This window comes from Sceloporus occidentalis, unplaced genomic scaffold (genome assembly GCF_023333645.1).
Source record: "Sceloporus occidentalis isolate IW3139 unplaced genomic scaffold, rSceOcc1.0.p SCAF_1, whole genome shotgun sequence".
NCBI classification, from domain to species: Eukaryota; Metazoa; Chordata; class Lepidosauria; order Squamata; family Phrynosomatidae; genus Sceloporus; species Sceloporus occidentalis.
The window spans coordinates 20,866,066-21,010,244 of NW_028316981.1; the positions used below are offsets into that span (position 1 = coordinate 20,866,066).

General features: G+C 44.1%; 2 protein-coding genes and 2 long non-coding RNA genes across 8 annotated transcripts; 3 read left to right on the plus strand and 1 right to left on the minus strand.

The window, feature by feature from the left end:
• Positions 1 to 1,251: 1,251 nt before the first annotated feature.
• LOC149321090 (C-type lectin domain family 2 member B-like) lies at positions 1,252 to 77,304 on the minus strand. Of its 5 annotated transcripts, none has more exons than XM_089515393.1 (9): positions 76,844 to 77,304; positions 47,430 to 47,556; positions 39,616 to 39,979; positions 33,775 to 33,811; positions 8,435 to 8,666; positions 6,916 to 7,005; positions 4,080 to 4,276; positions 2,594 to 2,697; positions 1,252 to 1,706 (listed from the first exon to the last, which is right to left on the minus strand). In XM_089515393.1, the coding sequence occupies exons 3-9, from the start codon at positions 39,657 to 39,659 to the stop codon at positions 1,592 to 1,594; spliced, it is 819 nt and encodes a 272-aa protein (XP_089371519.1). In that variant the 5' UTR covers positions 39,660 to 39,979; positions 47,430 to 47,556; positions 76,844 to 77,304; the 3' UTR covers positions 1,252 to 1,591. The 5 variants fall into 5 exon arrangements, with proteins under 5 accessions (XP_089371519.1, XP_089371499.1, XP_089371510.1 ...); XM_089515373.1 differs by lacking the exon at positions 76,844 to 77,304 and adding an exon at positions 64,265 to 64,447 and having other exon boundaries at positions 47,430 to 47,564; XM_089515384.1 differs by lacking the exons at positions 47,430 to 47,556; positions 76,844 to 77,304 and adding an exon at positions 64,265 to 64,447.
• Positions 37,130 to 50,659, plus strand: LOC149321091 (uncharacterized). Its single transcript, XM_089515426.1, has 4 exons — positions 37,130 to 37,271; positions 45,554 to 45,841; positions 48,563 to 48,646; positions 50,292 to 50,659. Exons 1-4 carry the CDS (start codon positions 37,148 to 37,150, stop codon positions 50,567 to 50,569), a joined length of 774 nt encoding a protein of 257 aa, XP_089371552.1. The 5' UTR covers positions 37,130 to 37,147; the 3' UTR covers positions 50,570 to 50,659.
• Positions 77,305 to 110,490: 33,186 nt separating the features above from the next.
• Positions 110,491 to 136,610, plus strand: LOC149321092 (uncharacterized). Its single transcript, XR_016280496.1, has 3 exons — positions 110,491 to 110,578; positions 131,972 to 132,349; positions 136,494 to 136,610. It is a non-coding gene; the product is annotated as an uncharacterized LOC149321092 (long non-coding RNA).
• Positions 136,611 to 136,979: 369 nt separating this feature from the next.
• On the plus strand, positions 136,980 to 140,396 carry LOC149321093 (uncharacterized). Its single transcript, XR_016280495.1, has 3 exons — positions 136,980 to 137,445; positions 139,200 to 139,305; positions 139,473 to 140,396. It is a non-coding gene; the product is annotated as an uncharacterized LOC149321093 (long non-coding RNA).
• The last annotated feature ends 3,783 nt before the right edge of the window (positions 140,397 to 144,179 follow it).

The following is a 144,179-nucleotide window of genomic DNA, read 5'->3' on the forward strand; positions in this document are numbered from 1 at the left end:
AAGGGAAACGGGAAGGAAAATACTCTTTGCCTCAGAAGCTGTTTCAGAGGAAGGAAGGCTGAGGTTTCCCTTTGCAAATTTATTGAGCATTCTTTGTGATGGTTTGTGTCCATGGAAGACCAGGTGAGTTATTCAGAGAAGGCCTGTCAGAAGAGATCTGTCTTGACAGCTCTTTTAAAGTTGTGAAGGTTGTTAATGTTCCGGATCTCTTCCAACAGGCCATTCCACATTTTATTCCATTCCAAAGTTCCGCAATCCCATAAAACCACACACAAACACATACACATACATTAGAGAGAAAGAGGAGATGGCTCTCCATAAACCTGCCTGATTCCAGAGAGGGCTGAAACTCCCAGATGCCTTCCTTTCCCATGACATATCCAAAAAAAGCGGCCTGCTGGGGCCTGGTTTTCCACCAGAGGGAAGCCTCCGCCTCCAAACAGTGAGGCTTCCCACTGGCAGAAAAAGAACGCACAAAAGCAGGTTCTTTCTACGCCATGGTGGCGGTGTAATGAATGCACCACATGGCACCACTGGCACACTCGTTATGCAAGTGCCGTGCGGCGCTTGCGTAATAATGGCAGCACCTGTCTGTACAGGGCATCACCATTTTGACACCCTCATCACGTGCGAGGGGCAAGGGGAGTCTAGAAGTGCCACCCTGAGGCACCCCTTGTATGTGACAAGGGCGTCCTTTTCGTCCCGTCTGGACTGGGCCTTGTTACACTATTATTTATTTATTTGCAGTATTTATTCCCCACTCTTCAGCCCTAAAGGCTCTCAGAGCAGCTTACAAATAGTTATTCAGACCGTCCCCCACCCTCAGGCTTACAATCTGAGGAGCCCTGGTGACACAGTGGTTAAATGCCTGTACTGCAGCCACTCACTCACAAACCATAAGGTTGCAAGTTCAATACCAGCCAAGGCTCAAGATCGACTCAGGCTTGCATCCTTCCGAGGTCGCTAAAATGCATACCCAGCTTGTTGGAGGCAATTAGTTTACAGTTGTAAACTGCTTAGAGACTGCTTAGTTTAGTATGAAGCGGTATATAAATGAAGTTGCTATTGGTATTGCTACAATCTAAAAAGACATGACACAAAAGGAAAAGGGAATGGTGGTGAGGAAGGGGATCAAGTCCAGTGGTTCTTCTCTCCCTCTGAGGCCTGGACCATGGCATATGGATTGGAAGAAGGACTTTCTTCTGCTCTGGCTAGCCTTAATAATAATAATAATAATAATAATAATAATAATAATAATAATAATCTTTATTTCCACAATGTGATCAAGGCGGCTTACAGGTAAGAAGACAATAAAATACAAGTTAAAATATTACATATAAAAATTAAAACATCATCAAAGGCCTTGATGGAGTTGGGCCTGTATTTTCACTCCCTCCCAAGCCAGATGATGTCATATGGCATGGAGGGAGAGCTTTTCGAGACATGATATTCCTGATCATTCTGTGACTTTTGAAATGTGACTTGTTACTTCAAAGCTCTGGTCTGGGTCTTGTCAATAAATTGATAACCCATGTTATTTACACCATTGAAGCTGTTGAAGCATTTGTGTTGGGAAGTTTTCAAGCTTTGTTCAGGTTGTGTAAGCAGACTTGCTACATATCCAGTATCGTTGTGTGGAGCACACTGTTGAAGTGGCCTTTTCATCATCCAAGAAGGCACAAAATCCATTAGCCCCAATGTCAAACCTGCAGTGAGAAGACAACAGAGGTGAAATCCCTATGGTATGACCTGCACCACGCTACCAATGGTCTTATAACAGGGGCAAGTAGTCATGCAGAAATGATTTATTTTTTTAAATGAGAATGCTGAAGTCTGTCCACTAAAGTTATTTGCTTCCCCCCATGTACCATGATCTGGGGTATATGTAAGTCTACCTTGAGTTACCAGATCAGGAATTCTGGTACACTATTCTAGAACTGGCTATAGCAAATGAAGTCGTATTGTTTTAAAGAAATTATTCTGCAAATGATGGGGAAAACCCTTTTTAAGGCTGCCTCAAACCAGAAATATCTCCTTAGGACCAGAACACAGCTTTGGTGTGGCTTCAGGCCTCCTACGATGTATGTGTCATTTAAACAGCACACCTCCAAAGTGGCCTGAAGCCACTTCATTTGGTTTATCTGTTTGGGCCCTCAGACTATGGAACACCAAGTAGCTTTTAACTCTCAGGCTCACGAACTGGTCACCATAATACAATAGTACTAGCAGTACTGAGGAAGAATTTTTGACACAGGAAAATACAGTGCACCCGCGTCCTGTCTAATCTACCCTCCCCTTACTGCATCAGTATCTTGGTGTCAGCTTTGAGAACAGTACTGTGGTTCTGTTTGGCATTTTCCAGCATATTGTATCAAACACACCGGAATCACCGTAGTTGTTTATGTATTCCTTTTTCTTCTTATTTATCTATGTAATTTTGTGTTCTTTTAGTGTGTTTTTGGCTTTTCAGTTTTTGGTTTTGTATTTCCATAATTTAACTCTCATGTTTTGCAGTTGTGTGTTTTTATAACATTTGAGTATTATTTGGGGTTTGTGACTGCTGCCTCCCTTTTTGTGATTTGGAAAACCTTACCAGCCATTGAAGATGGATCCATTTGCCCATTTCCAGGGTTGTCCTTCCTCTCTTCTCAAACCAATCCAATAATCAGTTGGTTCCTTATGCTTCATTATAAATTTCTGTTAAAAAATTAAAAATGTATCTCACTCAGCGACCATCATTTTGTAGAAATGTGGGTTAGCAAGGGAAAAAAACATGCCAAGGAACATGGAACATGCTCCCATCTACCACCATTATATGGGACATCACTACCTGCAGTTTCTGAACAGTTCTCCAAGAAGTTTCATATCGGTTTTAGAATGGTCTGCTCTGAATGTACAAAGGGAGACATTATAGTTGCTAAGTCTGAAATTGAATGGGAAGATCACAAACTATTTTACAAAAATGAGTGGATAAAATGCAGCCTTGTTAGGGTTGCCAGAATGAAAACTAGAAAGACATGGATGCTATGCACAGTTGTGTAGAAGAGAGAAATTCAGCAGGTAATAAGCCACACCTGTTAACATTAAGTTTTCTATGCAACCATTAAAAGTACATAAGCCCTTTTCAGTTTTCACTCCAGCAGCCCTAAGCATTTTTCCCCATACCAAACTGGAGATTTAAGCACAACAGCAAATCTCCAAAGACATCATAGATATGGGTGATAGCAGAGATGAATACTGTCTCTAGGATGACCAAAGTGAAAACTGGAGAGAACTTCCACCCCTTTAATGCAGAAGAGGAGATTGCAGCAGATGCTGCCTAGGGATGGAAAGAATATTCAAAAATATTCAGGAAATGGTATAAAAACATGTTTTCAATTGTTGAGAAACTCTGATAACAAGAATCCTGGACTGATGAGAATCTTCCCTTCCCAGTTTGGGACTTATTCTGTGCAAACTCCACACATAGCTGTTTTGTGCAGAAGACAACATTTGCAGAAATATTAATTTTGTGCAGAAAATATTATTTCATACATAGAAAATGCTTTAATTGGAGGTTCATTCTGCACAAAATTTACATGTGGTGGATTTGCATAGAAAACAATGTTTTCTGTGAGGGAAATAGTGTTGTCTGTGCAGAAAATAGTATTTCTATTTAGAAATATTGTTTTATGTGCAAAAATGCTATTTTCTGTATAAATTAACCAATGTGAATTTTGCAGAGAATGTCCTTCAAAAGCTATGTGGTTTTTGAAGACCCTCATAGTGGGTTAAAGGGATTAAAATTATTTATTGCTTTTTGAAGAAGAAATGTACATAGTGAAGAAGTGCATCCCTATGTTGCTTTTTACGCTTGCTGAAATTTCTTCTTTTTACACAACCTTTGAAAGTGTAAGAGCCCTCTCTAGATTTCACTCTGGCAGCCTTAGCTGTCTGGCTTCATCAGGTAACAAGTCACTGAGGCCATTGGGGTCAATGTTGTGCAGGTTCACCTTGGATCACTTAGACAACATGGGTCTTCTTTAAACAGCTACTCACAGGATGAAATTCTTACTATGCAATCTGGAAGTCTCTCTCACCATTTCCTCTTGATTTTCAATTGCAACCAGGGAAGCACCATTTGCAGAGCAATTCCTTTGGCTCAAGTGCCAAGTTCCTTCAGCTTCAGAAAAATAGTAGCATTTGCCTTCATAACCAAGCCACTTTGAAGGACAAGATGAGACAGCTGTTGTTAGGCATGGGCTAGATGATGATTTTGTCAGCATCACACCTAAAACTATGAAAGTAAGATTAATTTAGTTCAGGGGTAAGGCTTTTCAGGCCCACAGGTGTTCTCTATCTGGTTCATAAACTACTGCAATTAATTATTAGAGGAAATTTGGGCGGGGTACAGACCGCCGATTTGCGGCGGTCTGCCGCCGCCGCCAGTAGGTCCGCGGGGGAGCCGGAGCCTTCAGACGGCCCGACTCCCGCGCGGACCGAAAAAGAAGCTCCAAAATGGAGCTTCTTTTACCGTCGCGTTTGCGATGTAGCGAGGCGCCAGGGGCGCGCTCGCTACGTCACAAGCGGCGCGACGCGTACGGACACTCAGCGTCCGATACGCAAAGATGGCGGCGCCCATGTGAAAGGGCACCGCCCCTTCCTAACCCTAGTACGTATTCTATACGTACTAAATGGCGGTGTGTATCCCGCCTTGAAGATCAACTGGTAAGAACTACTGCTGACTCCATCTACTTTGCTTTGTTCCCATTCTGTGCCCTTTACACACACACACACACACACACACACACACGGATGGGGGGGGGGGAAGAGCGAGCTTGCTTGCTTGCAGAATGCAACACACATAAACAGCTTTTCCAAATGGGAATTCAGCCAAAGAATTCAATTCAGTAAAGTCTTACTTGATTGATTACATTGTCTTTAAAGCAACATGTTTGCAACTGAGGGAATCTCATGGATTTGGTGCTATGAATCGGCATGGATAGTGTCAGGGGCTAGAAGTATCTTTGGCCAACTTAGGCTGGTATAACAGTTGTGATCATATCTGGGGAGGATGAATCTACCCCTTCCTGCCATACATCCAGAAACTTCCAAACTAAATTTAACAAAATGTGCGGGATGTGCATCTGTCTTTGAAAACAGATTCGATACTTAAACTGGGACAAAATATTGGAGGGTGTCATATAATCACTCAAAATATCTGGATCTTGGAAGCTGGAGAGACATTCAGCTTTTTCTCCCTCTTGCCATAGTCCCAAAGGACAAAAAGCCCTTTCAAACTGATAGCAGCAATGTCTATTCTGTTGACACCAGTTGGAACTTCTTTTCTGAGCCTAATACCAGTTGCAGTGATGAGGTTTTCACTGGAATGCTCAAGAAGAAACCTCCCTCCCACCCGTTCTGTGATTATGAATCTGTTTGTGGCTCTTCTGTACCAGCAGTTTACATTTTAAAAATAGGACACAATAACCACTTCCATGAGATTAACGTGCATGCGATTAATTTGCATCTCCTTTGGCCCTTCTGGACAATAGGCAAAAGGTTGAAGTCTGCTGATTCAAATACTAATAGCATCTGGATATGCTGAATCTCCTTCAGTGTACTGGTTCTGATTATTGAGACAAAAAGTCACAAAGGGGGGAGGGGGCGGAATTCAAGAATTAAGGTAGAACTACATGTTGTGGGATGAATATGTGTTGCCCAAACCTTTGTCTGCCTGACAATACTAAATGAAAGACATTGGTTGGCATTCTGGTTAGGACTTGAATCTTTCTTAGTGGACTTAGGCCCAGTACAGACTGGCGCCTTGCACCGGCCTATGGCCAATTTTAAGGCTTGGGAGAGCGGAACATCCACACACTTCTGAGCCCTACTGCGCTGTTCGGGTACCATCTTGGCACCGTTCAGATGGCATGCACAACAATTGACATTCCTCGTGCACCGCATCCAAATGGCATGGCACATAAGGTATGTCACCATACCTCTCCAGGGTGCTAATGGTGCCTCTATAGCGGTGCACAAATGGAGCCGTGTTTCACGGCTCATTTTTGCAACAGATCATTGCTGCGCCGTGAGGTTGCTGCGGCAACGATCTGGGAGAGAAAGAGGTGGACTCTGACCTCCTCTTTCCCCTCATCTATACAGCCCTTTAGAGTGGGGAAAATAGAACTGAGTGATTTTGCGATGTCCATATTCACCTAGAGGCTACTGTAGCATTAAAGCATACAAATATCTGTTGCACTGGAGTGACTGATGTGCCTGAGCCACATTGTACAATGGGCACTGATGCATATTGTGGCACTCCCAATATGCATCTGGACACTGACTAGGAAGTGCCAGAGTGCATGAGAATTGCCCAATGCACATCACAAGTGTTCAGTGTGGATCACAAGTGCCCAGTGTGCATTAGAACACTATTGCCAGTGCCCATATGTACATTTTCACAATTCACTAATAGGGTCTGACTGCATTTCTGAAATGCAGAAATGTTATGGATTCATAATGTTACAAAATGTTGTCCACAATGTAGAATCTCAACCAAAGTTGACAGAGGAGAATTGGCAAATAGGAAGGAGGACAACACACTTCTGTCTTTCGTCTCCCTCTGCAACTATCCCTCCTTTAGATGTTTTTCACCCAGTTGAGTTCAGAGGCTGGAAATCACGCCATCTTGGTGGAAGCAGCTTGAAGGAAGGAATGAAGTATGGAGAATGAGTGCAGATAATGGCTAAGCTGCCCACCTAGCTGGACTGCTAATGCCGCCTCTGTGAAATTCATGGGATCACCATAAAGTGATTTGAAGGCAGGTGCATATGCGTGCATGCCCACACACACACAGAGATGGTAGAGAAAACTAAACAATGACAGCAATACAGTAGTTCAACAGAATGGATAAGAAAGAAGCTGAAAACTTACTAATGAAGGCAACCAAAACACTGCTGGCGAGGACTGAAAATATAGTCACAAAAACACATTTATTGCTCCATCTTGAATTCTGTCCTCTAGCTAAGAGAATGGGAGAGAAATGCATATTGAGTGCAGATTCTCACAAAGTGCATAATTGCTGAATCACTGCAAGTTATATCATGATCAACAGGCTCCACATGTTGTCATAACATGACCTTCAATAGTTGGAAAAAGAGCGCCACCTACTGGTCCAAAAATGGTGTTATGTTTCATACGTGTATGAAAAAGCACACAATTTTGTGACTTTGGGTTATGCCACAGTAGGTAAAGTACACTTTGGGTTTATACGACACTTTATTTATTTATTCATACATACATACATACATACATACATACAAGGAGCTCAGAGTGGAGTACAATGAAATCAAATGAAACAATTTTAAATGGTATGAATGATTAAAACAGAAGCATGTCAAACAATTTGACAACAACAAATTAAAACAGTGTTAAGATACTTCAAAACCATGTGCATGTGTAGATTTGGATGAAATTAGGCCATAAAGGCTTTATTTTAAAAAATGATGTGTTTACGTTGTTCTGGGATCGATATCAGTCCTAGTGCCAACTGGGCTTCTAGGGGAACAAAACTAGTTGGTAAATGGGCAGATGTATGTATCTGGTCTGCCTCTAGTACAAGATATGTTTTTGCTAATATGTATTGCATCTGTAACAGAAAGCAGAATCACTCTTCTATGAGATTTTGGCCAGAGGAAATGCTGGAAATAAGGCCAAGACCCTACACCAAGCAGATGGAATATGACAGCCCATGTGCTCAGTTCCATGTTCTCTCTGTACCCCAGCAACTATCAAGCCCCCAGCAACTATCAAATCCTCAGAGGAGCTGGTGGTGGTGGTGGTGCTGACCAGTGGGGAGAGAAGGGAGGGAGGAATAACTTCAGACAATGAAGCCATAGCTGGTCTTGGCATGGAGGGGGAAAGAAACCGAGGGGGGCAGAGACAGAATCTTCATCTCCCCAGGAACCTAGAGAAGCTGTATCATTGTCCTTCAAATAGCCTCCCCATTCTCTCTTGCCCCTTCTAGGATTTGACGGCTGGTGGGGAACGTTTTGGACAGGGCAGAAAGAGCTAGAGAACAGATCCCCACAACCCAACCACAAAGAACTTATATGTACATATAAACTATATAATATCACTAACCAAATGCTAGGGAACAAAGATTGACATCCACACTGGATCAAGCAGATCCTTTCCCCCTCATACTCTACCAGCTTGTACCAAGTGATCCAGATGTGACAGGACATTACTTCTGGTTTCACTTTTCAGCCCAAAATGCATGGTGGCTTTCAGAGTGTCCTGGGGATGTAAGGAAAGGTTGGGTGCTGATGCAGACCACAGACCACATTTTCCCACCCTTCACACCCTAACACTCATTTTGCTTCCAATCTCTGGAAAAAACCATACATTCTCAATCCCCCAATTTTGTAAAGATTAAGAAGTGGTATCTTACCCAATTGTTCTGTCATCCCTGAGGATTCAACTGTCAGACTCTCACGTTCTGAAATGTTTGGTCCATTTTCACAGTTTCCATTGCTATATATCATCCTGTTTGGAGTGTTTGGTCCATTTTGACAGTTTCCATTCCTATGTGCCATGTTGTTTGACTCAGCTTCCATGTTTGACTCGGCTTCCATATTCTCACAGTCAACCATTCTTTTCTCCTCAACTGATTGCTGTTTTATCTTTTAAAAAAGATTTTATAGTCAGTGGTATTTGCAAAAGAACAATCTCTGTTCATCCTTATATATTTTTCACAAAAATAGCACTGCACATCAGTACACCCAGACTCCCACCCTGGTTTTAGTGTTTCTTTGCTGTTACACTTGATAGCAATAGCATGTTGAGAAGACACAATTATACCACTATGGTTCCATTTTAACTTCCATGGCAACATCCTGTAGAATCCTGAAGTTTATCTTTTGTGAGATACTAGCATTCTCTGGCTAAGAAATCTGAATAATAGTCTCTAACTACAAATCCCAGGATTACACAGTGTTACCCAAAACACAAGAGTCCCAAGAGGGCAACCACAATTAATATTAAAATGGGGAATTTAATTAGATCAAATGACAGCAGTGAGAGGGCCATGGTAACTTAAAGTGGGGATCAAGTCTGTGTAAACTGGTTCCGAGAAACAGAACACCGGAGTGCAAGTTCCAAATAATTTTATTTATGAATCAAAGGGAAACACCATTCACACAGACACTCACTCATGAACACTTTCAAGAACTAACAATATAAAAGGTGGTAGCAGATAGTGACCTAAGGAGTCACAGTTAATGTCCCAATTTCAGGTGTGGAGCTCTGATTGGGGACACTATGAAGTGGATATGGCTCAGCAATGTGGCTTAGGATTGTGCTGTGGTCAGCAATGCTGAGGAGTCAAGTGATATATGGACAGAGTCCCTGTCTGACCTCAAGCAAGACCAAATTGGCAATGCCGAAACAGGCATATTTATAATGTAAAACCTGCCTGGGGCAAGATTTGGGATGTGGATGGATTTTCCAGAAGAGAAGGATGAGCAGGGAAGGTGGAAATGGTCAGGCAGTCCATGCAGATGTCCCTGGAAAAAGGAATATTGCTCCCGGATTAGAAATAAAAATATTTGGAACTTGCACCCTGAAGTTCTGTTTCTTGGAACTGGTATACACAGGCTTGATCCCTGCTTTAGTTGCCCAAGCCCTATAGGCTGCATTCATTTGAGCTAATTAAATTCTCCCATTTGAATGTTATGGGTGCCCTCACAGGACCTTGATATTTTAGGTAACAAGAGAAACTGGGACATTTTAAAAGCAGTTGAAAAAAATGAGAAGATCAAGGATTAGCTTGTACTGTCCCTACAAAACAGAACAGATGCAGGTTATTCATCATAATGTTTATCAACTGACCTAGGCACAAACCACTTCAGATGAGTCAGAAACTGGACTTTGATGTTAGAGCAAGGCAGTCAGAGAACAGGCGCCTTGTTTTACAACAGAACCAAAAGCTCTCAGAGATTTTACAGAGCCCAATTCTACTCCAAATAAGGTACCTGTTTCAAAAGGACCTTGTTTTAGAGTCCAAGTACAGTATATTTGGCTGCTGGTGGGCCACAAAAAGGCCAGAGGGCCATATTCAGCTAACATGATACATTTACTTATATAGCAGGCCCTTGGTATCTGCTGGGGTTTGGTTCTAGATCATGTTACCAAAATCTGTGGATGCTCAAGTCCCATTAAATACAGTGGCATAGAAATGGTGCCCCTTTTATAAAATGTCAAATTCAAGCTTTGCTTTTTGGTATATATCACTCTCACACACACTCTCTCTATCACTCACTCACTCACTCTCATACACACACACACAATGTTTTCATACCATGAATAGATGAATCATTGGATAGAGTATCCATGGATATGGAGGGCTGACTGAGTATTTAAAAAAAACTATTTTAAAACTGTTAATATAGAGTATTATAGTTGCACCTTTCTTAGTCCTTAACTGGCCTTTGAGTTCTACAGTGGGCCCTTGGTGTATCTACTGGGGTTTAGTTCCAGGATCCTCTGTGGATACCAAAATCCATGGGTGCTCAATTCCCATTAAATATCGTGGTGTAGTAAAAGGGTATCTCTTATATAAAATGGCAACATTAAGGTTTGCTTTAGGGAATTTATATATTTTTTTAATATTTTCAAGTCATGGATGTTTGAATATGTGGATAATGTATGGATACCAAAGGCTTACTGTAAAATTAGTGGCATGCCACCCTGACCCCCAGATTGTCAGCCCAGATATAGGAAAAAGTAATTCCACTCCAATATAAAAATCAAGGCCTTTAGAGCAATTCCAGCTGAAATCTCATACTAACCAGCAGCCTAGGATTCCTCCCACATTCTGTCCCAGAATATCAAGGGAAGAGGAGGAGGAGGCACTATACTCCTCCCACCTGGAAAGTCAGTGTAGTGTAGTGGTTTCTTGCCATTCCTCAGCTATGATTTCTAGGCACCCATGTGGCATAATGTTGTGGGTTTGAATACTGGCTCGGCTATGAAACCAATTGGGTGACACCTTGAGCAAGTCACACTCTCTCAGCCTTAGAGGGTGGCAATGGGAAACCCCCTCTGAAATAACTTGCCAAGACATCCTTAGGGTTGCTTTAAGTGGGAAACAATTTCCTAGAACTATAGAATCCTAGAGTTGGAAGAGACCCCAAGAAGGACCATCCAGTCCAACCCCACCCTGCCATAGAGATACTCTCAATCAAAGCACCCCCAACAGATGGCCACCCAGCCTCTAATTAAAGACTTCCAAAGAAAAAGTCTCCACCACTCTCCAAGACAGCATATACCACCTGTATCTTCATACAATTGGATGAGACCCCAAGGAGGGCCAACCAGTCCAACCCTATTCTGCCATGCAGGAATTCCCCATCAAAGCACTCCCAACAGATGTTACAGACCAAACAGGAGGAATTTGTAACATCTTGCCTGATGAAAAAGCTAATGAAGCTTCAAAAGCTTGCAACAGGTATATTGTGCCTTTCGGGTGACCAACAAAGGTATCACTGATGGGATTTTGTGTGCATTGACACCGTTGTTATTTACACAATGGGTTTCCATCCATGAAAGCAGCTGACAAAAATACCAACCAATTAGCCTTCCCTCCCTCCTTCCTTACTTTCGTGTTCTTTGTGCCTTCCGCTCAATCCACTTCTTCCTTGATTGCAATTATATACGACTAAGGTGCAAAATCCACGGCAGAAAAAATCCATTCTGAGATCGCTTGAATTGCCCTGGCTCAATGAAATTCTGGGGTCTGTGAGACATGGCCTGATTCCCACTACCTTTTAAACTGGACCGCAAATCAGTTCCCACTTGAATCGATTCACTGAAGCAATTTGGTGAGGGGGGACATGCACTAGACCCATTTAACCCGCATCTTTTTGACACTGATGTTTTCTGCGTCTTTTTGTATAAATTGATTCTGCACAAGTGTGAACCAGATGCAAAGTGGAATCGATTTAAATTTGCCCTTTGGCCAGCTGGAACGGGTCCATTTTGAACCAATTCATTTGTGAATGTGAACCACAAGTAGGTTATTTTACAGGGAAAAAATGGAATCGGGGCAAATGTAGTGGGAACCATGCTCTGCTGTCAAATCAATCAATCGATTCAGATTGCAAACTGCTTTTTTGTAAGTGGGAATAAGGCCTTTCAGCCTTCTCTTTTGTCCTGGTGCGTTTTGGACCACAAACTCTTTCTTGTCCTAATATGGATTTTGGTTTCCAATGTTTTCCCACCTCTCCTTCCTTGTAACTGCAAGAAAGGCTTTCGCTCCACCAGTTTAGGTCTCTTGCCCTCTCTCCTCCTGGCCCAATGCATCGCCTCCAGGAATGAGGAACATCTGCTCCAGGGCCAGCAGGCAAAAGGAGAGGATGCTCTTCAGTCAAGGTCAAGGAGGACCCAGTTCCTTTGTATCCTGCCAAAAAGGGGAACCAAGGCTAAAAGAGCCCTCATTTTGGGAGCTCTTCAATGACACCCCTTTTGCTAGAAATCCAAGTCAGAGGGATCCCTCCCTTCTCCGCTCCTCTTCTTCTCTGCCTGTGAGTCCTTTACAATTTATGGCCAGGTTATCACATGGCAAGATGTGTTCCAGGGGAGGGATTGCCAGCTCCTTCTTCCCAGGCTGAGAGTGTGTGACTTGCCCAAAGTCACCCAGAAGGTTTCCATGGCTGAAGGAGGTGATTTAAACCCAGCTCCCCCAGGATCCTAGCCCAACACTCAAACCACAACATCACACTCTCTTTTGTGGCTGTGTGCCTTCAAGTGTGATTTCATTGTAGTTTTAATGTTTGTAATTTTATATTGTTTTAGCTGATGCTTTGTTTTATGACAATATGTTTTCATAATTGATATTGTGAGCTGCCTTGGTTCCCTTCAGGGAGAAAGACGGATAAAAATTAAACAAACAAATAAATAAGTCCTTTCTGACTTATGGCAACCCTCTCCTGGGGTTTGCTTGACCAAGTTGGCACAGGGGAGGTTTCCTCTTTTTCTTATGCTAACAGTTCTGCCCATACCCCCTTTTACCAATCCCAATGTAGACTAGTGTTTTCCTACTGCTAACAGCAAGAAATCAACAACAGCCAGGCTCAGGATCACAGTGGGGTGCAGTGCTGTAGCTATGGGAGGGCAAAAGGAGGACATCTCCCTCAAACAAGAATTCTCCACTCCCAATGTGATTTCCTTTCAGACCCCTACATTTCAGAGACAGTTACCAAGGGAATGGCAACAGAGCAAATATAAGACTTCTAGCCTAGGTCTGAACAATGTTCAGTGTCTCACTTCAGAAATTTGAGGACCAAAGAAATATTTCATGGGGTGGCAGAATTCTTATTTTGGGAACAATGCCCTTATTTTACCTTGCACCTGGTAGTAATAATAATAATAATAATAATAATAATAATAATAATAATATTTTTATTTATATCCCGCCCCTTTGAGGTCAATCGGGGCAGCTAACAATAATAAAATACAATACAATATATACAAAAACTTCCCTCTCCCCCCTTAAAAAGTTATTAAATCACTTATAATTAAATCCAACAAATTAAACCACATAACACATACACACCATTACAAAACAGACAAAAACAAAACAGCAAACTGTGGCAGCAATCCACTCAAATTTCCAGAGAGGACCTTAGGGACTCTCATGAGAAGAGGGTTCTTGAGGGTGGGATTATCTATCCAGGAAAGGCCTGCCAGAAGAGATCCGTCATGACAGCCTTTTTAAAGCTGTCTAAAGATGCCAGTTGACGGATCTCGTCTGGCAGGTCGTTCCACAATCTGGGGGCGACAACAGAAAACGCCCTCTGGGAGGTAGCCAAAAGCCTAGCTCTTTGAGGCTGCAGCAAATTCCTCCCAGAGGACCGGAGAGTGCGGGGAGGATTATATGGGAGGAGGCGGTCCCTGAGATAGTTTGGACCCAAGCCATTTAGGGCTTTAAAGGTGATAACCAACACTTTGTACTGGGCCCGGAAACTAATAGGCAGCCAGTGGAGGGACTCTAATACCGGAGTAATATGGTCCCTCCTCGATGTTCCTGACACTACTCTGGCCGCCATATTCTGCACTAATTGCAGTTTCCAAATCAAGCACAAGGGTAGCCCCATGTAGAGCACATTACAGAAATCTAGACGTGGGGTTACCAGGGCATGTACAATAGTCTCGAGATCCCTTACTTCCAGAAAAGGGCGCGGTTGGCGTATCAGCCGAAGCTGATAACAGGCGTTCTTGACTGTCGCATTTACCTGATTTGTCATCAGGAGTGACGAGTCAAGGAGCGCCCCCAGACTGCGAACACAGTCACTGGAGGAGAGTGTGACCCCATCCAGGACTGGGGGTTGCAACCCAATTCTTGGTTTCGGGGCTGCTACCATGAGCACCTCCGTCTTGTCCGCATTCAGTTTCAATCTGTTTTTCCTCATCCAGCCCATTACTGCCCGAAGACATTCATTGAGAGAAGAGACGCCATCAGAATTCGAGGCCGACGAACGAGACATGGAGAAATAGATCTGGGTGTATCAGCGTACTGATAACACCCAGCTCCATAACTCTGAATAATCTCACCCAGCGGCTTCATATAGATGTTAAATAACATCGGGGACAGTATAGCACCCTGTGGAACCCCACAGGTGAGCTCTCTTTTACTGGAGCAGCTGTCCCCGAGCAGCACCCTCTGGGACCTGCCCGAGAGGAAGGACTGGAACCACTGCAATGCAGTGCCTCCGATACCTAACCCCCTCAGGCGGTCCAAGAGGATGTCATGATCTATTGTGTCGAAAGCCGCTGAGAGGTCTAGGAGCACCAACAAGGTCACACTACCCCTGTCGATGCTCAGGCGCAGATCGTCGGTCAAGGCAACCATGGCAGTCTCAACCCCAAAGCCTGTCCTGAAGCCAGTTTGAAATGGGTCTAGATAATCGGTTTCATCCAAGACAGCTTGGAGTTGAAGAGCAACCGCCCTCTCAATCACCTTGCTCAAAAATGGTAGTAAAGAGACTGGCCTGTAATTATTCATATCCAGGGGATCAAGAGAAGGTTTTTTCAGAAGTGGACTAACGGCCTCTTCCTTCAAACAAGATGGAATATGTCCTTCCCTGAAGGATGCATTGATGATATCCATAAGGCTATGCCCTGTGAGGGAGCTTTATTTTTCTCCATTTGCAAATTCATTGGAAGGGTAGAGACACTTTAACATCCTTCACAAGTAAGTGAAAAATGAGATTTAAACCTGCATGCTGTGAGGTAAATGTACATGTGGGACTGGATGCAAGTGAATAAACACAGGGATACTCCACGTCTGTCAAAAGACAGATCAGGGAAAAGGAATCAATCTTGGCAGGCTGGGAGTTACAATCCCCTTGAAGATACAGACCCATAGCTTAGGTATACACCTAGATTCAGCCTTAAACCTGGATGTTCAACTTTCAGCAGTGTTTCTTTAGACAATTAAGTGCACCAACTGCACTCATTCCAAGAAATGTCTGATCTGGGCATGTGGCACATGCCTTAGTTACTTCCTAGTTGGATTACTTTTATACCCTCTACGTGGAGCTGCTCTTGAAGAATGTTTGGAAACTTCAGCTGGCCCCAAGAACTGCAGCTGGATGTGGGGAACATACAACCCCTTCCTACAACAGCTCAACTGGTGGCCAGTCCATTTCCAAGCTCAATTCAAAGTAAGGTTTATAATTTAGGAAATCCTCTGCTACTTGAATCTGGGCTCTCTTCCCAGATGATCCTGCCCAAGGTCTCACATCTTCAGGAGAGGAGCTTTTCTTGATCTTACCAGCCTTGGTAGGAATGTGGGACAGGGTCTTCTTGATGGGTGCACACAGGAGGTTAAGTGGGGCCCCTCTTTGGTTTCTTTCCACTGGCAGACATTTTTATTTAAGATTGTCCATTGACTTTTAACTGGCTGTTGCAAAAATGGTTTTTACAATGGTGAGAGCTGTACTTTTGAGCTTAAATACCATAGAGGGAACAGGTCCCATCTGATCTTGGATGCTAAGCAGGGTCAGCCCTGATTAGTACTTGGATGAGAGCCCACAAATAAATATGATGTGCTGTAAGCTATATTTCAGAGGAAGGAATTGACTGAATCACCTCTGAGTATTCATTGCCTAAGAAAACCCTATGGAATTCATGGGGTCAGCATAACTCAATAGTAAATTTAAAGGCACATATATACACAGAGAGACAGGAGATTTTTAGTGACGGGAGCATAGTAGGATGCTTCTATCACTATCGCACAATAGTGCAAAGCTTATCAGACGATGTCAAACGACATCACGATAATCAAGTTATTATCCCATGAATAAAGAGAAATTCTCCCATCACTTTTTATTCATGGAACATTCATGTGAATAAAAAATGATGTTAGAAGTCCTCTTGCAATTATCGCAACGTCATCTGATAATCTTTGCGCAATTGCACAATAGAGATGGGAGCATGCTCCTATCACTTTTGCCCATGTGAAAATCTCCAGAGATTGTACTTTATTTTCATTGTGTTTTAAGTGCTTTTAAACTCTATCAAATTAGAGCCACAGGATTTAAAGCACATTTTCACAGATGTGGAAGTAGGATATTATGTAACAGAATGCCGCTAGTCATAAATTTACCCCCAAAAAAGTGTATCAACATACACAGTTCCTTGAAGATTTATGGCCAGGATAACAATTTGTGTATTTCTGGATCCTATCACATTGTATCCCACTTCCTGTATTGTATCAATATTCCTTATAAGCTGTCTCTTTAATATCACTCTGTCAGTGCATCACAGGAAGTGCACTAAGATCCACAAAAGCTCAGGCTAAAATATGAGTCAGTCTTAAAGGTGCTGCTAGATTCCATCCCCCTTTCTCCTTTTTATGCTACAATAGGCTAAAACCAAATATTTATTTGTGAAAGGCTTTCATGGCTGGCATCCATACTTTTTTTGTGGGATTTTCAGGCTATGTGGCCATGTTCTAGAAGTGTTTCTTCCTGACATTTCGCCAGCATCTGAGGCTGGCATCTTCTCCTTTTTTAAGCAACTATTTCTTTAGTTTTTAAAAACTCCTACCAAGGGGGAATTAAGCTATGCTTCAGTTTAAGAGACCAACTCAGCCACAGCGTTTTCTTTGGAGCTGCTTCTGACTCCTCTCACCTGGAATTGTGCCATCCATTAAAACAAAAAAAAAAACAAAACAAAAACAAAAAAGGAGAAAGGGAGTTGCAAGGGGCCAGAGGTGCACATGAGCAGCAGCAGGAGGACATCTGGAGCAAGGAGAGCCAGACAGACAATCCTGGGAGCTGGCAACTCTCTGATGGTGCCAAGATCCCAGAGTGATCGTTTTTTGTGGGTTTTTCAGGCTATGTGGCCATTTTCTAGAACATGGCCACATAGCCCGAAAAACCCACAAAAAATATGGATGCCAGCCATGAAAGCTTTCAACTTCACATCCCAGAATGACTTCTTTAAAATATGTACCCAGGGTTGCCATAAGTCAGGACCTCCAAACCAGGACAAATGTAGGACAACATTTTCAAATTTAGGACACAGTTTCAATAAATGGAGGACACGCAAAAAAAAAATGATGGTTTTTAAAAAATGTTAATATAAATGCATGTTTCTTAGGCATGATCAAAATGGAGGACATTTTGAAATTTGACAGAAGAGGACATGTCCTGGAAAAGGAGGAGAATGTCTGGTCACCTTGTCTCTGGTCCAAAATACACTGCAGAAATAAAACATAGCTGGACTGAAATGCCCAGAGTTCCTCATGAAAACTGCATCCACACTGAGGAAATAATCCAGTTTGAGAGTGACTTAACTGTCCTGGGTTAGTGCTGGGGAATGCTGGGAATTGTAGTACACTGTGGCCCCAGAGCTATCTTTGACAGGGAGTCCCATAACCCTCCAAACGTAGTTGAACTGCAGTGCCCAGAATTCCTCCCCAGCTGCATCCACACTGAGGAAATGGTCCAGTTTGAGACTGCTCAGTGCTGGGGAATCCTGGGAATTGTAGTCTATTGTGGCCTCAGAGCCATCTCTGACAGAGAAGTCTCAATGTCTCCCAAACACTAGCATTCCCAGGATTCCCTACCATTGAGTTAAAGCAGTCTCAAAGTGGGTTATTAGTCCTGCAGTGTGTGAGAGAGATAGAAAGGCTAGGGACTGGATTCATTCATTAACTCATAAAAGAAGGATATCTGTGTCCCAAACACACTGCTTTGACTGCCTGGGCTCAGTGCTATGGAATCCTGGGCATTGTAGTTTATTGTGGCACCAGAGCTCTCTGACAGAGAAGGCTAAATGCCTCACAGACACCAGAATTCCAGAGCATTGAGCCCTGGCAGTCAAAGTTAGAAAAAATACACAGGGGCAAAATAAATATTGAAAATGGCCACGCACCTCCTCCTCCTCATCATCATCATCATCATCCTCGCCTCGGTGCCAAAGGAAATGCCCCCCCCCATGCCTTGGGGACCAAACAGAGGAGGAGCTCCTCTCCTTAGTCTGGCAACCTCCTGTTGCCAACAAGCCTCGAAGATAATTCCCCAAACGTTTGGCCAAAACTCACCAAATCCCCCCATATCTCAACAAATATTCAGTCAAAATCCCTGAAAAGTCCCTGTAATGTTAATATGGCAATAAAACGTAGCCCTAATTGAATAAAAATAATTGGAACTTATTTCAACTCTCAAAATTACCATTAAAACCAACCACCAAAATCACACCAAAGGCTCTAAAAAGGACCCATTTTGGTGTGAAAGTCACCAGATTGGCTACACTTGGCCGGGAGTCAAGGAGGAAACCGTGCAGGGATGCCCCCTAGTGGTGTCCCGCCGGCAGGAGGGTTATGGCAACCCACAAACAGAGTGTTTACTGGAAGATTTCTGGTTTTTTTTACCAAAGGCATACAAGCACAGATGGCTCTCCGCCCTTCCTGGTAGCCAAAAGTTCATTCGAAGAGGGAAGCAGGAGAAGACCCTCCCAAGAAAAGGGTGCCCACCAGCTGCCCACTCCCTCACTTGGAAGGGGCAATTCTGAGGGGTGTCTGTGAGGTTGCCTAAAGACAACTTTTGAGCATGTATGTTCACACACCTCCACACACATTCGCATAACAGTGGCGTCCCACACCTGGGTGTCACCCAGTGTGTGTGGGGGGGGAGGTAAGGCTTTGGGGGCTGTGCGTTGGGGGGCGGAGCCAAAAAAGCCCCTCCCTCCCTGCCCCGCACAGCTTTACTTTTGAGCAGTGGTCCCAAAACTATGTCCTTTAAAATATTTTATTTATTTATCTATTTATTTACTTGGAGTATTTATACCCCGCTCTTCAGCCATAAAGGCTATCAGAGTGGCTTACTTTCTTCTTCTTCTTCTTCTTCTTCTTCTTCTTTTAACTGGACAATTCCCTGCCCTCAGGCTTACAATCTAGTAAGAAGAGGTCAAGTTCATTGGTTCTTCTCTCTCTCTGGGGCCATGGCAGAAGGGCTGGAGGGAGGGCTCCTCAAAAAAAATATCTTAAAGGGCAAAGTATTCCCAAACTTGGGCCCTCCAGCTGTTTTGGGCTTCAGCTCCCAGAATCCCTGGCAGTCGGTCCAACTGGGTGAGGCTTCTGGGAGTTGAAGTCCTAGAACCTACATGACCGGAGTTTGGGAAGCAGTGCTTTAGAGCAGGGGTCGGCAACCTGCGGCCCGCGAGCACTGTAGGACCGGCCCCTGGCCGACCCTGCCGCCGATTGCCGCCGTCGGAGCGCTCCTTTTCCCCGCGCCTCTGGGCTCCCAGGGGGTGGGGGCAAGCGCTGGGGCCGCCGAGCGCTCCATTTCCCCGCCCCCTGGGATGGCCTCTGGCCTCCCAGGGGGCGGGGGCAAGTGCTGGGGCTGCTGAAGCGCTCCTTCCCCCCCGCCCCCTGGGATGGCCTCTGGGCTCCCAGGGGGCGGGGGCAAGCGCTGGGGCTGCTGAAGCGCTCCTTCCCCCCGCCCCCGGGATGGCCTCTGGGCTCCCAGGGGGCGGGGGCAAGCACTGGGGCCGCTGGAGCGCTCCTTCCCCCCGCCCCCTGGGATGGCCTCTGGGCTCCCAGGGGGCGGGGGCAAGCGCTGGGGAAGAAGGAGGAATGGAGGAGGAGGAGGGAGGAAGGGAAGAGGAAGGATGAAGAAGAGGAGGAAGAAGGAGGAAGGAAGGAAGGAGCAGGAGGAGGAGGGAGGGAGGGAGGATGAAGAAGAGGAGGAAGAAGGAGGAAGGAAGGAAGGAGCAAGAGGAGGAGGGAGGGAGGGAGGATGAAGAAGAGGAGGAAGAAGGAGGAAGGAAGGAAAGAGCAAGAGCAAGAGCAAGAGCAGGAGGGTGGGAGGGAGGATGAAGAAGAGGAGGAAGAAGGAGGAAGGAAGGAAGGAGCAGGAGTAGGAGGGAGGGAGGGAGGATGAAGAAGAGGAGGAAGAAGAAGGAGGAAGGAAGGAAGGAAGGAAGGAAGGAAGGAAGGAAGGAAGGAGCAGGAGTAGGAGGGAGGGAGGAGGAAGAAGGAGGAAGGAAGGAAGGAAGGAAGGAAGGAAGGAAGGAAGGAAGGAGCAGGAGTAGGAGGGAGGGAGGGAGGATGAAGAAGAGGAGGAAGAAGGAGGAAGGAATGAAGGAGCAAGAGGAGGAGGGAGGGAGGATGAAGAAGAGGAGGAAGAAGGAGGAAGGAAGGAGGGAAGGAGCAAGAGGAGGAGGGAGGGAGGATGAAGAAGAGGAGGCAGAAGGAGGAAGGAAGGAAGGAAGGAAGGAAGGAAGGAAGGAAGGAAGGAACAAGAGGAGGAGGGAGGGAGGGAGGATGAAGAAGAGGAGGAAGAAGGAGGAAGGAAGGAAGGAGCAGGAGTAGGAGGGAGGGAGGGAGGATGAAGAAGAGGAGGAAGAAGGAGGAAGGAAGGAAGGAAGGAAGGAAGGAAGGAAGGAAGGAGCAGGAGTAGGAGGGAGGGAGGAGGAAGAAGGAGGAAGGAAGGAAGGAAGGAAGGAAGGAGCAGGAGTAGGAGGGAGGGAGGGAGGATGAAGAAGAGGAGGAAGAAGGAGGAAGGAAAGGAGCAAGAGGAGGAGGGAGGGAGGATGAAGAAGAGGAGGAAGAAGGAGGAAGGAAGGAGGGAAGGAGCAAGAGGAGGAGGGAGGGAGGATGAAGAAGAGGAGGAAGAAGGAGGAAGGAAGGAAGGAAGGAAGGAAGGAAGGAAGGAAGGAACAAGAGGAGGAGGGAGGGAGGGAGGGAGGATGAAGAAGAGGAGGAAGAAGGAGGAAGGAAGGAAGGAAGGAAGGAAGGAAGGAAGGAAGGAAGGAAGGAGCAGGAGGAGGAGGGAGGGAGGGAGGATGAAGAAGAGGAGGAAGAAGGAGGAAGGAAGGAGAGAAGGAGCAAGAGGAGGAGGGAGGGAGGGAGGATGAAGAAGAGGAGGAAGAAGGAGGAAGGAAGGAGCAAGAGGAGGAGGGAGGGAGGATGAAGAAGAGGAGGAAGAAGGAGGAAGGAAGGAGCAGGAGGAGGAGGGAGGGAGGGAGGGAGGATGAAGAAGAGGAGGAAGAAGGAGGAAGGAAAGAGCAGGAGGAGGAGGGAGGGAGGGAGGGAGGAGGAAGATGAAGACATGCACTCTTTCTGAAGGTGAGACAGTGTGACTTTCCAAAGTGCATTTCTGTGTATTTTCAGTGCTTTCAATGCTAAAAGGTCTGCTTTAACAGTGAGAGTGGTTTCGGCCTTCCCCTTCGGCTGAAAGGGCCCCTTGGAGCCCTTTTGGCTGAAAGAAGGGGCGAAGGAGGAGAGGGCAGGCACACGCCTCCTCCTCCCCGCGGGGCTTTGGCAGCCCTGAGGTGTCTTTCGGAGGACACCTCAGGCCTGGCAAAGCCCCGAGGACAGGAGCTGGGGCCGCGCGCCTGTTGCTCCTGCCCCTCACGGGCCCTTACTGCTTCTCTGAGAGGCAGCTGGGGGCCACGGAAGGGCAGGAGGGACAGGCGCGCGCCTGTCACCCGCTCTCCCAATCCCCCCCTTCTAGCTGTCTCTCAGACAGCGGGAGGTTGGGAAAGGGAGCAGAGGAAAGCCATGCCCCCAGAGGGTGGAAGCTCCACCCCCGGCACACAGTCCCGCCCCAGGGGGCGGCCCCCGGCATGTGGCCCCGCCCCCGGAGGGTGGAAGCTCCCCCCCCCTTTCAGCCCCCCAGTTGTCTCAGGGACAGCAACCTGGTCCCCGGCTGAAAAAGGTTGCCTACCCCTGCTTTAGAGTAGAGCCAGTAGCTGGCTAGGGAAGAGCAGATTGACACCTGGCCTCAGAAGCCCCGCCCCTCCTCCGCTCGTCTTGACTACTCTTGAGGGAAAGCCATCATCATGCCTAAACCTCTCTCCTCGTTTAAGCCCCTCCCCTTCCGCTTTTGGCCCCGCCCCATCAGGCCACACCAGATACCAAGTAAAGTGCTCCACTGCCCCGCCGGGTGGGTCCACACCAAACGTCAGTACGTCACTTCTGACGCACGGCAGCTGCTCCCGCCCACATCCCCTGCCATGTTCAGCGCCGGCATCGCAGACCGCTCCCTCTTCTTCGTTCAGGCGGCATGCGATTGCGTACGCACCGCGGGAGGGAAAGAGGGGCGAGCCTCAGTCACAGGTGATGAAAAAGAGGCACCGCGGCAGTAGGGTTGCCATAAGTGAGGACCTCCAAACCGGGACAAATGTAGGACAAATGTAGGGCAACATTTTCAAATGTAGGACACATTTTTCTAAAAATGGAGGATGCGCAAAAAATTGAGTTTGTTTTTTTAAAAAATGTTAATATAAATGCATGTTTTTAGGCATGATCAAAATGGAGGACATTTTGGCATTATTCCTAGACAGATGGCAGAAATGGACTTGCCCTCAGGTTCAACTGTACTTCTCAGAAGTGTGTACTTGGTCAAGGGACTGTGGTTTTTCTTCACTGTGCATGAGTTTGTAAAAATCACAGCAAGTTACATAAGCAAGTTACATTGGCCGTGCCTCAGAGGCTTGTTGATATCAATATCATCATCATCATCATCATCATCACCACCACCACCACCACCACCACTATAATTGTCCAGGAAAGGCATTTGTTAGCATTCAAAGCACCATAAATACATAAAAAATGCACTTGCATATATTTAATAATAAAAAATAATGAAAAAATAAATAAAAAACAAGGCAGAGGTTATATATTTGATAATATAAATTAAAGTAATAAAATAAAAAACAAGCAATAATAAAATTAATAATATAAAAAACAAGCAATAATAAAAATTAATAAAATAAAACAAAAACAAGCAATAATAAAAATTAATAAAATAAAACAAAAACAAGCAATAATAAAAATTAATAAAATAAAACAAAAGCAATAATAAAATTAATGAAATAAAACAAAAACAAGCAATAATAAAAATTAATAAAATAAAACAAAAGCAATAATAAAATTAATGAAATAAAACAAAAGCAATAATAAAATTAATGAAATAAAACAAAAACAAGCAATAATAAAATTAATAAAATAAAACAAAAACAAGCAATAATAAAAATTAATAAAATAAAACAAAAACAAGCAATAATAAAAATTAATAAAATAAAACAAAAGCAATAATAAAATTAATAAAATAAAACAAAAACAAGCAATAATAAAAATTAATAAAATAAAACAAAAGCAATAATAAAATTAATGAAATAAAACAAAAACAAGCAATAATAAAATTAATAAAATAAAACAAAAACAAGCAATAATAAAAATTAATAAAATAAAACAAAAACAAGCAATAATAAAAATTAATAAAATAAAACAAAAGCAATAATAAAATTAATGAAATAAAACAAAAACAAGCAATAATAAAATTAATAAAATAAAACAAAAACAAGCAATAATAAAAATTAATAAAATAAAACAAAAACAAGCAATAATAAAAATTAATAAAATAAAACAAAAGCAATAATAAAATTAATGAAATAAAACAAAAACAAGCAATAATAAAAATTAATAAAATAAAACAAAAGCAATAATAAAATTAATGAAATAAAACAAAAACAAGCAATAATAAAATTAATAAAATAAAACAAAAACAAGCAATAATAAAAATTAATAAAATAAAACAAAAACAAGCAATAATAAAAATTAATAAAATAAAACAAAAGCAATAATAAAATTAATGAAATAAAACAAAAACAAGCAATAATAAAATTAATAAAATAAAACAAAAACAAGCAATAATAAAAATTAATAAAATAAAACAAAAACAAGCAATAATAAAAATTAATAAAATAAAACAAAAGCAATAATAAAATTAATGAAATAAAACAAAAACAAGCAATAATAAAATTAATAAAATAAAACAAAAACAAGCAATAATAAAAATTAATAAAATAAAACAAAAACAAGCAATAATAAAAATTAATAAAATAAAACAAAAGCAATAATAAAATTAATAAAATAAAACAAAAACAAGCAATAATAAAAATTAATAAAATAAAACAAAAACAAGCAATAATAAAAATTAATAAAATAAAAAATAAAAAGCAATAATAAAAATTAAAAAAAAAATAAAATAAGTATTTTATATTTTTAAAAATAATTTTAAAAAAACCAAAATACCAAGGCAGATCTAATGGCCACTGACTCAGCATTCCTCCTCCTCCTCCTCCTCTGGCCCAATTGTGTCCTGGCCTTCAGGCACCCTTCCTCCGGCTCCTTCCTCCTCCTACTCTCCCCCTTCCTCCTCCTGGAAGTGGGGCAGGTGTGCGCGCGCGCGCGCGGAGGGGTGTGGCGGGCAGGTGTGCGCGCGCGTGCGGAGGGAAATGTGACGGACAGGTGCGTGCGCAAGCGCGGAGGGGTGTGGCGGGCAGGTGTGCGCGTGCGCGATGAGGGAATGTGACGGGCAGGTGCGTGCGCGCGCGGAGGGAAGTGTGGTGGGCAGGCGTGCGCGCGCGTGCACGGAAAGAAGTGGGGCGGGCAGGCGCGTGCGGAGGGAATGGGCAGGCGCGCGCGCTGCCACTGGCCCTGCTGAGGCCAAGGCGCGCAAGCCCTCCCAGTGGAGGCGCGGTGGCGGTGGCGCTTCTGCCGCCGGCCCGCTGAGGAGGAGGAAGGCGGAGCCGGAGGAGGAGGTGGGTTGGCGCCGCAGCAGCGCGCCCCCAAACCGGGAACAAGGCACGGGTGGGGGCCCAAACCGGACCGGGACCGGGAGGGGCCCCCCGAAACCGTTGAATGGCACGGGGGCCGCCGGGTTATGGCAACCCTACGCGGCAGCCATCTTCCCTAAAAAGTGAAGGAGGGGCGAGGAGCAGAGGCCACGGAGGCCAACTCCAATAGAGGAAAGTAAGAAAATGAGGGCAGCAGCTGTCCCTCCGCTCTGGGCCCACAACAAACTCCAACTCCCAGAATTCCATAGCAAAGAGCCAGAAAAAGACTTCAAGCGGTGCCAAGCCAGGTTATTATTTCTCCAGTCTGGATGCAGCCTTAATGGCCACATGAGACTTTCTTTAAGTGCCTGGTTCCAGTATTCGCCAAGGAGGAATAAGAAGAAGGGGAGAAGGGGAACGGAACAGTGCGCTTCCCATTTTCCTTCTCCAGAAAAAGGGGGACAGATTACCCCCCACCCCCAAAAAAGAGCTCAAAAAAAGAGGCATCTAGAAATGTCAATCTCGGCCCCTTACTCCTGGAAACGCCTCCTAGAGAAGAAGGCTGAAATGGAGGAGGGGTCCTCGGTCTCCCTTCCCTCCCGGATCCCCCCCCTCCTCCTCCTCCTCCTCCTCACCGCAAGAGACGCCGAAAAGAGTGGGAGCCTTCGAGGCTGAATCCGTGCGCCAGCTGCGAAGGAGGAGGGAAAAGTGATGCAGAGCAGCCAGCGCCACGGATCTGGCTCCTCCTTTGACTCCTCCCTCCCTCCTTCCTTCCTTCCCTCCTTCCTGCCAATCATTTGTTTTTATTTTCTTAATACACACACACAAATCAATCTGAAGTCTCTAGTCGTTTGCAAAGGACTTTAAAGATCCTCCCCCAAGCAATGAAAAGCCCTCCAAAGGGACAGAACACACTCCAGAAACAACCCACTCTGAGGCCGCTTGAACCGCCCGGGCTCAAGGCTAGGGCAGTTTCTGGGAACATCTACCCTCCTCTGTCAGAGAGAGCTCTGGCAAACGACCCTAATCCGCAATCAGCCACCGTTCCCAGGATTCCCTAGCACTCAGCCAGTCTTGCTGAAGATGGATCCAGTCCATTCAGTTTTTAAAATCCAGCGATAAGGGTTTCTCTTTTTAAAATGATCCCAGGTCCTTCTCCATTCATACCTTGTGCCCCAGCCACTTCCTTTCCCCACAAACATCCAGCAGTGATGCCTTCATCGTCCAACCGAAATGCACAAAATCACTGGTAGGTTCTTGTTTGTATTTGTTAAACGGCCAAACACAGCTCCCACTGGACGCTTTCTTACTTTTCACTAAGGTCCAAAAACACACTGCAGAAATAACCCAGTTTGAGACCCCTTTAAACTGCCCTGGCTAAGTGCTAGGGAATCCTGGGAATTGGAGTTTATTGTGGCACCAGAGCTCTCTCTGACAGAAGCGGCTAAATGGCTGGCAAAACTACCGTTCCCAGGATTAAAGGGGTCTCAAACTGGATTGTTTCTGTGTGTCGCACCTTATAAACCTCTCATTTGCAAAGCAGCAGAGCTTTTGCAAAACCCTTTCTTATGGAAACGGCGTTAAGTAACTTTTCCAAGCGCTCTCTGCATCCAAAGCAAGAGAGATCCCAGAAGGCGGCTGCTCGGAAAGGGATTCGGGTTAGGCTCCCACTTTGCAAACAACACAAGCACATCCCAGATCCACCAAACATAAAACCTTTATTGGGCAAAGAAAAGGCACAAAATAGAGGATGCACGCTTTCCAAGCTCCACTGGCTTCTTCCTCATCCCCCGGCAATTGGTTTCTTGGGATCGGAAGGAAAACTCTCCAGGAGGAGAAAGCGAGGAGGGAGGAAGCGATTGAAATACAGTACGCATCGCCTCCTGCCCTGGTTCCTCCTTGATGGTGTGGTTTCCAATCCCAGCACTTTGGCGAACCTTTCCCTGGGTTTTCTAGGCATGATGGGTTCAGATGGCGTTTCCCTGAGGCTGAGAGAGTGGGACTGAGGCCAGCCAATGGGTTTCTATGCCCGAGGGAGGGTTCCAGTCGTAGCCCCCCATTTCCCCTCGAAGGAGCCCTAGTCAGCCCACTCCGCCAGCCGGGCTTCCACTTCTCTAAGTGGATCTCAAAACACACTACAGGAATAATCCACTTTGAGACCCCTTTCGCTGCCCTGACTCAATGCTAGGGAATCCTGGGAAGTGTAGTTTATTATGGCACCAGAGCTCTCTGGCAGAGAAGGCTAAATGTCTCACAGTTCCCAGGATTCCCGAGCACTGAGCCAGGGCAGTGAAAGGGGTCTCCAACTGGGTTGTTTCTGCAGTGTGTTTTCAACGAGGACTTTAGATTTTCCATCTCCTCTTGTCTAGGGATTGGGGAGCAGGCGGTGTGGGTGCATGGATGCTTCAGTGGGTCTATACATAGATATTTATGGATGCATAAAGGGGCCAAAGATATATGCGTATGGACACACACCTCTACCAGGCCAGATATTGGCTGCACCATTGGTCAAAGTGTTGGGATCCTCCAGAGTCCTCAACCCCGGAGGGTTCAATCCCGAGGTATTACAGTGTCCTCAACACCTTGAAACAGACAGATGGGTGGCATGGTTTTTTGGCCAAGAGTTTCTTCCTGACGGGTGACAACTAGACACACACCCGTTTTATGACAGAACAACCACACTGGCTCTTTCAGATAAAGGCTGACGGTACAAATACAACATCTCTCCCTATATTATAGCCTCTGCTTCGTCCACTAATTCAATCTATTGAAGTCTTAGCTGCCAAATCATGTTCTTTTCTTCACTAAAAAGCAACCAGAGGTCTCCAGCCGTTTACAAATGACTCTAAAGATCCTTAGATACTGGAAATGGATCCATTTCGGCCAGTCCGCTCAGTTTTAACATCCAGTGATAAAGGTTGTTCTCCGAGACCCTTCTTCATTCAGACCCGGTGCCCATCCCACTTGCATTAAGAGATACAGCTCTCTGTATCAAACCAAGAGAAACCCCAGCTGAAAGGGACTGGACTCAGCATCCCAAACTCACAAAACAGCAACACCTTTATTGGCCAAGTTCAATAGTCTTCTTCATCAGACAAAGATGTCAACTATCAACCAGGGAAAAGAAAGGGGGGAAAATTACAATGTTGGAGTTGTATGTCTACATTTTATCAACGGTACAGGAAACTGTCCTTTGAAAATATAGCTTTACATCGGAGGCATCATCTCTGCTCTGCCGAGGGAGGCAGGACCTGTAACGAAGGAGCTCCCTCGCTGGTCCAAAGCGGATAAATTCACTCTAGTCCTCTCTAATTCTGTGTCTAACATCTGTCAGGAGTTCCTGAACTGCTCATCCTTGAGTAGCCAAAGAGGGAAATGGTCAAGCCGGAAATGATCAGAGAAAAGGCTCTGGAGAGGAAAAAATACATGGGGTTTGGTATATCACCGGTTTCTTTTCTGGTTGAATGAATGAATCTGAATGATTATAGCCACCGCCAAGTGAAAATTGATTCAGAATATCAAGTAATTAAGAACAGTTCATGAAAAGCAATAAACTGTTTTACCAAAACAAGAAGGAGAAACTCTTCCTAATTTCTGCCAAAATAGGAAAAAAGAAATGTAGCCACCCTCACATGGGGCAAAACTGGGAATTTAATGTGGAGGCAATGCAGGGTCACCCAGGGTCCAGGGACCAATTCGCAGCTGCTTTTCACATGACACTGCAGCCGATCAGAAGAGAATCCAGGGTGAGTGTGAGGTCAATCTGGAAATAAGTAAATTGGCAAAACTTCCGGATTCACTTGCCTCTTTTCCTTGCGAATTGGCTGCTCTCATGCAATGGCTGCTGTGGGAAAATGCAAGGCTCGCAATGCCTTGCTGTCCCTGGGAACAGAGACTTCTTAAGGGGATACACACACACACTCCTCCTTGCCCCGTTCTCTCCTCCTCTAATGGAGCTCTAATGAAGGGCAGGGCTACTGGTGGGAGAAGAAGGCAGAGGGAGGCAATTTGGAGGGAGAAATGGAGGACATGTCCTGGAAAAGGAGGGTATCTGGGAGGCTCAGCCCTCGCTGGAACCAGGCAAGTTTATGGACTTGTTTCAGAGAGAGAGAGATGGCAGAGATAGGTAGGTCTATAGATAGATAGATAGATAGATAGATAGATAGATAGATAGATAGATAGATGATAGATAGATAGATAGATAGATAGATAGATAGATAGATAGACAGACAGACAGACAGACAAGTGGATAGATGACAGAGATAGGTAAGCGGATGGATAGACAGACAGACAAATGACAAAGAAACATAGAGGACAGAGATAGATAAGTGGATGACAGAGAGAGATGGGTAAGGAGAGAGAGAGAGAGAGAGGACAGAGATAGTTAGGTACAGTAGGTAGCTGGATAGATAGGTAGATAGATAGATAGATCACAGAGAGAGAGAGAGAGAGAGATGGCAGAGATAGGTAAGTTTATAGATAGATAGATAGATAGATAGATAGATAGATAGATAGATAGATAGATGAGAGAGAGATAGGTAAGTGGATGGATGGATGGATGACACGCGCGCACACACACACACACACACACAGATGGCAGAGATAGGTAAGTAGATAGATAGATAGATAGATAGATAGATAGATAGATAGATAGATAGATAGATGACACACACACACACACACACACACACACACAGAGATGGATAACAGACAGACAGAGATGGATGGATGGATGACAGACAGGGACCCTGCTTGGTCATGAATCCCACTGGGAGACCTTGAGAAAGTCACACTCTGTCAGCCTCAGAGGAAATAGGACTCATATGACTCTTGTGTGTAGGTGTGTGTCTTTGTGGTTTACAGAGTCTGTCTACCTTCCTCTGACACAGCTTTTGGGGCTTTTGTGGCAAAGAGGCGTCCCTCCCTGGTTTCCCCTTCCTGCCTCCCTCCCTGCAGCATGTGGGAGGGCACTTGTGGAAGTAACAGTTTGGAGCATGCTCAGAACAGATATTTCTAAGCAAGCAATGGGGATTTGTCCTCACCCATCTGATAGCCAAATTCGAATCTAACCCTAAATACTGTGCCTTTAAACCCTTATTGTGCTCTTGTGTGTGATAACCATTAGCAAATGGGCTTGCTTTTCTGGAGTGACAGCACTTTAACCTTTTTTGGGATGACAGCACTTAGGTCACCGTGTGATAAAGACCTAGGAAATGCAGAAAACACCAAAGACTTGGAAGGGCTACTGAAGAAAGTTGAAGAGCAGGCTTACTGTTAAACATTAAGACAATAAAAATAATGTCCACGGGAGGTTTACATAACTTCAAACTAGATGAGGAGGAAATTGAAATAGTTAAAGATTTCCTATATCTTGGCTCAGTGATAAATCAGAATAGGGACTGTGTTCAAGAAATCAGGAGAAGATTAGGACTTGCATGCTGCAGGAAACTTTGTTAAGAAGCATGTAGCCAACTTTTTCTACCTCGTTTTTTTCTTTGCAACATGAAGTCAGACCTGTGTTTTCATACACATGATTTTTGTAAGTAAACTTGTTTTATTTTCCTCTAGCTAGAGACTCTGTTTTAATTTGGAGACACAAGTGGGGCCCTGCTCGCCTCTGTTCTTCTCTGTTTGCTTTGCTGGTGAGATTAAGCAATCTCTCCTCCTTTCCTGAGTTTCTCAGGAAAGGAAATCCCAACAGTCCTGAAGTGTTAAGATATAGCATTGAATATGAATGTTTAAATTTATCCATGGCATCCATGTCCTATGTATGGCTGTGAAAGCTGGACAGTGAAGAAAACTTAATAGAAAGCAAACAAAACTCCTTTGAAATGTGGTGCTAGGAAAGAGTTCTATGAACACCATAGAAAGACTAATACACATGTTCCTCCACATTCGCTAGGGTTAGGGGCACAAGACCCCAGTGGATATGGAAAACAACAGATAACAAAAACACCATGTTTTTACCTGAGAGGCCACCTCTCTAGGAATCTCTAGGTTCCTCCAGTACAACTCTGTGGTCCACATCTGCCAAACACTGACCATAATATTGCACTGGAGGAGCTACAAATGCCTAGTAGAGTAGTCTCTCTAGGAAGCTCTAGGTCTTTCACCACGACTTTTAGTTAAAGTTGACCGTAGATATTGCTAGAGATAACATATTAATGAAATTCGCAAATATCAAAGCCGCAAATATGGAGGGATGAGTGTAAATGGACCCTAGAGCAAATGGAGTCTGAAGTCTCCCTAGAAATGACTAAACTGAGCCTGTCCTACTTTGAGCACATCATGATTCACTAGAAAAGGCAATAAAGCTTGAGTAAGGTAGAAGGTAATAGAGTCCAGATCGACCAAGGAAACCACAGCTCTGAGTCTGCAAGGCCTGATGAGGGATGCCTTGGAGGTCTCTCTTTCATAGGGTTGCCATAAATCACAGTCAATTTGAAGGCAGTTAATTGCAACAATATAATAACAACAAGCCAGTGTGGGCTAGTGGTCTGAGTGTTGGACTAGGGCTCTGGGAGACCAGGGATTTCCCTGCTGGATTTCCCTGCTCAGCCATGGAAATCAAGCCCGTGACCTTGGGCAAGTCACACTCTCTCTGCCTCAAAGGAAGGCAATGACAAATCCACTCCAGTAAAGCTCTCCAAGAAAACTGGGATAGGTTCTTCCCCTTAGCCTTGCTGTAAATCGAAATGCCTTGAAGGCACACACACAGAACCCAGGCAGTATTCTTACTCTTCATCCAAGACAAATGATTCCATTTTAAAAACCTGGCAGCATTTTGTAACAAAGGAAAGAGAAGGGCAATTAGTCTGGAGCACGCACTATGATCAGAATAGGCATTAATTATAGGCCTGTTACAGACTGCCAAAATAAAGCTGCTTCGGGTCTCTTTGGAGGTATGCTATTTAAATGATGCATGCATCCTAAGAATCCAGAAGCTGCACCAAAAGCTGCACTCCGGTGCTTAGGAATGGAGTGTGGCTTTGGTGCGACCTCCGGACTCTTAGGGCCCATGCATCATTTAAATAGCATACCTCCAAAGAGACCCGAAGCAGCTTTATTTTGGCAGTCTGTAACAGGCCATAGTTTCCCAACTAGATTTTAATCCAGTCCCCGCCCACATTGCTCCAGAAATGAACCACTCCAATGCCACTTAAATTGCCAAGGTTGCCACCAGCGAATTGCTGGGTTTGTAATCTGGAAAGCTCTCCGCCTGAGGACTGTAAATCATTGCTCTGAATTGGCCCCAGGCAAGAAAAAATGAGAGGCAGCTATAGAACGGAATTACAGCCAACTGGTTAAGGCAGGACACTGCAGAAAACACATTCTTTAAGGTACTGCACTTAGGAAAGAAAAAAAAATGAAATGAAATGAAATGCAGAGATATAGAATGAGGGACACCTGGCTGAATGAAACTACATGTGAAAGGGATCTGGGAGTCCAAGTAGACCAAAAGTTGAACATGAGTCGACTCAGGCTCCAAGCTCGACTCAGGTTTGCATCCTTCCGAGGTCGCTAAAATGAGTACCCAGACTGTTGGGGGCAAATTAGCTTACTTGCTAATTAGCTTATTTGCTGTTCACCGCTATGATCTTTGGTATATAAATAAAACAAATTATTATTATTATTATTATAGTGTCTAGATCAAGGGAAGTAATAGTGCCACTCTATTCTGCTCTGGTCAGGCCCCACCTGGAATATTGTGTCCAGTTCTGGACACCACAATTAAAAAAGGACTTTGAGAAACTGGAGCGTGTCCAAAGGAGGGCGACTAAAATGGTGAAAGGTCTGAAAACCTTGCCTTATGAGGAACGACTGAGGGAGCTGGGTATGTTTAGCCTGGAGAAAAGAAGGTTAAGAGGTGATATGATAGCCCTGTTTAAATATTTGAAGGGGTGTTACATTGAGGAGGGAACAAGCTTGTTTTCTGCTGCTCCAGAGAACAGGACCAGGACCAGCAAGCTGCAGGAAAAGAGATACCGCCTCAACATTAGGAGGAACCTCCTCCTGACAGTAAGGGCTGTTTGACATTGTAAGACATTCCCTCGGAGTGTAGTGGAGTCTCCTTCCTTGGAGGTCTTTAAGCAGAGGCTGGATGGCCATCTGTCGGGGATGCTTTGATTGAGAGTTCCTGCATGTCAGAATGGGGTTGGACTGGATGGCCCTTGCGGTCTCTACGTAGAAGAGGAACAAACCCCTCCCTTCCATTAAAACCTACCACAACAAAACTAAACCCTGGTACATACACTGGCCACTGTTAATTTTACTATGAAAGATGTAGAAGAAGACAAGCTGACTCTGCGGAGCAAACAAAGCAACAAAACCAATTATGATCGAGATGTAGTCCACTCATTTGAACCTGTACTGTTTTCTGCAAAATATATTACTTTTCTAAATTATGGATTTGATTTGTATCTACCTGTCTCCTCAAACAGGAAAAGAAGGGTTATCACAAGAGGTTTGACGAAACAGATGTTTCTGAAAACTAGAAGTACAAAGCTACACCATTAAGATATAATGAAACACAATGATATCAACAACAGTCATTCTAGAAGCGTTGTGTGTGTGTAGATGTTACAGGAAAGGACATTCCTGTTTGCACTTGTCACATCTATTAGGCAAGAAAAAAAGTGTGTCTCTTTTCCCTACCTTCCTCACACTTTTGGAAAGGAGCCCAGCTTCGTCTCTGTCAAAGAAAGTGTAAAAGGGCAGGATCAGCGTCTTTTGAGCTTCAGGAAATGGGAAAGAAATGCAAGGAAGGGGGGGGGGGGGACCTGTAAAGAACAGGAGGAAAGATTTAAGTGAAAAAACTGGGATATGGTTTCAGTAGCTAATTGTAAAAACTTTTTATAAAAAACACAAACCCAACAATATGTTTGTAGCACATTCAAAGGAACCACTGATAACAGACGCACATACTTTGTGGGAATGAGAGGTGTTTAACCAAAATATGTGGATGAAATAACTGAATCAATAACCCTTCCTTGATCCGGTTCTCCCAGGAGGGCCTCAGGTGATTTTTGCAAAAGATCACGAAGATTGAATGCTGGACAGAGAAATCCCATCATCATCGAAAGGGACAAATGGCGGATCCTTATTAACGCAACACTTATTATTTTGCGCAGAAAGCGGCAGTGTCAGCAGAGAAATATAATTTTCTGTGCATGAAGTAATGTTTTCTGCTCAAAAATGCCATGCCAACATTTTGCACAACCCTTGAATACATTGTTTTCTGGTTGTGTGCCTTGAAGTCCTTCCCAATTTATGGCGATCCTACCATCGGATCCCCTTGGCAAGTGTCTTCATACTTGCTGTTACAGTTGAATTGTCTAATGACTCACGTTTTTAATTTTATGATGCTTTAATTGATTTTTAACTTTTGCATCCTGTTAATTTTTTAACGATGCTTATTTTAACCAAGGTCCAAAACACACACTGCAGAAATAATCCGGTTTTGGACCGCTTTACCTGCCCTGGCTCAATGCTGGGGAATTCTGGGAACTGTAGTTTTGTGAGACATTGAGCCTTCTCTGTCAGAGAGAGCTCTGGTGCCGCAATAAACTCCAATTCCCAGGATTCCCTAATAGCACTGATCCAGAGCAGTTCAAGAGCGCTGAAACCGGATTATTTCTGCAATGTGTTTGAGTCACAAGCATATCAATAATAATAATAATAATCTGGACATGTTGGGACGTGCTACTGATGTAGGGAAATATACAGAAAACCAGGATACACTGTACATTGAAAGGATCAATAACAAATCAGAGCAGAGCTTGGAAATGTTAACCCTTTGGACTAAAGCTGACTAACTCCCATCAAAGTAACGTCTCCGACTTCGGCTCTAAAGCCGCCCCTTGAACTCTCTACTTATTTCGGATGAAAATAGCTTTTTAGGGAGGTTCGCCCAACCTTTCACTGTCCCTCCTCCATTTGATAGCGAGGCGGATTTGCAGCATTTCGCAAACAAACTGGAAGGATTGACACGCGTGTCTGATGCGTTCTCATTCAAACACGCGTTTCCTCCCTTGTAGTCCTAAATTACAACCTCTGGACCCAGAAAGCAGTTTAACCCCAAACGAATAGAAAGGAAACTATCTCCTTCTTCCTTGAAAATAAAGAAACACATAAATAAATAAAGACCAAACATTCAGAGAGAAGCGCTCTATCAGAAACAAAATGCCTCCAGAAATCAAATCTGGAAACGATCCCCGTCCGCCTTTGCTTTCACAGGAAAAAGATAAGAGAGGATCAAAGGAAGCCTCCCAGAAGAGGAAGATTTCGCATCAAATCAATATCAACGATTAATTGTATATCAACTTTTTTTTACATGTTTAAAATGAACCAATTCGAAATTAACGCAATGTATTTTCAAAGCTAGTCTTCTTTTGAGCTCCGAAATGGTTTTGTCTGTTTATTTCTCTGCGGCCCAAAACCCACTGCAGAAATAATCCAGTTTGAGTCCGTTCAAGGCTAGGGAATTCTGGGAACTGTAGTTTTGTGAGCCTTTCTCTGTCAGAGAGAGCTCTGGAGCCACAATAAACTACAATTCCCAGGATTCCCTAATAGCAGAGAGCCAGGGCAGTAAAAGCGGTCTGAAACTGGATTATTTCTGCAGTGTGTTTTGGATCGAAGAAGATTCGTATTGATCTCAGATCCGATTTCTGACCAAGGCGAAGGTTTGGGACTCGGATCATCCTTGCGTACTTCTAGGGTGTCTCAATCCTCTACGATCTCAATCGGTTTTATTTTGATTATTAGGCAACCGAGACCAGATTATAGGCAGAAGGTGGGGAATCATGAGCAAACTGTTCAACGACAGAACAAAGGGCAAGATCCTAAGGCTTAAATACCCTCAAAAGACATCTCAAGGGCTGCTTCTGCACTGCACACCGCTTAATTGCCACGGCTCAATGCTATGGAATCCTGGGATACTGCAGTTTGCTGTGGCACCAGGGCTGTCTCTTGTCAGAGGGCAGTCTAGTCACAAAACTACAAATCCCGGAATGCCATCGCATTGCGCCACGGCAGCCAAAGCAGCGTCAAGCTGCATTATTTCTTGTGTTTTTATTGTAAGCCGCCTCGATCTGGATGGAGAGGCGGGATGAAAATAAAGGTTTAATTTTTATATTTTTTTTCTTCAGCACAGATACAGCCAACACACACACACACACACACGTCTACAATTGACAAATACAGTACATTTACTTAAGTAATTTATTTTCCCTAATCCACATTTCTTACAAGAAGAAAGCACTGCTGATCACATTCGCAGATGATGGCAGCAAATGAGGAGGAGCAGGAGCAGCTAAATTCCAAGGGACTGTAATGGATTAGAGAAAGCTGGACAAAACAAACAAACGGAAACATTTGTAAACAAGATGTATTTTATAATTTGAAAGTTTAATAAACTCTTCCTCCTTTTGGAGCGGCAATAAGGTGTGTCGCCCTGGCTCCCTCCCTCTCTCCTTGCCTGCGCCTCTCCTCTTCCGGGCGCTTCTGCCTCAAAGTTTCCAGACGCTCTCCTCCTCCTCAAGCAGAAGGTAGGTAGAGCTTCCGCGGCGGGGCAGTGGGGCAGCCCAGGAGCCCCTCCGAGTCCGGGAAAGAGGCAGGCAGGGAAGGGAGAGACAGGGCGCCCCTCTTCCTTTCGCCTTGCTCCTTTTTGGGAGGGCATCAGGGGGACCTCGCTGGACCCCAAGGCCCAGCATCCCCCTTTCGCCAGGGGGGGAGCTTTGGGTCCGGCTCTCTCTCCAGCCCCTCCCTCTCGGCTGGGGATGATGGGAGGTGCGGCTCCCTGCTTCCCAGCAGCAGCCCCAAATGGGGTCCTGCTGCCCCTCCCCCTGACAGAGGCCCCAAGGGCTCAGCTGAGATGCCAGGAAGAGTCCGGGGGGGCCATGGGGGCACCAGGGGGGCGGAGCGATCAGAAATGCTGCCCCAGGGCAAAAGCCTGGCCCTGGTGGGTGACTGTGTCTCCTCCTCCTCCTCCTCCTCCTCCTTCAGGGACCCCCAAGACCTCTCTGCCGCCATGGGCTTCCTGGGAATGCCTTCCAGAGGGCTTAGAGTTACAACCCTCTTCTTTGGCATCATCACTTGCTTGGCCTCGGAAACAGAAGCCTCGGGCGCCAAGGACTGCCCAGCACCACTGCATGGTAAGGAGGATCGGGGTCCTGGGTTCATCCCCCGGGGCCTCCAGCTACGCTCATCCCTCCCTATTTGCGGCTTTGATCTTTGAGGATTGAATTACTCCTGGATTGGATTCCTATGTTCTCTCTAGGAATCTCTAGCTCCTCCAGCGCAACTCTGTGCTCAACTTGAACGAAAAGCTGCACTGAAAGACCTAGAGATGCCAAGAGAGAAGACTCTACTAGGCCTTTCTAGCTCCTCCACTGCAGTTCTATGGTCAGTGTCTGTCAGACGTTGACCATAGAGTTGCTCTGGAGGACCCAGAATTTCCTAGAGAGGTGTCCTCTCAGGTAAAAACAGAGTGTTTTTGTGTTGTTTTCCAGTTTTTCCATATTCACGGGGGTCTTGTGCCCCTAACCCTAGTGAATACAGAGGGACACATGTACTGCCCATAGACACCTGTCCAAGGACTGAGCGCTGTCTGTCGGAGGGGCTCTCCTTTGTGTCCCAAGAGTGGGAGCTATACATTCACAGGCAGGGAAAGGGCCTTGTCTGTAATGGCACCTCATGGGGCAATGCCCTTCCCAGGGAGGCCTGACTCAGGCCAACACTGGCCTCATTTCACCATCAGGGGAAAATGGCCGTGATTCAAGGATCGGGAGTCTAATCATTTCTAGCCATGATTTCAATTGTCGTAATTTAATAGGCAGTTTCACACGTCTTTAGACACTTCAGCTGCATCTACACTGCAGAAACAATGCAGCTTTACACCACTTTAATTAGCCTGGTTTCAGCCTCCAGAATCCTGGGATTTGTAGCTTTGTGAGGCACCAGTATTTCTGGGCAGAGAAGGCCAAGAAGACCTTTTAAAACTAGAAATCCCAGAGTTCCATAGGAGGGAGCTACACCACTGAAAAGTGGTGCCATACTGCATTATTTCTTCAGTGTAGGTGAACCCTAAGTCTTTTTTTTTAAACTGTCTTATATTTTAGAGTATTTAAAATGATTTTATTATGTGTTGCCCTGCAATCTTTGGCTACATAGAATGTGATACAAATACTTTAATCCATCTTTAAAATAAATACATAAATAAGAAAGAATTCTCCCTGCTAGGCAACAATATGGAAGTTTTTTCAAGTCAGCCATTAGCAAGAACAAGAGCCATCAGGGTGTTAAGTGACCCATGGAGTGTCTGTCACCTGGTTTCAGGTGTGGCATGGTGAGATTTGCCACAAAAATGGTGATGCATTACTGATGATGAAGGAGCTGTAGGCAAAAGAGTGGCTATATTTTGTAATAGCTGCCTTGGCCATTGTTTCACCTCTGCTACTGTGGCCATAGTGGTTTGAGAGAGTTGGATTCGGGAGACCAGGGTTCAATTCCTAGCTCAGCCATGAAGACCACGGGGTGAGCTGGGGCAAATCACACACTCTCAGCCTCAGGGGAAAGCAATAATAGTAAATCCCCTCTGAACCAATCTTGCCAAGAAAACCCCATGGTAGGGTTGCCTTAGGGCCACCACAAGTTATAAATGACTTGAAGGCACACAACAACAACAACAACAACAACAACAACAACAACAACGGGCAGGATTTGGTTCATGTTACAAAAGGCAGGGATCCCTTCTGCTTCTCCACACAATGCAAAGTCCCTGCAGCCTGCTATTGCTTTGCTGTCATTTATATTCCACATTTTCCCAATACTCAAGGCGGGTTACAAATGATGAAAAACAGTATAGATTAACAACATACAAACACATCTTATATGTAAAAAAAATTAAAAATTGTAATATGTATAGAGTTGAAATCGTCCCAGTACTGGCATTTAAGCACTGAGCCACAAGAGCACCCTAATAGACTAAACTGAATATCTCATCAAACTACAAAACCCAGGATTCCACAGGATAATCATGATAAATAACAGTTAAAGTGGTGTCAAACTGCTTTATTTCTGCAGTGTGGAAACCAGGAATATGCCAGATGCAGTCTGACCAAACCAGAATAAAGTGGCACTACTGCTTATTTTGAACTGGTTATTAAACTCCTGTTGATGCAGCACAGAACTGCATTGGATTTTTAGCACATGGGTCACACTGTTATACCTTTTTTGTGTGTGTGTGAATCCTCCCCCCCCCCCCCCCCGTATTTTGTTTGATATGCAGTGCTGTTTTCTGAAGAGGACACAGTCCTATAGTGGTGCCTCAGAACCTCTCACTATTCTCAAGTAGGAAACACCTTTAACCACGTACTGCCTGGGAAGCAAGTCCCACTGAACAAAGTGGGAATTAATTCTCAAAGAAAATATGAATAGGAGGAAGCTGCAATACAGAATATAACATACACATGAAAATTTAAAATCACCTATACATACCTGTCAGTCAAAACAAAAAGATGTTGCTTCTTCACATACACCATTCTGTGGATTAACCCACAAAAATAATTCCATAAATCCAGCGGTAACCACTGATCTGTAACTGTCCATTGGATCTGTACAGTTTATCAAGTTTCTGGCTGGTGGGCTTTGTTGGCTGTGGGTCCATCTGCAACTGAGAGCTGTGATCCAGGGACAAGCAGGGTCTGGAAACTCTAGCCTTCATGGTCCCAGATAAGCAGTTAGGAAAGCTGGATTGGACTCCTTCCATTCTGTTTGTTATAAAATTATGCCTGAAGAAAGTGTTATATAGAATCCAATGCAATGAGCAGATCCTTTGAATGTCCCAGGACTGTTTAGCAATCTGAAAAGAAGAAGAGATAAAAAAACTATGGTGAGAAAAACAGTGGCGTGATAAAGAGAAAAGTGATCACAGAATATTATTCTAACCATGATGGAAGTTGCTTTACTGTAACTTCCAATCACTGTGAGTTTTCAGTAAGGCTTCTGTTTCAGCGAGTCAGTGATTCAACATCAAGATTTAGTCCAAACTTTAAAGGTCCTATCAGCACCTTAGTTCAGGCTAAAATACAGATTCCCCAGCCCACTGGCATGGTGTTTTTCATATATATATGAACTCTGGCTGAGTTGCTCACAGTCTGTGCCCACTTTATAGAACAGATCTCAATAACAGAATAGCAAAATAAATGTGTCCAGGCCCTAAATAACATAAAGCAGTGGTTCCCAAGGAGGGGTTTTGAACTTCAGCTCCTGGAATCCAGAGCCATCTTAGCTAAAAGTAGCAGAAAACTAAAGTCCAAAATACCTGGAGGGTAAAGGTTTGGGAACAACTGCCCTAAAAGTATCATATCCCACCTGAACCTGGAAGTTAAGTGGGGCCAGCCCTGCTTAGGACTTGGATGGGAAACCACCAAGAGGCTATCAGCTCTCTTTTGGAGAAAGGAATTGGCAAAAAACCACCTCTAACAGCCTAAGAAAATGGACTGCCCAGTACAGTCTGCATTGTTCTGCATCTCATTGCAGACAGACCGCTGTGTATCTTTGATACCAGGAGGCAAACTGCAAATAGTGTTCCTCGTTAATGTATCTGGATGAGAAGCAATGTCCACAAAAGTCTGTGCCAAAATAAACCTGTTTGAAAAGTACCACTAGATTTCTTTCCAATCCTTTTCCATTCTTTACTATGTATGTCTGCGTTGTGTCACTTTGAGGAGGGAGAGGGCTGGGCAAACTCCCCCCCCCCCCCCAGTCCAGTGGTTGTCACACTTTTGGATTCCAACTCTCAGGCATCTCAACCAGTGCTCAGGAATTCTGGAAGCTGAAGTCCCAAAAGCTGGAGGACCAGAGTTTGAGAACTATTTCAAGTGTACAATAATTCTACAAGGAGGTTGCTTTGTGTGTTGAATGACATTGGTTTAGGTTTACACTTAGACATGTTACAGCTGTTATTGCTGTGTGCCTTTAAGTGTTTGCTGACTTATGGTGAACCTAAGGTGATCCTATCATGTGGTTTTCTTGGCAAGCCATGTACAGAGGAGGTTTGCCATTTCCTTCCCCTGAAGCTGAAAGAATGTAAAGTGCCCAATGTCACCTCATGGGTTTCCATGGCAGAGTAGGGATTCCAATCCTGTCTCTTGAAGTCCTAGTCAAGAACTTAAACCACTACACCACAACGGCTTTTAGAGTGCAGTGTACCCACTAAAACCAATGAAACCTCAGTTAGTCATTATTATTATTAACCTTTATTTATAAAGCGCTGTAAATTTACACAGCACTGTACATAAATTTTTTAGTCAGACGGTTTCACTTGTGCAGCAAATGATTTCTCTTCTGATTTCATTTCTGAGTTAGTTGTTTCAAAACATGCACACTTTGCTCTTGATCTAACTTGCTTTCTTATACTTCCCTCAGAAATTTGCTTAATTTTTTTTAAGGCAGGCTTTTCCTATAAATCTAGAATAATATTTTTAATACTAATGATTTGGGTCAATTTATGGATGCTTCTTGACAACACCTGCTAACACTGTGATACTTCCAGAAACTCTTATGCATGCCTATTCAGAATTAATTCCATTGAGTTTAATGGAATTGATCAGCTATCAACTTTCGTAGGAATGAAACACTGCAAAACTGGCTTTCAGGTCATCTGACAACATGATAATTGTGAGAATAACAGGAAGCAACATAGGAAGCTGCCCGAGGCAGATTAGGGGGGCATTTCCCCCAGTACTGCCAACTCTGACTGATTCCAGGCAGGATCCTTTCCTAGTCCTACCTAGACATCTCTAGTATTCCTTGGGGGTTTCCTGTGCAAGTACTAACTGGACCCAACCTTGCTTAGCTGCTCCTCACCAGGCTGGCTGGGAGACTCTGTAAATTGTAGATCCCTCCAGTCAGAAAACCTTTAGGTTCTGATGCTTTGGATTGGAGAGTGAGGTTGGCTCCATTCCACTTCATGCTGCTTCCATTAGCCCATTCGTGGAAGTCATAACTGAACAAGGCTACACTGAACATATACTTTAGTAGCACTGAAGTGGGAGAAGACGTGGTTTCAATTTTTAAAATTTTCTCTGCTATTGTAACCTAAACTGTAATTACTGTATTCATATATACTTTTAAACATCTGGCTATTACTATCTTCTGACAGCTCGAGCATCTTCAGGCAGTTGCATCACTAGGGAGGCGTGGGAAGTGTGGCTCACACCAGGTGACACCCTAAGGGAGGGTGACACCACTTCTCCCCAGACACCTACTTTTGGGCAGAAGTGGGCTGTGGCATTCATCTGCTTCCCTTTGAAAAATGGTAGGAATGGGGTGAAGCTCAGTTGGAAGAGAAAAGTGAGGCCCCAGAATTTTTCAAAATTCACATTTCATTAAAAAATTTAAAAAATTGAAATTTTAAATTTTTAAAATTCTTTTTATATTTTCTTTAAAAACATCACATTTTAACCAAATCTTCACTATGAATATTTAAATATATTTAGGTTGTGCATATGATATTGTAATTTCATACAATCACAGAATCATAGAGTTGGAAGAGACCGCAAGGGCCATCCAGTCCAACCCCATTCTGCCATGCAGGAAATCCAAATCAAAGCATCCCCAGCAGATGGCCATCTAGCCTCTGCTTAAAGACCTCCAAGGAAGGAGACTCCACTACACTCTGAGGGAATGTGTTCCACTGTTCAACAGCCCTAACTGTCAGGAAGTTCTTCCTAATGTTGAGGTGGAATTTCTTTTCCTTCAGCTTACATCCATTGTTCCGGGTTCTGTTCTCTGGAGCAGCAGAAAACAAGCTTGCTCCCTCCTCAATATGACATCCCTTCAAATATTTAAACAGGGCTATCATATCATATCACCTCTTAACCTTCTTTTCTCCAGGCTAAACATCCCCAGCTCCCTAAGTCGTTCCTCATTGGGCATGGTTTCCAGACCCTTCAGCATTTTAGTCACCCTCCTTTGGACACGCTCCAGTTTCTCAACATCCTTTTTAAATTGTGGTGCCCAGAACTGGACACAATATTCCAGGTGGGGCCTGACCAAAGCAGAATACAGTGGCACTATTACTTCCCTCCATCTAGACACTATACTTCTATTGATGCAGCCTAAAATCGCATTGGCCTTTTTAGCTGCCGCATCACACTGTTGACTCATGTTCAATTTGTGGTCTACTTGGACTCCCAGATCCCTTTCACACATAGTTTCATTCAGCCAGGTATCACCCATCCTATATCTGTTCATTTCATTTTAATGCCCTAAGTGCAGTACCTTACATTTCTCTGTGTTGAATTTCATTTTGTTAGCTTTGGCCCAGCTTTCTAGACTATTCAGGTCACTTTGAATTTTGATCCTGTCCTCTGAAGTATTAGCTATTCCTCCTAATTTGGTGTCATCTGCAAATTTGATAAGTATGCTCCCAATCCTGTCATCCAAGTCATTGATAAAGGTATACATTTAATTTTGCTAGTTGTTTATGTCACAACTATTAGCATTACACTCAGTGCTATATGGGAATTACGATTTACAAGTAACATTAATGCAAAAAAGCATTGCTCAGGATTCTAAATGGGAGAAAGCCAATAGGGAGGGTGACACCATGAATTACTGCACCAAGTGACAGCAACCCTAGGGATGCCACTGTCTTCAGGTAGTATAGAAAGAATTCTTTCTTCTTTCAGTTTAATTTATCCAAAGCTTTGAAACAGACTGGGAAATGAAAAGTCCTCTAAACTAGTGTTTTTATTCAAAGTGTTTAATACCAGTGCTAATGTTTAATTACTTTTTGTGTGTGTGTTTCTTTGAAAAAATTATTTTACATTGTGTATTACTATTTGTTCAGATTTAATTATAAGTAATAAGTGAGACTAATATTTAACATTAACTAATCCTTATTTTCAGCTGTCTCTGAGAGCACTTTGTATGTTTTATTATGTATATTCATAATACAGATTTCAAGCTTCCATGGCTTGAAAATATTCAAAAAAAGTATAAATTCCAAATAGCACACCTTGATTTCCCATTTTATATAAGGGACACCATTTTGCTCTGACATTATGTTTAATGGGATTTGAGCATCCATTTTGTTATCCACGGGAGATCCTAGAACTAAATCCCAGCGGATAACAAGGTCCCACTGTATACATATTATGAATATATTCATAATATATTCATACATTCATACATTCAGTTTTAACATCTGGATATAATATATTCTTTATATTATATATTCATAGAACATATATGCAGATTTAATAAAAATAATAAGCAAATTGGATTGAAAGATGTAAACCATCTCAAAGATTGCTAGTGTTAAAAAGTATTAAAACATGGTTGATAAGGCATTTTAATACATAAAATAATATTACACAGTATAAATATAATAAGCAGGATTCTAATTTTTTTAATTAAAACAATGCAGAAAAACTGGTTTTTTTGGGGGGGGGAAAGAATTCTGAGTTTTTTCCAACCCTGATTTAAATAACATATACAACCTGAATCATCATAATGCATACAGAAGCATTCCAAGTTCAGGAGAAGAGTAAGCTCATGGGAGAGGGATAAGTTAGGTGAGTAAAGTGCAGTATTCAGGATTCTCCCAGACCACCCTTCTTCTGTCAAATCGTATGTGTGGAGAGAGTAAATTGCCTCTCCTGGACAACAATTCACCATTTAAAAGTTTGCAATAGTTTCAAAACCAGAAATGGAGATCCAGCCACTTCGAGGGTTTTGTTTTGTTTTGTTTTTGGTGGGAAGCTTTTTGGCAGTCTGTGGAGAGCCTAAAACCGGAGTGAGCAATTGAATGTCTACCAGAAGAGAAAGGTTATAGCTAAATGCTACCAATCAGGATGCTGGGCAGATCTCTTGTGGGAAGGTGTTCCACAGGCAAAAGGGTCACTAAGGAGAAAGCTCTTTCTCTGGTCACCACCCATCACCAAATTCTGGGCAGACCCTCCAAAGAAGGTTTTAGTAATCAGGCAGGAGCATATGGAAGCAGGTACTCCTTAAGGTAGATTGTCCAAATCCATTCAGGGCTATAAAGTTAACACCCACACTTAGAATCAGACTTGGAAACTCACTGGGAGATAATTCAGCACTGCAGTGGTATTCTCAAAATGACTTGGAGCAGCAAGCCACTTGGTTGTAACCTGGTTGCCACCATGTCTTACTCAACATTAATTATGCCATTGTCTGATATCTGATGTTTGATTTGATATTTACTGTTTGATCTTTTTAATTTGTTGTCTGCTTTTTAATCTAATTCTATCTATTGTTTTATATGTATTTTGTAGAATGTACGCCATTGACACGTTTCATTTTTATTGATTTTATTGTTTGTATGTACAGTGCTATGTAAATCTACAGCGCTATACAAATAAAGTATAATAACAATAACAATGTTGACATTTTGCTTTGACAGGAACGTACAATCTGAGCATGCATGAAGATGAAAGTGAAAATTTGACTCTCAACTATGATACAACACATCAGATAATATTCTCCAGATGTGACCCCCAGACGGGTAAAATAGAAGAAAAGGCTGTTGGTGATCCCATGAATCTTCACTATCTTGCAAATGAGACACAAGTTTTTCTGATCAATCAAATTTTCATGGTGAAGAATGCAAAAAGGAGAGATGAAGGCCTCTACATAATTTCATCACACAATCATGGAACGTGGCTGGCACAAATAAATCTAACTGTTCTTGGTAAGTTCTGAAAAAAATCTCCCCAGGTAAAACCTCTGTAGTACATACCATTAGAATATATTTGGCCATAAGTATTATAGAGAGGGGTATATGTTTCTTTATAAAGAGCAGTGACATCACTGGTATCACCCAGTGCAGGGGGGCAAAGGGGCACATTCAGCCCTCTCCTTTGCCTGTAGTGGCAGAGGTCTCCTCATGATGAAGCCTCCTCTATCATGGCAAAGGCACCAAGGGGTCACTTGGTCATCTGGCAGCTGTGGTGTCATGGGGCCCGACTGGGAGGGCCCTACCAGGTGACACTTTTCCTGTAAGTGTCACCCAGTGTGGACTGCACACACCACACACACACACACACCACTTATGCTACTGATAGAGAGAATGTTTGCTTACAGCTTGAGTCTATACTTCTCAAGGTAAAGCCTGACCAGGATGACCAGATGTCCTCCTTTTCCAGGACATGCCCTACATTTCAACCTTTGAATTTCAAAATGTCCTCCATTTTGGGCATGACTATGAAACATGGATTTGCATTTATATCAGTATTTTTAGTTTTTATTTTGTAATGTCCAACTTTTTTTTTAATGTCCTGCATTTTGCAGTGCCATCTGGTCACCTTGAGCCTTATAAAACACTGGTACAGCAGTCTGGGCCTGTAGAACAAGGTGAATTTTTCCATGTCAAAGAATCAAGGATCAATCTTGTATCCATGGACCTAGGGAAAAATATAAATGCAGACTAGGTTGCATTATGACAATAGTAATAGCTCTTCTTAGACCTACACAGTCCAGTTGTTGCCATGAGATGGCATAAAATGATGTGCCTTATTTTGCAAGGTCATCTTGAACATGGGAAAATCCTCCTTTACTACTACAGTTCCCAGAACCCAATAGCCAGCATGAGCACTATGTTGGCTAAGGGACAGAGGGACATGTAGACCAAAAAGCCACTTTTCATGGGTTTGAGATCACCTAAGAATGGACTTGATCACATGGGGCGAAATGGGGTTTAAAAAGTGATTGCCCCATGAAAATCTGAAATCGCAATTAGGTTTTTCACACACATCACGATTAAAGAGTCATCCCGAGAATAAACAGGCAATAAACAGCAACAAATCATTCACGGGATTTCCCTGTGATAGATTTGTTGTTGTTTATTGCCTGGTTATTCCCAGGATAATGACTCTTTAATCCTGATGTGTGTGAAAAACCTAACTGCGATTTCAGATTTTCATGGGGCAATCACTGTTTAACCCCCCCCTCTAATTTTCCCTGGGTAATAAAGTCCTAGGTAAGGTAAATCTTCCCAAGTACCTTTGGAACAGATTTGGCCATAGGGATAACAGAGTAGGGTACATGTATCCTGATAGAGAGGAATCCTTCTGTCAAATCCCCTCTCTGCACTGGGACATGAAGAGAGATAGAAGTAGTCAGTGGAGCTCAGTGAGCAGGCTGATGTCTTGAACAGAGTAGGGTACCTGCTCTGAGCCATGGTTTCTAACTGGCATGCACACACACATACTTTGAGGTGAGGATACACACACACACACACAAAATGGGCTGCCCCTGCAGCTGGAGAAGGGGAACTCTACCTCCTGCTCCTGAGCCTGATGTCACCCTTCCCTTGTACAGCACAGAATGGAAGGATTCCAGGAGGCAGGATGATCTGATTCTGGGCAGAGATTCAGTCCTGCAGGGGGATGCACTCTGATGTCAATGCTGAGCTCCTTGGAAAGAAGGAAGGTTTTATTTATTTATTTATTATATTTATATCCAAATCTCCCAAAATGGGATTCAGGATACATCTAAAACATTAATTACAAAAGTTAAAAAAAATTACCTAATACTAATATTGCAACATAGCAGTTAAAAACACAGCATATTAAAATCATTTTAAATATTAAAAGCATTAATATGTTAAAAACAGCATACTGATATTACACACACACACTGCATAAGTAAAATCTGCACACTAAAAGTTGCTTTAAAAGATGGTTCAGTACACTTATGAGCCAGCTGCTATTCACCAGCAAAGCCCTCATGCTGTTCATGGTGAAGTAGAAGCAAAGTAAATTAGAAAGTGTATGTGTGTGCCCAGATGTGCCCATCTGCACACGTCTGCAAAAAATAAATTGTCAATAGATAAGTGGGAGACCTTCTAGCTGGATATCATATATAAAAGGACAGAACCTCAATCTTTCAAGGAGGCCGTTCTCTCAACCCTTCCCAAGCACATGTGTTGAGTACAAAGGAGGGGGCCTTCGGGCAGTAGTCAATGGAGCTCAGTGCACACACACACACCGCATAAGTAAAATCTGCACACTAAAAGATGCTTCAGTACACTTATGAGCCAGCTGGTATTCACGATCAAAGCCTTTATGCTGTACAGGGTGAAGTAGAAGCAAAGTAAATTAGATCTATCTACTAATCCTGAGGTCAGATTTATTCTTCACTGCAGTAGTATTCTTGATGTACCCCGCCCTGTGCAGGAGGAAGTAAAGTTGTGCACTTGGGAATGAACTTCTGGTGTGGACTATATGAACACCCCCACCCCTGTTACAGGAACCCTTCAGGCAGGACAAATGCACCCCTGTGTGCAGTCCCTGGGACCATAAAGGCCTTCCATCCAATGAAACATCTTCTGCCTAAGCTACACTTCAGTACAACATTTTAATGACATTGAGGTGAATATTCAGGACTTTTTCTCTGACTTTTTCTTTTCCAGATCCTCCTCCTTCCGTGGATATAACACCCACATCTAATGTAAGCATATCTGCTAGTTCCCCAGTATCTCCTTTGGGAAGCAATGGTAAGTACTGGGAAGGTAAAGGGGATAAACCTACTCTTTCTTAAAGTTCAGTCTAGAATACAATACCCTTCAGAACCAATGTCAGGACAAAATAGAAGCTGTGTGTGTGCGCGCATGTCCTGATACGCCCATCTACACAGGTCTGCAATATATATAGATAGAGATAGAGAGAGAGAGAGAGAGAGAAGTGGGAAATCTTCTAGCTGAATATCTTATGTAAAAGGACAGAACTCCCATGTGTGCTTGGCTGATTTGATCTCAAATGCCACCACTGAAAATATTTTAAAATTTTATTGCACTTGTAAAAAGCAGTACAATTTTTGTCTATTATAGAGAAATAGAAAATACGGTAAATTATTCCTAGTGGGCAACCCATATTTTGTGGATTGTGATGAAGTGATTTTTTAAGATATTTCTCTTGTATATGAAAAAAATACAGTAAATGCATTCACTCCTTCTTTGGAGGTCTTTAAACAGAGGCTGGATGGCCATCTGTCAGGGATGCATGTGATTTCCTGCATGGCAGAATGGGGTTGGACTAGATGACCCTTGTGGTCTCTTCCAACTTTATGATTCTATGATACTGAGTGATGGAAAAATTTAGATGTTGTCCCTCTACCCTTTGCCTTTTGCACAAAATTTAAATTCCTCCATTTTGTCATAGTTTACTGGTGATTGTCTCTCTACTCATTGCATTTTGCACAATTACTAGATAACTGTGAAGTAATGGATGAAATTGTCAGAGCTTTAAGATCTTTCGAGGAGGCCCTTCTCTCAACCCTTCCCAAGCACATTTGTGGAGTACAAGGGAGAGGGCCTTCTGGGCAGCTCCTCCCAGACTTTGGAACTCCCTCTGTGGGGAAGGCTAAGGGGCTCTACAGACCGCACCAAAGGAGCGGTGGGATGCCGCTCCTTTCCTAGCTGGATTGGGGTTGCAGAAACCTCATGCCATGGCCCTGATCTGGCCTTTTCAGGGCACAAAAAGGAGCTGCAAAAAGCACATTGCATGCCCAGCTGTATGGCACTCCTTCAGTGCTGCATTGAATGGACACAGCGCCGGAGGTGTGCCATGACACCACAAGCCGTGTGGAGTGGTGCAGGGTATCAGGGTGCCCTGGGTGGTGGAGTCAGGTGTGCGTCATGAGGACACTACACCCTGACTCTGCCCCCATGCCGGCCTTTCAGGATGGTCTGTAAAGGGCCAAAGATGGCTCCCTCCTTGCTCTCAAACTACCAGCAGGTGGAACCATTCCAATTCCAGCAGGCTTTCAAGTACAGGCTGCAATGAGCTTTGAATGGTTGTGGTGTTTTGTTTCTTCTTATATCTTGTTTTATAACCATTTTTAATTTTATACATTGTGTCATTATTTTTAAAAATATTTTATATATTTCAATTGATGTTTTTGTATGTTTTTGTATGTTTTTAATTTGTTTGGGTTTAATATTCTGTAAACCTCACTAAGTCCCAATATTGGGGAAAGGCAAGATATAAATGAATAGTAGTAGTAGTAGAATGTTTCTTCTTTCACTAGCATTTGTACACTGAAGATTCAGGCTGTAAAATGGCTTTTAAAACCATCTATTTGTTATTCCTCTAAAATACTGAAACTCTTGTCTTTTTGTTTCTCCCACTCCTCCAATATAGGTCTAGGTATTGCCCTTGGATTGCTAGCAGTAAGTGTACTTATCATTTTAGTTGCTGTCATTGTCTTTTATCGATCAAACTGGATCAAGTGCCTCAAGAGAGAGAGATCTTCATGTGAATATGCTGCAGCCTCTCCGTCTGGCTCAACAGTAACTACGTCTGAGTTAGTTGTGAATGGATTTCGACAACATCAACCACAGGAATCTCATCTAGACTCCATGAACCAAAACTATGATGAAGCGAAGCAAACAGTTGAAAGTGTTGGCATTGCCTCTTGAGGAGTCCTGTCTGTGTCTCCAGTTTTTATTAGACTAATGATGTATTTACCCTGAGAAATGTTGAATTTTAAGGTCATAGAATATTTCAGATTTTGCAAGAGTTTATTAATATGTTTATATTTATGAAAGAGGAGGAGGAAGAGAGAGGAGAACTAATAGATGTCAAGACTTAAGTGCATCATTATGGGATTTGTTACTTTTATTTTTACTTTTGTCTATCACTGGATTTAAGTTGTGCTTTATTTTCATGATATATCTGTTGTTTATCATGGCTAATAACATTTGCCTGAAGGGGAAATAACACTTGAGCCAGAAAAAAAAAATCTCCATTGAGAAGGGAAGATGTTTGAGACAAAAATGGCAGAAAGGCCAGCCCTGAGGCAAAAGCACTTTCCCTATGAATGGCAGGTCCCCAGATCTCCTATTTTAAAGTAAGATACTTGAGGAAAAGGAGAATTTCAATAACATAAATTGTTCAATCTGATTATTCTAGATAAACCTGGTGGTGCAGTGGTTAAATGCTGGGATTGCAGCCACTCACATCCTACAGGGCTCCAGGAACAACTCATCCTTCCATCCTTTAAAAACATCACATTTTATCAAATGTTCATTTTAAGCATATGAAACAATGTATATGTAAATACATTTATTCTGTGCATTTAATGTTAAAATTTAAAGGTATAATTTTAATTTTGCTAGGGTTTTTTATATATATATTACAACTATTACCATTACATTCAATGATATATGGAAATTACGATTTATGAGTAACATTAGTACCAAAAACATTACTAGCGGAACCCTGGTGGTGCAGTGGTTCAATGTCTGTACTGTAGCCACTCATTCAAAACCACAAGGTTGCGAGTTCAACACCAGCAAAAGGGCTCAAGCTCAACTCAGGCTTGCATCCTTCCGAGGTCGATAAAATGAGTACCCAGATTGTTGGGAGCAAATTAGCTTACAGTTGTAAACCGCTTAGACACTGCTTAGCCAGTATGAAGCGGTATATAAATGAAGCTTGTTTGTTTTGTTTATATGGTGTGGTATGGGAGGAGGTCAATAAGGAGGTGACACCAACCATAGTGATGTCACTGCCTGTTGATTAGCTTGGATTTCTCACGGACCTTTGGATAGTATAAGGCATGGCATCCTTCTGTTTTGCTTATCTTGGGTGGCAGAGTATACCTGGTGGGATCACTCCAGAAGAGGATTTTGTTGGAGAAATATACCTTTAACCAACCGAGAAAATATTTTGACTGACAGGTGACATATATCATATTCTATGGGATAGCCATAGAATGCTGAGCACATGACATGATGCAAACTAAGGGGCTGTACAGACCAGTGCTATACACCAGCCTCAAGACAGAATGGGGGCATGGCGTCCACACAACACACAACTCAATGCTGCCCTTACACTTCTATCATGCTATGTACCTGACTACATGACAGGTGGCGTCACAGTGCTCCTTTGGCGCTGCATCCAGATGATCCAGTGCCAATCCAGGTGGCAAAGGCACCCTTTTTGCAGTGCAAAAAAGAGTCACTTTTTGCGGCTCCTTTTTGCGCTGTGGAAATGCCAGATCAGGGCTGTAGCATGTAGTTGCCAAGTCTCCAATCCAGTGCTGTTCAGCCCCTTACTGCAAAAGTTGCATCATGCTGTGTGGCAGCAGATGATGACTCATAGCCAACACAATATATAAGTAGACCAGGAGACAGGTCACTTGTGGATGTGGTTGGTTGGTTGTGAGTTGCTGATGTAAAGTAGATGGAGAAGTTCATTGGAAGTCAGAGAGGAGTTTGTATATATTTGTATCATATTGCAACTGAACATAAAACCTCCAAAGACTTTGAATGAATCAACTGTGTCTGTGAGTTCAAGTGTGAAAGGTGGTCAGTGCATTGCCAATACCAATAGATGGGAGATTTTTTCCCCCTGTACTCTGCTGTGTTATTGTTTTGGCTGTGTCTGGGTGTGTCATCCTCAGACTGCACTGTAAGTTGGTTTGTGAAACCCAGCCAACAGATTTTTGCTCTAGTTCATGAATAGTATTTAGGCCACATTATGTGTGGTTTATTGAATCATTGCATAACACTTGTTTTTCCAAATTAGATCTTTCACTAAAAATATTTTCATGTATCAGAAAACCCTTGAGATATACAACCTGCAGAATTATTTTGGATTCTGTAGGATGGAGCCACAGGAGTTTAAGTGCTGCCATATTCCGTTATTTCTTAAGTATAGATGCATCCAAAGATTCACAAACTATGTGGGAATCTGTGTAGTCAATTGACCATCCCATATCTTTCAGCATTTGAGAAATATAAGTGGTCTTGGCGCGTTACAGACCGCCCCTTTGGGGCGGCCTGTAGGAGCACCTTTCCCCGGTGTATCGGGGCCTCAGCGGTTAGAACGGCAGCCACTGAGGCCCCGATCCGCCGCTTTCCGGGCTGCGGGGAAGCGGCAAAAGGCCCCTTCCCCGCAGCCTGGAAAGGGGTGTCCTTGGGGCTTGACGCGGTGGCGGGGAGGAGGAGAAAGGGGCCACTTGGTCCCTTTCTCCTCTGCGTTGCTGGATGCAGCTGTCTAAAGGCTGCGCCCAGCGATGCAAAGCCAAGAAGAAGCTCCGAAACGGAGCTCCTTCTTGCGCTGTGTAAAGGGCGCTCTAAGCACCCTCGCGCGCGCAAGCACATCACGTCCACGCAGCCTCGTTTGGAGGTGGCACAATCATGACATCGTAATGGCGGCAGCCGTGTGGAACGGCCACCGCCATTTTGTGCGCGCTCCACGCGTGCTAGGGTTGGGGGTGTCCAGAAAGGACTCCCCTTTCTAACCCTAGCACGCACGGAGCACACATTTTAAGGCCTGTCTGTAACGGGCCCTTGTTTGCATAGAAATGAAGCTGAGTATTTGGGTGGCACACTGTCTCTGCCAAAAAGCTTTTGCACTCCCCATCTTTGAATTACACATTGACTTTAAGGTGTCATATACCATACTTGTTTTTTAATCACACCATTCACTCCAACACAATAAATAAAGTCTAATTTTTAGTTGTTGTTTTATTTTATTCCATGTCATAAAGTGCCTTGAGTCCTACACTAGGAGACAGGTGGGATATCAAATAAATAAAGTTTGATTTTTAGCTATGTTTTGTTTTACTCCACATTGTACATTGCCCTGGGACAGTTGTTGTCTATCGCTATTAATGTTATTGTCCACTAGATGGCAGCATCCCCAGCTCTTGTGTCTTTTACCTTGCAAAGGATTCTTGTGGAGCTTTGAGACCAAGGCTACATCCACACTGCAGAAATAATCCGGTTTGACACTACTTTCACTGCCATGAGTCCATGTATGGAATTCTGGTAGTTTGCATAGTGGAACTGTCGGAACCAGTAAACTCAGTTCCCAATGTACAGGCAAACAGTCTTATTGTGGTGGGGAAAAAAGACTATTGAAGATATCAGGATCGAAACTTCCAGCAAAGCGTTTAGGTCAGAACTGAGGCTTCCTGCTTCCCCACCATAATATTAAGACACAAAATAATTAGTTCCATCTACTCACTAATTGGCACACAAAACTTTATTCCCAAGCAAAATTCTAACGGTTCCGTTTATCACCAAATTGCCCTCCCCTCTGTAGCATACCTTGACTCTAACTTTCTGCTGCAGTAAAAACAGTCCTCCACATTCCTAAAATTCCTTGGAAGATCAGGCACTATCTCTCAACATATAAATCAAAGACACTACACCCCATTGCCCAGCCCTCCTTGCCAGCACATATTCATTCCCACCATACATGGTCCCAATACAGTTGTCCACTATACAGTCCACAATACAAACCCCACATTGAACAATCATACATATGAACACTTAACCATCATGACAGAACCATGACTATGGATTCTGACAGGAGCTCTGGTGCCACAACACACTACAGTTCCAAGAATTCCATATAATGGAGCCACCAGATTTGCAGTGTGGATGCATACCAACCGAGAAAAAGAAGTTGTGTTGAAAGATCCCTTTGCATACTTATCCAGAGTAACACGGATCAGTATATCTTGGAATTCTATTTTACCTTGTTAAACTATTAGGGAAAAACCCTTTAAAGGAAATGTATTGAAAAAGTTGTGTTAATGCAATTCTAGGTCCTTTAGAACAGTGAAGATTATCTCCAGGGGTAGGCAACCTTTTTGAGCTGGGGCCCGGGTTGCTGTCCCTCAGACAACTGGGGGGCCGAAACCAATAAATAAATAAATAATATAGGACAACATTTTCAAATGTAGGACACATTTTTAAAAAATGGAGGACATGCGAAAAAATTTGATGATTTTTAAAAAATGTAAATATAAATGCATGTTTTTGGCATGATCAAAATGGAGGACATTTGGGCCTCAGAAGCTGGCTGATATCAATATCATCATCATCATCATCATCATCATCATCATCATCATCATCATTGTTAAAGCAGACCTTTTAGCATTAAAAGCACTGAAAATACACAGAAATGCACTTTGGAAAGTCACACTGTCTCACCTTCAGAAAGAGTGAGTGCATGTCTCAGAAACTGACTGATATCATCATCATCATCACCATTATCATTGTTAAAACACAGCAGACCTGTACAAATGGAATAGAAATCCTCCTTCTCCTGCTGCTACTCTTCTTCTTCCTCCTCCTCCTCCTCCTCCTCCTTCCTTCCTTCCTTCCTCCCTCCTCCTCCTCTTCCTCCTCCTTCTTCCCTCCCTCCTCCTCCTCTTCCTCCTTCTCTTCCCCCGCCCCCTTTCCTCCCTCCTCACGGCTGCCAGGCAGCGGCAAGAAGGGAAGGCTGGGAAGGAGGAGGACGACCCCCGCCCTCCCTTCCTCCCCTGCCCACGGCTGCCTGGTGTTGGCGGCAATCGGTGGCAGGACCGGGCTGGGGCCTGTCCTGCCGCCTCGCCAGGCCGGATCCGGCCCACGTGCCGGGGGTTGCCGACCCCGATCTAGACCTATTCTTGTCTGGGCTGAGATCTGTACTGGGGAATGGATCAGCTTTGATTCTCCTGATGAATGGCAATCCTTAATAGAGGAGAGAGCACTCCTGTTGCACTGTCTTGATCTCTCAGCAGCTTTGGGCTCTGGCTCTGTGGATCAGGAGCCGGAGGCATTGAGCTTCCACGATTTTGCTCCTGCCTATTAGAACAGGTCTGGACAGTGGCACTGTGAGGTTGCTACTCCAGCCTACTTCTTCCTACTCCAGTTAGAGCTATATCACCTTCAGAGGGCTGTTGCCATGATAAAAATAGGGAGGACCATTTATGTCACTTTGCACTCCTTGAGGAAGGACAAAATAGGAATGTAATAAATGACACCTGACTGGTAGTTTGAACCTGGACTCCACAGTTTTAGTGAGGCAATAGATCACACTGGCTCTTGCTTTACACAAGAACAGCAATTTTAAGAGGGCAATTGGGAGTGGAAAGATTAAGTACACAAAGGTCAGCTGATATGAGTTGGAGTTATGGAGGAAGCAGGAAAGCAAACAGCTGTTTTTATTTTTACACAGCCATAAGAGCCCCTGTCTGAAAAGAGGAACCATAAAACCAAAGTGATGATGAGACCCATTGTCATGCCCAGCCTGGAGGACGGCTTGGAGGACTCAGAGGATGAGCTAGAGCCCCTGGGACCTGAACCTGTAATGGAGGAGCCAGAGCCCCTGGGGCTTGAACCTGTAATGGAGGAGCCAGAGGCTGGCCCTAGTTCTGCTGGAGCAGAGCCTATGGCCCCTCCAGAGGTTCAGCAGTCAAGTTTGCCTGGTGCCGAGGCTGTGGACATGGAGGAGGATCTGGGCAGTGTGCCTACCTTCAATGAGCGTCGAGCAGAAAGAGAGGGCCTTCGAAGATCTCGGAGGCTTTATCAGAAGCGTCTTCGTAATCAGACACAGCTGAAGGCCGGCTCCTTGCCTTCTTAAGCACCTGGAGCATGTGTGGTTCTTTGCCAGTGGATATCTGACTCTTTTAGAGGAAAAACTCTGTCTCTGGCTCCTTGGCTTCTTGTCTTGACTACCTGGAAACCTTGACCTTGGACTGCTTTATCGACCTGCCTATCTGTTATCCTGAACCTCGGACCGTCTGACAATTCTCTTAGTAATCCCTTTTGGTAGAACTACTGTGAATCTCCAGGACTGTGTAGCTCTCACTGACTTTGCTGTGCTGGGAGGGGGCTTGTTTGTTTGAGAACTAGCTGCCTTATCAGCCCTTTGGCTGCTTTCCCGGACACCCATTGGGTAGTGGAGCATGGGTTTGCAGGGTTGAAGCCCCAGGTCTTCTGCCCTTGGACTCACCTGTTTCCTCAGAGGTGGAAGCAGCCTGCTTTCTATATTCCACAGACTAGTAAATATATGGACAGTCCACCATTTGAAAAAATAGCACAACAAGGAGAGAATTGATGGATCTTTCCACATAGCTAGCCTCCCCTCCCACACCTTCAAAGATGGTTCCACATAGGAAGAGCATTTTAAAATTGCAATAGCAAGTACATTTCTATACCATTTACTGATGTACTAAGCGGTTTTACAAAGTGTAAGCTAATGGCCTCAACAATCTGGGTACTCTTTTTAGCAACCTATGGAAGGAGGCCAGGATGAGTCAACCCAGAGCCCCTGGCTGGTATTGAACTGACAACCTTATGGTTTGTGAGCGATTGGCTGCAGCACAGGCATTTAACCACGGTGCCGCCTTGCCTATAATCTGAAGAAGTATAATTCTGCTCTATGTAATTCTGCTCTGTCTAATTCTGCTTCATACATGTATAACACTTTAATTATGAAATTGCAGAACAGCAGAGGAAGCAGTGTAGGTATACAGCAGAATACATCAGAACTAAATAAGGAGCAGGGAAAAGTTTTCCAGAATGACATGTCAGTCAGTCTGTTTGGTTCAGCTGCTCTGACTTTTTATCCAAGCCCCATACAGTTTTGTCAGATGCAAAGACTTCACCTTTCTGGCTCTCCCTTCCCCTCCTTTTCGACTTTCATGCATTGAAATGCAAAATTTACCATGCATCCACCATGTGAACAATTAACTAATGTCCCACCTTTCTCCCAACATGAGACCCAAAGCAGGTCCTTAGCACAGATTTTTGTAAAAGTACAACAAAAACACAATTATTATAATTTTAAAAAGGGGGAAATGATTGAAAAAACTGCCCCATTGAAAACACAACTAATTTATAAGAGTCTTAAAACATTTACAACAAATCTATGAGAATAAAACACAGCATATGCATGCATCCAATTAAAATACTTTTCTGCAAAAATCATAAAATTACCAAAAGGCATGCCATGGGGATGGCGGCTGAGAAGGACCACATGTCTTTGCCTACAGATGGAGTAATAGAGTGGAAGCTAGAGAAAACTGTCCTCAGAAGAACTTAAAACATGGTCAGGATGACACATGCCCTGAGAGAAAATGAAATACATTTAGACACAGGGTGATACAGTTTCTCTCTAGGAGAACTAGAAATGCTTATCACCCTGCCAGATATCCCTCAAGCAGTTTTGGAAACAGGCCCATAGCTAGCGTATGGGCAAGCAGGACAAGGCCCGGGGGCCCCAATCAAAGGGGCCCCTCACCGCCCTCCCTTGCTTCGCCAATCTCTCTCTGTCTTTCCTGCATGGCCCGCCCAGCCCCCCTCTCCCAACAACAGGGAAGTCAGGAAGACTCAAGTCGTGGCCATATGGGGGCCTGAGGGAGAGGTGCCAGGCCGGCAAAAGGGAGCACTGGAGGAGAGGAAGGGAGTGACGAGAGGCTGCATCAGGCTGCATCCACACTGGAGAAATAACCGGGTTTGGTAGCACTTTAATTCTTTTTCTGGGTCAAAGCTATGGAAATCTGGGAGTTGGAGCATGTTCTGGGGCCCAGATATCAAGGCTTGACTGTTTTTCTGGCTCAGGGCTATGGGATTCTGGGACCTGGGGCCCAGATATCAAAGCTTGACTGTTTTCTGGCCCAAGGCTATGGGATTCTAGGACTTGGGTATGTTCTGGGGTGCAGATATCAAGACTTGACTCTTTTCTGGCCTCCTTTTATAGGACACGTCCTACATTTCAGACTTCTGCCCAGAAGGAATTTCAAAATGTCCTCATTTTTTGTAAGATGAGCAGATGTCCTCCTTTTCTAGGATGTGTCCTATGTTTCAACCGTCTGGCCAGGAGGAATGTCAAAATGTCTTCCATTTTTGGTAGGATGACACACGTCCTCCTTTATCCAGGACACGGCACACATTTCAGCCCTGCTCAGGAGCAATGTCAAAACATCCCTCATTTTATCAAGGTGACCAGACGTCATCCTTTATCCAGGACACATCCTACATTTCTGGCCTGGAGGAATTTCAAAATGTCCTGGTTTGTTCAGAGAGTTTGCATTTGCCAGTCTTTCCTTAAGGCTGAGAGTGTGTGACTTACATGCCTAGTGGGTTTCCTTGGTTTGTTCTGAGAGTTTGTGTTTGGTGACTTTGGTGTGTACGAGGCTATTATGTGTGCCTTCAAGAGGTTTTCTTGGGAAGTTTGTTCAGATAGGGTTTGACTTTGCCATCCTCTGTTGTAACCAAGGGTCCGTTTAAGGGAATTTTATTATTATTGTTATTAGCTCAAATATTGCAAGAGGAGGGCCTGCTACGACGGCCCTTGCAGAATCGTCTCCCGTTGTGTATATGGAGTAGACCAGGGGATCCCAATAAATGGAGCTGAGACAGACTTCTAGAATTAATAACCAATTTATTTATAAGGGGAAAAACACATACGATTCACTAGCATACACACACACATACAGTGGAACCTCGCCATACGCGGGGGATCCGTTCTGGATCCCACCACGTATGGCGATTTCCGCCTATGCTCGAGCCCCACATGGCCGCACGCGGGGCGCAACAGGCGCACGTGCCCATTCAATTGAATGGGACGCGGCGCGGCTTGAGCACATATGCACATATGCGTATGGCGAGCGCGCATATGGCGAGGTTCCACTGTATAAGGCTCAGGAAAAGCAGAGGTTAGCATGGAATAGGATTTTAGGCATCATTGGGGTGATACGTACCAGAATGTAGACTCCCTCCAGGAATCCAGATGGGATATGATGAGGATGGCAAGAGGCTCAGCCATGGAATGACTGGCCAGGAGCCAGGGCAGGGTTCAAAGGGACAGAGCTTTCCCCTGAAGTCCAGATTGGCCCAGTGAACAGGCAAATCTGATGATATTTATAGGCAAAATCTTGCCTCTGGCAAAGGTGCTTGATGGTGAGAACAAAGGTGTTTAATTACTTTCTTTTCACCTGGATGTCCCTGTCTGATTGTCTTAGTGGTCTTAAGCTGCTCGGACAACAGACCCTGGAAGGGGGCAAGAGCCTCAGGCAAGGCAAACATTTGCTCTTCCTGATCCTATGATAATCCTCTTATGCGACTCCCTAGATATGATGATGTGGGTGCCCCTCAGGGGTGTGTGTACATGTCCTCATGCCTTGCTGGCAATGGTGGACAGGCTATTAGAGTTCATCTAGGGGTCATTAAGGGCTATCATTTATACCAAAATTTATATGGAGAAGCATGGGTAACACTGTGGCTGAGAATGTGTGACTTGCCCAAAGGTTTTCTTGGAATATTTGTTCAGAGGGGATTTGCCTTCACTTTCCCTTAAGGCTGAGAGAGTGTGACAAGCCCAGTGGGTTTTTTTATGCCCAGAGAAGGGATCGAACCTTAGTTCTCCTCCACCACTGCCTCCTGCCGCACTTCCTCAGATGCATTTAGTCTCAGAGGTGCTCCAAAATCTCAATGTCTTTGAATTCTGTTATTATTAGTAGTAGAAGGAGTATTAACTGAAAGAAAGAAGTTGGCAGCATGAGCTTTCCTAAAGTCTGCTTCCTCAGATGTATTTAGCCTCAGAGGTGCAACAAGATCTCCATAATATAAGCATTTATATTAATTTTTTAAAAATTAATAATTGTTTGGCTTTTAGTTGGTTATGTCCTCCATTTTTCTTAAATGTCCTATATTTTGGGGGTAAATCTTGTCCTACATTTTGGGGTGAATTTTATACTACATTTTTTCTACATTTTGTCCCGGTTTGGTGGTAGAAAATTATGACAACCGAACCATGACACACAGCTCCTTTGTCCACTGCAACAGAGGAAGCATAAGAACTCTGGAGTGGCGCTGAAACGTCCCTCATGCGCTGCACTATTTGGACACGGCGCATGAGCCACGTCATCGACATGCACCCCATATAAATAGTGGTGTGCCAAGATGGTGCCTGTGGCTCAGGACATAAAAAAATATAGGGGGCCCAAATGTACTTTCTGCCCCAGGGCCCCTAAAAGCCTAGCTAAGGGCCTGTTTGGAAATTTCAGTGTTATTTTCTTTTACAAAAATAAGCTGTGTGTGTGTGTGTGTGTGTGTGTGTGTGTGTATGTGTGTGTGTGAGAGATTTGTTATTTAACCGCCCAGTCTACACCAATACATCTCAAGTGATCTAATCTAAGAAGCAGGCAATCCCCCACTCCCCAAAAGATGCCTGGAACCAGGAACATCCTTGTGCTGATTGGCTACAATAGTTTCTTTCTTTCCTGTAAATTCATTCAGAAAGGAAGGATGATATTATAATATCATCAGCAACAAAATATCTTATGGTTGGGGTTGGTAGTTGTACCATAATCATACTGGCTCATGGTATACTAACAAAAGGAGACTGCCATCAATAAATATGTATGGTCAGTGCCATCCTATTGTCAAACTCATCTTACAGTAAATTAAGTCTTCCTAGTATGCAGGTGGAACGTCTCTTCTTGTAATTTGTAATGGGTTCATATTCTAGTCCCTGAAGCAGCAGAAAGCAGACTTGTTTCATCTGCTACATGAAATCCCTTCACATAAATAAAGATTGCTAGCATCTTTTTCAAGCTAAATAAATTCATCCCCCTAAGTTGTCTATCATACAGCTTGCTTTCTAGAATTTGGGTCATCTAGGTTGTTCTTCTCTAGACATCCAGCCTGTTAACATTCTGCTCTGGTGCCCAGAACTGGACTCAGTAATCCAGGTGGCCTCTGACCAAAGCAAAGTAGAGGGACATCACTCCTTCCCTTGATCTGGATGCTAGGATTCTATTAATGCAGTGGAGAATTTCACTGGCTATTTTGGCCACCATATCACACTGTTGACTAATGCTTAGCTTGTGGTCTTCTAAAATCCCTAGACCCTTTGCTGTAAGCATTACTTAAAAAGAAATTAAGACTGGGTTTCAGAAGTAAACAGACAGCCTGTAATGTAAACCCAGGTTTTAAGCAACAAAAGCCATATAGAACAATACAGCACTGGCTATGGGCTGGAAATTCAAGAAATTCTGCACTGTAGAAATAATGCAATTTGACACCACTTTAAGTGCTGTAGCTCCATCCGATGGAATCCTGGAATTTGTAGTTCTACTTGGGCTTTAGCTTTCTCTGCCAAAGAGTACTGGTGTCTCGTTGTTGTCATATGGTTTCAAATCATTTCTGATTTATGGTGATCCTAAAGCCAACCTATCATAGAGTTAACTTGGCAAGATTTGTTCAGAGGAGGTTTGCCATTGCCACCCTCTGAGGCTGAGCGAGACTTGCCCAACGTCACCCAGTGGGTTTCATGGCAGAGTGAGGAATCAAGCCCTGCTCTCCAGAGTCACATTCAAGCCACTACACCACACTGGCTCACAAAAACTAAAAATGCAAGGATTACATAGGATGTGTGGCAGTTAAAGTGGTATCAAACTGCATTATTCCTACAGTGTAGATGCACTATCATTCAGTCCAGAAAGAGCCAGCATAGCTTACCTTCACAGAGGGCTCCACAACTGAGGTGCTACAGTGTCATAGCCTGCCCTGGGGCTGATGAGGAAAGGAACTCTGAGTCTGAGGCAGAGATGGACTTGCGGGTGACTGGAGCTTCAGAGAAGTACCCTGGGCTGGGGGACTCCTCCTCTGCAGCCTCCAAAGACAAGCAGGACTCAGAGGAGGAAGAGACCGATCTTACCATGCCAGTCCCAGAGCCTACTGTGAGGCACCAAGGACACCAAGTAGGCTTCGCAAGGACACCCTGAGATGTTTACACCCCTGGCTGAGGCACACCAATACGTAGAAGGAGCCAGCCACTTCAGTGTAGCTGGCAATCCATCCTGGAGATCTGCACTGCTACTCTGTTTCATATTTCTTGAAATATGATAATTTGAACTGGACTCTGATTACTAGACCCTCGGAATGGTATTTTGGACCACGTCTGTGCTTATCCCTTTTAGCTTCCTGATATCCGCAATCTGTAAGTTTTGCCTACACTCTGCTAGGACTTTTGCTCTGACCTCCTGCTCCCTGCTAGCTACAGTAAACAGGATATACAGAGTTGTAATGGAACTAAGTTTGTGCCACCCATAGCCAGGTCTCACTTCTTGGGAAATGGTGGAGCAGTTTTCAGGAGGGTGAAGACTGCCCTGGCCCTGTCCATTCTGGATAGGGAGCTTACTTCAGTTTGCTGGAAGAAGAATGATTATGGGGCTGTGGTAGCCTGCAGCTACTTCCACCCCCATTGTTGTTGTTGTTGTTGTTGTTGTTATTTATTTTAAAATAATAATAATAACATTTTTAAAATAATATTAATATTAATAATAATTTAAGTTATTAGTTTGCTGAAGCACCAGAGCTCTCTGGCAGAGAAGGCTCAATGTCTCAGGACACTGCAATTCCCAGAATTCCATAGCACTGAGCCAGGACACTTAAAACTGGATTATTTCCTAATGCAGATGCAGAGGAAAGGGATTTCAATCCAGATTATAGATGTGAAGAAAGTGAAACAGGAGGCTGGAGGCAGAGATGATACTCCCAGAATTCCATAGCCTCAAGCCAAGGGCCCCACAACAAACTCCAACTCCCATAGTAATAATAAATTATTTTTAAATTAATAATAATAATTTATTATGTTAAAATAATAATAATAATAATTTATTTTTAAAATAATAAGAATAGTAATAACATCTATAATAATTTAAGTTATTAGTTTGCTGAGGCACCAGAGCTCTCTGGCAGAGAAGGCTCAATGTCTCAGGACACTACAGTTCCCAGAATTCCATAGCACTGAGCCAGGACAGTTAAAGTGGAGTTAAACCAGATTATCTCCCCAGTGTGGATGCAACCCAAGAGAAGGCAGAGCCCTGCCCTCTGGACCCCACAAAATACTCCAACTCCCAGAATTCCATAGCCTTGAGCCAGAAAAGAGTTAAAGTGGTGCCAAACCAGGTTATTCCTCCAGTGTGGATGCAGCCCTAATTGGAAGAGGAGAGAGGGCCAAATCCTGGACTTGCCAGTAGACACAGGCCAAAGCAAACTGCTGCAGTTTCTCCAGACTTCTCTGCTCTTCCACACCAAGGCCTTTTGCCATCTTGACTCCACTCTGAGGTCCCCACTCTTTGGGGGCAAAGCAGGTCGGTTAGCAGCCAGAAAGACTGGTGTCCCTGCCCCATCAATTGGAAATCCATCGCAAGGGCCAGGAGGCAGGCTGGTGTAGTGGTTTGAGCGTTGGGCTGGGAAGCTGGGAGGCCAGGGTTCAAATCCCGCTGGGACAGGAACCTTGGGGGCAAGTCACACCCTCTCAACCTCAGAGGAAAGAAAAAAGAAAAGAAAGAAAGAAAAAGAAAAAGTCAGACAAACCTCTGAGCATATCGGAAAGGACTTGAAAGCCAACAGCAAGAATCAGGGCTCTCCAAAAAGACTCCAGTAGGGGACCCTTGAGGCCAGCGCACCACGGATGATGGGAATCTGCATGATTTTCCGATGACAAGGGGAAGGAGACTTCTGTCCCCAGGCTCCAGGATCTGTCTGTAAACAAGGAGGGAGAGGCTGGCCAGGGGAGAACAGTGTCAGAACGAAAGAGAGAGACGCCCTTTGTGACTGGGCCAAGTTCAAGCTTTGAGCATTTGGATCCGGAAGACGGAAGCGGGGAAGAAAGGAAGGCTGCCATTGCTGTGGTGTTCTTGGCTGCCTGATACCGATTCAAGGCGACCTGTGGCTGCAGCATCTCCAAGATCCCCTGCCCTCCACTGCTCTGCTCAGGTCCTGCCAGCCCCTCCCCTTGGCTGAGGCCATCCCTCTGCTCTGTGCTCTCCCCCTCTTTCTTCTGCTCCCAGCATCTTTCCCAGAATCATCGCCTTTGCCAGTGAGCCATGCCTTCTCAACATGTGGCCACAGTACAACAGCCTCATTGTTTTTTGTGGGTTTTTCGGGGTACAACAGCCTCAGTTTGGTCATCTTGGCTTCCAAGGGAGATGTCTACCTTGATCTGTTCCAGGACCCATTTCTTGGTCTTTTGGGCACTCTTCTCCAGCACCACTGCTCAGATTAGTTGATTTTCTTTTTATACGCTTTGTTCACTGTCCAGCTCTTCCATCTGTACATGGAGTTGAGGAACACAAGGACCTGGCCGATTAGGAGAAACTTCCTGATAGTAAGGGCTGTTCAACAGTGGAACACACTCCCTCAAAGAGTGGTGGAGTATCCTTCCTTGGAGGTCTTTAAACAGAGGCTGGATGCTTTGATTGAGAGTTCCTGCATGGAAGGGGGGTTGGACTGGTTGGCCCTGGGGGGATCTCTTCCAATTCTAGGATTCTATTATTCTAACTGTAGTGCTCAGTTGCATATCTTTACTCTTTAGGATCTTATCTAGTTCCTTCATAGCTGCCCTTCCCAGTCTTCTTTGGATATCTTGACTGCAGCCTTCATTCTGGTCAGTGTTTGAGCCAAGATTAGGGAACCCTTTAACTTTTTCTTATTTCCTCCTTAGTTAAGTTTGTTTGTCTTTTTGGCTGTCCACAGTATGCGAAGCATTCTTCTTCAGCACCAGATCTCAAATGTGTTGAAGGGCTGAGGACCCTTGGCCATTTGTTGTTGTTGCTAATGGGGACTATGTGGATGACATGTTTTCAAGACTCCCTGTCTTCCACTGCTCTGCTTAGTTCCTACAAACTCATACCTGCCCTGTCACCTCCTTGATAGAGTCCATACATCCAGCATGTGGCCTTCCTCACGTTCTGCTTGCCTCCATCTTTCCTAGAATTATTGTTTTTTCCAGTGGTTCATGCCTTCTCGTGATATGTCCTAAGTACAACAGCCTCAGTTTGGTCATCTTGGTTTCCAGAGAGGTTTCCAGCTTGATCTGCTCCAGGACCCATTTGTTGGTTATTTTCACTGTCCATGGGATCCTCAGCACTCTTCTCCAGCACCACATCTCAAATGAGTTGATTTTCCTCCTATCCTCCTTCTTATCTTTCCAGCTCTCGTATCCATGCATGGTAATAGGGGAAACAATGGCTTGTACAATTTTAACTTTTGTGTTCGGTTGTATATCGTTGCATTTTAGAATCTTTTCTAGTTAATAATAAATAATAAAATATTTATTTATAGCCCGCCTTTCCGTAGATCAAGGCGGGTTACAACAGTAACAGTACAGAGTAAAAATATAATGCACAATAACAACAATTATACATTAAAATCACAAGCAATATCCAACTAGCATAAGATGTTTACAACAAAAATAATAACGGTGAGGGGGAGGAAGGAGGCTACAAAGGGAGAAAGTTAGGGGAAAGCTGTTTGGAACAGGAAGGTTTTTAATTCCTTCTTTCATATCATAGCTCACAGTCTTAGCCATAGGGTTGCCATATTCTAGTCCCTCATATTTGGGCATCCAATTTACACATTAATCATATTATTAATTTGCATTCTGATTATGCAAATTCAAATACATTAATCATTGCACTTTTTCTACCATTATGTTTCAACCTCAGTACCAGTGCCAAGCTAAAACCTCTTTTTCTCTATCGCCCTCCTCCCTAACCTGCCCAGTTTCTAAGCAGCCTCAGAGAGTAAAGGGACTCCCTTGATTCTCTGGGCGCTGTTTGGAAGCAAATTTCCACTATGGCTCAAACTGCAGCCACAATCGCCACACAACACAAGGCAGTCTCTGCTTGTCTCCTTTCCTTTCCCACCTTTTTGGCCTGTCAGGTGGGAAGGAATGGAGGAATACGGTGGCAATGCTATGCCTGTGCAGTAACAACCGGAACCTGCAAGGTGGAATGAGGCTCCTGCCAGTGCCAGACATTTTTTGCTTCATTGCCACGGCCACTTTTTAATCTTTTTAATCATCAGCCTGTGATGATGGAGACATCCAGGATTTACTGCTTCAGTTGGCCCAGCCTACCAGGACATTTTTAGCCCCTATAGACTGGGACTTTCCAGGATTTCTGAGACAAATGGCAACCCTACTTGGGTACTGCACATTAATGTTGGAGGGCATGGTGTGGGGTAGGGGTTTGACTGTTGGATGATGCCTAGGGGAATTATGGAGTGATGCATAACTGTTTGGGTGCTGGACTAGGACCCTGGATACCAGGTTGCAATCTCCACTCAGCCGTATAAACCTACTGGGTGACCTTGGGCAGGTCACATGCTCTCAGCCTCAGGGAAGGGCAAAGGCATACCCCCTCTGAACAACTCTGTGGTAGGGAACCCTGTGGTAGGGTTGCTTTAGGGTTGCCATAGGGTTGGAAATCACTTGAAGGCACACAAAAACAACAACAAATGGCAAAAGGGGGGGGGGATTCCACAACTGTTACTTAGGTAAATACCCTTCTCTGACAATTCGTTGTTGCAAAGCGGAAGCTGGAAAGAGCCTACAGTTTTAAAAAGGGCGCCAAGGTAATAAATTAGTAACCTGAAAAGAGTATGTTAATTTCAATTGGAGGAAGAGGAACTCTATGTTCTGTTAAGAAATATTTCCCTCGCTACACTCACTGACTTGGGCGTTTCTAGATAATAAATTTCCTGAAGGAGAAACAAAAGCAAAGCATGGGTAACAAAGCAAAAGGAGGCATTGTCGTCAATAAAAACCCTGTTTACTTGTTCTTTCTTGTCTTGCACAGGAATGACAGCCCTAATCCAGCCAAGTTCAGAGAAGTCCAAGCACAGGGAAGTCTTTTCCCACACCCAAGAAACAGAGTTTGGTATTCTTCTTTTTAGGTGGAAAGGTGGTTCCTCTGCTTCGGGGCCTTCTTTTTAATAATTTCACATTTTTGCCTACCAGAGCCATTGCAGAAATCAGGCAGGAGGAAGAAGAAAAAGACTAAAAGGCAGATTAAGAAAGATTAGATGAGTGATTAAGTGAGAATAAAAGCTCTAAGAGAAAAGAGCAAACAAGCAGAGCTCTGCTCTGGGCACTTTAGTCACCTCAGAAAAACAGCATATTTTTAAGGTCAGATTGTGGGAATAAAAAGTCCCTGTCATGAAAATTCCCCTCAGAGACCTGATTTGAAAGAGGAAGACATTTGCTTGACTGAAGAGGGCTTTGCCTGAAGCAAATGCCTTTGATTGTAACTCTTGTCAGGAAAAAGCCACATGGGATATATAGTCACAAGAAATATAATATGTATATGAATGTATTTGAAAGTAACATGACACAGCAAAAGTTATTGAATTGTCACACAGGTGTTGTAAGTAATGTAATTAGAAGGTCCTGAAAGCCAAGGACATATGAGGCAATGACAAAGTGAGAAGGTGCAAATTGATATCACCTGAGAGTCATTGAGTGGACAGTAATGTATGATGCAATGTGAGGTCTAGATTGAGCCAAGTATGGTATGTCAATCATAATGTATGTACACGCCCAGGAGGTGGCAACTGTATAATGAATAGAGAGACAAATGTCTATATAAACAATAATGTATGGCAATACTTTTTGTGGGTATTGAGGAGTATAGTAGTGTGGGTATTGAGGAGTATAGTAGTGTGGGTATTGAGGAGTATAGTAGTGAGAGTTTTGTGAGTAATGAATTGTTTTGTGCATAGTGTATATAGTAGAATAAAAGTAGATCTTTTTAAGAAGACTACTGTGTTGACTGGTGTCTTGAGAGCTGAACAAGAACCAGCAGACTCCAGAGAAGATTGGAAGACATCTTCAGCCAATTCTCAGAGCTACTGGTCAAACTGGTTGTTCTTCCGCTGACCAAGGGGGTGAGAGTGAAAGCCAGGAGAAGAGCTGCAACTCCCATCATCCCTAACAAGGGTTATGGGCCCAGCGCCAGTTACTGGAACACCCAGCATCCACAGAAGCTGAACTTTCCTGGAAGAGAAAGAAAGTTTTGTGGACGACCGATCAGAGCAAGCTGTGTACGCTGCACTGGTAAGCTCGTGAGTGAAGTGTTTTGTGTTTTGGAAAAGCCCGAGACGAGGCAGCTGTGCAAACTCAGGAAGGACTTTGCCAAATTGAGTCACTGCACAAGATAAGATGGAAGTGTTGAAGTTTAGCAAGTTAAACTCCCACAATTACTCCACCTGGAAAGTTTATGCACAGTCACTACTGATTAAAGAAGGTTTATGGGCCACAGTCGAGACGGGGCTAACAGCCGATGCAAATGCAGCCGCCAAAGAAAGAGATAGCAAGGCAAAAGCATGCTTGTATTTGATGCTCGAGGAGGACATGATAAACGATGTGAGAGATAAGGGCTCCGCAAAAGAAGTTTGGGAGACTCTTGAAAGGCTACATACTCCAACTACAGCTTTTGCCAAAATGCTTTGGTCTAAAAGAATCTATAGACAAAAGATGACTAAGGGACAGTGTGTGGTTGAACATTTAAAGAAAATGCAAAACCTGTTTGTGGAGGCAGAATTAAGAGGTGTCCAAATAAACAAAGAACAGCAATGTTACATCCTAATAGAGTCTTTAGACAGTTCATGGGACTCCATCACTAACAGTCTTCAGAATCTGCCTGAGGCTGAACTAAGCAGAGACTTAATAGTAGCAAGAATTTTGGAGGAAAATCAGAGAAGATTGTCTGAAAAAGAAGACTCACAGAAATCAGCACCAAGACTGCACCAGGCTCCTGAGTTAAGAGAACACCAAGCAGCAGCTCCCGTGAGAGAAAAACGACGTTGTTACCACTGTGGAAAGGCAGGACATTTGCAAAGAAACTGTCAACAATTGGCTGCTGACCAGTACAGACAGAGAGATAACAGACCGCAGACGCGGAACTTTCAGCAACAGAGACAGAACAAGCCGACATTTTTCAGGGGCAGTTACAACAAGAAGGAACGTGCAACAATGATAAAAGAGAAACATAGAAAAGATTCTAAATGGTTAATAGATTCTGGTGCAACTAGTAATATGTGTAATGACATTGAGTTGATTGAAAATAGGAAATCTGCCAATATTAATGCAGTAATTCTAGCTAATGGCAATGAAGTAAGTTCAGTAAAAGAAATGGGATCTGTTTACATTCCGGGGTTAAAACAAGAATTTAAAAATGTGCTACATGTGAGAGAGTTGGAAAACAATTTATTATCAGTCAGTAGATTAACAGATCAGGACTACACTGTAATTTTTGAAAAGAATTTTTGCAAGATAAAGTTAAATGGTGAGCTTTGCGGAATAGGGCTAAAGAAAGACAAGCTTTATTTTCTAGAGGAAAATGTTGATCATTACAAAGTAGAGAATGTAAACAATGTTGATAATGTTCCGTTACACAAGGATTGTATACATGAGTTACATAGAAAATTTGGTCATGCAAGCTTTAAATGCTTAAAGAACCTAATCAGTATGTGCCCTGATCTGAGAGTGGCAGACTGTAAAAATCATTTGGATTGTACCATTTGTAGTCAAGTGAAAATTAAGTCATATCCTGTAGCAAAAAAGACAAAAAGAATTGCACGAAGACCTTTTGAATTTGTACATGCTGACGTTGCCCACGCAAACTGTTTATCTATAGGAGGTTGCAAGTATTATTTGGTAATTGTGGACAGATACACTAGATTTACATTTGTCAGAATACTGAAAAATAAGTCAGACGCTGGGCAAAGCTTAAAATCTTGGATAAGAATGGTTGAAAGAAAATTTGATTTCAGAGTAGACACAATTATAACTGATAAAGGCGGGGAATTTTTATCTAATGAATTGTTTTATTGGTTTCAAAAGGTTGGCATAACACACCACACAACAAATCCTGCATGTCCTAGTGAGGATGGGCTTGCAGAGAGAAAGATTCAAGAAATCAAAAAGTTAACTGCTTGTATGATGGCTGACGCGGGTGTAAGTGATAATTTTTGGGGTGAAGCTGTTTTGACAGCTGTACACATAACCAATAGACTCTATCATTCAGTAATAGATGATATTCCTTATAGAGTTCTATATGGTAGAATTCCTAATTTTAAATACCTAAGAATTTTTGGTCAATATGCATATGTGTACACACCTGCATGCTTTAGAAACAAAGGTGAACCCAAGAGTAGAAGAATGATGTTTTTGGGGTATTCTGGAAACAGTTACAAATTCTATTTAGGAGGAAAAGAAGTGAGACATTCGACATCTGCCAATTTTGAAAGATATGCTGGTTGGGAAAAACTCCATGCAAATAAGGAAGTGTTTGTGAAGTTAGGCAACTCAAGTGAGGCAGAGACTCAGACCCAAAGCCAAGCATCTCCAGGAAATGGAGGGGTTATAGTAAAACCAGAAGAACCATCCACGAGTAGCAGTGATAGCTCCTCAGATAGTGAAATGTCCAGACCAAAAACCACACGCATGACAGAGGACAAGAGATTCAGTAAGAAAGCCACAACTTCCAGTGTAGACAGAGATGAGGAAGAGAGAGGCAGAACAACAGAGTTAGTACCTAGACGTAGTCAAAGAACTAGAAAATCTCCTGACAGATTTGTGGTGACCAATGCAAAAGCTTGTTTGGTTTTTGAAGAACCAGAAAGTTTTGCTGAAATAGAAAATTTTCCTAAAGAGGAACAGGAGAAGTGGTGTGAAGCAATGGAGTGTGAATTTGATTGCTTAGAAAGGAAAGATGTTTTTGAAATAGTAGGAAGACCCAAGGATAAAAAAGTCATTGGTTGCAAGTGGGTTTATAAAAGGAAAGACATGCCTGATGGTAGTGTGAAATATAAGGCAAGGTTGGTAGCAAAAGGCTTTTCACAGGAACAGTTTGAAAATTATGACAAAACTTTTTCTCCAACCGCAAAAGCAGAGAGTTTAAGAATGGTATTAGCAGTTGCAGGAAAGAGAGATCTGATTGTAGAGCATTTTGATTTTGAGACGGCTTATTTAAATGCCAATTTAGAAGAAGAAATTTTCATGGAGCAACCTCAAGGTTTTGAAGTAGGTGGTAGTCAGAATGTATACAGGTTGAAGAAAGCATTGTACGGTCTCAAGCAAAGTGCAAGAGCTTGGAATATATGCATCAATGATGAATTGGAGAAGTTAGGTTACAAGAGAAGTGTTGCAGATGCTTGTGTATACACAAAAGGAGATGTAATTTTGTTGATCTATGTGGATGATTTGTGCGTTGCAGCCAAATCAAAGAAAGAAATTGAGTTGGTGAAAAATGAATTGTCAAAGAAATTTGTGTTGAAAGATTTAGGTATGTTGAAGTCTTACTTAGGGATAAATGTAGAATGGACTGAAGAAGGGCATTGTTTGCTGAGTCAAAGCAAGAAAATTGAAAGGTTAATTGAGAAATGTGGTTTACATAGTGCAAAGGTTGTGAAAACTCCGATGACTACAAGTTTTGTGTCAGAGGAAGTTACAAGAGCTTTTGAGGATAAAAGATTGTTTAGAAGTGTTGTTGGATCTTTACAGTTTATTTCTAGCCATACCAGACCAGACATCTCGTACGCGGTTCATGTTTTGGCCAGAAGAGTAAACGACCCGAGAATTGAGGATTGGACAGCAGTGAAACATTTGATTAGGTATCTGAAAGGAACCATAGACAAGAGGTTGATAATTAGAAAAAGCAATGCTGATTTGAATTGTTATGTAGATAGTTCATTTGCTTCGGAATCAGGGGACAAAAAGTCAGTGACTGGAATGATTATAAGATACAGCGAAAGTCCCATTGTGTGGAGAAGTAGAAAACAGACAAACGTAGCATTGAGCACTAGTGAGGCTGAGTTCGCAGCTTTGAATGAAGTCACAAATGAGGTACAGTGGATAGAACAATTATTGATTGATTTGAATGAAAGCTTTAAAATTCCTGTAGAAATTCATGAAGATTCGCAGTCCTGTATAGCAATGGCAGAAACAGAAAGTCTGAAAAACAGAACAAAGTACGTAGGTGTAAGATACCAGAACGTAAGAGAAATGGTCCAGAAAGGAGAAATAGAGTTAAAGTACATAGAGACACAACACAACATAGCAGACATTTTTACAAAGGCTTTGACAGTTGAAAAACACGAGAGATTGTCTCAGTTGATTGGAATGACAATATAATTCACATACAATATTCTATTTCGGAGGGGATTGTCAGGAAAAAGCCACATGGGATATATAGTCACAAGAAATATAATATGTATATGAATGTATTTGAAAGTAACATGACACAGCAAAAGTTATTGAATTGTCACACAGGTGTTGTAAGTAATGTAATTAGAAGGTCCTGAAAGCCAAGGACATATGAGGCAATGACAAAGTGAGAAGGTGCAAATTGATATCACCTGAGAGTCATTGAGTGGACAGTAATGTATGATGCAATGTGAGGTCTAGATTGAGCCAAGTATGGTATGTCAATCATAATGTATGTACACGCCCAGGAGGTGGCAACTGTATAATGAATAGAGAGACAAATGTCTATATAAACAATAATGTATGGCAATACTTTTTGTGGGTATTGAGGAGTATAGTAGTGTGGGTATTGAGGAGTATAGTAGTGTGGGTATTGAGGAGTATAGTAGTGAGAGTTTTGTGAGTAGTGAATTGTTTTGTGCATAGTGTATATAGTAGAATAAAAGTAGATCTTTTTAAGAAGACTACTGTGTTGACTGGTGTCTTGAGAGCTGAACAAGAACCAGCAGACTCCAGAGAAGATTGGAAGACATCTTCAGCCAATTCTCAGAGCTACTGGTCAAACTGGTTGTTCTTCCGCTGACCAAGGGGGTGAGAGTGAAAGCCAGGAGAAGAGCTGCAACTCCCATCATCCCTAACAACTCTATTGCTTCCCAGGAAGGCTGTCTCTCTGAAGACAACGGGAACAGTGTACCTGTTCTGGGTTCTAGTCTGAAATTTAAAGGAGCATCCCAAAGTGCTGAAATACCTCCAACAGTTTGGACTGAAGCCCAGAGTGAATTCATCACCTCACTGAAAGCTGAGCTACTGCCATGTTATCCAGTCCTCTCACAACTCCTCATCCTCTTTCCTTCCCTTGTCTCCTTGTTAAACTACACATCCTTTAGTCTGGATGATTTGGTTCAGACTGAACAGAAGAGACCACCTTCAACCAGCTCCAGTTCTGTAAATTCAGCTGGAGACTGCAGCTGCAGCCTGGAGCTAAATTCAGACGTTCTTGCCTAAACAGGGTACATTTGCACTGAAGAAATAATGCAGTTTGACAGCACTTTAACTGCCAAATCTCCATCCTACAGAATCCTGGGAGTTGTAGTTTTGTGAAGCACCAGCATTCCTTGGCAGACAAAGCTAAAGACCTTATGAAATTACAAATCCCAGGATTCCATAGGATGGATCTATATCACTTAAACTGCATTATTTCTGTGTAGATGCACCCTTATAGACTCCATTTGTATTTCATATATTCAGAATATCTCTTACATTTGTAGCTTTACTGAAAAAGAGGCAGGTATGGAGCAAGACCTTGGGCAAGTCACACCCTTTCAGCATCAGGGGAAGGCAATGGCAAATCTCCTGTGAACAAATCTTGCACACACAAAAATCCATGATAGGGTCACTATAAGTCATAAATGAATTGAAGGCACACAACAACAACAATCAACATGGAGCAAGAAATTCCAGAAGCATAAACTGGATTCAGGAAAAGAAGAGGCACTAGGGATCACATTACAAACATAGGATGGAGTGCACAGAGAATCCCAAAAGAAAATCTACAGCAAAGCTTTCAACTGCATAGACCATGAAAAGCTATGAAATGCTCTCAGAGAAATGGAAGTGCTACTACACTTGATTGTCCTGATGCATACCCTGTACTCAGAACAAGAGGATGCCATCAGAAGAGAATATGGAGAAACAGAATGGTCCCCAATCAGCAAAAGGGTCAGGCAAAGCTGCATATTATCACCTTTTTTTTTTCAACCTGTATGCAGAAAATATAGCAAGCAGAGCAGGCTTAGACATGGAGGCAGGAGGAGTGAAGACTGGCGGAAGGAATATTAACAACTTATGATATGCAGACAACACGATACTACTAGCAGACACCAATGAAGACCTGCAGCAATTACTGAAGAAGTTCAAGGAGGAAAGTGCCAAGGTAGATTTACTGCCAAACAGTAAGAAAGTCAGAGGGATGACCTTGGAAGATCTACAAGACTCACCCTAGATAATGAGAGCATTGAAATAGTCAAAGAGTTCCCATACCTTGGATAAAATATTGATTGGAATGGTGACTACACTCAAGAAAGAAGACTAGAAAAGGGAAGGGCAGCTATGAAAGAACTGGGCAAGATCATAAAGTGTAAAAACATGACTCTGAACAGTAAAGTAAGGATAGTCCAAGCCATTGTATTCCCCATCACCATGTACAGATATCAGAGCTGGACAGTGAAAAAAGCCAATTGAAAGAAAATCAACTCATTGTAGATTTGGTGTTGGAGAAGAGAGCTGAGGATACCATGGACAGTCAAGAAGCCAAATAAGGACGAACTATCCCTGGAAGATAAGATGATGAAAGTGAGCCTGTTGTACTTTGGCCACATCATGAGGAAAAGTGAATCATTAGAAAAAGCAATGATGCTAGGAAAGGTGGAAGGCAGTAGAAAGAGAGAAAGACCATACACCAGGTGGTTAGACTCAGTCAGGGAAGCCACAGGCCTCAGCCTCAGGACCTGACCAGAGAGGTTGAGATGTCTCGTCCACAGGGTTGCCATGAGTCAAAGTCAGTTTGAGTGTGGTTAACAAGAACAATTGATCATGTACATCACCTTTGGGGGAAATGATTGTACTCATTCACTCTGGATTTTCATGCAAGAGGACTGGTCCACAGAATCCTCAAGAAATGGAAAACAGCACTATCAAGATAAAGGAATGTTATTCACATGTCAGCATTTCAAGTTACAGCTACAGCTACAGCTCATTCCTTACTTTCTGTTGACAGGATGCACTCAAACAAGGCCATTAACTTTTATTTCTTGCCCTGTGTTACTTAAAAACAAAAAGGAAAACCCAGATAGCTGCCAAGATGATCTATTCCAGAGAGGAAGTCTGAACAATTTTGAACAGAAACTAAAACAAAATTCTGTGGATACCACAGAAAGAACAATGCAGAAGTTGAATGTGAATCTGGATGATTCAGCTGTATTTAAAATAAGGAACTGGAATAAACAGTCAAGTTCAGCTCTTAATGAAACATTTAGCAAAGGTACTTATTACTTAGGAAGCTTTTGTGGATTCTAAGGCTAAATCCTTAGACCAGGGGTTTTCAGCTTTTGGTCATCTAGGTGTTTTGTTTTGTTTAGTAGAAAATTTAAGATGAAATATGATTATTTATGTAGTTAGGTATGCAATGTAAAGTAATTGCAAAGAGGTAAGTGGTCTGTTAGGAGGGGTGAGAGAATATAAAATGCTTTGAATAACTGGTAATTGGCTGAATTTTGAAGATAAAATCTGAGTGGATCTTGGTGTGTGTGTGTGTGTGTAGTGCTGATATGTCACACCACAAAGCACAAAGGCAGTGCTGGGGGTGGGGGGGGGGCTGGGATAGAGGTCTTCCCAAAAAGCTGAAGCAGGATGGTAAACACCCCTCTGCCAGCCCCCTTTGCCATTAGTCCCTCCCCTCCAGTATGATGTGATTCAGATCCATCGTTCCCACTTGTTGAACACACTTCAGAATAGATTCTTTTCAAAAGAACTTCCAAATCTGTTTTTGGAAAGAGCGGGTTTTTTGCATTTGCCTCGCTTCATCACATTGAAACTGAGCACAGTCGGTTCAGAACTGGTTTCAAGTGGGAACTCGGGACATATCATCCAATCAGCAAATTACTTTCAATCTGTGGGGTGCAATTTTAGTTTCCCAGGGTGTTAATCCTTTTAAAGGGAAACTAAAATATGCAGGTATGAAAGTTAATTCATTAGAGTTTAACTTTGATCAGCAGAGCAGCAAAAGATGTGGGTCAGACTATTTAATATAAAACTGCCCTCCTAAAAATACAGAATAACTCAAAGAACAACAAAACATGTAATTTATGGTTTTAAAATAAACAATAATGACTTTAATAAATACGTACACAATAAACTAAAACCTAATCTAGCTGGAATTAATAAAGCAGGAAGACAGCTGTTAAACTCAATCAGAGAAGGACTGTGACAGACTGCATACTGCAATGACTGACTGCTCAATGGCAGTTTATAATGTTCAGAAAGTCGGTTAAACTGCCTCTTATATTGACAGTTAGAATGAGAAAAGGGAGGGGTGAAATCCCTGCCTAATTAAAGAGGGAAAAGAGAATGCAAAGTATAATTCTTCAACAAAATCATAGTGGGAATGAGGCTTTCCTGGGGGTAGGGGCATTAGGGATAATTGGAATGATATAACCAGAGAAAGTTAACTTGTTACACTGGACAGATAATATTCCCAATTGTTCTGTGGTTTATGTAATTTTGTGCAATTTTAATGTTTATTGTTGAATTGTTGTATTTTAACTGTTGTAAACCGCCCTGATCCGATGGAAGGACGGTATATAAATAGAATTTTTATTATTTATTATTATTTATTTTGAAATGTGACTTGTTACTTCTGAAAGTAGAAACCTGACCCCCCTCCTTAATTATAATCAGTAGAGAAAGATATTAATATTTGTAAATTGGGTCCCCTAGTACAGCCATACTACAGAGTCCTGACAGTTGAGAAACAACCTTGAACAGGGGAACAGAGAGATACAGCTGCAGCTGCAGGACTGTTGAAGGCTGCTGTTCCCAGTATGCGCTGTATCTCTTTTGATACATTTTATGTACAGGGGCTGACTAAAGGGAAAATAAATTGAATGCTCTATTGCTGATTGTTAAAACCTAACACCAAGTAGACATGAACACTGAATAATTAAGAAGATGATGATTAAGAACCCCCCCCCCCCCAAGTATGATGGTATATGAATTGATGTTTGGAGATTTTAAGGAACTAATAGGGATCTATAATTCAGTATTAGTATTTTATTGACTGTTCAATTGCATTGTATTATTTTGATGATGTAATCCCACTTCGATCCTTGGAAGAGGCGAGACATATAAATTATTATTATTATTATTATTATTATTATTATTGGAATCTTAGTAATGTACACGTGAATTTTTAGTCATCTGTAACGTCACTTTGCCCGCTTATAAATGTTGGAATCCTATCAATAAAGTTGCTCTCTCTCTCCTCCCACACAGACTACTGGGCTGTTCTTTTTGGGAGGGGAGTCCCTTCATCAAGGATAACTTTCTTTCCACGCAGATTCAGGATCGACCTGCAATCCACATACACTAAGGGTAATCATGGTGGAAGCTGATATCTCAGTTCTCCCTCCCGCTTATGCTTCCAAGTTCTGGCCTGGGCCTTGCCAATAAATTGATATTTCAGGTTATTTACACTGTTGGTTATTTATGGTGTTGAAGCATTTGTGTTGGGAAGTCTTCAAGCTTTGTTCAGGCTGTATAAGCAGATTTGCTACATATCCAGTACCGTTGTGTGGAGCACACTGTTGAAGTGGCTTTTTCATCATCCAAGAAGGCACAAAATCCATTAGCCCCAATTTCAAACCTGCAGTGAGAAGACAACAGAGGTGAAATCCCTATGGTATGACCTGCACCACACTACGAATGGTCTCCTTATTTATACAGTGTTAAAAAAAACTCCTCAAAGAATTATATCTCATAACAGGGGCAAGTAATCATGCAGAAGTTATTTACTTTTTTAAAGGAGAATGCTGAAGTCTCTTCACTAAAGTTATTTGCTTCACCCCATGTACCATGAACTGGGATATATGTAAGTTTACCTTGAGTTACCAGATCAGGAATTCTGATACACCATTCTAAAACTGGCTAAAGTTAATGAAATGGTATTGTTTTAAAGAAATTATTCCTGCAAATGATGGGGAAAACCCTTTTTAAGGCTGCCTCAAGCCAGAATGATCTAGATAAAAATTCTGCTTATTCACTCAAGGCCTGAACAGACAGGCCAAATGAAGTGGCTTCAGGCCACATTGGAGGTGTGTTGTTGAAATGAAGCACGCATCCTAAGAGGCTGGAAGCTGCACCAAAGCTATGCTCTGGTCCTTAGGACTGGAGCGCAGCTTTGGTGTGGCTTCAGGCCTCCTACAAATTGTGTGTCATTTATAATAAATAATAATAACAATAATAATAGTTTATTTATATCTTGCCTCTCTGTCAATGACAAATGAGGAGGCTTACAAATTAAAAATTACTTATAATCTCATATCCCAATATCCCACCGTCCCCAAAAACATCAATTAAACAATGAACAATTCAAAATCATACATTAAAATAGCAAATCAAGTGAATAGGTTATGGAGAATTCAGATGGGTGGTAAATTCAGATTGGTGGCTGGGTTTTCTGTTCAGGAAAGGCCTGCAGGAAGAGATCCCTCTTGACAGCCTTTTTGAAGCTGTCTAAACTGGTAATAGGACGGATCTCTTCCAGCAAGCTGTTCCATAATCTGGAAGCAGTTGACGAAAAGGTCCACTGGGTGGTTGCAGTCAGCCTAGTTTTTATAGGCTGCAATTAGGGATGCCATATCCTGCCTGGGGGCGGGACTTTCCCAGTTTGGGGCAGGGCCACACAGTCCCACCCTGGTTTGGCCCCGCCCCTGGGACCCCCCCCCCCCCAGCGAGGCCCTGGAGGCAGCTCCACCCCTCCCTCCCTGCCTGGCTCAGCCTAGAGAGCAGGTCTTCAGGACACCTGCCACTCAGAGCTATTGCCAGCCCACTTGGTATATATGTCTTGCAAAAGGCATTACTTTCCAGGTTACAGTGAGGAAAAAAAAGGCCATGAATCGTTCATGTTTCACTGGGAGTCTAAATGCCTCCTCATCTTTTAAATGTCTACCACGTCAGTATTCTTGTAATTCTTTATCACAGGATTGTTTTTGAGGCCCTAAACACCTTTACTTGTAATATGCAAATTTCTCCCGAAGCTGACCAATGAGAAAGAAGCAATCAGCCCTCCTCCACTTGGGTTGGTTTTCAATGGCTTGGAAGGAAGAGATTTTGCCTTGCTTGTAAATAGGAAGGGCTTTGGGGTAGCAAAAGGCTGCAGAAATAGTTTGACCCCCCCTTAAACATCCATGGCTCAGTGCTATAGGATTCTGGGAATTGTAGTTTCTTGTGGCACCAGAGCTCTCTTGACAAAAGGAGGCTGAATAGTCCACAGAGCTACAGTTCCCAGGATTCCATAGCCTTGAGGAGGAGGAGGAGGAGGAGGAGGAGGAAGGGTGCCTTGAAGGGCAGAATTGGGGCAGAGGAGGAGGAGGAGTTGGAGGAAAGCTGAGTCAGTGGCCATTAGGTCTGCCTTGGTTTTTTGGGGTTTTTAAATTATTTTTAAAAATATAAAATACTTATTTTATTTTATTTTATTAATTTTTATTATTGCTTTTTATTTTTTTATTTTACTAATTTTTATTATTGCTTGTTTTTATTTTATTTTATTAATTTTTATTATTGCTTGTTTTATTTTATTTCATTAATTTTTATTATTGCTTGTTTTTTATTTTATTACATTAATTTTTATTATTAAATATATACACCCCTGCCTTGTTTTTTATTATTATTTTTTATTATTAAATAAAATAAGGACTGGAGCGTGGCTTTGGTGTGGCTTCTGGACTCTTACGACACATGCATCATTCAAACACCATACCTCCACTGTGACTCGAAGCAGCTTTATTTTGGCTGTCTGTAACAGGCCATAGACATGGGTGGTAGCAGAAATGAACACTGTCTCGAGTGTGGCCAAAGTGAAAACTGGAGAGAACTTTCACATTATTCATGGGTATGGGGAATATACGACTGCAGCAGATGTTGCCTAGGGATGGAAAGAACATTCAAAAGAACTCAGAAAATGGAATAAAAACATGTTTTTCAATTGTTCAGAAACTGATGAAAACCCCAGACTATTGAGAATCTTCTCAGCTTGGGACATATTCTGTGCAAAACCCACATCTGGTTTTTGTTGTTGTTATTGTTGTTGTTTGCAGAAGATAGCATTTGCAGAAATATTAATTTTACGCAAAAAATATTATGCCATACATAGAAAATGCTTAAATTGGGGGTTCATTCTGCACAAACTTCACATGTGGTTGATTTCCATAGAAAATAATATCAACTGAAGCTGATTAGCGGTTAGACCACTCCTAAAAAAAACTTCCCTTGACCCCCTGCGTATGAAAAATTATAGGCCTGTGTCCCATCTGCCATTTTTGAGCAACGTAATCAAGAGGGCTGTTCTAAGAAACTCCACTGCAAAACCTGGCTGTTCTCACACACACACACACACACACACACACCACACACACACACACACACGTTGTGTACCTTGCTGTGCCATCACTCTTACTCAGAAGCCCCCCTTCGCTGCATTTGTTATGGAAATGGGGTGTTTGAGTACATCCAGGCATCTTTTTCTATATCAGACTTGGGGACAGGGGGCTTCTGAGTAAAAGCAATGTGACGGTAAGGTAAGGAGTGCTCACAGGTCCCAGGTTGGCACAGGGATGGGCATGCTGATAAAGTCTATAAAAGATCCTCAATCTTTTAACATTTTTTCTATTGACTTCTCTCTGATCAGCCTACCCATTTCTGTCATTTGGAAATTTTTAGTGGCCATATATGGCCTGGGTCCAGCTTACCTGAGGGAACGCCTCTCCCATATAATCCTTCTCAGATCCTCAGTGAAGAATCTACTACAGTCAGAGAGAACTAGACTGGTACCTACTTCCCAGAGGACATTTTCTGCTGTCGCTCCAAAAATCTGGAACAATTTGCCGGACGAGATCCACCAACTAATATTTTTGGAGGCCTTTACGAAGGCAATAAAAACGGATCTCTTCCAGCAGGCCTACCCAAACTGATCCCCTAATCTCACTCTCCACTTGCTTAAATTGTTCTCTTCGGATTGATTCGTTCTTGACTGATCTTATTGCCCATTGTTTGGGAATTGCTTATAACGTTAATTTTAAGGGGGGAGGGAGTGGGAATCTGGAGTTTAGTGTACAGCCGGCCCTTCTTATACACGGATTTTTTATACACAGATTCAAGCATACACGGTTTGAAAATGTTCCAAAAAAGTGTAAATTTACCTTGATTTTCCATTTTTTATAAGGGACACCATTTTGCTATGTCATTATATTTAATGGGACTTGAGCATACACGGATTTTGTTATACACGGGGGATCTTGGAACCAAATCCCAGCGTATAACAAGGGTCCACTGTACTTTTAGCTACCGTTTCTGTGCTTTTGATTTTATTGTTTTTTCTTTTTTATTTGCTGTTACCCACCTTGATCCAACACAGGGAGAGGTGGGTTATAAATAAATATTATTATTATTATTATTATTATTATTATTATTATTATTATTGAAGTGTAGCTTCAATCACAGGGGTACAGGAATTAGGAAGGCTCAGTAACTACCTGTCTCTGGAGTGACCAGCTTAAATCAGAGGTTGTTGTTGTTATTGTTTATTTGTATAGCACCATAGATTTACATGGCACTTTATTTATTTATTTATTATTATTATTATTATTATTATTATTATTATTGATATTTATACCCTGCCTTTCAGCCCTAAAAGCTATCAGAGTGGCTTACAATTATTATTTTTAATTAGACAGTTCCCTGCTCTCAGGCTTACAATCTAAAAGACACAACACAAAAGGAGAAGGGAATGGCGGTGGGGAAGGGGATCAAGTTCAATGGTTCTTCTCTCCCTTTGAGGCCTGGACCACAGCAGATGGACTGCAGGGAGGGCTCTTCTTCAGGCTAGCCCTGATGGAGCTGAGCCTGCCTGGTCACTAAATTAATTAATCACTTTAAAAATTAATCACTTTACAGAGATTAATTAGTTAATTAGACATTTCCCTGCCCTCAAGCTTACAATCTAAAAAGACATGACACAAAAAGAGAAGGGAATGACAGTGGGGAAGAAGATTAATTCCCACCTGTTCTTCTCTCCCTCCAAGGCCTGGACCATGGCAGATGGACTGGAGGAAGGGCCTTTTTCTTACTCTAGGCTTGGCTCGATGGAGATGGACCTGTCCTTTGCTCCCTCCAATGCCACATGATGTCAAATGTCATGGAGGGACAGCTCTTCTTCTTAATCTAGGCTAGGCCTGATGGAGCTGGGTCTGTCAGGAGATTATCACATGAGGGCCATTTACATTTTAAAAGTGCTATTCTAACATTATATACCAAGAACAATACAATGGTGATATTGAAACACTTACTTTCACACGTGTCGCAATAACAGGGCATTAACGATTCATGAACAATAAAATAGCACTTTTACATTCTGCATGTAGGCAGAAGGGGTTGTGATCAGACAGAAAAAATGGGTCATCTCTTACTGCAAAGGAACTCTCCTGTGACTCACAAACATGATTCTGCTGAATGGCACACTGGGAGACGGGGGGATTCAATTTATTTCCAGAAGGTTTAATGGCAGATTCCCAATGGCACTATTGAAATGTGATTGCTTTTCACACATTGGCGATAGCGCTAATGAAATACTGTTGGCAAGCTATTAATGCTTTTTTGTCATTAATGAGAAGTTGCACTAGCACAGTGCTTCCATGACATGACAAGTATAATATGTGGACAACATCTTGTGAAAATCTTTCTGCGGTCGTGCAAATATGATGGGGCATAGCACTTCTCTCATGTTTCTTACCCCCGTGTGATAATCTCCTTAGTCTAAGGTCAGTAAAAACTTGTACATCTTCCCAGTTAGTTGTTCCTCATTTGTGCACAGATTAATCTCAAATTTCATTTTTGCACTTTCAAAACCAAAAAGTTTTTTTCTAATTAGAACTTTTCTAATAATTGGGTATAACCAATAAAAATAAAGGCCTGATTCCCCAAAAAATTCTTGGGTTTTAGATCTGTATTGATCATTCTCCTTTACCAGCAATTCTTGATATATTATCCACTTCTCTGAGGATTTCTTTATCTAATTTGTAGAAGACTTCTTGTGATGATATCCATTGTGGTGTTTGGGGCATAACCTGGGTTTGTACCTGTTCCAAATCTGTAAAATCACACATCTAATTTAATAAAGCATTTGTTAAATTCAATATTAACTTTTAACTTATTATACCATCTATAGCCATGTCATTCAAACTCCAGGACCTTTAACAATATCCTGTTATTTATTAATGTTATCCATTCCTTCATCCAAACTAAGGATCAGGCTGAGAAATATAACTTCATATCTGGTAAACCAATTCTGACTCTTTTCTTAAAATTTTGGCGAACCTTAAATCCAATTCTTTTTTTTCCCCCTCACCAGATGAATTTTGGTGAATATTTTTGCCAGATTTAAAAGGATGTATCATTTAATGCACTTCTTGTAATTTGAATGAGGAAAAGCATTGTAGGTAATGCATTTGTTTTTATTGTTGAAATTCTGCCAAGCAGGGATAGATGCAGTTTGTTCCATGCCACAAGCTGAATATAAGTGTGATGAAACAGCTTAAAAAGCCAATATGATTCTAGGCTGTATCATTTAGAGTGTAGCGTCTAGATCAAAAAAGTAATAGTACCACTCTATTCTGCTTTGGTCAGACATCACCTGGAATATTGTGTTCAAGAGGTATATTGACAAGCTGGACCATGAACAGATGAGGGCAACCAAAATGGTGAAAGGCATGGAAATCATGCCCTATGAGAAGTGACTTAGGCCCCATTCAGACTCACCTATTTGCGCTGGATGGAACTAGGCAGAATCGGTTCCCCCCGCCTGCCCCAAATCCCTCCGGAAGCAAGTGCCCACTAATAATTTACCGCAGTCGGGGTAATTAAACCCTGAATGCCCTTGCATCTCTTGCAGAGAGTTCACATTTGCAGATACTGGTTTAAAATTAAGGCTCCTCTGCTGTCAATCAAATTCAGTTCTGCTTTTGTCATAGGTGACATTTCCTGCAGCCATTGGGCAATCGGATTTGTGCTTCCCCCCTCCTTTAAAAAAAAAAACAGGCGAGAGTGTGCGCATATTTTGTCAAATTTAAAAACCTCCAGCTATGTGTGTGTGTGTGTGTTGGGTGTATTTGGATCACTACAGATTATGGATCTTCCTCTGCCTCCATTTTCAACCCCAAAATGCAATCTAATGCCATTTCTGCATCCTCCCTCCTTGCCACCCCAGAATGCCTCATACACATACAATAATAATAATAATAATAATAATAAATTCCTCACCTCAGAATGCCATCTCTGCATCCTTTGCTTTCCCTCAGCCACCCCAGAATTCCTTACAGACACATAGGTAGCAAAAGCATTCTGTATCAGTTTGCCAAATTGAAAGAGAAACATTTGTAACATTTGCATTGTAGCATTCACATATAAAAAATAATTTAGAAAAAAAGCCTTTTGCAAAGCTGGGAGCAAGGAAATGAAAAGGAAAGTAGCACAAACAGACACACATTCTATCTATATATGTATCTACCTGTAGTAAAAAGCATGCACATAGTCTGTAAAAAATAATATTAATATATATATATATATATATATATATAGAGAGAGAGAGAGAGAGAGAGAGAAAGCTGCCTGCAAGAGCGGAGGCTTGCTCCATTCCCTGCCCTCCCTCTCACCTACCCTGAATTGACCCTTTCTCCGGCTCCTTCCTTCTCCTCCTCCTCCTCCGTCACCCAATGCTGGCCTCCATGGCACCCTTTTTTCCCCTGGTTTCATCCTCCTCCTCCTCCTTCACCCTGATGAAGGGGAGGCATGTTCCGCCCTTTTTCCTCCCTCTGACCTAAATCCCTCCCCTGAACTTGACCCGATCATGATCCGGGACAAGTTCAAACTGGACCCAGTTTTTTTCAAAAGATACAGCTTTTACTCCGCTTCCAAATGACCTGCATTACGGGGCATTTGCCCCTCAACTGGTGTGAAAGCCTCAGATTTGCTTGTGAGAGATTCGGGGCAAATATGAACTTCCCGTGGTTAATCTGGGTTCTGATTCAGGGTAAAAGGTAGTCTGAATGGCCCCTTAGGGAGCTGCATGTGTTTAGCCTCGAGAAGTGAAGGTTAAGAGGTAGCATGATAGCCCTGTTTAAGTATTTGAAGGGATGTCATACTGAGGATGGCACAAGCTTGCTTTTTGCTGCTCCAGAGACTAGGACCCAGAGCAATGGATTCAAACTACAGAAGAGATTCCACCTCAACATTAGGAAGAATTTCCTGGCAGTGAGAGTGGTTTGTCAGTGGAATATACTGCCTTGAAGAGTGGTGGAGTCTCCTTCTTTGGAGGCTTTTAAAAAGAGGCTAAATGGCCATCTGTTGGGGGGTGCTTTGATTGTGTATTCCTGCATGGCAGAATGGGGTTGGACTGGATGGTCCTTGTGGTCTCTTCCAGCTCTGTGATTCTATGATTCTATGTACACCAACGTGGAGAGAAATAAACAATTGTACACACTCAAAATTTTCATGCAAGAGAACTTCACTACACAATGGAGGGAAAACTTAAACCAGCAATGGGAAAATAAGAAGATGCTATTTACATGACAACATTTCAAGTTTATACCCACAGCTACAGAGGGGCATGTGGGCTCTATTGACAGGATGCCATTAGGCTTTATTTCTAGCTGTCCTGTATTACTGACAGACATAGGTCCAAAATGCAGCACAGAAATAATGCAGTTTGAGACCACTTTAACTCCCCTGACTCAGGGCTAAGGAATCCTGGGAACTGTAGTTTATTGTGGCACCAGAGCATTCTGGTAGAGAAGGCTAAATATCTCACAAAATTACAGTTCCCAGAATTCCCTAGCATTAAGCCAGGGCAGTTAAAGCAGGCTCAAACTGGATTAATTCTACAGTGTGTTTCTGACCAGAGTTTTAAGGTTTGGCAATCTGGCCCAGGGAATTGTCATCAAAGGTCCAAAACACACTGTAAAAATAATCCCGTTTGAGACCACTTTAACTGCCCTGACTCAGTGCTAGATAATCCTGGAAATTGTAGTTTATTGAAGCACCAAAGCTCTCTGACAGAGAAAGCTAAATGTCTCACAAAATTACAGTTCCCAGAATTCCCTAGCATTGAGCCAGGGCAGTTAAAACAGTGTCAAACTGTACTATTTCTGCAGTGTGTTTTGGCAGATAATACAGAACCCAGATTGCTGCTGAACTCTCTTCCAGAGAAAATATGAATACTCCTGTGGACAGCACAGTAAGAACAAGGTTGAATGTGAATGTGAAATTAAATAATTCAGCTCTGTTTTGAAATTTCACACAAATAAGGAACTGGGCATAAGTACCCAACGTCCTACTGAAAGCTTTAGCAATCATATGTATTGCTTAAGATGTTTTTATAGATTCTGAGGGTTAAACCCTTAGACCAGTGGTTCTTAATCTTTTCTTTACCAGGAACCCCCTTCAAATTTGTTTTGTTGCTCCATACCAACAAGGCTTAAAACCCTAAAGTGCATCAGATATATATGAGAAGCTTAACTCCCTTCTCACATTCTGTGGAATGGAACAAACTGAATTTTGGAACAAACTAAATTATGAAACAAGCTGAATTTTGTTCCTCTAGTGTTGCAGACTGTTAGGTTTCCCCCCCCCCTTTTTTTTTTTTTTTAATAAAAGCACTTGTTTCCATTTGCTTTTCTAATTTAACAAACATCCATGGTAATAGAAAATACCATTACTGTAACCAATGACTTTAAGAATGATAAATCTCTTTACAGGTTAGTCAACAGAAAGTTAGCTAGATAAAAAGCAAAAAGCTAGCTTACTTCAAACAGTTATATGCCAGTTAGAAACAGAGTACTTTTGTTAGTAAATAAATGTAAGTCAGTTTGTCTAAAGAGGATTCTTTTTCTTTGGGAAAATTGGCATCTTGCACTATCTTAGTAACTTTCGTAACCATAATTCCATTTTATGCTACCACCCATGATTTAAAGCCAGTTCCTGAGTGTCTGGATGAAAAGACTAAATGGCCTAAGAGCTTTTATTACGGAACCAGCTCTGCTCTGCCTTAAGTTTTATTTCCTATCTTTCCCCTTTTCTCTCTCTGCACTTTCCTGTTACTGGAAACAAAGGCGGGTTACAGACGGGCAGGGGAAGACGTCTTGAAGGTGTCTTCCCCTGAATACGGAGCCTCCAGACCGCCCGCCCTGGGGGCATGGCTAAGGTGTTTGGGGCTTCCACACCGGGGGCAGTGAAGACGCCTCACCTGGGGCCGTTTCTGACCCGTAGCTTCCATACCACCACCTTGCAGGATGCCGCAAAGAGAGAGGCAGCTTCCGCATGGGCGGCTGCGAACGCGGCTTTTTTTTTCTTTTGCCTGCTGACAAGTGCGCAACTGCAGCAGTCTAGCACCGGCTGGCAATTATGCACATGTGCACTGTTAAAGGGCCCAGCCCCCTTTAAACTTTTTCCTCGCCCTACCCAACAACAAAGGTGGCCTCCTGATCAGCTGGTGTTGGCATCCTTTTCTGCTTGCACGGTGCCAGTGTCACCGGCATCATGGATGCCTCCACTCTTTTGGTCCCCGCGCTCTTACTGAATATGCAATGCACAGCCACTTTAAATTCCAAACTTTCCCTTATCACTTTCTACAACCAAAACATCCGCCGACAAAACTTACAACTTCCCACGATTCTAGCAGCGCATGCGCACATGCTGCTCTAGGGTTAGAATTACGAGCATTAAAATAGAGTGCAGCTGTGCCCCAGCTTCCACACCTGCATGGCATCTGACACTGCAATTAAAGCCTGACTGCAAACCGCACATGTCCTGGGACCCCGACTCATTATGCGACACAGCAGACACGGAGCTTTTAGATGGGCAACTTAAATTTGCGGCGTGATAATTGTGGCGTATCGGTGCAATAGCTTACACACGGAGATGCGCAAGTACGCCCTTTTTTAAAAAGAAGCGGAAAAAAGCGGCATCTTTTTAATGCTGCTTCTTCCCGCTTGGGGAGTACAAGCGGCGCGTTCATGGCGGCATTCAGGTAAGGGTCGCCTAAAGGCTATACCTTCATGACGTCATGAACACACCCCTTTTTGCCCGTCTGTAACCCGCCAAAAGGGTTTACTCCCAAGTAAGAACAATAGTCATCGCAGCCTCAGCCTTAGTTTGGAAAGAAGGCAATGAGCCAGGCTGGTATATGTCCACTGTCTGCCCCACTCAGGCATCCATATTTCAAAAGGTTGTAAGAGGCCAGGAATTATTGTTGTACTACCTGCCAAGGCTGCCACTTTCCTCCCCACTTGCCTCTTCCAAATCCTGACACCCCCTTTACATTTCCTTTATCACATTTTTCTTATCTGCCTCCCCTTCTTTCCTTCATGAAGAGGATACTGAAGTCTGACCTCACTCCTGACTTCCCACGTGGCCAGGGAGTTAAAACCATGCAAAGCAGAGGAAAGGAGGGATAATGTGTTCAGTGCCCTCCTGCATTAGCCACTTAGAAAGAAGAGCTACAAAATGGGGACCACTGCTGCCTCTCTCTCCTTACCCATTGCCAACATTCTCTTACACACATGCACAAGAACTAAGAATGTAGAAATAGAGGGGTATAACTTTTTCAAGAGAAACAGGCTAAACAGGAAAGGAAGAGGAATAGCACTATATGTCAGAGATATTTACACCAGTGAAGAGATCCAGGACATCAATCCTGGAAGCCAGGTGGAGAGCATCTGGATAAAAATTAAAGGGGAGGGAAACAACAAGGATGTTATTGTGGGAGTCTACTACAGACCCCTGAGTCAGACGGAGGAATTGGATGATGCCTTTCTAGAACAGATGACCACACACTCAGAAAGGAGAGATGTACTAGTAGTGATGGGTGACTTTAACTATCCTGATATTTGTTGGAAGTCAAAATCAGCCAAATCTTCAAGGTCTAGCAAATTCCTCACTTGCCTCGAATTGAAGACAATTTCATTGTCCAAAAGATTTGCAGCTTGAGTATCATCCTGGATTCAGATCTAAGCCTGGATGCCCAGGTTTCAGCTGTGGCCAGGAGTGCTTTTGCACAGTTAAAACCAGTGCACCAGCTATGCCCGTTCCTTGAGAAGTCAGATCTGGCTATGGTGCACATGCCTTGATTACATGCCATTTGGCTACCGTAATGTGCTTTACATGGAGCTGTCCTGTTTGGAAACCTTGGCAGGTAAAAAATGCTGCAACCAGGCTGTTGACTGCAGCCAGCTATAGGGATCATGTCCCTGCTGAAATAGCTGCACTGCCTACCTGTCCATTTCTAGGTTGAATTCAAGGTGCTGTTTTTACCTTTAAAGCCCTAAATGGCTTAGGTCCAGACTATGTGAAGAACGGTATCTCCCTGTGCAAACCAGCCCAAGCAGGATCAACAGGAGAGGCTTTCTTTCAGTCCCACCACCTTTGCAGGTACAGTTGGTGAGGACTTGAGAAAGACCCTTCTCTGTGGCTGCTCCTAGACTGTGGGACTCCCTTCCATGGGAGGTCAGGTTGGTCCCCTCTCTGCTCACTTTTCGCCAGCAGTTGAATAAATCTTTATTTAGGCAGGCATTTGATGAATGAATTTTACTTCTGTTGTGCTGTATGCTGTCAATGCTTTATGGTTTTTACTGGTTTTTAATTTATGTTTAATACTGATAATATTTAATTAATTTTTAACTTTTGTAATCAATGTTTTTACTTCTGTCTTTTTAAATGATTGTATTCAGCCTTTAGTTTCACTGTGGTAGAGAGGTGGGATATAAATTCTTGAAATAAATGAAATAAATAAAATTGTTAGCTTTTCTATGAGTGTGTGCCTTTGGGTGAGTGTTGGAATGCTTTTACTGTATTAATAAAATTACATTTGGGTCTTGCACTCTGGAGTTTCTAGTTTGTTTGGACCTGGTATACAAAAGAGTTATCCACTCTTAATTTTATCTAAGAGTCCTCTTGCTGCTTCCATAGAGCTAAATAATTCCTCTTTCAAATCAATTGTGGTGCAGTTTAGATAACAACATCTTTCCACAATCCAAAATATTTTATAAGAGGGAACCATTTCTCATGAGAAAGCAATCTGCTCCCATTTCCATTTGATCTTCTATCATTATCACCAGGCTTTTTCATTCCATCAACCATATGTCCCAGAGTTTCCATCACCAGTTTTCACTGTTTTCCAATTCCTGGCAATTTCTATTCTGACAACAACTGTCAAGAAGGTAATAACTTCCTGGTATTTCAATAATTTTAACAATTAATAATTTCAGGAAAAGCAATTGAAAGTAAGATCTTAGGGTTGCTGTAAGTCAGGAATGACTCAAAGGCACACCACAACAATAAGAAGTGTCATCAACATAATGGTGACATTAAACCCCAAAATTCTGGATGACTTCTCCGAGTAGTTTCATGTAGATATTGAACAGCATGCTGAACTGAGCCCTGAGGGACACCACAGGTTAGTGGACAGGGTGTCAAACAGGCATCCTCAAGCCCAATCTTTCCTAAAGAAATTGCTATTTTGGTAGTCCATCCCTGTTTATGGTTACAAACCATAAACTTCAAACTGGGGGTGGAGGGGTGGGGGTGGAGTTGAATGGCCCTTCCCATTCTGCATGATCATCAGCCACACTAACTGCAGCTGACAGGATATGTAACCTTAAAAATCTGAAGAGTTAACATGTTCTGAGTTTCTGGTCTAAAGAAAACACAAAGACATATGGTTGATGGAATGAAAAACAGGAACTGGGGCATGATTTTATTTTATTTTTTTATTTTTTTCTATGTGCACTTCTGTCTTCCATCTAACAGAGAAGTTTGGTAATAGTTTGCACTCTGATGAAACATAAAGGAAACACCCGGCTTGAGGTGGGGATAATAATGGCAACATCCTGATTAGGATTATTGAAGTATTCTGAACCCTGGTACTTTCTTACACCAAAAGAAATAGACCTGAGGGGAGGGTACAACCCAGTATTTATACAGTTTCTTCATGGTGTTAACATATTCTACACCCGCCCTGCTGGATATGGGGTTCATATTTGATATCTAGTGTCAAGCATGTTTTTGAGAGGTAATGATGACCTGTACAAATTAGGATTTTTCACATATGAGGAGTCACACTGGGTCGGGGAAATGCAGGAGATCTAGTAAAATAAATCTGTAATGAGTCTGCAAATCAATGCGTATAGGAAGGCTTTTCACATTTCCTATATCAATAGAGACAGAAGAAGTCCCATGGCACTAATGCAATCAAAGAGCATGCCATCATCCACCTCACTCCATGTATTCCTAATCACCCTCCTTCCAATTTGCAGTTTAGGGTGGGGCATTTAGAATTGCCAGTCAAAAATCTCTAATTACTCAACCAGCTACAAACCCCCAGACTCCATAGGATGCAGCCATGGCAGTTAATGTGGAATCACAGTGCTACAACTGCATAGTGTGAAAAGGCCCATCCACATTCAGTTCAAGGCCATGAAATCAGGATTGCACATGCAGTGCCAATGTGACTGTGGATGCGCATGCCAATGCCTTTTCCATTTCCCATGCAGATGGACATTAAGTCGTGCAACACAAGCATCGGATAACAGAAAGGCTCTGTGCAAGATTCCTCCCTCAATGTTTATTTTATTTTATTTTTAAGGAAAGCAGATAGCAATTCCCTGCTTAACTCCATCAGCAGGGAATTTTGTTGGGTACACTTTTCCATGGAAAGGTGAAGAAAGCTACCTCTGTGGAAATTCCTCCATCAGCTGGAGAATAATAGATTTCTCTGCTTGTTGTCTGCCTTAATTCCTCTCTCTTAACCCTAACTGTTGGGTTAGGGCTAGATTTCTGGGGGTTAGCCTCTTTGGGGGTGGGGGAAGATGAATTAAGAGGCAATCTCCCTAGGGAAATCATTGAATCTCTTGATGTCCTTTTGAGACTACTTTACTCCAGCAAAATAAAGCAAAAAGATGACATGCTAGTTTCCTAATTTAAAACTATGCATGTATAGGGTAGAGGTATGCAAAATATATTTTTAAAATAATTTCTTGAGTGCTATGTTTGTTCAATGGTATTTCATAGTCAGTTAAGAAATAAGATCTCTTTTTGAAGTATATCTAATTGAAGAAAACATTCCAGCACAGGTGCCATTTTATCTTCAGATGTCCTTCACTAGCCCATCTAAAAAGCAATCCATCATTCAATAGTCCTCTTCCAATCTGGTGTATTTCATAATCAAAGACAGGCCAGCATCACTTCTGTGTGTTCATCACGGCTGCAAAATTCCATTATGGAATTTGTGAACTTAGGCAGGTTACAGACCCTGCACGCACGCGTTTTCCCGCCAGATCGGGGCCTCAGCAGCCAGAGCGGCAGCCGCTGAGGCCCTGATCCACCACTTTCCAGGCCGCGGGGAAGCAGCAAAATGCTGCTTCCCTGCCACCTGGAAAGGGGTGTCCTTGGGGTTCCAAGCCCCAAGGACACCCCGTGACAGCAGAGAGGAGGAGAAAGGGGCTCCTTTCTCCTCTGCGTCGCTGGGCTCAGCCATCTGAAGGCTGTGCCCAGCGACACAAAGCCAGGAAGGAGCTCCTTCCGGGGTCATGGAAAGGGCGCCATAGGCGCCCTGGCACAGCCCCAATATGTCACAACCGCACCGCCTTGTTTGGAGGCAGCGCAGTCATGACGTAGTGATGGCGGCGGCTGTGTGGAATGGCCACCGCCATTTTCTATGTGCAGAGCACGTACTAGGGTTAGGGGGGTGCGGAAGCACTGCCCCTTCCTAACCCTAGTACGCGCTCATTGCGTACTTTAAGGCCCGTTTGTAACGGGCCTTAGGTTTTCTAGAACCAAAGTCTTTATTCACTGGAAACTGTCAGCCTTTAGCTTTTGGCATTCCAAAATGTGTAATGAATGTAAACATATTTCATGTTCTTCTGATAGCCTTCTCATAGACAACTGGCTGACCACAGTGCAAACAGAAAACTGAACTAAAGAGACCTTTAGTATTGCAGCATTACTCTTCATAGACTGTTGTCCAAAAAAACAGTCCAGATCAGCACAAAACTGAAGTGTTGTTTGGATGGCTGGATTTTTGTCAAGCCTGAGGCATTGGCGAAACATCTGCTCTGACATCTTCAGCAGGCCTTATATGAGAAGATATCTTCATGTCTAGACAGAACCCATGAGTATCAACACAGAAATTCTCTATTCATATGCTACAACTTGTAGAAGATAAGCTCACTTGATCTTCTTGCTCCTTGTAAGCATTTTTCAAAACAAAGTTGAGAGTGCAGGAAGATGGAAACAGTTGAGTTGAAAATCTTTGAGAGTATGTCTCAGTAAAGGTATGCAGGAAACCCTTATACTGTTAGCCCTCTGTTTCCATGGATTCTTTATCCATGGATTCAAGCATTCACAGTTTGAAAATATTCCAAAAAATTAAAATTCCCCAATACAAACCTTGATTTTGCCATTTTATATAAGGGACACCATATTACTACACCATTGCATTTAATGGGATTTGAATATCCACGGCTTTTGATATCCACAGGGGGGTCTTGGAACCAAACCTCAACAGATACAATGGCCCACTGTATTTGCAACCCCATCACCCTAATAGCAATTGGGAAAATTGAGAGCAATATTGAGCAATATTTTCTGACACCATCTTCACTGTAGCTGGCATGGACTATGAAGGTAGGATGCTGGGAACTGTAGTGCAACTATTTAATTATTTATTTATATGCCACCTTTATCCTGGAGTGGGATTCAAGGCAGTTCACAGATAAAATTGGTTAAAAACTTACCAATGCAATTTAAAAAACAATTAAAATCATTTCACTTAAACAGTATAAAATTACATTTACCTGAAAGGCCCCAGGGTCTTTTATACCCTCTAAATGTCCCAGTTTGGCAGGGGGCTTGTTCCTACTATGTTTTAAAGCGAATTGCCAATTGGTTTACATGATTGTAGTTCCCGTTTGAAATGGATTCTGATCCTAGTGTGATTGGTTTCAATCATGATGAAGCGAGGCAAATGCAAAAAAACCACTCTTTCCTAACACTAGTTCTTTGGTGGTTGTTTTGGAAAGAATTGATTTTGCAGCGTGTTCAACAAGTGGGAACGACGGATCTGAATCCCATCATTCTGGAGGGGAGGGACTAATGGCAGAGAGGTGTTTACCATCCCGCCTCAGTTTTTGACCTATGGGTGCATTTTTAAAAAATAAAATTCATAGAAAATTCAATTCACTGATTTTGCAACTACTCGCAAAGGCAAGTAGTTGCAAGAGCAATGAATCAAATTTTATATGAATTTTATTTTTATTTTTAATCTATAAATGTCATGGAGCCCTTTGAAGGTTTTAGCACTGTGCTCCTCAGCACCTCTTAGGGGGAATCACCTCATGAGTGATGCCCAGCCAAGAGGCCCAGTGACTTCCAGTACCTCCTCCCCACCCAAAGCCCAGGCTACCACTTATGTCACTGATGACACAGACATGCATTTTGAAGTAGCGCAAACTAGTGAGGATGACAATCGTGCTAAAAAAGAAGTGATTACAAAGATATAATGAAATGATCTGCTTTCATAGTGGGAACGATGGAACATTTGGAATTGATTTACCAACACGGAGCAAAGGCGAATCCCGAACCAGTTTAAATGTACCTGGGAATGAGCCCAGAGACTAGTTTGCAGCAATTGAAATAAGATGAAGAAAAGGGGGGAAGAGAAAAACTAAGACATTTTAAAAGCAGCTGACAAAGTTGGATGGTGGAAAATTAAGCAAGATTTTTGCAATTAAATCTTGATTAACTCTCTGCCATACAGACTGGTGCTTTGCACCGGCCTGGGGCCAAAAATAGAGCTCGGGAGAGCAGAGGATCCACACACTCCCAAGCCCTACTGTCTGGGCACCATCTTAGCTTGCGCCCATTCAGACAGCATGCACGATGATGATGTGCCTCATGCGCCACGTCGAAAAGACGCGGCACACTAGAGACGTCACTGTGCCACTCCAGGGCACTAATGATGCCTCTGCAGCGGTGGAGAAAAGAGCCACATTTCGCAGCTCCTTTTTCCAGATGCATCATTGCCACACTGTTTGGTTGGCAGGGCCACAATCCGGGGGAGAAAGGGGTGGCCTCTGTCCAATCTGTATAGGCCCTTTGTAAGAGACTTCACAAGCATGAAGAATTTTATGGCTGGGATTGTTTTACACTAAGAAAATGTCTCAAACCGCAGGGGGGGGGATTATAGCCCCAACTGAGATATGTCATATAGGGTAGTTATACATTTGGGATGGAGAAGCATATAAACTTGAGGTCCCTGCTTAGATGATTGACTGAACTCTGTTTTAAATTTTCTTGGCAATAAGGAACCATTTTTTTAAATTAAAAAATCAGGTCACTAGTTTAGTATATGATGGGAATGTTGCAGATGTCATTTATCTGGATTTAAGCAAAGCATTTGATAAAGTTTCCTCATAATATTTTGATTAGCAAACGGATTAAATGTGCAGTGGATGAGGAAATAGTGAGATGGATCCATAACTGGTTGGAAAATCATGCTCAAAGAATCATCACCAATGGCTGCATTACATATTCTAATGAGGTCTGTCCTCAGACCATTATTCTTCATTGGGATAGAGGGAATCATTATCAGGTTTGCAGATTACACAAAACTGGGAAGGGTGGCTAACGCATTGGTTTTATGATGGGAACCAAAAATCTACTGCAGCATCACCTTCATTGTTTCCTTCACTAAGAATCTTTAAAGAAGACTTCCTTTCTGAGAGACGGAGAGGCTCTTGTCATCTGAGCATCGTTGTTGTTGTGTGCCTTCAAGTCAGCTATGACTTATGAAGACCCTGTCATAGGGTTTTCTTGGCAAGATTTATTTGGAAGAGGTTTTTCATTGCTTTTTTCTGAGGCTAAAAGAGTGTGACTTGGCTAAGGTCATCCAGTAGGTTTCTACAACTGAACAGGGATATGAACCCTGGACCACTGGAGTCCTGGTTGTGACCTCAAACCAGCACCCTACACTAGCTCACAGGGATTATTTTATTGATCTATTTGAAAATTACTGAAATATGCATTCCCTATGAAGCCACATATAATAATAATAATAATAATAATAATAATGTTTATTTATATACCGCTTTTCCAAAGTAGATCAAAGCGGTGTACAACAGGAAGTACAATACAAAGTAAAACAAACAAACAAACAAACATAACAGGCCTCTCTCTCCCCAAGATGGTGGTTAGAAGGAGGGCTTTTCTTCTTCAGGCAGGCAGTTGGAGCTCGCCTGCCTCTCTCCCCTCAAGATGGTGGCTGAAGGGAGGGCTTTTCTTCTTCAGGCAGGCAGTTGGAGCTCGCCTGCCTCTCTCCCCTCAAGATGGTGGCTGAAGGGAGGGCTTTTCTTCTTCAGGCAGGCAGTTGGAGCTAGCCTGCCTCTCTCCCCCCAAGATGGTGGCTGAAGGGAGGGCTTTTCTTCTTCAGGCAGGCAGTTGGAGCTAGCCTGCCTCTCTCCCCCCAAGATGGTGGCTGAAGGGAGGGCTTTTCTTCTTCAGGCAGGCAGTTGGAGCTAGCCTGCCTCTCTCCCCTCAAGATGGTGGCTGAAGGGAGGGCTTTTCTTCTTCAGGCAGGCAGTTGGAGCTAGCCTGCCTCTCTCCCCTCAAGATGGTGGCTGAAGGGAGGGCTTTTCTTCTTCAGGCAGGCAGTTGGAGCTAGCCTGCCTCTCTCCCCTCAAGATGGTGGCTGAAGGGAGGGCTTTTCTTCTTCAGGCAGGCAGTTGGAGCTAGCCTGCCTCTCTCCCCCCAAGATGGTGGCTGAAGGGAGGGCTTTTCTTCTTCAGGCAGGCAGTTGGAGCTAGCCTGCCTCTCTCCCCCCAAGATGGTGGCTGAAGGGAGGGCTTTTCTTCTTCAGGCAGGCAGTTGGAGCTAGCCTGCCTCTCTCCCCTCAAGATGGTGGCTGAAGGGAGGGCTTTTCTTCTTCAGGCAGGCAGTTGGAGCTAGCCTGCCTCTCTCCCCTCAAGATGGTGGCTGAAGGGAGGGCTTTTCTTCTTCAGGCAGGCAGTTGGAGCTAGCCTGCCTCTCTCCCCTCAAGATGGTGGCTGAAGGGAGGGCTTTTCTTCTTCAGGCAGGCAGTTGGAGCTAGCCTGCCTCTCTCCCCCCAAGATGGTGGCTGAAGGGAGGGCTTTTCTTCTTCAGGCAGGCAGTTGGAGCTAGCCTGCCTCTCTCCCCCCAAGATGGTGGCTGAAGGGAGGGCTTTTCTTCTTCAGGCAGGCAGTTGGAGCTAGCCTGCCTCTCTCCCCCCAAGATGGTGGCTGAAGGGAGGGCTTTTCTTCTTCAGGCAGGCAGTCGGAGCTCGCCTGCCTCTCTCCCCTCAAGATGGTGGCTGAAGGGAGGGCTTTTCTTCTTCAGGCAGGCAGTTGGAGCTAGCCTGCCTCTCTCCCCTCAAGATGGTGGCTGAAGGGAGGGCTTTTCTTCTTACAGGCAGGCAGTTGGAGCTAGCCTGCCTCTCTCCCCTCAGGATGGTGGCTGAAGGGAGGGCTTTCCTTCTTACAGGCAGGCAGTTGGAGCTAGCCTGCCTCTCTCCCCTCAAGATGGTGGCTGAAGGGAGGGCTTTTCTTCTTCAGGCAGGCAGTTGGAGCTAGCCTGCCTCTCTCCCCTCAAGATGGTGGCTGAAGGGAGGGCTTTTCTTCTTCAGGCAGGCAGTTGGAGCTAGCCTGCCTCTCTCCCCTCAAGATGGTGGCTGAAGGGAGGGCTTTTCTTCTTCAGGCAGGCAGTTGGAGCTAGCCTGCCTCTCTCCCCCCAAGATGGTGGCTGAAGGGAGGGCTTTTCTTCTTCAGGCAGGCAGTTGGAGCTAGCCTGCCTCTCTCCCCCCAAGATGGTGGCTGAAGGGAGGGCTTTTCTTCTTCAGGCAGGCAGTTGGAGCTAGCCTGCCTCTCTCCCCTCAAGATGGTGGCTGAAGGGAGGGCTTTTCTTCTTCAGGCAGGCAGTTGGAGCTAGCCTGCCTCTCTCCCCTCAAGATGGTGGCTGAAGGGAGGGCTTTTCTTCTTCAGGCAGGCAGTTGGAGCTAGCCTGCCTCTCTCCCCTCAAGATGGTGGCTGAAGGGAGGGCTTTTCTTCTTCAGGCAGGCAGTTGGAGCTAGCCTGCCTCTCTCCCCCCAAGATGGTGGCTGAAGGGAGGGCTTTTCTTCTTCAGGCAGGCAGTTGGAGCTAGCCTGCCTCTCTCCCCCCAAGATGGTGGCTGAAGGGAGGGCTTTTCTTCTTCAGGCAGGCAGTCGGAGCTAGCCTGCCTCTCTCCCCCCAAGATGGTGGCTGAAGGGAGGGCTTTTCTTCTTCAGGCAGGCATTCGGAGCTCGCCTGCCTCTCTCCCCTCAAGATGGTGGCTGAAGGGAGGGCTTTTCTTCTTCAGGCAGGCAGTCGGAGCTCGCCTGCCTCTCTCCCCCCAAGATGGTGGCTGAAGGGAGGGCTTTTCTTCTTCAGGCAGGCAGTTGGAGCTCGCCTGCCTCTCTCCCCCCAAGATGGTGGCTGAAGGGAGGGCTTTTCTTCTTCAGGCAGGCAGTTGGAGCTCGCCTGCCTCTCTCCCCCCAAGATGGTGGCTGAAGGGAGGGCTTTTCTTCTTCAGGCAGGCAGTTGGAGCTCGCCTGCCTCTCTCCCCCCAAGATGGTGGCTGAAGGGAGGGCTTTTCTTCTTCAGGCAGGCAGTTGGAGCTCGCCTGCCTCTCTCCCCCCAAGATGGTGGCTGAAGGGAGGGCTTTTCTTCTTCAGGCAGGCAGTTGGAGCTCGCCTGCCTCTCTCCCCCCAAGATGGTGGCTGAAGGGAGGGCTTTTCTTCTTCAGGCAGGCAGTTGGAGCTAGCCTGTCTCTCTCCCCCCAAGATGGTGGCTGAAGGGAGGGCTTTCCTGTTAAGGAAAAAGCAACATGGGATATACAGTGATTGAAATAAAACATATATGTGAGAGTCAGGGTGACTCAGCAGAAGCAATTAAGAGCCACACAGGTGTAGAAGGTAATGGAATTAGAAAGTCCTGAATGCCAAGGACAGAAATGTAAAGTGGATAATTGAACACACCTGAGAATTGTTAAGTGGACAAGGCTGAGATGACGAAATCATTAATTCTGGGTTGAAACAAGAGAGCCAATGAGAGTGGATGTACACGCCCACTGGGTGGAAACTGACAAGAGTGGGTGGTATTATCCAAGGACTATAATAATGACTATGAATCCCAATGTATTTTGTGGGTAGTAGCAGTGGATAGTAGGAGTGAGGAGTATTGTTGTGTTGGATAGTTTTGGAGCTGTATATAGTAGAATAAAGTAGATCTTTTATATAAGACTACTGAGTTGTCTGGTGTCTTGGGTGAAGATACAAGAGCCAGCTGGATCCTGAAGAAGTGTGAGGACTTCTGTGGAAGCAAGAGTGAGAAGGCTTGGAGAGTTTGTCAGGGTCTTCAGCCTATTCTCTGTAACTCTGCTGCTTTAGAGCAAAGCTTTATCCACTGGCCAAAACTGGTCAGCGTCGGTGCGCAACAACGTGGTGAGTTCGAGCCAGAGGTGAAGAGCTACAACTCCCATCATCCCTGACAAGGGTTATGGGCCCAGTCACTGCAGCACCCAGCATCCACAGAAGCTGAAAGTTCCAGAGAGTGGAAGACAGATCAGAGCAAGCTGTTTGCGCTGCACTGATAAGCTCCGTGAGTAACTCCTCCTGTGTTTTGATTAAGCCCGAAAGGGGTCAGCTGTGCATACTCAGAAGGACTGTGTCAATTGAGTCACTGCACAAATTAAGATGGAGATTTTGAAGTTTAGCAAATTGAATAGAAGCAACTACTCCACCTGGAAGATTTATGCCCAGTCTCTGCTTGTAAAAGAAAGTTTATGGGCCACTGTTGAAGCAGGGTTGCCAGCCGCAGCAACTGCAGCCACGAAAGAGAAAGATTGTAAAGCAAAAGCCTGTCTTTTCCTAATGCTGGAAGAAGACTTGATTAATGATGTCAGAGATAAGGAAACCGCCAAAGATGTGTGGGACACTCTGCAGAGATTACACACTCCTTCTACTGCCTTTGCAAAAATGCTATGGTCTAAGAGAATATATAGACAGAAGATGGGAAAGGGCCAATGTGTAATACAGCATTTGAAAAAGATGCAAGACCTATTTGTGCAGGCTGAGCTAAGAGGTGTGGAAATAAGCAGAGAACAACAATGTTATATTCTAATTGAATCCCTAGACCCTTCTTGGGGGAACATTACTAACAGCCTTCAAAACTTACCGGAAGCAGAGTTAACGAGAGACTTAATTGTGGCCAGAATTCTGGAAGAAAACCAGAGGAGACTGTCTGAGAGGAATGACGCAGCAACTTCCAAGACTGTGCCAAGTGAGCAAGCCAAGCCTGATGTGCGTGGGCTGGACCAGGCAGCTTCTTCGAGGGAGCAACGAAAATGTTTTTACTGTAAGAAGATAGGACACCTGCAGAGGCACTGTAATCTTTTGGCTGCTGATAGAAGCAAGCAAGAAAGCAGATGGCAACCACGGCACGGCCAGAGGCAGAAGCAGTCCAAGCCGCCTTTTTTGAAGGACAATAGAAATAATAATAAGGTGTTTGCCACCATGATCAAAGAAAAACGAAGTGCTAATTCTAAATGGCTTGTAGATTCAGGAGCTTCGTCCTCCATGTGTAATAATATTAACTTAATTAGTGAAAGAAAGCCAGCCAATGTAAATGCTGTAGTTTTGGCTGATGGGAATGAGCTTAGTACTGTAAATCAAATGGGAACAGTTTACATTCCAGGGCTGAAAGAAAACTTTAATGATGTTTTGCATGTAAAAGAATTAGAAAACAACTTGTTATCAGTGAGCAGATTAACAGACAGAGACTACATAGTCACATTTGAAAAGAACTTGTGTAAAATAACATTGAATGGGGAACTGCGTGGCATAGGTTTGAAAAAGGATAAGCTTTATTTCTTGGAAGAAAATGTTGATAATTACAAGGTTGAGAATGCTAACAATATTGATAATGTGCCAATGCACAAAGACTGCATACATGAGCTGCATAGAAAGTTTGGCCATGCAAGTTTTAAGTGTTTAAAGAATTTAATAAGCATGTGTCCAGATCTAAAAGTGGCAGAATGTAAAAATCATTTAGACTGTACTGTTTGTAATCAAGTGAAGGTCAGAGCTTTTCCAGTTGCTAAAAAATCCAGAAGAATTGCTCAAAGACCATTTCAATTTGTACATGCTGATGTAGCCCAAGCTAATTGTTTGTCATTAGGAGGAAACAAGTATTTCCTAGTAATTGTGGACAGATTTTCAAGGTATGCTTTTGTAAGAATATTGAAAAATAAGTCTGATGCTGGGCAAAGTTTGAAAGCATGGGTAAGAATGGTTGAAAGACAATTTGATAGCAGAGTTGGAACTATTGTTACAGATAGAGGTGGCGAATTTTTAAACAACCAGCTGTATAATTGGTTTCAGAAGGTGGGAATAAGGCATGAAACCACCAATCCTGCTTTTCCTAGTGAGGATGGTTTGGCAAAGAGAAAAATCCAAGACATCAAAAGGATTTCTGCTTGCCTGATGGCAGATGCCGGAGTTAAAGACAGCTTCTGGGGTGAAGCTACACTGACTGCCATACACATAAGTAATAGGTTGTATCATTCAGAGACTGAAGACATTCCCTACAGGGTCTTGTATGGGAGAGTGCCAAATTTTAAATATTTAAGAGTGTTTGGACAATATGCACATGTGTACATACCTGCTTGTTTTAGAAGAAAAGGAGAACCAAAAAGTAAAAGGCTAATGTTTCTAGGATATTCAGGGAACAGCTACAAATTTCATTTAGGAGGAAGAGAAGTACAGTACTCCAGGTCTGCAAATTTTGAAAGACATGCTGGCTGGGACAAGCTGCATGCCAACAAGGAAGTGTTCTTGAGGTTAGGTAGCTCAAGTGAGCAGGAAGCCCAGACTGAACCAACTTCAGGAAACGGAAGGGTTTCAGTCAAGCCAGAAGCCTCTACTAGCAGTAGTGGTAGTACCTCAGATGGGGAGACACAAACAAGACCAGTAACCACTAGAATGACAGAAGACAAAAGATTTAGCAAAAGGACGACAACTTCTAGTGCAGACAGTGATGAGGAGAGAGGCAGGTCGTCAGAATTCATACCCAGGCGTAGTCACAGAGTTAGAAAGTCACCAGATAGATTTGTTGTGACACAGGCAAGAGCTTGTACAGTAATAGAAGAGCCTGAGAGTTTTGAAGAGTTGGAAACCTTTTCTAGGGAAGAACAGGAAAGATGGTGTGAAGCAATGGATAATGAATTTAGTTGCTTGGTGAACAAAGATGTTTTTGAAGTTGTGGATAGACCCAAAGATAAGAAAGTGATTGGTTGTAAATGGGTGTACAAGAGAAAGGAAATGCCTGATGGTAGCATTAAGTACAAAGCAAGATTAGTAGCTAAGGGTTTTGCACAACAGCAGTATGAGAATTTTGACAAGACTTATTCTCCAACAGCAAAGCCAGAAAGTTTGAGAATGGTGTTAGCTGTAGCAGCAAGGAGGAATTTAGTTGTGGAACATTTTGATTTTGAAACAGCTTATTTAAATGCAAATTTGGATGAAGAAATTTTTATAGAACAGCCACAAGGTTTTGAGGAGAATGGAAGTCAGAAAGTTTATAGATTGAAGAAGGCATTGTATGGTTTAAAACAGAGTGCCAGAGCATGGAATTTGTGCATTAATGATGAGTTGGTTAAGCTAGGATACAAGAGAAGCGTAGCAGATGCTTGTGTTTATACAAAAGGAGACATAGTGCTAGTGATTTATGTGGATGACTTGTGCGTGGCAGCAAAGTCAAAACAGGACTATGGCCTATTACAGACAGCCAAAATAAAGCTGCTTCGAGTCACAGTGGAGATATGATGTTTCAATGATGCGTGTGTCATAAGAGTCCAGAAGCCACACCAAAGCCACGCTCCAGTCCTTAGGGCTGGAGCGTGGCTTTGGTGCGACTTCTGGACTCTTAGGACGCATGCATCATTGAAACATCATATCTCCACTGTGACTCGAAGCAGCTTTATTTTGGCTGTCTGTAACAGGCCATTGAAACAGTTAAGAAAGATTTGTCAGAAAAGTTTGTTTTAAAAGATTTAGGTTTGTTGAAGTCTTATTTAGACATTAATGTTGAATGGACAGAAGAAGGACATTGTTTGTTAAATCAGAGAAAGAAGATAGAAAATTTGATTGAAAAGTGTGGACTACAGAATGCTAAGATAGTTAGAGCTCCAATGACAACTGGTTTCGTTTCTGAACCAACAACCAGAGATTTTGAGGACAAGACTTTTTTCAGAAGCATCATAGGATCTCTACAATTCATTTCTTGCCACACTAGACCAGACATTTCGTATTCCATTAACGTTTTATCTAGAAGACTTTGTGATCCTAAGGTTGAGGATTGGACAGCTGTGAAACACTTGTTAAGATATTTAAAAGGGACTCTAGACAAAAAGTTAATCATCAGAAGCAGTAATGCAGATTTAGATTGCTTTGTAGACAGTTCGTTTGCGTCAGAATCAGGAGACAAGAAATCAGTTACAGGAATGATCATCAAATATAGTGAAAGTCCCATAGTATGGAGAAGCAGAAAACAGACAAACGTAGCATTAAGCACATCTGAAGCAGAATTTGCAGCTTTGAACGAAATTGTGAACGAGGTACAATGGATTGAACAATTGTTAAATGACTTAAACGAAAATTTCAGAATACCTGTAGAAATTCAGGAAGATTCGCAATCATGCATAGCGATGGCTGAAACAGAAAGTTTGAAAAACAGAACCAAATATGTGGGTGTAAGGTACCAAAATGTAAGAGACTTGGTTCAAAAAGGAGAAATAGAGTTGAGGTACATAGAAACACAAAATAACATAGCAGATTTGTTTACAAAAGCACTAACAGTGGAAAAACATGAAAGGTTGACACAAATGGTTGGAATGACATTGTAAGCCACATACAATATTTTATTTCAGAGGGGATTGTTAAGGAAAAAGCAACATGGGATATACAGTGATTGAAATAAAACATATATGTGAGAGTCAGGGTGACTCAGCAGAAGCAATTAAGAGCCACACAGGTGTAGAAGGTAATGGAATTAGAAAGTCCTGAATGCCAAGGACAGAAATGTAAAGTGGATAATTGAACACACCTGAGAATTGTTAAGTGGACAAGGCTGAGATGACGAAATCATTAATTCTGGGTTGAAACAAGAGAGCCAATGAGAGTGGATGTACACGCCCACTGGGTGGAAACTGACAAGAGTGGGTGGTATTATCCAAGGACTATAATAATGACTATGAATCCCAATGTATTTTGTGGGTAGTAGCAGTGGATAGTAGGAGTGAGGAGTATTGTTGTGTTGGATAGTTTTGGAGCTGTATATAGTAGAATAAAGTAGATCTTTTATATAAGACTACTGAGTTGTCTGGTGTCTTGGGTGAAGATACAAGAGCCAGCTGGATCCTGAAGAAGTGGGAAGACTTCTGTGGAAGCAAGAGTGAGAAGGCTTGGAGAGTTTGTCAGGGTCTTCAGCCTATTCTCTGTAACTCTGCTGCTTTAGAGCAAAGCTTTATCCACTGGCCAAAACTGGTCAGCGTCGGTGCGCAACAAGGTGGTGAGTTCAAGCCAGAGGTGAAGAGCTACAACTCCCATCATCCCTGACATTTCCTTCTTACAGGCAGGCAGTTGGAGCTTGCCTGCCTCTCTCCCCTCAAGATGGTGGCTGAAGGGAGGGCTTTTCTTCTTCAGGCAGGCAGTTGGAGCTTGCCTGCCTCTCTCCCCTCAAGATGGTGGCTGAAGGGAGGGCTTTTCTTCTTCAGGCAGGCAGTTGGAGCTCGCCTGCCTCTCTCCCCTCAAGATGGTGGCTGAAGGGAGGGCTTTTCTTCTTCAGGCAGGCAGTTGGAGCTCGCCTGCCTCTCTCCCCTCAAGATGGTGGCTGAAGGGAGGGCTTTTCTTCTTCAGGCAGGCAGTTGGAGCTAGCCTGCCTCTCTCCCCTCAAGATGGTGGCTGAAGGGAGGGCTTTTCTTCTTCAGGCAGGCAGTTGGAGCTAGCCTGCCTCTCTCCCCCCAAGATGGTGGCTGAAGGGAGGGCTTTCCTTCTTACAGGCAGGCAGTTGGAGCTAGCCTGCCTCTCTCCCCTCAAGATGGTGGCTGAAGGGAGGGCTTTTCTTCTTCAGGCAGGCAGTTGGAGCTAGCCTGCCTCTCTCCCCCCAAGATGGTGGCTGAAGGGAGGGCTTTCCTTCTTACAGGCAGGCAGTTGGAGCTAGCCTGCCTCTCTCCCCCCAAGATGGTGGCTGAAGGGAGGGCTTTTCTTCTTCAGGCAGGCAGTTGGAGCTAGCCTGCCTCTCTCCCCCCAAGATGGTGGCTGAAGGGAGGGCTTTCCTTCTTCAGGCAGGCAGTTGGAGCTAGCCTGCCTCTCTCCCCCCAAGATGGTGGCTGAAGGGAGGGCTTTCCTTCTTACAGGCAGGCAGTTGGAGCTAGCCTGCCTCTCTCCCCTCAAGATGGTGGCTGAAGGGAGGGCTTTTCTTCTTCAGGCAGGCAGTTGGAGCTAGCCTGCCTCTCTCCCCCCAAGATGGTGGCTGAAGGGAGGGCTTTCCTTCTTACAGGCAGGCAGTTGGAGCTAGCCTGCCTCTCTCCCCCCAAGATGGTGGCTGAAGGGAGGGCTTTCCTTCTTACAGGCAGGCAGTTGGAGCTAGCCTGCCTCTCTCCCCCCAAGATGGTGGCTGAAGGGAGGGCTTTCCTTCTTCAGGCAGGCAGTTGGAGCTAGCCTGCCTCTCTCCCCCCAAGATGGTGGCTGAAGGGAGGGCTTTCCTTCTTCAGGCAGGCAGTTGGAGCTAGCCTGCCTCTCTCCCCCCAAGATGGTGGCTGAAGGGAGGGCTTTTCTTCTTCAGGCAGGCAGTTGGAGCTAGCCTGCCTCTCTCCCCTCAAGATGGTGGCTGAAGGGAGGGCTTTTCTTCTTCAGGCAGGCAGTTGGAGCTAGCCTGCCTCTCTCCCCCCAAGATGGTGGCTGAAGGGAGGGCTTTTCTTCTTCAGGCAGGCAGTTGGAGCTAGCCTGCCTCTCTCCCCTCAAGATGGTGGCTGAAGGGAGGGCTTTTCTTCTTCAGGCAGGCAGTTGGAGCTAGCCTGCCTCTCTCCCCCCAAGATGGTGGCTGAAGGGAGGGCTTTTCTTCTTCAGGCAGGCAGTTGGAGCTAGCCTGCCTCTCTCCCCTCAAGATGGTGGCTGAAGGGAGGGCTTTCCTTCTTACAGGCAGGCAGTTGGAGCTAGCCTGCCTCTCTCCCCCCAAGATGGTGGCTGAAGGGAGAGCTTTCCTTCTTACAGGCAGGCAGTTGGAGCTAGCCTGCCTCTCTCCCCCCAAGATGGTGGCTGAAGGGAGGGCTTTTCTTCTTCAGGCAGGCAGTTGGAGCTAGCCTGCCTCTCTCCCCTCAAGATGGTGGCTGAAGGGAGGGCTTTTCTTCTTCAGGCAGGCAGTTGGAGCTAGCCTGCCTCTCTCCCCTCAAGATGGTGGCTGAAGGGAGGGCTTTTCTTCTTCAGGCAGGCAGTTGGAGCTCGCCTGCCTCTCTCCCCTCAAGATGGTGGCTGAAGGGAGGGCTTTTCTTCTTCAGGCAGGCAGTTGGAGCTCGCCTGCCTCTCTCCCCTCAAGATGGTGGCTGAAGGGAGGGCTTTTCTTCTTCAGGCAGGCAGTTGGAGCTCGCCTGCCTCTCTCCCCTCAAGATGGTGGCTGAAGGGAGGGCTTTTCTTCTTCAGGCAGGCAGTTGGAGCTAGCCTGCCTCTCTCCCCTCAAGATGGTGGCTGAAGGGAGGGCTTTCCTTCTTACAGGCAGGCAGTTGGAGCTAGCCTGCCTCTCTCCCCTCAAGATGGTGGCTGAAGGGAGGGCTTTCCTTCTTACAGGCAGGCAGTTGGAGCTAGCCTGCCTCTCTCCCCTCAAGATGGTGGCTGAAGGGAGGGCTTTTCTTCTTCAGGCAGGCAGTTGGAGCTAGCCTGCCTCTCTCCCCTCAAGATGGTGGCTGAAGGGAGGGCTTTTCTTCTTCAGGCAGGCAGTTGGAGCTAGCCTGCCTCTCTCCCCCCAAGATGGTGGCTGAAGGGAGGGCTTTTCTTCTTCAGGCAGGCAGTTGGAGCTAGCCTGCCTCTCTCCCCTCAAGATGGTGGCTGAAGGGAGGGCTTTTCTTCTTACAGGCAGGCAGTTGGAGCTCGCCTGCCTCTCTCCCCTCAAGATGGTGGCTGAAGGGAGGGCTTTTCTTCTTACAGGCAGGCAGTTGGAGCTAGCCTGCCTCTCTCCCCTCAAGATGGTGGCTGAAGGGAGGGCTTTTCTTCTTACAGGCAGGCAGTTGGAGCTAGCCTGCCTCTCTCCCCTCAAGATGGTGGCTGAAGGGAGGGCTTTTCTTCTTCAGGCAGGCAGTTGGAGCTAGCCTGCCTCTCTCCCCTCAAGATGGTGGCTGAAGGGAGGGCTTTTCTTCTTCAGGCAGGCAGTTGGAGCTAGCCTGCCTCTCTCCCCCCAAGATGGTGGCTGAAGGGAGAGCTTTCCTTCTTACAGGCAGGCAGTTGGAGCTAGCCTGCCTCTCTCCCCCCAAGATGGTGGCTGAAGGGAGAGCTTTTCTTCTTCAGGCAGGCAGTTGGAGCTAGCCTGCCTCTCTCCCCTCACGATGGTGGCTGAAGGGAGGGCTTTTCTTCTTCAGGCAGGCAGTTGGAGCTAGCCTGCCTCTCTCCCCTCAAGATGGTGGCTGAAGGGAGGGCTTTTCTTCTTCAGGCAGGCAGTTGGAGCTAGCCTGCCTCTCTCCCCCCAAGATGGTGGCTGAAGGGAGGGCTTTTCTTCTTCAGGCAGGCAGTTGGAGCTAGCCTGCCTCTCTCCCCCCAAGATGGTGGCTGAAGGGAGGGCTTTTCTTCTTCAGGCAGGCAGTTGGAGCTAGCCTGCCTCTCTCCCCTCAAGATGGTGGCTGAAGGGAGGGCTTTTCTTCTTCAGGCAGGCAGTTGGAGCTAGCCTGCCTCTCTCCCCTCAAGATGGTGGCTGAAGGGAGGGCTTTTCTTCTTACAGGCAGGCAGTTGGAGCTAGCCTGCCTCTCTCCCCTCAAGATGGTGGCTGAAGGGAGGGCTTTCCTTCTTACAGGCAGGCAGTTGGAGCTAGCCTGCCTCTCTCCCCTCAAGATGGTGGCTGAAGGGAGGGCTTTTCTTCTTCAGGCAGGCAGTTGGAGCTAGCCTGCCTCTCTCCCCCCAAGATGGTGGCTGAAGGGAGGGCTTTTCTTCTTCAGGCAGGCAGTTGGAGCTAGCCTGCCTCTCTCCCCTCAAGATGGTGGCTGAAGGGAGGGCTTTTCTTCTTCAGGCAGGCAGTTGGAGCTAGCCTGCCTCTCTCCCCCCAAGATGGTGGCTGAAGGGAGGGCTTTTCTTCTTCAGGCAGGCAGTTGGAGCTAGCCTGCCTCTCTCCCCTCAAGATGGTGGCTGAAGGGAGGGCTTTCCTTCTTACAGGCAGGCAGTTGGAGCTAGCCTGCCTCTCTCCCCTCAAGATGGTGGCTGAAGGGAGGGCTTTCCTTCTTACAGGCAGGCAGTTGGAGCTAGCCTGCCTCTCTCCCCTCAAGATGGTGGCTGAATGGAGGGCTTTTCTTCTTCAGGCAGGCAGTTGGAGCTAGCCTGCCTCTCTCCCCCCAAGATGGTGGCTGAAGGGAGGGCTTTTCTTCTTCAGGCAGGCAGTTGGAGCTAGCCTGCCTCTCTCCCCTCAAGATGGTGGCTGAAGGGAGGGCTTTTCTTCTTCTGGCAGGCAGATGGAGCTAGCCTGCCTCTCTCCCCTCAAGATGGTGGCTGAAGGGAGGGCTTCATTTAAATGAATGTGACCATTGAGGACGTTATTATCTTTTTAGGCCTTGTACTGTGTCTGTCTGCCAACAGAACTACAGTGAATTGATACAGGGACAGTGCCACTTTTTGCTGCAGTGCCAAGAAGATGACCTCATGAAGGATGCCCACTTGGCCCAATGCCCCGTCATCATTCATCAGTTAGTAAAAACACTTTTTTCCCAATCTGTATTAGATTAACTTGAGATGTTAAGGCATTGCTGGTGAGTTTTGTTTTGTTTTGTTTAAAATAGTTTTACTTTTGTTCACTGTTGTGTTCATGTAGTCTGGTATTTTTCAATGCCACTTTAAGGCCTTCCGTCTTGATTGGAAAAGAAAAATGCAGAAGTCAGCACTTGGATAACTTGGTGATATTAAGGTAGAAACTGTTCTTACACACACCTGTAATATTTAAAAAGAGACCAAGAAGCCAAAGACTTCCATTTGCCTGTTCCATTTGCCCCAATGCAAGTAGAGCTTCAGAAGCATTTAAGGTTTTAAAAAACATCTCTCCAGCACAAAATATTGCAATTTGGAAACTGAAAAAAAAATTACAAAACTCCTACTGAAGAGGTGCTGCCACAAGGGAGGACATTTACACTTTGTAAAATACACAACAAATTAACAGTACAGCTTTTTTTCTAACCTCCCCATGTGCAGACACCACAGTTATCCTAGTCCATAGAACAAATATGCCCCTCCTATAATAATATTAATCAGAGAGTTCATCACTGTTTCCTTAACTAGAAGGGTGGAGAATTAGTCATCTCTGTCAGCGGTTAGGGAAACTGAAAGACTACGTTCCTTAATAAAGTTGCCTACTTGCAACTTAAAGATGCTGATTTTACAACACTGATCCTCCCAAACAGGCATGAGGTCCCCTAAATTGTATATGTGTGTGACACTGACTGAGCAGCATTCTCTTCAGTTTCTGCAGAAAATGGCCAGACTCCCTTGCTTCAGGGTGAGTATAATCATCTTATTTTGTTGGTATGCAGTTAGTGCTAGGGGATTACTTTGAATAACTGAAATGGAGAGCTCTAGTGCCTCGCCATATAATAACCCCAGACTCCCATAGGGTGCAGCCATGGCAGTTAAAGTGGAATAATAATTGTGTAGTCCGAGAGGGCCATTGGAAATATAGAGTGCATACACCTGTACCTTAAATTCCCTGCTTCTCCAGCTGTCTAAGATGTTTTATTCTGACAGGCTTTGAAAACACAAAGTCTTTAAAGAATGGGCTGGGGGTGTTGTACTGTTTTAACTACACTGTTTTTAAGCACTTTATAAAAGTGCATTTTATTCTTTTAACTTGTGGTGTCAGTTGTTTTAATACTGCAATAGTTTAATTTCTATTTTAATGCTCACATTTGCATATTTTAATTGCAATTTTAAAAATCGTAAACCACTTTGAGTTCCAAATTTGGGGAGAAAAGTAGGATATAAATAAATATAAATAAATATAATAATAACAATAGTCTTTTTAATTTATTTTATCCAATCCATTGTCTTCATTTAACAAACTGAATATGGACTTTCTTATTTGGGGGGAAAGCCAGGATTAAAAAGGCATTATCCCAGCAAAGTCCCAAGATTGCAGCCAAGATTTTCAGACGACATCACATAGAATCATAGAATCATAGAGTTGGAAGAGACCACAATGGCCATCCAGTCCAACCCCCTGCCATGCAGGAAATCACAATCAAAGCATCCCTGACAGATGGCCATCCAGCCTCTGTTTGAAGACCTCCAAGGAAGGAGACTCCACTACACTCCAAGGGAGTTTGTTCCACTGTCGAACAGCCCTTACTGTCAGGAAGTTCTTCCTAATGTTGAGGTGGAATCTCTTTTCCTGCAGTTTGCATCCATTGCTCCAGGTCCTAGTCTCTGGAGCAGCAGAAAACAAGCTTGCTCCCTCAATATGTCATCCCTTCAAATATTTAAACAGGCCTATCATATCACCTCTTAACCTTCTCTTCTCCAGGCTAAACATCCCCAGCTCCCTAAGTCGTTCCTCGTAGGGCATGGTTTCCAGACCTTTCACCATTTTAGTTACTCTCCTTTGGACACATGGCTCCAGTTTCTCAATGTCCTTTTTGAATTGTGGTGCCCAGAACTGCACACAGTATTCCAGGTGGGGCCTGACCAGAGCAGAATATAATGGCACTATGACTTCCCTTGATCTAGACACCATACTTCTGTTGATGCAGCCTAAAATCGCATTGGCCTTGTTAGCTGCCACATCGCATTGTTGACTCATGTTCAACTTATGGTCTACTTGGACTCCTAGATCCCTTTCACATGTAGTTTCATTCAGCCAGGTGTCCTCCATCCTATATCTGTGCTTTTCGTTTTTTCGCCCTAAGTGCAGTACCTTACATCTCTCCATGTTGAATTTCATTTTGTTAGCTATGGCCCAGTTTTCTAGTCTGTTCAGGTCATTTTGAATCTTGATCCTGTCCTGGGAAGAAACAGGAATGCTAAAGCAACAAACCATGAACAGGATTTCCCCATGAATGGTTTGTTGCTGGAGCATTCCTGTTACCTCCTGGAATAAGTCCTCTCTAATCTCAATGGCCTGTTACAGACAGCCAAAATAAAGCTGCTTCGAGTCACAGTGGAGCTATACTGTTTCAATGATGCATGCGTCCTAAGAGTCCAGAAGCCGCACCAAAGCCACGCTCCAGTCCTTAGGGCTGGAGCGTGGTTTGGTGCGACTTCTGGACTCTTAGGACGCATGCATCATTGAAACAGCATAGCTCCACTGTGACTCGAAGCAGCTTTATTTTGGCTGTCTGTAACAGGCCAATGTGTCTGAAAATCTTTTCCGCTATCTTGGGACTTTGTCAGGAAAATGCCTTTTTAATGCTGTCTTAAATCCCGGCTTTCCCCCCATGTGATAAAGTCTTAAATTTCTCACAATGTCTCCATCTTGTCATCCAAAATTAATTTAGTGCATTAGTTAAATCCATTATGAAACAAGACTTTGGCCTGTTACAGACTGCCAAAATAAAGCTGCTTTGGGTCTCTTTGGAGGTATGCTATTTAAATGATGCATGGGTCCCAAGAGTCCGGAGGTCGCGCCAAAGCCACGCTCCATTCCTAACCACCAGAGTGCAGCTTTGGTGCAGCTTCTGGATTCTTAGGATGCATGTATCATTTAAAAAGCATACCTCCAAAGAGACCCGAAGCAGCTTTATTTTGGCAGTCTGTAACAGGCCAATAAATCTTTCAGCTATCATTATTATAACCTTTTTGCTTAGTGCAAGTTTCGTTATTTCCAATTCTAGTTATGTTTTTGGCAAGTCCAATGGTTTGAAGTTACAGGAGAGTAGGTTTCAATTAAACATAAAAAGGAATGTCTTGAAAGTAAAAACAGTATGGCAATGAAACTGGCTAGAGAAGTTGTGGATATTCAAAAAGAGGATAGACACCTACTTGCTAGGAATGCTATATGAATAAATCTATGAAAAATGTATTTGGTACTTTCAGATATACATTTAGGTTTCCTAACTTATCTAAATTAAGAGAATTTCCAGTAGGAAAGACATTTGACATTGTGACTCACCAGCACAATGATAGACAAAGAGGAAGAAAGAGAAGAGGAAGAGTGGAAGGAAGTGAGAAGTCTCTGTAGGTTTCATTAATCTGGAAAACCAGTATCAAAAAGGATCTTGGAGAACCTTTCAGATGAACTGTGCAAAAGAGGTTGTAACACAAGCTTCCATAGCCTTGGTCTACTTCATCAGATGCACAGAGCTATTCCTTGGCATTTCACTCTATGCATCTTATGAAGTAGACTTAAATTTATAAAAGCATATGTTACCGACCTTTTTCTCTCAGGAGCTTATCTCTTGAGGAAAGAATGTGGAAGTTCAGTTGGATAGTACAGTAGGCTCTCCATATCCATGGATTTGCCATCCATGGATTCCAGTGCCTGCAGATGGCAAGCCTGTGTGGGGAGTAATGGAGGAGGAGGAGGACGAGAAGGGAAAGAAGATAAGGAAGAGGCGGAGGCAGCAGCAGAGGCAGGAAGAGAAGGAGAAAGAGGGGGAGGTGGTGGCAGTGGTAAGAGGCGAAAGAGGAAGATGGAGGAGGAGGAGGGAAGGAAGGAAGGAGGAGGAGGAGGAGGAAGATCCAGTAGCAGTAGCAGTAGTGGGGGGTAAGAGGAGGAGGAGAAAGGAAGAGAAGGAGGAGGGGAAGAGAAGGAAGAGGTAGCGGCAGCAGTGGTGGCGGGGGGGAGAAGAGGAGGAGGTGGAAGAGGAGGAGGCAGCCCCTATGCCACCTGCCATGGTGAGTGAAGTGAGGTGGGCTTTGGGCGGCCAGGGTAGCAAAGTCCCTTTGTCCCACTGAAGACATCCATGGATTTTAATATCCGCAAGAGGATCTGGAATGGATCCCCCATGGATACCGAAGGCCAACTCAACAATGTAGTTCTTCAGTTCTCTTCTCATGGGAGATGGTCATAAAAGCAAGTCATTCGTCAATCTGATTTTTCCAGAGAGAAGACTCACTTTTACTACCATCTCCCACAGGAGCAGAACTGAAGAACTGGTAAATTTGTACAAAGGTGCCACTATCCAGCTTAACTTCTGCATTCTTTCCTGGTGAGATCAGCTCTTCGGTCTCAAACGTGTTATAAAGTCCCCTCACGTACAGAGTTACATGATCCTTCTATACAAAGAGAAACCTTGAGAGGTATGGTTAGAGCCCATTAGAGCCAGATGTCTTATACAATTTATTCATGCCCTTGGCATTAATAGCAGAAAGGAGACAGTGTTACCAATAGACACTTCTATGTACAAGCAAATATTGTTGTTTGCCTTCAAATATTTCTGATTTAGGGCTACCTTAAGGAGAACCTATAACAGGGTTTTCTCAGCAAGAAAACTGAGAAAACCTCCCATCACCATCACAAGCATATTTGGTGAGGACCTGGGTGAAAGCCTTCTCAGTGGCTACTCCCAGGCTGTGGAATCCCCTCTTGCCCCCCTTTCTCCTTCCCTTCCACCAGCAAGCAAAGACCTTTTTATTTAGGCAGGTTTCTGGCTTACATTTTATGAGACAGGATTTTTAATGGGATTTTTATCCTTTTTCTTATGTCTTACTGGTGCCTTATTTTGTTTTAATTCTCTATTTTTAACTGAGATTTTCTTTAATTCTTTCAACTTTTGCAATATCTTAATAGCATAAGAGCCTATCTTAACTTGGAAGCAAAACAATGTCAGCTTTGGTTAATACTTGGATGAGAGACCACGAATGAATACCAGGTGCTGTAGGCTATATTTCAGATGAAAGAACTAGCAAAACCAACTCTGAGTATTCCTTGCCTAGGAAAATCCTCTGAAGTTCATGGGGTCACCAAAGGTCACAAAGAAATTTGAAGGCCCATGTACCTTCAAGCCACCTGTTTACTTATGGCAACCACATGACCCCAGGATTGAACAGGATCTGGTACTCCTGGGACTAAAATGGACTGGCTGGGGGGGGGAGGCTAAAAACATGGAAAAAAACATGTAATGGGAGGATTTAAAAAAAATTGTGGTGGAGAAGATGTGGGGTTGCTGGCCTCCATGGTCTCCTGGGGGGGCGCTAATGCATTCTGGGAGATCTTATAGCTATCCCGCAGCTACCACCAAATGTTGAGACTTCCATTTATCCCAACTGCTGCCACCAGATGTGAGAGCTTTCCTTTATATTCCCAAATCCCGCCACCAATGTGTGGACTTCCTCCTGTCTCTCTTCTCTGGCCACCAAGTCTGGGGATCTCCTAGATGCCCTTTAGGTTCCGATGTAAAATTTTATTCATCTTCTATCTCACCAGATACCACCACACTTTATTAACTGCTGCCATCACAGACACCATGTCTGAACTCAAGCTTTCCAACTTAACCACAAGCCAGGTCCGCATGGGCCAAAAGATATGGACTATCCTTGTCCTTGCTATAGGCAGCCCCCACAATGCAGGACAAAGTCTGTTGCAGACTGTTCTAGTGATGTAAAACCAGTCCAGGGCTGAACCTGAAGAGCTGACATCTGGCGTCTCTCAAGGCGCCATTCTGTCCCCCATCCTATTTAACATTTACATGAAACCGCTGGGAGAGATCATCAGGAGACATGGGGCGCGGGGTTATCAGTAAGCTGATGACACCCAAATATGCTTCTCTATGCCCACAACTGTTACAGTGACTAAGAATGACTTCTCCCCTCTGAATCCTTGCCTTGAGTCAGTAATTGGCTGGATGAGGAAAAACAAACTCAAGCTGAATCCAGAGAAAACAGAGGTACATGCCATAGGTTCCTTAGGTCCGTGGAGGGAAATTTGTCCACCACTCCTTGATGGGATCACACTTCCCTTGAAGGATGAAGTTCGCAGTTTGGGAGTACTTCTGGATCCATCTCTACGTTTGTCATCTCAAGTGGATGCGATGGCCAGAAGTGCTTGGTACCAACTTTGGTTGATACGCCAACTGCTTCAATCAGTGCAAAACGCGGCAGCCAGGCTGGTCACTAACTCTTCGAGATTTGACCATATAACACCTATCTTGAAAGATCTACACTGGCTCCCAATTAGCTTCTGGGCACAGTACAAGGTGTTGCTCATTACCTTTAAAGTCCTACATGGCTTGGGTCCAGGTTACAGTTGTGAGTGCCGCCCATGGACTGAAGGGGCACCGTCTGCGGGACTCCTTTTTAGGCTGCTTTGGCACCTTGCGGCAGCCGGGAGAGGGCCCTTTAAGACTCCTGGGGAGAAGACTGGGAGAGTGCTCGCCAGGTGAGAGCGGCGAGCTTAAAAGCCGGACGCCCGGACCTTCCTGACACGCCCCCCCTTCGCCTCCTCGCCGGACTCCGCAGCCTAAGCCACGCTTCTGCCGGGCGGCCTCCTCCCAGGGTGTCGGAGGTGCGCATCTGCGCACCGCCCCAGGAGTGCCGCCCATGGACTGAAGGGGCACCGTCTGCGGGACTCCTTTTTAGGCTGCTTTGGCACCTTGCGGCAGCTGGGAGAGGGCCCTTTAAGACTCCTGGGGGGAAGACAGGGAGAGTGCTCGCCAGGTGAGAGCGGCGAGCTTAAAAGCCGGACGCCCGGACCTTCCTGACACGCCCCCCTTCGCCTCCTCGCCGGACTCCGCAGCCTAAGCCGCGCTTCTGCCGGGCGGCCTCCTCCCGGGGTGTCGGAGGTGCGCATCTGCGCACCGCCCCGGGAGTGCCGCCCACGGACTGAAGGGGCACCGTCTGCGGGACTCCTTTTTAGGCTGCTTTGGCACCTTGCGGCAGCCGGGAGAGGGCCCTTTAAGACTCCTGGGGGGAAGACTGGGAGAGTGCTCGCCAGGTGAGAGCGGCGAGCTTAAAAGCCGGACGCCCGGACCTTCCTGACACGCCCCCCTTTGCCTCCTCGCCGGACTCCGCAGCCTAAGCCGCGCTTCTGCCGGGCGGCCTCCTCCCGGGGTGTCGGAGGTGCGCATCTGCGCACCGCCCCAGGAGTGCCGCCCACGGACTGAAGGGGCACCGTCTGCGGGACTCCTTTTTAGGCTGCTTTGGCACCTTGCGGCAGCCGGGAGAGGGCCCTTTAAGACTCCTGGGGGGAAGACAGGGAGAGTGCTCGCCAGGTGAGAGCGGCGAGCTTAAAAAGCCGAACGCCCGGACCTTCCTGACACGCCCCCCTTCGCCTCCTCGCCGGACTCCGCAGCCTAAGCCGCGCTTCTGCCGGGTGGCCTCCTCCCGGGGTGTCGGAGGTGCGCATCTGCGCACCGCCCCGGGAGTGCCGCCCACTGACTGACGGGGCACCGTCTGCGGGACTCCTTTTTAGGCTGCTTTGGCACCTTGCGGCAGCCGGGAGAGGACCCTTTAAGACTCCTGGGGGGAAGACAGGGAGAGTGCTCGCCAGGTGAGAGCGGCGAGCTTAAAAGCCGGACACCCGGACCTTCCTGACACGCCCCCCTTCGCCTCCTCGCCGGACTCCGCAGCCTAAGCCATGCTTCTGCCGGGCGGCCTCCTCCCGGGGTGTCGGAGGTGCGCATCTGCGCACCGCCACAGGAGTGCCGCCCACGGACTGAAGGGGCACCGTCTGCGGGAGTCCTTTTTAGGCTGCTTTCGCACCTTGCGGCAGCTGGGAGAGGGCCCTTTAAGACTCCTGGGGGGAAGACAGGGAGAGTGCTCGCCAGGTGAGAGCGGCGAGCTTAAAAGCCGGACGCCCAGACCTTCCTGACACGCCCCCCTTCGCCTCCTCGCCGGACTCCGCAGCCTAAGCCGCTCTTCTGCCGGGCGGCCTCCTCCCGGGGTGTCGGAGGTGCGCATCTGCGCACCGCCCCGGGAGTGCCGCCCACGGACTGAAGGGGCACCGTCTGCGGGACTCCTTTTTAGGCTGCTTTGGCACCTTGCGGCAGCCGGGAGAGGGCCCTTTAAGACTCCTGGGGGGAAGACAGGAGAGTGCTCGCCAGGTGAGAACGGCAAGCTTAAAAGCCGGACGCCCGGACCTTCCTGACACGCCCCCCTTCGCCTCCTCGCCGGACTCCGCAGCCTAAGCCGTGCTTCTGCCGGGTGGCCTCCTCCCGGGGTGTCGGAGGTGCGCATCTGCGCACCGCCCCGGGAGTGCCGCCCACGGACTGAAGGGGCACCGTCTGCGGGACTCCTTTTTAGGCTGCTTTGGCACCTTGCGGCAGCCGGGAGAGGGCCCTTTAAGACTCCTGGGGGGAAGACAGGAGAGTGCTCGCCAGGTGAGAACGGCAAGCTTAAAAGCCGGACGCCCGGACCTTCCTGACACGCCCCCCTTCGCCTCCTCGCCGGACTCCGCAGCCTAAGCCGTGCTTCTGCCGGGTGGCCTCCTCCCGGGGTGTCGGAGGTGCGCATCTGCGCACCGCCCCGGGAGTGCCACCCACGGACTGAAGGGGCACCGTCTGCGGGACTCCTTTTTAGGCTGCTTTGGCACCTTGCGGCAGCCGGGAGAGGGCCCTTTAAGACTCCTGGGGGGAAGACATGGAGAGTGCTCGCCAGGTGAGAGCGGCGAGCTTAAAAGCCGGACGCCCAGACCTTCCTGACACGCCCCCCTTCGCCTCCTCGCCGGACTCCGCAGCCTAAGCCGTGCTTCTGCCGGGCGGCCTCCTCCCGGGGTGTCGGAGGTGCGCATCTGCGCACCGCCCCGGGAGTGCCTCCCACGGACTGAAGGGGCACCGTTTGCGGGACTCCTTTTTAGGCTGCTTTGGCACCTTGCGGCAGCCGGGAGAGGGCCCTTTAAGACTCCTGGGGGGAAGACAGGAGAGTGCTCGCCAGGTGAGAGCGGCGAGCTTAAAAGCCGGACGCCCGGACCTTCCTGACACGCCCCCCTTCGCCTCCTCGCCGGACTCCGCAGCCTAAGCCGCGCTTCTGCCGGACGGCCTCCTCCCGGGGTGTCGGAAGTGCGCATCTGCGCACCGCCCCAGGAGTGCCGCCCACGGACTGAAGGGGCACCGTTGCGGTACTCCGCAACTGCGCAGCTGCGCAGTCTTTGCTGGGCTTGGGAGGTTGTGGGTTAGCTTAGAGCAGAGGATGCCTGTGGTGGCTAACCTATGCTCTTTAAATTGCTGGTGTAGGGTGGGGGGAGGTTATGGACGCGGGGGATGTATGGGCTGGGGAGGAAGGGGATAACATCACCTTGAGCGGAGCTCCTATTGAGGTTGTGTGGGGCAGGGGGGGGTATGGCGGTGGGAGGAGGGACTTGCGTTCCAGGGGAAGGCGAGATCGATGCTTCATATCTATCTCCCCTTCCTGTCCCTCTCCCAACCCTAGGGACCTGAGGGTCACTCCAACCGTGCCACAAACCCTGTCGCTGCTCCTGTGCAACGCCAGATCGATCAACAACAAGACCCACATCCTCCACGATCTGTTGGAGGACCGAAGTTGCGATCTGGCTTGCATTACCGAGACCTGGCTTGGGCCTGAAGGGGACGCTGTGTGGGCTCAGGCCCTGCCTGCCGGGTTCTCGGTGAAGGACCAGCCCAGGTTAGGTGGGCGGGGGGTGTGTGTGTGGCCTTGATACATAGGAACACCGTGTCCCTCACCAGGAACCACATCCGACAGACGTCCTATATCGAGTGTATTTACCTGACCCTAAAGGCGAGGGACAGTCTAGGGATTCTGTTGGTGTATCGGCCACCCCGTGCGCTAACGGACTCCCTTAACGAGCTGACACAGCTGGTCTCTGAACTGATGCTGGAGACGCCCAGGCTACTTGTCCTGGGCGACTTCAACATCTCCCTCACGGCCAACTATGTTCCACCTGGTGCAGCTCGCGAATTCATGGATACCATGGTGGCCATGGGCCTGTCCCAGCTGATATTGGGTCCTACGCATTGTGCGGGTAATACTCTCGATTTGGTCTTTTGTTATGATGCGGAAAATCCGTGGGCGGAAATAACTAATATTTCCCCCCTGCCATGGACGGATCATTTCCTGGTTGAGGCGAACATCAAGGTCTCTACCCAGATCCCTCCCGGGGGTGGTGGACCTATTAGGATGGTCCACCCTCGAAGGCTAATGGAACCCAAAAGGTTCCAGGAAGCCCTAGAGGGATACATGGTTGGAAGTGATGGCGACTCTGTTGATGCCCTGACTGGTATTTGGAATACCGGTCTCTCGAGGGCTATACACAGTATCGCTCCCAAGCGCCCTCTCAGACCCGCTTCCAAACGTAAGCCCTGGTATACGGAAGATCTCCGGGCAAGGAAGCGGGAGCTGCGACGGCTAGAGTACCGTTGGCGGAAACACCTTCGCTTAGACGACAAGACTCTCCTAGCCCAACGGTTAGAGGACTACGGAGAGGCGATACGAGCAGCAAAGAACTCGTTCTATGGTGCTCGTATCGCGTCCGCAGAGTCGCGGCCAGCAGAGTTGTTCAGGGTAGTCAGGGAGCTAACTCAGCTCCCTCCTGCCCTGAACCAGATCCTTGAACCTTCTAAGGCCTGCTGTGACCAATTTAACAACTTCTTCGCGGATAAAACTTCTCAGATAAGCGAAGGTCTTAACACTGACATTCAGGCAGAACCTAGGGTAGAGGCATCCAGAGCCTCCGTGGACTTTGTTAAACTGGATCGGTTTGAGTTGGTAAGTACTGATGATGTGGACAAGATCCTCTGAAGTGTTCGGAAGACAACCTGCTCTCTCGATCCCTGCCCCTCATGGTTAGCAGCGCAGGGGGGACCGGCAGTAACTTTGTTGCTGCGACGGATTATTAATACATCTCTGAGGGAAGGGCAATTTCCATCTGAGTTAAAATTAGCCATTGTAAAACCTTTATTAAAAAAAGCCCTCCCTCGACCCCCTGGTACATAATAATTATCGGCCAGTTTCACTGCTGCCATTCTTGGGAAAGGTGATCGAGAGGGCGGTTGCACTCCAGCTTCAGACGGTCTTGGATGAAACGGATTATCTGGACCCATTTCAAACTGGCTTTCGGGCGGGTTACGGGGTTGAGACGGCCATGGTCGCCTTGGTCGATGATCTCCGTCTGGGCATCGACAGGGGAAGCGTGTCCCTGTTGGTGCTCTTGGACATCTCAGCGGCTTTCGATACCATAGACCATGGTATCCTTCTGGGGCGCCTGGCGGAGGTGGGTATCGGGGGCACTGCGCTCCAGTGGTTCCGGTCCTACCTCTCCGGGAGGTCCCAGATGGTGCAGCTGGGAGACGTGTGCTCCGATGAGAGGGCCCTTAAAACTGGGGTCCCTCAAGGAGCCATTCTGTCTCCCATGCTATTTAACATTTACATGAAACCGCTGGGAGAGATCATCCGGAGACATGGGGCGCGGGGTTATCAGTACGCTGATGACACCCAAATAATCTTCTCTATGTCTCCGACTGATGCAGTGACTGAGGATGGCGTCTCTCCTCTCGTGGCCTGTCTGGAGTCAGTAATGGGCTGGATGAGGGAAAACCGACTCAAGCTGAATCCAGAGAAAACGGAGGTACTCGTGATAGGTTCCCCTGGTCCAGGAATGGCGGTGGTTCCACCTGTCCTGAATGGGGTCACGCTCCCTGTGAAGGACTCCGTGCGCAGTCTGGGGGTGCTTCTTGACTCGTCCCTTCACCTGACTGCTCAGGTGAATGCGACGGTCAAGAGCACCTGTCATCAGCTTCGGCTTATTCGCCAGCTGCGCCCATACCTGGCCCAGAGGGACCTTGAAACTGTGGTACATGGTCTGGTAACCACGAGACTGGATTTCTGCAATGCACTCTACATGGGGCAACCCTTATACCAAACCCGGAAGCTACAAATGGTACAAAACATGGCAGCCAGGCTGGTCACTGGTACTTCCAAGGCCAGCCACATTACACCGGTGCTAAAAGATCTGCATTGGCTGCCGATCCGCTTCCGGGCGCAATATAAGGTGTTGGTGATGACCTATAAAGCCCTAAATGGCTTGGGCCCAGGATACCTGAAGGACCGCCTCTCCCCATATATTCCGTCCCGCACCCTCAGAACATCTGGGCAGCAACTACTTAGGGTTTCCGGGGCCAGGCTTGTCTCCACTACCAGGAAGACATTTTCCATCGCCGCCCCGGCCCTTTGGAACACGCTGCCCATAGAGCTCCGCTCGGCCACCTCCCTGGCCCAATTCAAAAAGGATCTGAAGACCTTCCTTTTTGGCAACGCATTCCCCGACTAAGTTGTCCTACGGACCTCCTTCCTCCTCACTGGCAAGAGGACCGGCTAACTCGGGGCTTTTCTGTTCTTCTGTTTTTTATTGTAATGTTTTTAATGGTGTGCTATGTTTTTTAAAATGTTGTAAACCGCCCTGATCTGAGGAAGGGCGGTATATAAATAAAATTTTTATTATTATTTATTTATTTATTACTTATGGGGACGCATCTCCCTATATAATCCACTCCGCATTCTTAGAACAAGTGGGAAGAATTTGTTGAAAATACCATCATCCAAACATGTTTCTACTTCCCTGAAGGCATTTAGTATAGCTGCCCCCAAACTTTGGAATGGACTCTCAGAAGAGAACCACCTTGTTACATCTCTAGAAATCTTTAAGAAGGCAGTAAAGACAGAACTCTTTCGCCATGCTTATCCTCCTGACCTCCTATGAAGATCATTAGTATGGAATCAGTCCAGCTGACCCCTTGATTGATGAATGGTATTGTTTTAGATTTGATTTTTTTAGGTTTTAGGTTTTTATTTTATTGTGGTTTTAATGTTGTTGTAATTTTAACTTTGTGATTTTAACCTTGTTGTGATCCCGCTTCGATCCATGGGGAGAGGCGGGAAGATAGAAATAAAAATTATTATTATTGTATTATTATTATTCCATCTTTAACCCAGATTTTAAAAAGTAGAATTTCCTCCAGGTTTTCTGGAAAACCCAAAACACTTCACAGCAACACAAAGTGTAGTTGGGTTTGCACTGTGGTCAGGTGTCCCCATGGTCCTACCCCCTGGTCCTACTCACCTTTCTATGACACCAGGCAGGTGTCTGTACATGTGTCCCTAGTGAAGCATCCAGCAGCACTGCTGCTGACCTCTGTCACTTCCTCTGAGGTCAGCAACGAGGTGCTCAGCATCGATTACATAGCTGGGTGTTTTATTGTGACCTAGGAAGGAGTGGTGAAGTTTAGCAGTGGTGGTACTAGGTGTCTCTCTATGGTACACATATGCAGATACCCACCTAGTGTTGCTGCAAGTGTGGACGCCAGAGCCAATCCAGGGACCTGACCACAGTGGAGATCCAACCACAATTTTTCTCATAAATGCAAAATTAGTTTCAATATAAGTGTAGAACATCACACATGTGCCCCTCACCAAGCCTTCCAATCCTTTAATGGCTGTGTAGAATTTTAGCAGATGTTCAGTAAGTATTACCTGGTTATGTGATAAGCAACACTTGTTGAAATTCACTCTTCATTTTTCATTTTTAAAAAATTGTCATTATTATTATTATTGATGCAAACAGCTTAATGTAACATCATCACAGTGGTGTTCCTAGTGTTGGTCTCACCCAGTGCGGATACCAGGGGGTAATGGCAGCAGCCTACCCTGCCACTGCCTGCCTGCAGAAACAGCCACCAGCCAGCCAAGGCACCTGGGATGGAATGGGTGGGCACTGGCAGTAGCACCATACCCACCCATTGCAGGAGGAGAGTCCAACCAGGTGTCACCCCTCTTCTTGGGTGTCATCTGGTGGAGGCTGCACCCCCCACACACACACTCACTAGTAATGCCACTTCATCACCATAAAGAAACATCCCAAATAAAAGAAAACATAAAAGAGAAAAGGACAACCATACATGCAAATGTGTGTGCATATGTATAAAAAAACTAAACACTAAACACCATACTAAGACACTACATTGCAATGCTGAACTAAAACAAGAAGTATGAATATTAAGCAATAACTAAACATTAAGCAATAACTAAACCACAAAAGTGCTCTGGCACCGCAATCCAAAGATGTGTGTGTGTGTCCAAAACACAGACCCCAGACCACACTGGCTCTCAAATACTTTTAACTTTTTGGTTTAAATGTTCAAGGGCTAAATGATACATGCCCAATGCACACGTATTTTTTACCAACAGCAAATCTTTTAAAAGAAACCTTTATAAGCACACCATCGTGGGATGTAAATTACTGTTCGACAGTGGAACAAACTCCCCCAGAGTGTGGTGGAGTCTCCTTCCTTGGAGGTCTTCAAGCAGAGGCTGGATGGCCATCTGTCGGGGATGCTTTGATTGTGATTTCCTGCATGGCAGGGGGTTGGACTGGATGGCCCTTGTGGTCTCTTCCAACTCTACAATTCTATGATTCTAATCACTGGTGTTGATGCAGAATAGGCACTAAACCTAATTTAGAGATATGGGTCAACACCTTGAATGATAGCTCTTTTCAAATTCAGACCAAAGCTTTCAGCAGATTCACAGCCCAAACTGGCACTAACACCATTGGTCATCACTGCCCACAATAAATGTGCAGGAAGATCGTGATGTGGGTTGTGCCAGTTCATCCTGTAATAGGAGGTTGCTTTTGAGGACACTGACACAGGTCTTCTTTCCAGTGAAACACTGACCTCCAGAGGGAAAATGCAGTATCGACATCATTCATTATTTAGCTTTCTCTGCTTAGGAATTCTCCAAATGTGTTGAACTTCCATTCTGGTTTTCCCCAGCCAGCATGGCCAAGAATGAGATATTCAGCCTACCTGAGTTCAGTGCTTTGAGGCAGGTATCAAAAGTCTGAAATGGATAAGAATTTCAAGCAAAGTCCATGTGTAATGTTCTTTAAAGGCATGCTTCTGTTTTGTTTTTTGGCCTTTCTGCCAGAATCTGGTTCTCCAAGTGGCTTTGTTGAGTTGAATGTCAAGAATTCAAGAGTTGAATCTTGAATGAGTTGATTTTCTTCCTATCTGCTTTCTTCACTACCCAACACTCAGATCTGTACATACCATGGCTTGGACTAGCCTCACTTTAGTTTTCAGAGTTATAACTTTGCAATTTAGGATCTGTCTAATTTCTTCATAGCTGCCCTTCCCATTCCTAATCTTCTGATTTCTTAAATGCAGTGTCCATTTTAGTCTATATTTAATGCAAGGAATGGGAATGCTTTGACTATTTTGTTTTTCTCACTGTCTAGGAGGAATTCTTGTAGCTCTTCTGTGGTCATTATTTTCATATTCTTAATGTTTAGCATTAAGCCTATTTTGGTTCTTTCCATCTTCAGGTGGAGCTGGAGGGGAAAAACAAAGCAGAATGCCAGAAAATAAGTGTTCATGTGGGGCAGAATTGTATGTTAAGCTGTGTTTTTATGAAAAAGGCTTTCTAATTTGTTCAGCTGACAAGTTTCAGGTGTAAACCCTTCTTCACAAGTTGTAAAATTACAAATAAATGTACACTTATTGGCAAGAGTTATACAGTTGTTTTTGGTTTTAAAAGATGGCTTAACAAACCATCAGTGTGATATGTCTACTTATTGTTACACTCATTTAATATTTGGAATGTTTTGTCACATGAAATTTAATATAATACACTAGATTAGGGGTTCCCAACCCTTTTGAATCATGGAGCCCTTTTTAGAATCATTTTCTATGGCAGAGCCCCTAAGAAGCCTGTGGAACCCCTAAGAGGCCTATCCTATAGTCAGTAGCATTCAATTTGTATTTCTTTCATTTTCCTGGAGAGACTGTGGAGCTCCTGGAAAATGCACATGGAGCCCTAAGGACTCCTTGGAGCACAGGTTGGGAACCCCTGCCTTAGATAAACCTTCTCATTCCACATGTGGGATACGACATTAATAAATATTGGATAACATGGACAAACTCAGACTAAATTGTAAAGAAATTATAACAGTACTGCTGTTTATAAACCTTCTATATAACACTTATTTCTATCTGTGTAATAATCTGTTTCTCATGGATCTGACAAAGACAGTTTACTTGGAGAAATCCTTTATGTCTTAATGCTGTAGCTAAACTTCTTAATCATTAAAATTATGAAATGCTTCTCCATTTAGAAAGACATTTTTTCTTAATATATAACCTCTTTATGTGAGAAATGTTTTTCTGTCATTGACCCAGTTACTGTTCCGTGGCTTATAACACTGGAGATTATCACACAAGGCATAAGGACGGGGTGAAGCAGATCACTCCCATCCTTATCCTGTCCTTATCATGCTATCGTGCAAAAGATTATCACAAACATCACACTTATCCCATCCTTCTCCTGTCACTGAAGTGGAATGGCCCCATCATTTTGTATTAACGGAAACTCTTGCCATAGTGAAGAAATAAGAATGGGAGCGATCCACTTCATTCCATGTTTATCCCCTGTGTGATAATCTCCAAAGTTGCCAAAAGAATACATTCCAGTAAAAGGAACTCTCCTATATTTTAATTTTTACAATGTTACAAGCCACTGAACAGTAACTGAGCAGAAAGGCAAAAACAAAAACATGCCTTTAAAGAACATCAGGTATGGACATTGCTTGAAATTCTTTCAAACTTTTGATACCTGCCTCAAGGTTTTGAACTCAGGTAGGCTGAATATCTCATTTATGGTCTTGCTGGCTTAGGGAAATGAGAATGGAAGTTCAACACATTTGGAGAATTCCGAAGCAGAGAAAGCTAATTAGTGAAAAGTCGATGCTGCATTTTTCCACTGGAGGTCGGTATTTAGCTGGAAATAAATTCTGCTGTGCGTCAGTGTCCTCCAATGCAACCTCCTGTTATAACCTGAACTGGCACAACCCACAGTGCAATCTATTCCTGCACATTTATTGTGGGCAGTGATGAAAACCAATGATGGTGTTGTCAGTGGGGCTGTGAATCTGCTACAAGTTTTGGTGTTCTGAATTTGAAAAAAGGTAGCATTCAAGGTGTTGAACCATATCTCCAAAATTGGTTAAGTGGCTATTCTGTGGCAACACCAGTGTTTAGTAATACACATCCCATGATGGATTGGTTAGAAATGTTTCTTTTACAGGATTTGCTGTAGGTAAAAAAAATATAAGAAAGAGATATAATGTAATAATTAGTGGTTACCAGTAGCCTTAGTAAGATTTTTAGTTGGATCTGTAATGCAGGATAGTGAAGAGCCAACGTCTGTTGGCCTAGGATGTGCTATTGATTATGTGTAGAATTGCCTATGATTTTGGGTCAGCCTAGAAGACCATGTAGAGTCTCATTCTAACACAATTGCTGTTTCTGTTTCTCCTAACTTTCATCAGCTTAAGGCAATCAACTGTAATCAATGTGTATATCACCATACCCTCTATGTTCCAATAACATTGGCCAAGGTCTCACAACTGACTGTATGAACTGAAAATGGCTCCACAGAAGAGAAAATTTCAGCAACGAATGCTTGTTGCACACAACCAGATATCAAGCAACATCTGCTCAAACTATCTTTTATACACATCCATTAAAAAAAAACCTAGAATACTCCAGTGTAATTGTGACAGGTGTAACAAGGAGGAAACATATTGGAAATATGTTACTGATTGGCTCTTGGATGAATGGATGTGAAGCCATTCTGGAAAGATAGAGGGCAGCCAATACCATGTATCTGACTAAGCTCAAGTCTTTGAAAACTCATGCTCCCAGCTTTTCTTTACTGTTAGTCCCCAAGGTGCTAGAAGATCCCTTTGCATATTGATTTTCCAGACTAATGCAGCTAGGTCTTTGAATCCCAGCAAAGAGAGCTCTGTGGTCAGAGTGCAGGTCTTCCATGAGTGAGAAGGTTGTTTTTTTAGAAAGAGACAGTGGAGAGTTGACAGCTCAATGAATCAAAGGAGAAATTCAGTTGGGAGTTATTGTATACTGGGTGTTGGAACTGATTAAAGACATAGTTCTGACATAACTCAGGTTGAATATTATTATATGGTTGGAACTAAGAACCGGCACTTCATAAAACATTTCTTATTCTTTTTTATGATTATTAGAATACATTAACGCTCTCCATAATTACAGTGGAACCTTATTATACGCGGGGATCCGTTCCGGATCCCTCCGCGTATAAAAAAATCCGCCTATGCTCGAGCCCCATTGTTTCCAACTTTCACATGCTGAGACTCTCTAGGACCTTTCATGTTTGTGGTAACTTCCTGTTTTTAGAACACGCCCTGGCACTTCCTGCAAGCAAACCTTGCTTAATCTTGCAGACTCGTGTTTTGTTTTCCAATCTCCATTTTGTCTTCAGACTCCGTTTTGTCTCCATGTTGTTAGTATGTTTCTTTTAAGACACTGAGAAACCTTTTTTCTTCTAAATGTCTTTTTACAAGTAACATGAAAAACTTTACTTAATTTATCTTTACCACAAAGGCTGTGCATATATATGAGCTATGCACAAGATTTGTGAATAAAAACAATTTTTTCAAAAGGTCCCTCATTCTCACTTTGGAAAGGGGGCCTGTTTGGAATCGATATTTCCCATTGGCACATTTGTCATTCCCATTGGAGCTGGGGAAGACAGAGCAGCCCTTCAGCCAATCTGTCAATTTTGCAATTAGTTTTATTTCGTTTTTTTTGTTTGGTTTTTTAAAAAAGGACCCAAAAAGGTGGCACTGGATGTGTGTGTGACATCTCTAGAGATAGGCAACACACACCCCTCCAAAAGAATCGATTCTGATCTGGCGTTCCCACTGTTAGGAATTGCATCAAAATCGATTTGTGCCAAAAGAACCTCTTAAAAACTCACCCAAACATCTTACCATGTCTGAGCGGGGAATACCCTGATCTCCAGGGTCTTAGTCCTAGACTCAAACCACTATACTACTCTGTTTCATGGGGTTTACTTCCAAAGAATTCTAATTTTCTTTTATTTGGTCATTTTTCATGTATTTCATGTCTGTTGACTTTTCTAAACAAACTGTTGCTGCTGCTCCTGCTCTATGCCTTCAAGTCATTTCCAACTTACGGTGACCCTAGGTGAGCCTATCAGGAGGCTTTCTTGGCACGGGAGGTTGCCATTGCCTTCCTCTATGGCTGAGAGAATGTTGTCAAGGTCATCCTGTGGGTGAATGAGGATTCAAACTCTGGTCTCCAGAGTCCTTGTCCAACCCTCAAAATAATATACCACACCACACCTCTAAATGAACACTAGTCTACAAATTCTCTAAAATTAGTTAAATAAAGTGTTGCACTGTAACTGCACAAATCAGTCTACATCTAGACTGCAGTTCTACGTTCACCTAAACTTGGCAGCCAGTATCAGAGAGCATGAGAACCAGTGACTCTGGAGATGAGAGTTTTAATCCCCACTTGGCCATGGAAACCCACTGGATGACCTTGGCCAAAATCATATTCTCTCAGCCTCAGAGGAAGACAAAGGCAAGCCCCTCAAACAAATATTGCCAAGATTCCCCCCCCCCCCCCCAAATGATAGGTTTGCCTTAGGGTCCCAGTCAGGCAACTTGGAAATGACTTGAAGGCACACAACAAAAATCTATGAGCACAGCGGGATTTATTTTCAAGGAAACCTACCTAGGCTTGTGCTGTTAGAGACCCATGTCACATGTTGGCCACATTTCCATCCCTGATTTTGATCCCAGTCATACCAAGACATTTAAGGATTACTGACCCATTCACATTTCGCAGTTATAATGCAACAATTCTAATTCGACTGGCATGGCTTCTTCTTATAAAATGTGCAGATTTCCAGTTCAGGGAGGCATTTAGAGGACTATAACGTCTCTTTAAGCAACAACTCCTAAGACTTAGGAATTTACTTTACAAGTAAACTGCGCTAAGAAGGTACCAAACAAGATGAAAGGGAGAAATTCTGAGTAAAAAAAAAAAAAGCCACTCAGAGCCTGTTCTCAGTGATTCCCAGCTCTGGGCCACCTGATGTTGTTGGACTATAGTTCTGATAATCCCCAGCCCTGGGTTATACTGACTAGAATTTCCCAGGAGCTAAAGTCCAACAACATCTCAAGACTCAAATATGGCAATCGGTGTTTATTTTTCTTTTTTCCAAAACCCAAGAGACAAGCAAAACAAATCTTCCCACCAAAGGCCAACATACTTCAGTTTATCCATTGGATTTCTGCTTCACTTAAGGTTATGGGTAGAGCAAAGCCATAATATGATAAGACCCAACCCTTCTCCTACCTAGCAGATCAGCTAGTTCTTCTTTAAATGACTCTTCTCTGCCTCAGAGGATTGGCATACACACCATCTTTCAATCTTAGTGGAGTATAGAGAAGCTACATGTCTATAATTACCTCTTCTGGTCAAACCAATACGATGTAACCTATGCACATTTAATGTAAAAAAAAAAAAAACAACTAACATTTGTTAAGCTCTGAGCATAACCAAAACAGTGGGAATAAAAATCTGTTAGTTATCTTTGAAGTGGAAAGCACTTTCCTGAAGGACATTCCTAAAAGAACGGAATGAGATACATTCTCATCTCATTTAGATCTCAAAAATCTATTGAATGCTTTTAGTGCCTATTGCCATCAAGAACACTTGTCAATAAACTACTCCAAAACCAAGGTAATGGTATTCGGTAGAAATTCTCCAAAGCACAAATGGATCCTAGACCAAGAGAACAGAACAAACCCAACTATTCAGATATCTGGTCATAGTTTTCAGTGAGTCCCTTTCTTGGAAAAACCATAGGGAGGCAGTAAAACTGAAAGCTGACAAAACAATCAGAGCTTTGTTGAAATTCTATTACAACCAGGGCGACCAGTTGATTGAACCTGCCTTACAAAATTTCAACAGCAAAGTCATTGCTCAGATGCTTTATGGTGCAGAAATATGGGGATCAGATAGCAACACTGGCAAAGCCTTGGAAATATTACAAAACAAATTTCTCCGAAAGCTCTGCACTTTACCAAATGAAACTCCTGCACCTTTTTTGCCCACTGAATTTGGCTGCCCCTCAGTTAAAACAAGAATAGATTTTACACAGATAAGATATTTTAAACATATTGTTACCTTATCACCTAATCGTCTCCCAGCATTGTGTTACTTGGAAATGTGCGACAACCAGTTCTGGAAATCAAGTTTTCAAATTCTTTTACAAAAATGTAACTTTTCTGAGTTGAACACTGTTATTGGCACGGATAAGAGGCAATTAAGAGAATTCCTTTTTTGGACTGATGCAAGAAAAGATCTGCAGTCAATTAGGACCTCACAATTTTCCTTTTGGTCCTCCTTTTTGAAGACTAAACTCAAGTCGCCTACTTTAAGAATTGCCTTCACTGAGCTACGACTTCAATTAATGCCTACTGTGGTTCTAGACGGAGACTACAACAAAGTGCCTTTTGAGAACAGACTATGCATCTGCAGTCAGCCTCAGGTGGAGGATATTGTTCATTACTTGTTAATTTGTCCATTGTACAGCGACCCTAGAAAGAAATTTTTAACACCCTTGCTGACAAACAAAAGTGGGAGCGCTACTGTTGATTCGGTCCAATTCCTTTTGAGTGACACCAGTGACTATGTAGCACATAGAGTGGCTCTTTTTGCCACGGCTGCAAAAAAGATTGGAAAGAGAAAGTTAAATAAAAGTGCCATAAATTGCCATGGAGACGCCAAGTATTAATTAGATTTTATGATTATATCGTATTTGTTTATTAATATCCAGGAAAGATGTCTCTTTTTCCATTTGTCCTTTTTAACAGTTAACTATTTTTAACTGCACATTAAATGTTGGGACATTTTTTGACCTTTGTTTTCTGTGCCCTTTGTTTTAAATGTTAAATGTTTTATGCTTTTTGATAAGCTCATTTGGTAATGGCCTTTGGCTAGTACAATAAACGTTAACGTGACTTGAATGAGATACATGCAAAGAACTGAATTGTGTGTTAGATGGCAGCAGGTTACATGATTTAAGATAATAATCACAACACAGACTCATGGGGTTTGTCTTATCTCCTTTCTTCCAGGTTCATATGGAGTCTTGTAACCTGCTCAAAGCACCACCTTTTCTTGTACCAGCCACTGTGGATTCTACAGACCGAAATTTTAAGATATGACTATCCACAAATTTTGGACAAAAATGGGTAAATGGGTTCATCAATGTCAGCTCAAGCTGCATTTCATGGAACAAGAAGAATTCAGGCACCAAGTTCAGTGGCTGATCCCAAAGGGTTAACCTGAACCACTCTTGATGCCAGCCATTATTTCTTGTGGATTAATTTTTGTTTTGTGGACCAGCATGCCTACCAGCAAGATCTGCCTTCTTGTCCTCAAATGCTCGCCAAGGAAATACCATGAAGTAATATTATTTTCTGGAAGGTACCTGATGGCTATATGACAGGCAGGTATGTATGAACGATGAACTTCCTTTTTAGCTTGCATTTTTAGATAGTTGACATTACATGGGGGATGCATAGCAGAAAACCATGCAAGTGGGATTATGCATTGATTGTTTGATACACCCCTCGGGTCAAATAGCAATATTGCACAAGTGAATCTTAGAATCCTAGAGTTGGAAGAGACCCGCAGGCCATCCAATCCAGTCCCATATAGGAAGACAGAGGCCTGTTACAGACTGCCAAAATAAAGCTGCTTCGGGTCTCTTTGGAGGTATGCTATTTAAATGATGCATGGGTCCTAAGAGTCCGGAGGTCGTGCCAAAGCCACACTCCATTCCTAAGCACTGGAATGCAGCTTTGGTGCAGCTTCCGGATTCTTAGGATGCATGCATCATTTAAACAGTATACCTCCAAAGAGACCCGAAGCAGCTTTATTTTGGCAGCCTGTAACAGGCCAGAATAAAAGCACTCCTTACAGACGGCCATCCAGCCTCTGTTTAAAAACCCCCACAGAAGGAAATTCCACAGAAGGAGACTCTCTGAGGCAACCTAATCAACTGTCAGACAGTTCCTACTGTCATGAAGTTCTTCCTAAAGTTTAGGTAGAACCTCTTTTCCTGTAGTCTGAATCCATTAGTCCATATGAATGCACAACTAAATTTGCATGCACATCTGCATGCACAATGTTTCAGCATGCAACAGTTTTGCAACCTTAACCTGAATACCAACCTTCTGCCCCAGACAAAAAGTCCAACTGTTTCTATAGTATGATTTATGCATCCATAAGACACCAACAGGAGGTGAGGTAGTGTGAGAAAGGAGTAAAGCAGGCATAGGAACTGCCAGCAAACTGCCATGTGGAAGAACTGAACCCTGAAGCCACTCCTGACCCCCCAAATCTGGCCTACCCTTCCCACCTAGTATGCTGAGGCTACCACTTGATTCTTTCTTTTTAAAAATGTTTTGCTTTCTCGGACTTAATGGTGGTGATGGACTGCTGGTGATAACTGTTGTTCTTTCAGGGTTGTTGTGGTTTTATTATTGACCTGGTCTTCTTGAACGTTTTAAATATACTGTATATTCTATTGCTAAATCTGTGTTAATAGGTTGGGATTGCTCTCTCTGGGAATATTCTTTTTAATGGTGACGATGAAGTGACTATAACCTGTGCAAACTGTCTGGATGCAGGCACATAGTGGGGGGGGGGGGGGGTTTTGGGGGGTTTGGACCCCCCCCCATCAGCCCTGGGGACATTCAAGCTCCTTCCTTCCCCCTCTCCTCCCCTCCATCAAAAGCACGGGGGGGGGGGGCTCAGATAGAGAGGGAAAACAAAAGAGGAAAGACAATTTAAGTTGTGGGCTCAGAGAGAGAGAGAGAGAGAGAGAGAGGGGGGGAGGGAAGGAGGGGGGGGGAGTAGAGAATGGAATAGAATCACAGAACTGTTACTTTTTCACAGATATTCACTAGTCACAGTTTGGAACTGTGACTGGCTTGAAGGCCAAACTGTGATTTTCAGTGACTGTGATTCATTCTGTTACTGAGCTCCAAACTGTGATTTTCACCAAATGCTACTTTTTCTGTGACTGTGATTCATTCTGCTACTGAGCCTCCAAACTGTGAACTGCTACTTTTTCTGTGACTGTGATTCATTCTGTTACTGAGCTCCAAACTGTGATTTTCACAGAACTGCTACTTTTTCAGTGACTGTGGCTGCATCCACACTGCAGAAATAATCCAGTTTGGCACCACTTTAAATGCCATGGCTCAGTGCTATGGAATTCTGGAAACTGTAGTTTTGTGAGTGAGACATTAGGCTTCCCTGTCAACAAGCTCTGGTGCCACAACAAACTACAAATCCCAGGAATCCGTGGGATGGAGCCATGGCACTGAAAGTGATTGAAACTGGATTATTTCTGCAGTGTGGATGCAGCCACACATTCTGCTCTTGAGCTCCAAACTGTGATTTTCACAGAACTGCTACTTTTTCAGTGACTGTGATTCATTCTGCTACTGAGCCTCCAAACTGTGAACTGCTACTTTTTCTGTGACTGTGATTCATTCTGTTACTGAGCTCCAAAATAGTGTACAGATCACAGAAATCACAGAAAACCACAGAAATCACAGAAAATCACAGTTTTGAATCACAGGTATTTTAAAATCACAGTAACAGTTTTCACTGATATCTGTAAATCACAGTTATTCCATTCTCTGAGGGGGAGTGGGCCGGGGTCTCTCCCTGTGCTTTCTTTCCTTTTCATTTTCTTTCCATCCCAGTCCTTCCACTCCTCCTCCTCCCCCCCCCCCCCCGTGCTTTTGCCAGAATAAAAGTCTCTCTTCCTGGGGAAGAAGGGAAGAAAGAGAGGAAGGAAGCTTCTAAAAGGAGATAAAAAAGAAAGAAAGGGTGACTTCTAACTTTCCTTTCAGCAGTTATATCCATATACAATATAGTAAAATAATAATAACAACATCCCTTACCCAAAATGCTGAGGACTAGATGTATTTTGGATTTTGGAGTTTTTCAGAGTTAGGTATATTTATATATGTCTAATGGGATATAATGGGAGATGGGATCCATGTATGTCTCATATGCATCTCATAGATATAGGCTGAAGGTAATTTAATACACAATATTTTTAAAATAATGTGCTTCTGTACACTGAGCTGCCAGAAAAATCCTGAGACCACTATTCCCAACTTTCCTTGAGATGCTCTCATGGTCAGTTTTGGGTTTTGGAATAATTCAGGTTTCAGAAGTCCAGAAAAAGGAAACTCAGACTCTACTCTGGACATTTCTCCTGAGAATGAACTCAGGTTTTCAAAAACAGGCATTTCTGGATTTTTGCAACAACAAAAAAGAGGAGGGTCTGCGATGCAAAAAGGCAAGAGGCTTCCTTCCAGCCTTGTTTTTTCTCTTTTTTAAAAGACAAAGAGAATAAAATACAGTTAGCTGGCCCTTTTTCAGCATGTCAGTGGGGATGCTTTGACTGGGAGTTCCTGCATGGCAGAATGGGGTTGGACTGGATGGCCCTTCTAGGGGTCTCTTCTAACGCTATGATTCCATGATTCTATAGCACTCTGAGCCTACTGTGATTTTAATTGTTTTTAAATGTATAAAGGTATAAAGTCTTATAATGCAAGCCATGCACTGATGGACTATTGCACTATAATTTTTTATTGATTGATTTTATACCCTGCCTTTCTCCCAAAATAGGATTCTCTTAAAGGGGTTTGTTTTTCATAAAAAGAAAGGAAGGTATAATGTCTTGGAATTTAAGATTATGATAGATGGATGGATAGATAGATAGATAGATAGATAGATAGACAGATGAGTCTTGGAATTAAAAATCTCATGTGTGTGTGTGTGTGTGTGTCTGTATGTCTTGGAATTAAAAATCCCTCTTGGAAGTGGGAATGAAATGTTGTGTGGATGTAGCCTGGGTTCTTAGCTCAGCTCAGAAGTTGGAATGCAGTGTCTCTGAGCATGAACAGAGTGGCTGCCGCTCATTGCTTGAGCAGCTGCACTTTGCTTTATCGAGCTGAATTTATCTGATGTAAACACCTTCAGAGGAAGGACTCAGTTTGCATCTGCACTGAAAAAATAATCCAGTTTGATGCCACTTTAACTGCTCTTGGCTCCATGTTGTGGAATGCTGGGATTTGTAGTTTGTTGTGGCACCTGACAGAGATGGCCAAACAGCTCCTCAAAACTATAAATCCCAAGATTCCATAGCAGCACGGAGCCATAATGGAAGTTAAAGTGGTGCCATCCTGAAGTAAACGCTTGACCCTCTTTTTGTGTCTTGGGGGGGGGGGCTCTTAGCCTCTCAAAATGGTGGCACTTAGTCTGGACCCCCCTTTTCCAAAATCCTGGCTACGTCCCTGTTGGGAGACGTCTATTCTATGAAGATCCAGGTGGAATATGCAGCTCTGGAGGGCTGTGGAGTCTCGGTCTTTGGAGGTTTTGCAAGGGAGGCCAGATGGTGGCCATGTGCTTTGAGGGTGAGTTCCTCCATGGCAGAATGGACCCTTCTTGGGGGTCTCTCCCAACTCTCAAATTCTAGGATGCTTCTATGAGTGGCACTACTTTTCTGGGACTACAGTTGCCGCGTCACGCGAATGACTCACGTTTCTCCAACCTTCTGCTGCCCAGAAACAGCCTGAAGCCCTTTCCGCCGGGTTGGTTTTCTTCTGCTGCCGCTGCTGCTGGTTGTCATTCTGACTGATCCCGCGACTGCAGCGAGAATACATTTCCTCCTCGGCCGCTTTCGCCTTCGCTCTCCTTCGGAAGAAGCTGCAAGAGGCTCCCGGCGGGTAAGTTGGATCCCAGAGTCTGGCCCTTTATGGCCCATGGCTCCTGGGGGGCGGGGAGGGGCTGAGAGACACCCCCAGACTGACATCGCCGGGGGGCGGGCGGGTTTCTTCGACTGCAACGGAAAAACGGAGGCCTTGGGCCATGGCCGATCAAAGCCCCAAAGAGTCCCAGAACCAGAGGTCGGTGCTCCTCTTGGAATTCCTCCCGGAGGGAAGGAAGGTGGTGGAACGGAGGACGCGTCAGAGAAAGAGAAGTAATAGCGCCACTCATAGACTCATCCTAACAGAATCCTAGAGTTGGAAGAGACCCCAAGGGCCACCCGTCCGGGATCCCAGAAACCTCTTTCAATTCGGTGGGGAGCCTTTCCGAGGAGAGGTCGGTGGCCTCCGAAAGAAAGAAGGGCCTTGCAGCAGGTGGCAAGTGGGATGGCAGTCGTCTTGAAAGAGTGCAGCAGCATCCTCCGATAGAAAGGTTCGGATCTAGCCTAGGCCCATGGAGATCCAAGCCCTTCGGTCATCGTTTTCGTTTAAGCCTGACCACTGGCCAGGAGTTATTTGGGTCCCAGATCTACCGCTGGCTGGAAAGGGATGACGGACTCCCATCAGCCAAAGGACTGGCAGGGCTCCTCTGCCGTCTACCGCCCATAAAAGTTTAGGCTATAGCCAGCATAGAGAAAGTGGTTGGAGAGTTGGAGTAGGACTCTGGAGGTCAGGGTTCGAATTACACTCTCTCAGCCTCAGAGGAAGGCAAAGGCAACCCTCCTCTGAACGGAACGTGCCAAGAAATCCTGGTGAGTGATAGCTTCTTCTTGTGTGTGTGTGTGTGTGTGTCTGTTTATTTTTTTTATTTTACAACACACACATATATATAGACAACTACAAAAAGACAAAATATCAAACGTAAAACAATTAAACAATAAAACAAGGTAATACCTTAAAACCAAAAAAACCCCAACAACCCCAACAAACTCACTTCCATTCCCTGAATTGTCTAATCTATTTCATATCCGTTGTATACCTTTCACTTTTCTCCAAATTGTATGTCTCTATGTAGTAATAAACCTAAATGCATGCCTGTTGTATTACTTACGTATCTCTGTGACATATATTTCTAAATTTTAATTTTAGTTTATCATTAACAAAATCCAACAACAACAACAACCCGGTCTCGGGTAGTGAGATCTGTCACCCGGTCCTGAACGGGGTCACGCTCCCCCTGAAGGACTCGGTGCGCAGCTTGGGTGTACTCCTTGACTCGTCGCTCCAGCTGACTTCTCAGGTGGATGCGACGGTCAGGCGTGCTTGTTATCAGCTTCGGCTGATACGCCAGCTGCGTCCCTACCTGGACCGTAAGGACCTTGAATCTGTTGTACATGCTTTGGTAACCTCTCGATTGGATTTCTGCAATGCGCTCTACATGGGGCAACCCTTGTACCAAACTCGGAAGCTGCAATTAGTGCAGAATATGGCAGCCAGATTGGTCGCTGGTAGCTCCAGGTCGGACCATATAACACCTATTTTAAAAGATCTTCACTGGCTGCCTATTCGCTTCCGGGCTCAATACAAGGTGTTGGTTTTGACCTATAAAGCCCTAAATGGCTTGGGCCCAGGGTACTTGGAGGACCGCCTCTCCCCACATAATCCACCCCGCACACTCAGAACATCTGGGACTAAATTGTTGGAGGTCCCTAGGTCCAACCTTATTCGGACCTCGCAGAGAGCTTTTACTATTGCTGCCCCTGTACTATGGAATAAGCTCCCTGCAGAGCTTCGCTCCGCCACCTCATTAGATGTTTTCAAAAAACAGCTGAAAACATATTTATTCCGGCTGGCCTTCCCACCTTAATTTGCTTGTCTGTTTTTTTCCTGCCCCTTTTTTCCTTTCTGACCCTGATCGATGAATGTTTTTGCATTTTTCTTCTGCCCCTGATATATGTATTTCTTATTTTATCGTTTCCTGTTCCTGTTTTTGTAATTAATGGTTTTTAACTGCTGATTGAATTTTTAACTTGTACTGTAATGTTTTTATAACTTTGTAAGCCGCCCTGATCATTTTTTGGAAGGGCGGGGTAGAAATAAAAATTTATTATTTATTATTATTATTATTATTATTATTTATTATATCTAGACACCCCCCCCCCCATTTTCTGGCATATATGACCCTGGCACCAGAAATCATATAAAGCAGTAACTTCCCATATCTCCTTTCTAAGGGGAATACAATGGAGTGGACTAGTAGCTCCTAAACTTTGGTCCTCCAGGTGTTTTGGACCATCTCCCATAAGCCCCTGCCAGATTGGGATTCTGGGGGCTGAAGTACAAAACACCTGGAGGACCAAAGTTTGAGAATCAATTCTAATTTTCGTGCTTAGTGGTATATCTTTGCTCTTTAGGATATTATTATTATTATTATTATTATTATTATTATTAGCTCCTTGGGTTAAATGGGGATGTTTTCCTGTTCTGTGATTCCAGCAGTTTGCATGGGAAATTTGAAAGGTTAGTCTGTAGTTTGCGTAACAATATACAAAATGTTGTATTAAAGGTTACTGGTCTGGACTGGAGTATGTTCAAAATGGCTTTTGGAGACCCATCTCTGAAGATGAACATGTTGATGGTCTGCCGAACAGGAGAAGAACATCTTCGTTACTGTAAGTTCCTATAAAGTGGAGTGGGAAACACATGTAACCTGTTCAGTAAATTGTTAGTGGCTTCAGTTTAAAGGATAGCATTGCTTTTCACATCATAATCAGTTACATGGCATAGTTTCTTGATTTCTCTGTGCAAATTTGCTCAGACTTTGTATCTCACTTTTTAGCTCATTGGATGAATAATCTGGGGATTGATGTAACTTTTTCCGTGAAGCTTATCAGCCCACCTGCAAATACTGAAGTAATGCCAGAAGCAGCTCCCAGCAGAAAAATGGCAGATAATGAAGAACCCATGGAAATAGACAATGAAGAAACAAATGCAGATGGCGAAGAACCAATGGAAGTAGACTAACTATCTTTTGTTTTGTTTTGTTTTTTTAAAAAATAGATTATTAGTATTAGTATTAGTTAGTATTAATTGTGATACGTAATGTTATTATTTATGTACTTCTTATAAAATACTTTGTAGAAAGAATAAACAGCCTTACCAAAGAATATATGGCAGCTAGACTGGTCGCTGGTATTTCCAGGTCGGACCATATAACACCTATTTTAAAAGATCTCCACTGGCTGCCTATTCGCTTCCGAGCTCAATACAAGGTGTTGGTCTTAACCTATAAAGCCCTAAATGGCTTGGGCCCAGGGTACTTGGAGGACCGCCTCTCCCCACATAATCCGCCCCGCACACTTAGATCATCCGGGACAAACCTGTTAGAGGTTCCTAGAGCACATCTTGTAAGGACCTCACAGAGGGCTTTTACCATCGTTGCCCCATCTTCCTGGAATAAGCTCCCCTTAGAGCTTCGCTCTGCCGCCTCATTAGATTCTTTTAAGAAGAACTTAAAAACATACTTATTTAGATTGGCCTTCCCTCTTTAGTTTAATTGATTTTTCTCTGCCCTTGTTTTCTTCCTTTGACCCCGAAATATTTGTGATTGATTGTTTGTACCCTGATATGTGTATTTTTTTGACTCCTGTTCCTATTCTTTGTAGTAATGTTTTAACTTTTATATTGTAATTTAATTTGTATTGTAAATGCTATTGTAACTGTTTTTAACATTTGTAAGCCGCCTTGATCATTTTTTTGGAAAGACGGGGTATAAATAAAATTTATTATTATTATTATTATTATATAGTGTTGCTTGGTTGATTGAACGAGGCTTACAGCAGAAGGCTTGGGAGAAAGCTCTGCCAGGAAGCATGGGGATTGTTTGTGGTGAAGGGTCCCTACACCCATCCATCTTCATTTTTGGCCTGAAAGTGAGCATAAACAAATATCAGAGAGGAAAAAGGATTGCCTAGGTGGCATAGGGCAAGCAGACACACACACACACATAAACATGCCTAAAGCAATACATGTAATTTTATCCTTCGCCACCCTGCCCTCTCAATACCAATATAAACTTACAAAGAAAGACATAAGTTCATCCTTGTGGGTCAGCTAGGTGTTGGTTTGACCCTGCCAAATCAGAGGACCATGTGGACCTCAAGAGATATACTAATGTGCCCCTATACAACACTAGCCTCCTGCTTAAATGCAGCTGAGGAACTGGCCAGCCTGTAAATCAGGAGCCCTCAAAAAGCCAAAAAGAACAAGATGGAACCAACATGGCTGGGGAGTAAAGACCATAGTACATGTAGTGCAAGAAGCAGTAGCACAACAAACATAACTATGTGTGACCTTGACTCCCAAAAGGAACAAGGTGGTGGTGGGGAAGTAGACAAGGCCAACTGATATGATGCCAACTGCAAGAGGGTTCTTGAGACAGTTTGCTGTTGGTTGTTGTTGTTGTGTGCCTTCAAGTCATTTTTGACTTTCAGCAACTTTCTGAGACTGAGAGGGTATGACTCACCCAATGTCACCCAATGCGTTTCCATGGCCAGTGGGGAAGTGAACCCTGATCTTCATAATCATAGCTCAGTGCTCAAACCACTACACCATGCTAGCTCTCTCTTGAGAGAATTAGGGACTAGCAATTGAACACAATAGTTGGGAACAGCAGCAGATTCCATATCAGCAAAGCCAGTGGGTCCATTTTCACAGTGTCATTGGGGTTTCAATACCCCTCCTCCTGCCCACCTGTACCCCTCTGCTGAATATAAGGAAATTTGCCAATAATTAGATGTGTTTAGAGATATGTAGGCTGGGATAGAAGAATTAGGAGGAGAAACATTTTTTTGAGTTGGTGAGAAGAATCCACATGATTTGGGTTTCTCTCACCATTGCCCAGAGACAGGGAAAACAAAGATTTTCCAATAGGTGATGAAAGAGCTTAGTTGGCTCCTCCCTGCACTGCCATCTTAGAGACCCATTCCTCTTCCTGGTTGTGTCCAGAGCACAGCTCTTTATCTGTCGCTTCTTTTTTTCTTGTCTGACTCCTCCCAGTTTACTTTCTCTCTCTGTCTCTTGTTTATGATCTCATCATTCATGCACACACACTCCTTCTTTTTCTTCTTTTTTGCCTCCTTTCCTCTTTTCCTTTGATAAGATGGCAGTGCCCACAATAAATTTACTTTATTTATTTCCAGGATTTATAGCCTGCATTTCTCCCCCAATGGGATTCATTAAACATGGAGGAATTTATTGCACTGCAAGTGATGCCAATTCAGGGTGTAATGAAGGGTTATGTTTGAAGATAGTAGGACTTATCATGCAGTATCAATACAATTTATTAATTAGCTTTCTCTGTTTAGGAATTCTCCACATGTGTTAACGTCACTTTTAGTTTTCCCCAGCCAGCATGGTCATAAAAGAAACATACAGCCTAGCTGAGTTCAAAACCTCGAGACAAGTTTAGAATGGATAGAATTTCAAGCAAGGTTCACATCTGATGCTGCGCCCTGGTGGCGCAGTGGTTAAATGCCTGTACTGCAGCCATTCACTCGAAACCACAAGGTTGCGAGCAAAACTCGACTCAGGCTTGCATCCTTCCAAGGTCGCTAAAATGAGTACCCAGACTGCTGGGGGCAAATTAGCTTACTTGCTGTTCACCGCTATGATCTATATAAATAAAACAAATTATTATTATTATTATTATTATTATTATTATTATTATTACTGCAATGTGTTTTTTGCTCACCTAAGGCCCTTTCACATTGCAGAATTATAATGCTATGATCCTACTTTTAACTGCCATGGCTCCATTGCATAGTATCCTACAAACTCCAGGCAATCCTAACGCTAGAACTGTGCAATGTGGAAGAGCCCTTAAATACACACACCACTCTATTTTGTAGTTTAGGTTTAATTCCTGCTTCCTTTTCCTAGTATAGTCATGTTGCTCTCCTTGGTGCTGAGGTTCGCCTTCAGATTCCCTATTTCTCAAAAAGGAAAAAAAAGCAAAGAGGGAAGTTTTGTCTTTTAAAACTCTGCAATCCTTTGATCTTTATTTTTTTTAAAAGGGAAGACATGCTGCAACATACCTAATCTCTATCTCTCTCTCTTTCTCTCTCTCTCTCTCTGAAAAATTATATTTAAAATCCCTCCTTTTAAAAGTATCACTCTTTTAAAAAAAAAAAGATATTATTTTTAAGAGATTAAAACAGGAAGGGGGATAGGCAGAAAGGAAGATGAGAAAGATATTCTGAATAGGGTTCGTTGTCCCTAAAGATTAATTTTAAAGAAAGAAATGAAAGAAGTTGGTATGTTTTGTGTCTGTGTGCTTATGGGGAGGGGATGAGGAAGACAGACAGACAGACAGATTTAGGAAGCATATTCAGAACCACCAGGCATTGGCAAACACTCAGGAGAGAGGTAGGGGTTGTTCCCACTTAAGATTTGAAACGATTTAAAATACAACGTTTTTAATAAAATCGATTCAAAATAACACTGTTCTTATCCCGCTATCCGAATCGCTTTGTTCATCGTTCCCATCTGGTTATTTAAATCGAAGTTTTTACCTGCAAGCGTTCCTACTTGGCATGAAATCGGTGTTTAAATAAAGCGATTCTTCTCCTCCATACCTTATTTGGAGCTGTCAATCAATAGTACGTCAGAATGACGTAACGTTAATCCGGAATATTTGGAAGCGATTTATCTTTTGGCATCGTTTCCATTTCATTGACAGCCAGGGAGAATCCCTTCAGAGAGCACAGAGATCAATGGGAGAGGCTTCTGGCAAAAAGCGAAGCTCTTTCCAGAGGAACTATGGGATAGGTTTTGGAGAGCAGCATCCTGTCTCCCAAGACAGCCAGGGAGAATCCCTTCAGAGAGCACAGAGATCAATGGGAGAGGCTTCTGGCAAAAAGCGAAGCTCTTTCCAGAGGAACTATGGGATAGGTTTTGGAGGGCAGCATCCTGTCTCCCAAGACAGCCAGGGAGAATCCCTTCAGAGAGCACAGAGATCAATGGGAGAGAAAGGGCAACTCCCCCAAGGACAGCCCCATCGCACTCCGCTCCTCCCATTCATCTAACGCAATTTCAAAGGCTGTCGTTCCTATTTAAATGCTCCGGTTCCTAAATCGAATCAATGGAAAAACGTAGGTCAGACCCTAGTGTTTTTTTAACACGCGTTAAATGAGGAAAACTCGAATCAAAATTTTATTCCGCTCTACAATTCGATTTGTAGTGGAGACGATTGCGGGTTGCTCTAGAACCGTTCTAGGTTTAAATCGGATCCTAATAGGAACGCCACTCCTTGGATTCGATTCAGAACGCGGGGTTTCACCTCTTATGGTGGCACTACTGAGGAGCAGGCCAGGCTCTCAATGCATGAGCAAAGTCATAACCCGATGTCTCCCAGCCCAACCTCTAGGAGCATACTTTGAGGAGAATAGAGTGACATAGGAATTAATGGCAATAGTGGCTGCTCCAGAAATCTCCCCTCCCAGGTTCTCTGCTCTGTTCCAGGGCCACAATAGTTTGGCTTAGAGCA

Coding starts and splice junctions, on each gene's coding strand:
- LOC149321091 (XM_089515426.1), top strand. CDS start 37,148: ATGGGCTTCCTGGGAATGCCTTCCAGAGGGCTTAGAGTTACAACCCTC. Junction 45,842..48,562: donor AATAAATCTAACTGTTCTTG/GTAAGTTCTGAA, acceptor TTTCTTTTCCAG/ATCCTCCTCCTTCCGTGGAT. Junction 48,647..50,291: donor ATCTCCTTTGGGAAGCAATG/GTAAGTACTGGG, acceptor CCTCCAATATAG/GTCTAGGTATTGCCCTTGGA.
- LOC149321090 (XM_089515393.1), bottom strand. CDS start 39,659: ATGGTGTATGTGAAGAAGCAACATCTTTTTGTTTTGACTGACAG. Junction 33,812..39,615: donor CTTTTTGTTTTGACTGACAG/GTATGTATAGGT, acceptor TTTCTTTGACAG/AGACGAAGCTGGGCTCCTTT. Junction 8,667..33,774: donor TTTCCAAAAGTGTGAGGAAG/GTAGGGAAAAGA, acceptor CTTTTTTAAAAG/ATAAAACAGCAATCAGTTGA.